Source organism: Vipera ursinii, assembly GCF_947247035.1.
Source record: "Vipera ursinii genome assembly, chromosome: Z".
NCBI classification, from domain to species: domain Eukaryota; kingdom Metazoa; phylum Chordata; class Lepidosauria; order Squamata; family Viperidae; genus Vipera; species Vipera ursinii.
This window is the reverse complement of record NC_139517.1, coordinates 83838600-83982778: the sequence shown is the minus strand read 5'-3', so window position 1 is coordinate 83982778 and position 144179 is coordinate 83838600. Positions and strand designations below refer to the sequence as shown.

The window sequence follows — 144179 nt, the reverse complement described above, 5'->3', positions numbered from 1 at the left end:
ATAATGGTCCACAATTTACTTCCATGGAATTCCAGGTGTTTACGCAGACCAACGGGATTAGACACGTCACAACCGCCCTGTTCCACCCATCGTCTAATGGAATGGCAGAGCGCATGGTGTGCACAACCAAAGATGCTCTGAAATGCATCATCCAAAGGGACTGGAAGCAAAGGTTAGCACAATTCTTACTACACCAACATACCATACCCTGCACATCAACAGGGAAGAGCCCAGTGGAACTACATGGGGCAGAAGACTCATAACAAAACTAGACAGACTCCACTCTGACAGAGTGGCTGCTGACACAGACCAACCCAAACCCAAACCCCCCAGACACCTCGACATTGGAGAATTGGTCTGGGCAAGGAACTACGGCTCTGGGCATGCATGAGTGCCAGGGGAGGTGGTTGAAAAGATGGGGCCACTGTCATTCATTGTAAGGGTGGAGGCGGGCCATCAGTGGAAGAGACATATTTACCAGGTCAGGAGGAGAGCTCCTGAGAACGTACCAGGAAGCACACATCGGGCAGGCCCAGCGGTGCACTCCAGCCACCCTGACCAACTACACACAGAAGAGTCCAGTGGGGATGCTGACCTGTGGACAATAAGACCAACACAGTCATGGCATCAACAGGGCCAGGGGGACCGGGCACCAGAAACAACCGTTGTTCTGGGGTTTCCCCACACTTCGAGGCAAACCAGAAATGCAGATAACACCACACAGGACTCAGGGGGAACACTAAGGCGGTCAGGCCAGGAGCACAGGCCCCCGGCCTACCTCACGGACTATGTGCGGTTGTGAAGGAAGCAGGGGGTCAACAAACAAGTGTAAATAGTTACAAGTGTAATTAGTTATGTTGGGGGGGTAAGTAAAGTGGATTGACATTGTCTGTTCTTATGGGGGAAGGAGTGTAATGTATGGGTCTAGTTACAATACAAAAACTACAGGAGGCGCTGTTGCTGGACAGCTCCGGTAAGGAGCAGCACTGGCGGGAAAACCACGAAAGACTATTGGCTGACCGCCAGGTGGGAAACCAAGGTTTGAACCTATTGGTCAGTGCCCACCTGGACAGGTATAAGAGGACCCAGGTAACCCCAGTTCCCCAGTCTTTGTTACTACAACCTGCCATCCAATAAAGGTTCTGTTTGCAGCCATCGCCTACGCGTCTCATTCCTTCGCAATTTAACAGTGGATGTTTTCAAAACCTCTTAGGAATGACTTAGTGGATTCTTGCACTAAAATGATAATTCAGCTAGATAGCTTGTAAGGTTTCTTCCACCTTGTTCATTCTATTTAAAATGTATTTTTTTAAAAAAAATCCAGACCCATGAAACTACTATAAATAGACTATTTTTTTGTCAATTCAAAATGCACATTTTAATACATTTACAATGAACCCCCACTTACATTTGGATTCTAAGATGTAAAGTGAACAAATTTTATCTTTTTAAAACAAATGTCAGAAATGTTATATAGCTATATAGTATATATAGCACTATTTTTTAAAAACATTGATAGGATTGAAAGATTAGATTAAAAAGGTTAATACTTCAATAAGGAAATATCTATTTACGTGATAAGAAATCTATCGAGAGGGAATGAAAAGGGAGAAGGAAGTAATTTTAAACAACTTAATATAGCAAGCATGTATTAAATAAAATGCATGAGTGACTGCGTATGTAGTCGGAGATACATATTTTCCAAAAACTCTTAATGGTATTATAATTACTTAATTAAAGTGTGATAATTATAGATATTTTTAGAATTAAAATTTTATTTCTTTTCTCTAGATTTTATGTATAAACATTACACTTCTTTTGATATCCCACTGAGAAGGGGAATCATCACCATAGTGCGTTAAACTTTTGTTTTAATCTTTTTTTGCTAGAAATATTTCTTCCAAGTTTAACATAATACGAAACATAATGAAAATTAAAAAAAATAGTCTGCCAAAGTTAAGGATACATTTTAATTTATTTAACATGGAGGAGGAGGAAAATATTTTCTCAAATACTCTCCACTAATTGTATTTTCCAAAACTCAGATGCTAATGAGTTGGATACTGAAGAAAAAAATAACAGCTGCAGCTTATCCCGCTGTGTTGTTCAGTAATGACAATGCTATACCACATTAGCAATTGTGACATTAATAAAAAAAAGCCCATAGGATTAGCAAGTAACAGCTGACTTTAGTGAAATGTAGGTCATGCTTTGTTTTCTCAGAGCTGAGTAATAAATTTCCAGGTAAGTGCTCTCCTGTGCCCACATATACATTAGGAGCATCATTTCAGCCACACTCAACAATCTGTATTCTTATACTACTGTAAGCCTTTTCTGAATTGGCTTTGGGAATTTAATCCTACTACATTATTTCACAAGCTTTTAAAGAGCATTAACTTGTCTTACAATGGTATGTAGGTTTCCTCTTTTTCTCTTATCACCACCGTTGCTATTTCTTTGCAACTTGATCTAGTTTCCTTTTATCTGACAAAAGCAGTGATTCTGAAAGATGAGTACTATGAGATATTTAGTAAGCCTTCAAATTAAATATTTTGCCACTTCAAATAAACAAAAAGAAAAAAAATCCTTTCAATCAAACCCAAGGTTCAGTATAGTATCTTCTGTCACAATAAACAGGCTTTTGTGATGAATAAAAAAGAAATAGAAGTAAGCCTTTCAATTATTCCTCAGGATAATCCTTTTTTCAATCCCTAAATTATTTTCTTCCATTTAATGTTGGAGAGAAGACCTTGCTCTTAAAATTCTTGGGCATGTGAATGTGTATCTGTGCCATTACATTGGTTTCCCAAAAATTATCTAAAAATGAAGGGAAGAAGAAATAATAATGAAAAGTTTTACTGGATCAGAGTAAAACTGTTTTCCACAATTCAATGGCAATTATTGTTTTATATTGTTGTCTACCTGTAGTTACCACATTCTCACCATAATTATATTCAACTCAAGTGATAAAATTACATTTTATGACAGCATATCACAAAACAAATTGAAGTAATTACAAAATAAAAGTTATTATTAAAGCAAAAATGTAAACATTCAAATCTTCACATCATTAAGATGAAGCATCTATACATTACAATTAAATATTAAAATATACCAGTGGTGGGATTCAAGTATGTGAACAACCGGTTCTCTGTGTGGATGCCACTTCCGGAAGTCCATTCTGTGCGTGGGCAACAAAAAATTAACAACCGGTTCTGCTGAAGTGGTGCAAACTGACTGAATCCCACTACTGAAATATACTATCCAATAATGCAGGAACATATTCCAAATACTGCTATAATATTATTTCTCTATATGTTTTAATCATTTTTTAAAATTTGGATTTTCTGGGCATCTTTAAAAACAGCAGCAGTATTTTTTATAAATTTAATATTTCTATACTGTAATGAAACAGATGGCGTAGCGTGGGGGGTGCAGGGGGGGCCGGCCGCACCGGCTGCAACATCTGGGGGAGCACATTAGATGCATTTTACTTTAATTACATCAGTATTTTCATAACAAACAATACATGTGCTTAGGGAGTAAGGGTTTCTTTAACTAATCTAGTGGAAGAGACTCGAGTGCTAAAATCCACGGGTTAGGGGGCGCAAATTACTTGCCTTGCCCCGGGTGCTGACAACCCACGCTACGCCACTGAACAGATAGCTTTAAAACTCAATAAGATAATAGCCACAAGACTGGTGCCTGCTCTTCTAAGTCAGTTCTAGAATATATCATCATTGGCAGTGTCAAATCAGTTTGCCAAGAGTTGTAGTCATCAATATAAGCAGCCAACGTGTTCTTTACCTCCTTCTATCATCCAACAAAGATGTGTAATCTCTCTTCCATCAAGGGAAGGATTTGCTCAGAAATAATTCATCACAGACTGCTGAACAAGTGGGCATAGCTATAGTTGAATGTGTGAGAGAATACACACAATTTTAATTTGTCCTTTCTTTTTTCACCCGCTCCTCTAATTTTCTACATTTTAGTTTTTACATGTTTTGTTGTTGTTCTTGTTGTTGTTTTCCAAACAGGAAACAACAGAATGAAGATATATGTCTTTCTCCAGAGCAATGAACTGATAAAAGAAAACTTTTAAAGAGTGAGGAATGTACAAATGCATGTCATTAAAATGGCATGCTGCCTTAGGAATGCCGGTCCCCTACTCCTACAGTGTAACAATGAATTTTATTTTTTTAATCTGTGTGAATAATTAACTCATCTGTGAAACTGGCAATAGATTGGGGATTGTCAAAAGGAAGTAAACTCTAATAGAAAAAGAGTTTCAGTTCTATCTATGTTGGTAAACATGCAGGAAATGCAGCAGAACTAACAGGCTCTTTGAATACATGGTATAAAAGCCACGTGCTGTTGAAACCACAGAATGCTGTCTGTCCTTATTTTATGATGTTACAGTGAACCCAAGCATAATCAGAAAAATTTGTTTGAAAATGTTCATTTCAATACACTGTAAAAACCATTAGGGGGGAAATGTGGGAATGAGATTTAGAATTATTGTGCTGGACCAGTATACATTCAGCTGCTCCATTTTATATCTAGTTTAGGAATTAAGAACTGTGTTAGTGTATTCAGCATTTATAGGGTTAATACAGCCTTTTTAGCAGCATTGTATGTAAGAACATGTAGCATTTACAGGGTTAAATGTTATTTCTTCAAGAGATGCCATATGAGAATTGTAGTCAAGCTGTATAGTGAATACCATGCTTCTAGTTAAGTGGGTGGAGCTTTCATAGTTTATGGCAGGACTTCCTCCCTTTGTCTTTGTACTATCTCTCTGGATGAACCCTGGCGTGGCTGGGAATATCAAGCTCCATCTTCAACGTGTAACTTTGCACAGGATGGAAAGTTCATCATTTTTTCACCTAATGAAATGGATTCAAATTACAATCTTGCAGTCCGGATGGACCAGTGCTGTAACCGTGAGCTATTGACATTGGACGCATGAAATAAAGTAGTTAGTTTAATCCCATTTCATTTGAATTTATTCTGGCTGTTTCAAGAGGGATGAGCATTCACATCTCTATGTGAAACAGAATAATTATTTTTCCATATATGCCCAACAGGCACAATTACTGATTACACAGAATATTTACAGCTGAACCATGATCCCAGCGCCTTAACTTTGTAAATAGTGTTTATCCACATAAAGGATAGGGGATAAACTCTGTCAAGCAGACAATAGTTCACTGCCTAAAGATGAGTTCAAAGACTTCAGATTATTGTTTTGACAACTATCATTGAATGTTGCTAACATGAGGGCACCAAAAGGCATTACTTTAACTACTCCAAGGGGCAAGAACTAAGACATACAATTGAGGAAGTGAATCAGTATACTAAATCACAGCTATGTTGTCACAAAACAAAATGCTTTGAAGTTGCTATTTGTTTTTGTTGTTGTTAGTTACAAAATCATGTCTGACCCATTCCAACCCCATGGACATTCCTGTATTCTAACATCTTCTGGAGTCCATTTAAGCTCATGTCTACTGCTTCAGTGACTTCATCCAGCCACCTCATTCTCTGTTGTCCCCTTCTTCTATTGCCCTCAATCTTTCCCAGCATTAGGCTCTTCTCCAGTGAGTCCTTCCTTCTCATTAGGTAGCCAAAGTATTTGAGTTTAAACTTCAGGATCTGGCCTTCTAAAGAGCAGTCAGGGTTGATCTCCTCTAGGACTGACCGGTTCGAACGCCTTGCAGTCCAAGGCACTCGCAGGAGTCTTCTCCAGCACCAGAGTTCAAAGGCCTCAATTCCTTTGAGGTCCACCTTTCACAGCCATACATTGCAACTGGGAAAACCATGGCCTTGACTATACGCACTTTTTTTTGGCAGGGTGATGTGTCTGCTTTTTATTGTGCTGTCTAGATTTGCCATGGCTTTCCTCCCCAGGAGCAAGCGTCTTTTAATTTCTTGGCTACAGTCCCCATCTGCAGTGATCTTGGAGCCCAGGAAAATAAAATCTGTCACTACCTCCATTTCTTCCCCATCTATTTGCCAGGAAATGCTCACAACAATGAAAACCTCAGACAGGAGGAAGAGCACCACCAGGCGGGCAGGCAGGTGTCTTGCTTGGCTGTGGCTTGGGAGGCACTTTTTTCAGTGCCATTGTAACTTCAAACAGTCCCTAAGCGAACTGTTGTAAGCAGAAATAAAACCATCAGATAAAAATAGCAAAAAAGCAGAAACCTCTAGAGGACTGGAAAATAATGGTTTCTTTTTTGCTGCAGTATTAAAAAAAATGCCGAGATGCACTGCAGATTCCACAATTCTTTATTAAAGATCCTGCAATGAGAGGCTGCAATGAAGGGCTTTACATTACCTCCAGGGCCCTGTAAAATGTTTTAATTTTTCAGTTTTTATTTTCCTGGTTGCTTTATTCCATTCCACTGGATCTTTCCTGGTGGATTCCTTCTCCTCCTAGTTCAAACAGTGCTGCAGAGAATATAGTAGTTTATAATTGCGTATCCCTTCCCAGAGTGACTTCTAAAAATCCAGGTTTGAGATATAGTTGCTCTCCACAACAGTGGCGTAGCGTGGGGGGTGCAGGGGGGGCCGGCCGCACCGGGCGCAACATCTGGGGGGGGCGCGCTCGCACTGAGCTGCTCAGGGAGCCCCAAGGGCTGCACAGAGTTGGCTTGGCTCTGCTCTCGAGCTGCTCTTTCTTGCAAAGCGAAATGAGTCCGGCAGGTGAGATGGGCGGCCACATAAACTGAATAAAATAAATAGAAGCGGCCAACTCTCCGCCCAGGCTCAGGCCAACCGCAAGCGCCCCGCAGGCGCCCTGGCAGGTTTGGCCGAGCGAAGACGGACCCGCTGGCCGGCCGGCCTAGCTTTGTGCGCATGCGTGGCTTTATTTAGCGGGGCTCACATGCGAGCTTGAATGCAGCGGCTCTTGCAGGTCGGAGCCCCGCCCAGACGCCCTCGAGAGGGACCCGGAAGCATCCCGCATGCGCGCGACTCTTCTTGGAAAGTCTACGCCGCTGCGGGGCGCGTCTTTTCAGCAGTGCCGTGACGTCACCGCCCGCCCGCCCCTCTATTTCCGCTTCCGGTTGCCTTGCCCCGCCCCGGGTGCTGACAACCCACGCTACGCCACTGCTCCACAAATCTCAACAGTCTTGAACACTGGTCCTATCTAACAAAATGAAATTCAGTCCATAGAAAGGTAAGGTCTTACACTTAGGCAAAAAAATAAAGTACAGATACAGATTGGGTGAAACCTTTCTCAATAACAGTAACTGTGAGAGGGATCTTAGAGTCTTAGTGGACAATCACTTAAATATGAGCCAGTAATGTGCAGCAATCCTAGGTTGCATTAACAGAGGGATAGAATCAAGATTATGTGAAGTACTAATACCACTTTATAAAATCTTAGTAAGACCACACTTAGAATGCTGTATCCAGTTTTGGTCAACCCATTATAAAATAGATGTTGAAACTTTGGAGAGTGCAGAGAAGAGCAACAAAGATGATTGGGAATCTGGAGGCTAAAACATAACAAAGAGTGGTTGAACTAAATAGGTCCAGCCTAGAGAAAAGAAGGACTAGGGGCATCACGATAGCATTGTTCTAATATCTAAGGGACTGTCATAAAGAAGAGGGAGTCAACCTATTTTCCGAAGCACCTGAAGATAAGACAAGAAACAATAGATGAAAACTAATCAAGGAGAGATCCAGCCTAGAACTAAGGAGAAATTTCCTGACAGTGAGAACAATCAACCAGCTTGTATTCAGAAGTTTTGGGTGCTCCATCACTAGAGGTTTTTAAGAAGAGCTTGACAAATGCTTGTCTGGAATGGTATAGGGCAGGGGTCAGCAACCTGAAACATTGAAAGAGCCACTTGGAACTGGTTCCCTCAAAAAAGGAAAAACTGGGAGCCGCAAAAAATGTGTGCACATGTGCATACATGGGTGCATGCGCAGAACAGGGTTTGACTGAAGAGTGGAGCCAAGGCGAGATATGCACCTACCCTGCATATTTGAATTGATTGGTTGAACTTTTTTAGTCCCACTTTTTTTTTGGACTGCACATGGCAGAGGACTGGGAGCCGCAGGAGATGGCTGAAAGAGCCGCATGCGGCTCCGGAGCTGCGGGTTGCAGACCTGTGGTATAGGGTCTCCTGCGTGAGCAGGAGGTTGGACTAGAAGACCTCCAAGGTCCCTTCCAACTCTGTTATTCTGTTCCATTCTGCTCCTTAATCCATAAGAAATGCTGAAACCACGCAATTTCTATACTAGAAGCTTTTCTATTGACTTATTACTTGCAACTGTGCCATATGAATAGCCAACAAGTCTTGGGATATCCAGCATTGCACACTTTTGTTTCTATTATCCAGTCCCTGCCTTTACCAACAAATTAACAAAAAACTGGTAGACTTGGACTTTGTTTAACAGCATAATTCAGTTCCAGAGGAATGTAAACAGGCTGGTCATAAATCACAGAGACACTTACTGATGTAACTGCTTGTCAAGTCATAAATGATTTGTACTGCTAAGCTTGTGTAAGCCGCCCTGAGTCTTCGGAGAAGGGCGGGATATAAATGGAATTAAAATAAATAAAATAAATAAATAAAAATAAATAAATCTCATTCCAGTCTTCCATCTTCATTGCTAAGGGCCAGGGAATTGCAAGGTGCTGAGTCAAGCCAAGAGTCAGTGTGCAATTTAAGCAAAATGGTCAGATTCAAGTAGTAAGATGGTAGCTGATTTACAAAACAATGAATGTCAAGTACAAGTAAACAAGTTTAGGGCTCTGACAGAAATTGTTTTTAATATTCAATGTTCCTTTAATAGCCAGCCAGGTATATTTGAAACTGTACAGACCTGATTTACTAGAATCAGACACTGTAACGCCTCCTATTTATAACACATAAAACTAGAAACTAACCTAGAAATAGTAACAAAGTATCCATAGCATCAGGATAAACTTGTATGTTACTTTTGTTGGAGATAGAACCCAAGAAGAACTTACCCATATGTAATAAATGGATTTTGATCGTTCAGAAGCCCTGGTATAAATCCTGTAATGACTTGCAAAGAGTAATTCCTTTGCCTTGCAGACTTCTGATGCTGCCTATATATAGCATTTGAAGGGCAAAGGGACCTGATTTCACTTTCAGGTACAAATCATCTATATCAGTGGCAAAGATAGTATTGAATCCACTCTCCACTTTCTCAACTAATATTGGACTTTGGTTCCTTGGCTTCTGAGGCTCTTTTAATTCTTCTATATGATGATATACACAGTATTGTCTATACAAATAGACAGTATTTTCCAATCTTTAATGAAACATATCTGAAGACTGGTCTTAAACTACTCAGGGCCTGGTACTTGGTAAAAAAAACTAATCAGATTCATTCAGTGATAGTACTATAAACAATGTTATGTGCACTGGACAACAAACTTATTACTGTACTTTTGCAAATAAAAGCAGCTCCAATCAAGAACAAAGACAATATCACATAGCAAAGATTCAAGTAACTAAAAAACAAGGTATTGATGGAGGAGCAATTCTTCTTAAACTGTATTTTTCCAGTTATAACCATACTGATTATTGCTCTGGGAAACATTTTTGCTTTAAGATTTCATCAAATGTAGTGACTAATACATATATGGTTATATGAACTACTAAGCTGCTAAGATGAACAATCTTCCACTCTGTTTGAAGTTTCAATAAATGGGAATTAAGTTTCATTTTTAAGGCTTTCTAATATGTTACCATAGACTGAATTTGAATTTTCTTTAATTTTATGCACTATCTATCTACATTTTGACATTGGCCAACAACTCTTTTTACAGTAACTTGATCCAGGTAACACTAAGTTTTTAAATTAGAATTGAAGTTAAAATATCATAGTTGTCTTTCTTGCTGAAATGAATAACTTCAGACAGACTATACTCCTATATTTCAGACAGACTCTTATCACATACTAGATGAATCACTTCTATTCATATTTGGATATCGCTGCTTTATTACAAATACATTTTGCATTTTAATTCACTCACCCAGAGCATTGCTGCAAAAGCACTGAAAGCTGATTGACCGATGGATTTAAAAATAGGAACCAAGTTACAAAAAAAGGATTGCTTTTGATGAAGCCTTATCTAAAAGCACAGCTCAGTGTATCCCAATCAGAGCTGTTCTTTCATATAGCAAGCAGAATGGGCCATTCCTCTCTCTAACCAATTTAGCTCAGACAGCAGGAAGCATCACTCCATAAGAAACAGGAGTTCAGCCTTCGATTTCAAAAGCATAGTACTATTAACCTCTCCTAATGATTTTAATTATTTTTTTTGTTTCTTGTGCAAATTTCAACTTTTAAATCTGAGATCTAAAGTAACTAAAATCAGTATATTCCAGTACATATATCCCACTAAGATATAAGTCTCAGTTTTTTCCAGTAAATTATTCAGCTTGTACAATTTCCCATGTGTTGTATTTTTTTAAAAAAAAATAGAAAACTAATGTTAAAAGGCAAGCTTGGCTGCAGAAAGTGCTAATGAACCAGCATCTGGTTGAAAGAAGCAGAGCAGCAGGAACAGAGGCCAGACGAGACAACGAAACCCTTAACAAGGGAGGCATCAAGTTGTAACGCACATCAATGACCTCTTTGTTAGGCTCAGCCAGTCTCTGCGGCAAGCAAAAATGTTATTGAAGAGGCTACTATCAGGTTGTTACAAACTTTAATCATACAACTAATAAACAGCACTGGGAAAATAAAGAAGGAAAATAGAAGCTCCCTCTGGTGTTGCAGATATATGTGTAATACTGAAAAAACAAAAGTATTGGAGAGTGTCGCTGCTTCGTTCATAAATGTTGGGATTTTCATCTTTTCTGAATTATGGATTGGCATTTCTATGTTCTCAGTCACCATTATTGTTCACAAACTAACGACTTCAGATAAAATGCACCTATATACTTTAAAAGACAAAATTTAAAAAAATGGTTTGTCTATATCTATTATTTCTCTATCATTATGTCTATTATCACTTACATTTAAATACATTTAACTAATAAAAAACTTGCCTTTTTAAAAAAAAATGATAGCTTGAATAAAATTTGGAAGGACTACTAAGCCCCTATCTAGCCCATATGTAAATATGTTTTAATGGTTATTATTTTTTCGAAGAAGGAATATTGTTAACTTTGTTCTGAATTGAGTTTTAGCTGAGCTAGACATCAGACAAAACACATTTTTCTAGTGTTTGCTATTAAAAAAGACACTGAAATCAGATAACACCTGTGTTATCCTATGGCTTTCAGAGTAATGCATGGTTTAATCTATGATTCATCCTGAATTTTCGTGCATGTTCAACCATATATTGTTTTCATTATCTTTAACAAATAAACTTCCTGATATATTCAAAGTAACTTTTAACAGAATAACAGTGTTGGAACTGACTTTGGAAGTCTTCTAGTCCAAACCTCTGCTCTAGCAGGAGACCCTATATCCGTGGTGGCGAACCTATGGCACATGTGCCACAGGTGGCACACAGAGCCCTCTCTGTGGGCGTGCGTGCCATCGCCCCAGTCCTAGGCCTTCAGTCCCATCCATAAGCAATCTGCATCAAAATCTCCCCAGGCAAGTGGCTTTTTAAGCTGGGTTTTATAAAACCTTTTCGTGGTAGGCCTCCGCCATGTTCAAAGAAAAAAAAAAGTTCAATCAATCAATCAATTTCAACTTCTTGCAGAGAAAAAAAAAGATCTCGCAAAGTTGGAATTGATTGATTGAGCGTTATTTTTAGTCCCACACAGCGGTGGAGGAAGTGATTTGTCGGAGCTGGGAAGGTGCTGCATGGGGGTGGAGGGAAGCGGCGGTAGCAGGGTGCTCTGTGTGGGTGGCAGCAGTAGCAGGGTGCTCCATGCAGGGGGGGCGGTAGCAGGGCGCTCTGTGGGGGGGTGGAGTGGAGCAGTGGGAGCAGGGCATTCTGTGGGAGGGGTGGGGCGGGACCTGTGCATGGGGTGGAGAAGCCACACGGCAGTGCTAGCATGGTGGTAGACCAGTTGTTTCCCTTCCCCTGCCAAACACCTGCCGAAGCGGCTCAGGGTAAGGTTGCCACGCCCGTCTCCGTCCAGATGCCCGAGCTTCCCCCAAGCATTTTTACTAACCTGCATTTCAGCTGCATTCTGTTTCTCCATTCGCTTCTCAGCCTTTGCCGCATGTTTGTGGGACTATTGGTTAAAAAAAAAAAAGTTCCATCGGACTTTCTAACTTCTCACGAGATCTCAAGAAGTTAGAAAGTCGGATGGAACTTCTTTTTTTTTTACTGATAGTCCCACAAACATGCGGCGAAGGCTGAGATCGTGAAGTTGGAATTGATTGACCTTCCCCCCCCCAAAAAAAACTTTGTTTCCTTGCACGCGGTGGTGGTGGATCGCAAAGGAGAAATGGCATGGGGCTGGGAGTCAGGTAAGAAAAGAAAGGCAATTTCTGGGGGGAGCAAGAATTTCTTTCCTTACCTGCCCCACTTGTTCTGAGGCCACTTTCCACTCAGCTGCGTTGCTCTTGCCAATGGCCCCACCGCACACTTCAGCACCCTCCCTCCCTGAGCCTCCATGCTCCACCTGCTGCTTTGGTGGCTCTGTAGGCAGAGCTGCGAAGCTCTCATCTCTTCTCTGCCTACAGAGCCACCAAAGCTGTAGCTGAAAGGGCAGGTGAGGGGGGGGACTTGTTCCATGCCCACTTTCGGCCAAGCCACATTGTAGCGGCATTGGGTGCAATACGCAAGGCGGTAAACAGCCGCATCATGCCGAAACTGGCTGTTTGCTGCCTCCTGCCCCATGCTACTGCCATGAGGCTGCAGAACAAGCCAGGTGGCAGTAAGAAACCGGTATACCATTTCCTTACCTCCACCCGGCTTGTTCCATAGCCTTATGGCAGCAGCATTGAGTGCAACGTGCAAGGAGGCAAATGGCTGCGGCTGGCAGCAAACAAGACAAGTCACGCAGGTCCACCTGGACACTGCACAAAGGTGCAGTCCTGTCCAGAATGAAGGAGGCGAAGTGGTTGGCTAGGAAGCCCCATGTAGAGGTGGTAGAGCATGCCTAGGGCCAGCAGGCAAAAGGCCATGTGAAGTGGGGAAAGCCGGATCCTCATTGGTGTCACGGCCACTCAGGCTCAGCAGAGATGGGGGGAGGCATGCAATTCTAGCTGGGACTGGAGGGCCATTGCACCAATGGGGATTCAGCTTTCCCTACTTGGGGTGGTCTTTGGCTTGCTGGGTGGGTGCGTGCCCTACCACCTCTACTGGAGCTTGCTAGCCAGCCGTTTTACCTCCTTTGTGCTGGGTGGGCTAGGCACTCCGGGTGGCAGAGGCAGCCTAATGGACCTGCACAAGCTGCTGGCAGTGGCCTGAAATGGGGCTAAGGTGTGTTGGGTGTGAGAGGGGAACAGGCTCCATGTGCAGGCCAAGGGCAAGATCTGTGAGGGGTCCAAGGAGATGACCAGCAGCAGAGTAGGTCTGCATCATGTGCCTACCCCTTCCTCTACTCCACCTGCTGCTGGAGGGCTGGCCCGGTATTTGCATTGGGCGATGGAGCCCCCAAAGTATGCCGGTCAAGGGGCCAGCAGGCTGTGGCTGCTGATGGATACCATCGGTCCCTATGCGCTCGCTGACCTGTGTGTGGGGCCAATAGTGTTAGGCAATATCTGCCCTGGCCCCTGCCTCACCCTGCTTTGCCCCTCACCCTGCAGGACCAACCTCCTGCCCACCACCCCAGATGCCAGAAACCCCCTGGATCTCCCCCAACCCTGCCCAGCCCCAAGTGTTCTTCCCCATGAGCAACATTGAGGTGGCCATGCCCACCCTGGCTATGCCACCCAGTCTGCCATGATCACCACAGCTATGCCCACCCAATGGGCCACACTCACCCAGTGGTGCATGCCCACCCAGCACCTGATGATACATAAGTGGGGTTTGGGTTGCAGTTTGGGCACTCAGTCTCTAAAAGGTTTGCCATCACTGCCCTATACCATTTCAGACAAATGGTTGTCCAGTCTCTTCTTAAAAACTTCCAGTGTTGGAGCATTCACAGCTTCTGGAGGCAGGTTGTTCCACTGGTTAATTGTTCTGTCAGGAAGTTTCTCCTTAGTTCTAGGTTGCTTCTCTTCTTGATTCTTCTTTGGGACACCTGAGATATTGGAACATTGCTATCATGCCACCCCTAGTCCTTCTCTTCGTTAAGCTAGACATACCCTATTCCAGCAACTGTTCCTTTATATGTTTTAACCTCCAGTCCCCTGATCATCTTTGTTGCTCTTTTCTGTACTCTTTCTAGAGTCTCAACATCTTTCTTACATCATTTCTTACTGGATGCAGTATTCCAAATGTGGCCTTACCAAGGTGTTATAAAGTAGTATTAACACTTCACGTGATCTTGATTCTATCCCTCTGTTAATGCAGCCTAGCACTGTGTTGACTTTTTTGGCAGTTCCAGCACATTGTTGGTTCATATCTAAGTGATTGTCCATTAGGACACAGATCTCTCTCACAGCTGCTACTACTACTGAGCAGATACCATCTGTACTGTACCTGGGCATTTGGTTTTTCTTGCCTAAACGTAGAACCTTACTTTTTTCACCACTGAATTTCATTTTGTTAGATAGCGCCCAATGTTCAAGTCTGCCAAGATCCTTCTGCATCTTAAGCCTATCCTCTATAGTGTTGGCTATTTCTGTCAGCTTGGTGTTCTCTGCAAATTTGATGAGTTCCCCATCTATCCCCTCATCGAAATGATTGATGAAGATGTTGAAGAGCACTGTGCCTAGAACAGAGCCCTGAGGCACCCTCCATGTAGATGCAGTTCCATTGAGGACCAACCCTAAGTACAGCTGGTCAGCCAACTACGAATCCATCTGGTGGTGATGCTGTCTAACCCATATTTTTATATCATTGTGGAATATAAAGCCTGTGTCCATTATTGATATATTGGTGATAGTTGGATGATGTTTTAAGATACTATAACTCACAATGAAGAAATAGAAATAACAGCTTGTATTTTCCCTATTCTGCAACCCAATAAAGGAATGAATAGACAAAACATTCAAAAGAAAGAACAAACTAATTAATAGCATTGTCCCTTACAATTATCACTTGAGCAGTATTTCCTACCATGCTGCTCTGAAGTAAGGTATAGCTAGCCAAAGGAGGCAATGCTGTACCATATCCACATTTCTCTCTGAGATGGTTTCCTGGATCTGATTCCTCCACTCACAAGGTGGCCACAGGCAAATTAGAAAATGAAATCTTCACAGAATTACTTGTTCCAGTTTTGATTTGTGGATTATCAAATAGAAGAGCATACAAGACTGTTTTGTCATCAGTATTTAAGTGTAGCATTGAGCAGCATTCCTCGCAACTTTTTCAAACTTGGCAATTTTAGGCAGTTAAGATAATCAGTCTAAATTATTAGGCCAAACATTAACACAATTTATTCATATTTGTACAAGTAATTAATATAACATACTAACCAGATAAAAGTTATTGATCACCTGTCTACAATCATATGTCATGTCACAGACACATTATTTCTTACAACTTAGACATTTATTTCTTAAATGTGGACATGTTTACCTCACTTTGCCATCAGTCTGGTCCTTGTGTTTACAACATGTTCTGAAGTTAAAAGAATATGTTAAATATTGAAAATTATTATGCATAATGCATAAGCACACATTAAAATATATAGTACAATATATGAAAATAATATGTTTTTCAGTCTTCCTTTTGCTCTCTAAACTCATCACTCCATTCTTTATAATATATTCAGAGTTTGAAAAGCCTAGCCATATTGTGTGATAGAGTAAAAGGAGATATCAAAGATTTGAAATTGTAAGTGCTTTGTTTGTGAAATAATAGAGATAACACAGTTTTAATGTTCTGTCTTGGAGGAATGTTAATGCAACAAGGACAAAATTTCATACTATAATATGCTCTCATGTGATAAATATGTGTTAATTGACCCTTTTCACAGTTTTGGGCATAACTGATTTAGCATATTGCATAGTTTTTCATATTATCTTGGCTCACCATAAGCATGGAAATAAAATATTTATGCATGTACTGAAATCCCCATAACTATGCCTAGAAAATGCAATTATTTTGAAAATTTTAATTAGATTTTGCTTTACACAAAATTTGGGGGCAGTATGGACATTGTTTTGTAGATGGCTGTTATTGAGAGATGTTTCCTATTCACTAGATCAGGGGTCCCCAATCCCCGGCCCGGAGCCCACTAATAGGCTATGAGCTGTTAGAAACCATACTACAGAAGCAACGGGCAGCAGGAAAGTCTGCACATGCATCTCCACTTGCATGCATGGGTAAGTGCATGTGAGCATGGTCCTTTAGCATGTGCCCAATGGAGTTGTGTGTGCCATTTGTGTGGAACCATCCTCTCTCTTCCCCTTCATTGATCCACAAAGCCAGACTGTGGGTGCCTGGGGGGAGAGATCTGGGGAGGCTTCTTTCAGGAGCTGAAAATCCTTGCTGAAATCCAAATAGGATTTCAGCCTCCATGTAGAAGACACTTAGAAGACACTTCTAGGTTGCCAGTGTGTGGCCTTTCCCACTACTGAGGCACTCTGTGCTTTTCCATACTGCATTGCTTCCCATTTTAGGAGCCAAAATCTAAGCAGGAGTTTTCAGCCCTGAGCAAAGAGGCACTTTTGTACAGTCTGCACCAGGGCTCCCAGAGCTTCTCCCACCTACCTGAGGCACCCCACACTCCTTACCTTATTACATTACCTCTCTGGTCCTTGGTAAGATTTCAGCTCTCTTTCATCTCTGGAGGCTGGTTGAAAAAGCTGCCCACCAAAGTTCTGATCTCCTCAGAGCACAGGAAGAAACTCATTTACATAGCGCAGGAACAGAGCTCAAAGCCTCAGGATTTGAGCTCTATTTCTTCACCCTGCCAAAAGAGTTTAGCTCACCTCAGTGGACAGTTTTTTCAGCTGCCACACACACACACCCCCGCCCCCAAAGATAAGAAAGAGTCCTCCTGGCAGTCAACATGGCTTGCAACCTTTCCTTCAAGCGTCCCCAGTGATTTTATGGAGAAGCTGGCAGACTGCAAATAGTAATCATATGATTATTATTTTTCTCTGTAATTATTATTTTATTAGTATCAAACAGGAAATCAGATGTTCAATATTCTCCTGAGGTTATACATAAAATGCAAAATTGAAGTAAGAATCTTAAAAGTCAAAATTGTATAACAAAACAATACTCCATTGAAAAAGTGTGTAAAATTACAAGAATGCTATTTTTTTAAACACTGGCACCATTATTTCATAACTACAGAATTCTCAGTCAATCCCCAGATTATTCTGCCGAGTTCATAACTGCCAGCATTTTTATTGAAAACGCAAAAAATTTAACTTTGGTTTTCAAAGCAATCTATACTTTATCAAATCAGAGGTTGTTGAAATACCATGTTATATTTCACAGCTAAATGGAAAAAATGTACTTCCCACTACTGCTATTTTAACTTACAAAATGGGCAGACATCAAAAATGTTATAAAAGATAACAGAAAAAGATACATCTCATTTTAATTTGAGACAATACAAAATTTTGAAAATGGGCTAAAACTAGTAGTGGATTGAAAACATGAATTTATACAAATCAATCAATGGTATCACTTATAAAAAACATTAGCAAGGTAAAGTATTTTGTTGTGGGATGTTTACTACCAGGAGTATCCATGGCATAAAGCCCACAATCACTTGACATGGTATCCTAAAAGGATTACAGTAATTTAGCATTTAACTTTACCTGCTTAGACTACTCTCCTCTGTATTAAAGTATTTGCAAATTCAACTTACTACTAGCCGATGAAATCATACATGTAAATTCTTTGCACGTCAAAGTGAGAATATACTTAGTGGCCTCAGAAGCACCCTAAATTATTTTTCTCCTAGAAGTACTTCATGCCACAGAAATTGTATTTGAATTCTCATCCTTCTATAACTGGCAAATTTATACAACTCAGTAGAATATTGTACATAGCAAAAGCTGAGCAAATACAAATTGGTTAAGAACATTTTTTATTGTGACCAGTTACATGGGGGAAAACATGTTTTGCATATTCCGGTAAATATTTATTTCCTACCCTATTGATGTGGTTCCCATCTTCAAGAAAGAGAAAAAAATGGACCCAGGAAACTACAGACCAATCAGTTTAACATCAATACCTGGGAAGATCCTAGGAAAAAATAATCAAAAAACAGATCTGCGAACAACTAGAAGCAAACAAAGTTATAATTAGTAGCCAGCACGGGTTTGTTAAAAACAGATCATGCCAAACCAATCTTATTTCATTCTTTGATAAAGTGATTTATCTATCTTATTTCATTCTTTGATAAACTAGTAGACCAGTGAAATGCTGTAGAGGTATTATACTTAGACTTCAATAAGGCATTTGATAAAGTAAACCACAACCTACTCCTTGTAAGCTAGAAAAAGGCGGAATGGGCAACATGACAACCAGATGTATCTGTTAGCTGGCTGGCAAACAGTACTCAATGAGTATTCCTCAATGGCACTACATCCACATGGAGAGAAGTAAGCAGTGGGGCACCAAAAGTTTCTGTCTTAGGCCCAGTACTCTTCAATATCTTCATAAATAACTTAGATGAGGGAATTGAAGGGGAACTCATCAAATTTTCAGATAACACCAAACTGGTAGGAGCAGCCAACACCCCAGAAGACAAACTCAGGATCCAAAAAGATCTTGACAAACTTCAACGATGGGCCATATCCAACAAAATGAATTTCAGTGTGGAGAAAAGCAAAGTCTTACATTTAGGCAGGAAAAATCAAAGATACAAGTACAGATTAGGTGAGACCTTGCTTAAAAACAGTAACTGTCAGAGGGACCTTGGAGTCCTAGTGGACAATCACTTGACTATGAGCTAGCAGTCTGCAGCAGCTGCCAAAAAAGCTAATACAATCCTGGGTTGTATATACAGAGGCACAAAATCAAGAACATACAAAATATTAGTACTGCTTTATAGAAACCTAGTAAGAACACACCAGGAATACTGCTACCAATTTTGGTCACCATATCACAAAAAAGATATTGAGAGTATGGAAAAAATTCAGAGAAGAACAACTAAGATGATCAAAGGCCAGGAAATTAAAACATGCAAAGAATGGCTACAGGACTTAGATTTGGCTAGTCTAAAGAAAAGAAGAAATAGGGGAGACATGACAGAAGTATTCCAGTATTTGAGGGGCTGCCACAAAGAAGAGGGGGTCACCAAAGCACCAGAGGGCAGGACAAGAAACAATGGTTGGAAACTGATCAAAGAGAGAAGCAACCTGAAATTAAGGAGAAACTTCCTGACAATGAGGACAATTAATCAGTGGAACAGCTTGCCTCCAGAAATCATGGGCACTCCATCACTGGAGATTTTTAAGAAAAGGCTAGACAGTCACTTGGCTGAGATGGTATAGATCTCCTGGTTGAGCAAGGGCTGGACTAGAAGACCTCCACGGTTCGGTTCTATTCTATTCTATTCTATTCTATTCTATTCTATTCTATTCTATTCTATTCTATTCTATTCTATTCTATTCTATTCTATTCTATTCTATTCTACTCTACTCTACTCTACTCTACTCTACTCTACTCTACTCTACTCTACTCTACTCTATCTTTGCCTAAGATTCAGATCATGATTACATGACTGCAGGAGTGGATGCAATATTTTGCAAAGCTAGAAGTGCCTTACTGCCATAAAGCACCCTTTTTGAGGCCATCATAATTCTGGAACTTCATTAAATGAATGGTCATAGATTGAGGACTACCAGTATCTATTTCCATGGATCTTATGTCTCTTTTAAAGGAATTCTAACAAATTCTGAGAAGCAGTCTATGAATCCTTGCATCACAAGGATTTGGTGCTTTTAAGTGATTTCTATCCATATTTGCCATTTCTGGCTGTGGAGCAATAGAGAACAATTTCTCTACATACCTCTAATTTATAAAAAATAGAAAAGCACCTTTTTTTGCTAAGTAATAAGCATCTTAATTTCTATTCAAAAATAACACTAGTCAAAGAACTAATAGTTTTAAATAATTTATGCCAATAAAAAACCCTTGTGTTTGATTTTAATTTATTCTGTATTTTGAAACAAATGTAATAAAAGCCATTAGTGATACAAAAAACCAAAATGACAAGCTGACTTAACATTTTTATAGTTATTTCTGTTAGTTTCCTTTTCAAGTATTTTCAATTGCTCCTTGTTCTCTTTGATATAGTTTTATCCAAGCATTTCAGCAAATTTATGAGGATAACATAACACTGTAAGATTAAGTAACACTTATTCATGTGTTGTGTAAGCAAGCTGTATCATAAAAAATAAAGTAACACTGGTTACTCAAGTAGTGAGATGAATTCTTTGTGTACCTTTGATAAAATTTTGAATTGGAAAAGAAACAATTGCTTGATGTTGTTAAGTAAAGCACTGCAACTGTTAAGTTAGTAACATAGTTGTTAAGTGAATCTGGCTCCTCCATTGACTTTGCTTTCGCAAAAGGTGATCACATAACCCTGGGACATATCGGAAATATGAGCCAATTGCCAAATTTCTGAATTTGGATCACATGACTATGGAGATGCTGCAGCATAGGTGTGAAAAATGGCCATGTCACTTTTTCCAGAGCCATTGTAACTTTGAACGGTTACTAAACGATGATACTCATACTGGTAACTGTTAGTAAAAAGAAAAATGATTTTCCAACATAGAGTAACTTATCTGAAACCAGAGAAAAGTTAGCTTAACTTTCAAAATACCTTTCAAAAAAGGATCTTTTTATCTTTGGCAGAATTTCTAGCTTTTGATTCAAATAATTTTATTTAAGGCAATCATTTATAAAGCTCAAGCAGCCTGGTTGGCTAGTCTCCTGCTTAAGAGCCTTGGTGGAGCAGTGGGCTAATGCCTCCTTAAGTAACACCAACTGCCTGCAATTAGTGCAGGTTCGCATCCCACCAGGCTCAAGGTTGACTCAGCCTTCCATCCTTCCGAGGGAGGTAAAATGAGGACCCAGATTGTTGGGGGCAATAAGCTGACTTTGTAATAATGCCACTTGGGGGTGCCCCGAAAGCCCTAATAAGCAGGCGTATCCATAGAATGAAGGCTATTGCTAAGCACATTGATTTGTGCTTTAATTGTAAGCCGCCCTGAGTCTTCGGAGAAGGGCAGGATATAAATGGGATTTAAAAAAAAAGTAAAGGAGGAAACAGAAAACTCTTTGTCAGTTTCACACCTGCCTCTGTCATTGTAGTCTGGGTCACATATGAAAGAGATTACAAAGATCTACAGACAAACAAAACATTGTGGATTAATTTGAACTATATTTAAAGTTTGATTTCTTACAGTTCACCTGCATTATTCCAATATGATGCTCACTTCTGGACCAGAGCAATGTAGCCAGGGAACAGAGCAGCTTGCTCACCTTCCCCAACATGAACCCAGAGCTTTCAAGTGAGTGATTGATGATGAGGGAAGTTATATGGGCCCATTGGGCTGAGATCTAGGCCAAAGGCCTTGAAGGACCCTGGAAGGCAGGATGGGAGGGGGAGATGAGAAGAGCACTGCACTGCCCCCATGGTCGGCTGTAAAGAAGACTGCATGGGCACTGGAGCAGTTGTAACTTCAAAACCAGATCATAAGTAAGTAGCTTTTGGGAGGTCTGTCGTAACTTTGAATGGTCGCTAAATGATCGGTCATATGTTAAGCATTACTTTTTTTTTAAATCCCATTTAATCCCATTACTTGTATGTCAGCTGTCAGAAACTGGTTTGCCTGCTATCTACTTTTTACCTTCTCCTACAGTACATTTAGCCATATAAAATGTTATAGATAGCAATAGCATTTAGATTTAAATACCATTTCATAGAGCTTAGCAGCCCTCTCTAAGTGGTTTACAGAGTTAGCATATTGCCCCCAACAATCTGGCTCCTCATTTTACCAACCTCGGAAGGATGGAAGGCTGAGTCAGCCTTGAATGATGATGCTGGTGTTAAATTAAGGTATAATGAAATGGTGGAACTTGGGCAAAGATTCCATTGGTTAGTGGTGCACTGTCACTGTATAAGATGTCTCTGCTCAGTTTTCAGAGATTTCCATCCTTTTCTTCCTTATCCTTTCCAGACTATTTCACTGGCATGGGCCCCACCTTTAAGTAATATTTTGGGACAGTTGGAAAGGTTGCCATAGGAAAGAAGAAATGAATCTAAATATATATTATATTTGCCTCATTCCTATTGAATACCAGCCTATTTCCAAGTGCCACTTTCTGAATCCAATTCTATGTCATCACTAGGGATAATAGCTAATACAGTTAATACACTTTAATCTTCAGCCTGGTTTTTTATTCCACCCAACAGCAATGAAATCAACTACAATATTACAATTGCACTAAAAGAATAAAAGATGAGCACTTATGTTTGCCATGGTTGATGCTGACAGTGTTAGCAAATTGTTCCCTTGAAAACAAGGAATAATCACAAGCCACTAACCTTTGTTTTACCATTCTTTTGTACCAAATTAGATAATAGAATTTAATGTTAACAAAATATTAATGTTTACACACATTTCCCATTTGTCTGTGGTACTAAAAATATATTGGAAGTGTGCTGATTTGACTACTCTTCTGAACACCCATTGACAATTCTCTTTAAAGTTGCTTGCATTGAAAGAAACAGAACATAGGAGGAGGTACTCCTGCTGAGTTTTCAACTCCACTTAACATTTTTAATCTTCAACTAATTACTTTTTAATAAGAAGTAGTGTCCAAATTTGGAAAAGGAATGCCATAGCAAATTCTGAAAGTATACATCTGATGAAAATTTAACTGACTTTATATTTTTCACAATACAGAATAAGTAAATTCTCAAAATTCAATTTTGATTCTGGTAATTCTTTAAAATGAACTTTTAAACATTAGATTATTACTTTAGCATGAGGTTCCCTAAGCAAATAGACCCATAGTTTTCTAGAGTCCATAGACATACATTTAGAAAACCTATTGTACTTATATGTATATTTTTCTTTATCATTATAAGCAGCTTTTAAACTGAATGTGTCAACTTGCAGCTTCTACTCTTTATCCTAATTATAGCTTAGCTTAATTACAGCTATAATTACATTTGCAGGCACAATGCATGATACTTTCATGTCTTGCTGGTGGCAGATATTGGTAGGAAAAAAACGGTCTCCTGTCTGCTGAAAATCCTGAAATTGGTTGATAGTTCCTTGCTTATTACTTTGAGCAGTATGTGGGTTGCTGTGGGCTGACTAAAATTAGGATAAGGTAAGAAAGTGGGACCTGAATAAAATAATAAATACCGATAGTCAGGCTACCCCATAATTTGAACACAGAGGAGAAACAGATTAGTGTAGTGGGTAAGTTGCTGGTCTAGAACAGTGCTTTTCAATCTTTTCACAGACTGTACCACTTTTAAGATATGGCAATATCAAAAGTGCGTATAGTCAAGGCTATGGTCTTCCCAGTTGTAATGTATGGCTGTGAAAGTTGGACCATAAGAAAGGGTGAGCGCCAAAGAATTGAGGCCTTTGAGCTATGGTGCTGGAGAAGACTCCTGCGAGTCCCTTGGACTGCAAGGCGATCAAACCGGTCAGTCCTAGAGGAGATCAATCCTGACTGCTCTTTAGAAGGCCAGATCCTGAAGCTAAAACTCAAATACTTTGGCCACCTAATGAGAAGGAAGGACTCACTGGAGAAGAGCCTAATGCTGGGAAAGATTGAGGGCAAGAGAAGAAAGAGACGACAGAGAATGAGGTGGCTGGATGGAGTCACTGAAGCAGTAGGCGTGAGCCTAAATGGACTCCAGAAGATGGTAGAGGACAGGAAGGCCTGGAGGAACATTGTCCATAGGGTCGCGATGGGTCGGACATGACTTCGCAGCTAACAACAACAACAATATTTGAGTACCACCAGTCGCCTAGCAAGATGTCAAAAACTTGATGAGTAAAAAAAAAGGGGGTGGTGGAAATGATAAAGTACAGGTTGCTTAGTGACTGTTTGAAGTTACAACGGCACTGGGAAAAAGTGATTTATGACCATTTTTCACACTTATGACCATTGCAGCATCCCCAGGGTCACATGATTTACATTTGGATGCTTGGCAACTGATTCATATTTATGATGGTTTCAGTGTTTCAATGTCATGTGATCCCCTTTTGCATCCTTCTGACAAGCAAAGTCAATGGAGAAACCAGATTCACTTAACAAGCTTGTTACTAATTTAACAACTGCAGCGATTCATTTAACAAGAAAAGTCATAAAATGAGACAAAACTCATTTAACAAATTTCTCACTTACCAACATAAATTTTGGGCTCAGCTGTGGTCATAGGTTGAGGACTATTGTACACCCACTTACCACACTTTTAATGGGAAACTTGTGCCTGTTTCTCTGACATTAATCTTTGCATTGTTCTATCCCCTTCTCTCCCTTTGCTTTTCTCAAAGAAGCCTCTCCTTTTCTCTTCTCTTTCTCTGTCACCTTTTTCTCTCTCTCCCTTTCCCACCAAAACCTCCTTTTATATCTTCTCCTCTCTTCCCTCCACCTTTTCCTTTTCTCTTTGATGCAGCTCCAGCTGACTCCTCTTCCCCAGGCTGCACTCTGCTCCATCTTTCTTTCTCCATCCCCTTCTCTTTCCCTGTTGTCTTTTTTTCTCTCCCTTTCCCATCAAACCCTCCTCCTTTTATATCCTCTCCTCTCTCCTCTCTCCATTTCTCTTCTGGGGGTGCTGGAAGTACCAATCAGCATGTAGCCGCGTGCGCCAATCCTGCGGCTTCTGCAGAGCCCCGACAGCCATTGCACTGCAGCTGACTCTCGTTCAGGCTCGTGCAGTACTGCCACCGCTTCAGCTCATTCCCCTCCCCTACTACACTTGTATAGGATGGTCACATACCATCTTCCAGGTGCCAAAGTACCACCAGTGGTACTCGTACCATTGGTTGAAAAGACCTGGTCTAGAAACCAGGAGACGTGAGTTCAAGTCCTGCCTTAGGCATGAAAGCCAACTGGGTGATCTTGGGCCAGTGACTCTTTGTCAGCCCAAAGTACTTCACAGGGTTGTTGTGGGCAAAATAGGAGGAGGAAAGACTATTAAGTAGGTTTATCACTTTTGAGGTATTTGTAAGAATAAAGACGGGATTAAAAAAAACCCAGTAAACAAACATAATTAAATCCCACCGTTGTAACCCATTCTTACATCTAATTTTCCTATTCCTTAAAGCTGTTCTTTATGTAAAATATTTCTTAGTGTGCAAAGATCTCAGATACTGGTAGGAGTATCTGGGGAAGGAATTGGAAAAAAAGTATTTTAAAACTAGGGATGACATGATACCAGTGTTCCAATATTTGAGCAGCTGCCATAAAGAACATCCAAAACATCCAAAGGCAGGACAAGAAACAAGGGATGAAAACTAATTTTGCCTTCAGAAGTTGTTGGTGCTCTATCACTGGAGGTTTTAAAGCAAAGACTGGGTAGCCACTTGTCTGAAATGGTATAGTGTGAGCAGGAGAGTTGGAATAGAAGATGTCCAAGATCACTTCCATCTCTATTTTGAGTACAGGGGTGTAATACACTTTTTGAATTTAAAATTAAATATTTTAAGCTTGAAACAGGTGTTTTGCATTCAAAATAGTTTTATTTATTTTGGAATTGTTTCAAGTTTAAAACAGGGTGATTCATAGCTGTTGAAAGCTTGAATGATTTCTGCAGTGATTTAAACAGCATGCGTCTCTGTGTGTCAGAGAGAGATGGGGGAATGCCTCTGTAGCCTTTCACCTGCAGCATTGGGGCTCTCTTTGCTGTTGCATGCGTGTATTTTTGAAGGTGCACATGCCACTGATTTCTATGCTGCAGTTCATAACAAAGTCATCTTGTTCCATTTTTACCCACAATTGCTGTTTCCAGATTGTTTTTTTAAAAAAATCTGAATAAGGTATATTTATTTTTCTATATAGGTAAAGGTAAAGGTTCCCCCGCACATGCGTGCTAGTTGTTTCCGACTCTAGGGGCCGGTGCTCATCTCCGTTTCAAAGCCAAAGAGCCAGTGCTTGTCTGAGGACGTCTCCGTGGTCATGTGGCCAGCATGACTAGACACCAAAGGCGCACAGAACGCTGTTACCTTCCCACCGGAGTGGTCCCTATTTTTCTACTTGCATTTTTATGTGCTTTCGAACTGCTAGGTGGGCAGAAGCTGGGACAAGTAACAGGCGCTCACTCTGCTACGCGGCACTTGAGATTCGACCCACCAAACTGCCGACCTTCTGATCGACAAGCTCAGCGTCTTAACCCACTGAGCCACCGCGTCCCCTATTTTTCTATATACACTAGCTTAATTTTGTGAATTAGACAAAATAATAGGGCATGTCTAATAGTCATATTAGCTCAATGGTTAAGCTAACTTCCATATTCAGTTCTAGCATATCTAAATATTAGCCTGGCGCTATCTTTTGCTGAGAGGTTTTACAGAAATATCTTGCAAAATTGCATTGGAGATAGGAAACTGAGTTAGACAAGATATTAGAATGATCCACAAGAATTCCTGCCCATATGCTATTAATGAAGGGTATCAAACAGAATCAGAAAATTCATGCAGGCTGAGGCAAGGCTAACTATGCAATTAAACTAAGGCAGAGAAAGCTACTTGATTAATCTAGGCAATGAACTTTTTAAATGTCTTGTTCACATTAGATACTTTGAGCAACTATTGTGTTTGGCTTTGCAGAAGAGTGTGTGTGAACAACCAGGATTCTGGCTGGGAAGTAAGAGCTAAAGAAAAACAGTCCTATGTAGGGGGAAATAGATTGCTTTAAAACAGAGGTCCCCAACCTTTTGGGCACCAGGGACCGGTTTCATGGAGAGAGATTTTTCTGTGGACCAGAGGGTGCATGATTTTGTGTGCTGCCTGTATCCCATGGATGGGGCTTTGCTTGTTTGTGCAGACCAGTTGCTGGCATGCCACTGCCTGGTACTGGTCCACAGACCGGGGGTTGGGGACCCCTGCTTTAAAACATCAGTAAGTATTAAATCCATCTTGAAAAATTAAAAAAGGTAGTTTTTATAGTTGTCTCTCCCCTGCTATTCCTGTTTATGAACACAGAAAACACTGCCTCTGAGATTACACTAGAATCATTACTGTATAAATAAAATAGTTTTGCTGGTATCTGATAGATCTTTTGGCTTGGAATAATGAAAATATTTTCCAACACAGCTGTAGGTGATCAATTTTGAGAGCACACTTATGGGATGATAGAGGTAATTCCCAAGTTACGAGCATTCACTTAACGCTCGTTCGAAGTTACATGATCAGTGCCCTCTAGTGTTTACGAGGTCCCAAAATTATGAATATTGCAGCACCACGGCAGTCATTTGCTATTATGAACAACTGCAAAGGCTCTGCAACATTTACCATATTCCCCCCCACACACAATCCCCACAACTGCTTCCTCCTTTCTTCCTGCCACGCCGGACTCACTTATCTTGCAAACTCCGTCTCCTTTCTGTCGCAGTTTCTTTCCCTTTGAGGAAGAGGAGAGTCAGCTTGGAAATGCTTTTTGCATTGACAATGGAAGCTCCTGAGTGTTGTAATATCATGCGAGTTCAAACACAAATTCTCTGCAAAAGAGATCATGGCCCCCGAAAGCTTCCACTCTGGGGGAGAAGTGTTTGCTTTGTTTGCATGCCTATGGGGCAAAGCGTGGAAATGGAGTCAGCAGGGCACAGGAACCACTGGTTGACTGGCTGGGGAAGGCAGATCGTGGTGGCTCAGGTGGCTGTTGTCACCGCTGTCAGCAGTTTGGACACAGGTGCAAGGGGACTCACCCTATGATGCCTCCCCAATCAGTTGAAGACTTCGTTCCTCCCCTCAAACTAAGGCTGGTGCATGCAAGAGAGCAGTGCACATAGGCCATGGATGGCATTGGTTCCCGCGCCCGGCTGATTCAGTAGCAGTAACTGTGAGAGGGATCTTGAGAGTCCTAGTGGACAATCACCTAAATATGAGCCAGCAGTGTGTGGCAGCAGCCAAAAAAGCCAACACAATCCCAGGTTGCATTAACAGAGGGATAGAATCAAGATCACCTGATGTATTAGTACTTCTTTATAAAGCTTTAGTAAGACCACACTTAGAATGCTGTATCCAGTTTTGGTTACCCCATTATAAAAAAAGATGTAGAGTTTGGAAAGTGTGCAGAAAAGAGCAACAAAGACGATTACGGGAGTGTAGGCTGAAAAATATGAAGAATGGTTGCAGAAACTGCGTTTGTCTAGTCCACAGGTCTGCAACCCGCGGCTCCGGAGCCGCATGCGGCTCTTTCAGCTGTCTCCTGCGGCTCCCAGTGTTCTGCCATGTGCAGTCCCAAAAAAAAAGTGGGACTAAAAAAGTTCAACCAATCAATTCAAATATGCAGGGTAGGTGCATATCTCGCCTTGGCTCCACTCTTCAGTCAAACCCTGTTCTGCGCATGCACGCATGTATGTGCATGCGCACGCATTTTTTGCGGCTCCCAGTTTTTCCTTTTGTGAGAGAACTGGTTCCGAGTGGCTCTTTCACTGTTTCAGGTTGCTGACCCCTGGTCTAGTCTAATGAAAAGAAGGACTAGGGGTGACATTATAGCAGTATTCCAATATTTGAGCAACTGCCACAAATAGGTCAACCTATTTTCCAAAGTACCAGAAGGCAAGACATGAACTAATGGATGAAAATTAATCAAGGAGAGAAGCAACTTAGAACTAAGGAAAAAAATTCCTTACAATTCCTGATCATTTCATCAGCCACACCATTGGGGACACCATAGTCCAGAGCAAAACACATTATATGGAGAAATGGAAAAGACTGAACAACTAAATAAGACTTTCTCAGCTGTGAGTTGGAGAAAGCATATCATGGAGATAATATCATATAAAAATAGTTCTGGAAAACACGCTTATGCTGTGGATCTGGGAATGAGATCAAAGTACAATATGCAAGTTTTTTTAACTTTGGAAGACTCCTCCCTATTTCTCCATTTCTTTTATTGTGCTGAACTCTAGATTTCTGGCTTCACTTAAATTCGCAGATGAGAGTTCTGATGGATCAGCCTCATAAGATCCAATTCTATGTCCCCAGAGGGCATGGACAAGCATTTCTTCCCGTTTTTGCGTGGGCTAAGTGATCTTCTCCCCTATCATACTATCAAGAATTGGCCGTACTATTTCTCTGACTCCTAAACTTGGACTCTTCTTCGCTGTTAACCCAAAGCAGCGTTCAGAGTTTACGGAAATAAGTCTTTCCTTCAAAAACCACACAGGCTTCACCCTGCTCTTGCCATCTGCCTCCCCTTCCTTTTGACCTCAGTTTCATCCAAAGAAGACAACCCGCCTCCCCTACCTTGCGCTACGCACTTCGCCCTAAGAGACAAACCTCCTCTCTCCTGCCTTATCTCAACCTCACTTTCCCTTTAAATCGTGCTTTTGTCTCCGCCCTCCCGCCGCCTCGTCTTCCTCGCGGCCGCGCGTACTCGCTCCCAATTCCTGAGCTACTTTTCCTCGCGCGGTCATTCTGCCCAGCCCTCGTGCTCAGGCGCGCCCCCGCCTGGTCCTTCCCCCCGGCTCCACAGCCCAACTCTGGGCTTAATTGGGCCATTCGGGAACGCGCTTCGCGCAACGCGTTTAGTTTTCTCCAGGCGGCGGTGGCGAAAGAGTAGCTAAGGAAGTCATCGTCGAGGGTGCACGGGAAGAGTGGTGGGCGCGTTATGTTTCCGTGACCGGCCGTTAAGATTCATTCCCCACCCCCTACTGGGCGCCCCTTCCCTTGGATAAGGATTAACACGCAGAGCACCGAAGGTGGAGAGCGAGAGACTTGCGCCTGCCCCTTCTCCCACAGGTAAAAGCCTCGTTTTCCCCCTTTTCCACTCCTGAAAATGTCCCCTTCCTCAAATACAATCGCTCTCCTCACTATTAAAACTGCCCCTGCCTACCGCGGCAAGCAATGCTAATCCCTTCTTCTCCATAATGTTGATTATCCACGAGGCAGGAACCTCCCCCCCCCACCTCCTCCCCAACTTGGCGATGTTTCCTTCAATCTAAAACGTCCTTCAATTCCCGGTTAATCTTTTCTACATCCCTCTCTTGTAATCGGGGCTCCAATACTAGTCGAAGGCAAAGAGTTTCGGTGCCATTACGGTACCTCCCGCCTCCATTTCTTCTGCCCAACCTACACCAGCTGTTTACCTCCTCCTCCCCCCCATCATTCTTTTCTCCCTCATTCTTTCTTACTCCTTCGTCTCTCCCACAAGCATCATCATCTGCTCTATACCCTAGTGGCATCCCTTTAATTGCCGGTGGTCTGCCAACACTACCCAAGACCATGCTACAAATGCCCTTTCATCATCCTTCTATACTCACAAGAGAGGAAGGTGGATTTGGTTTTCTCATTCGTTTTATGCACATTGCAGTGGAAATTCTGATCCTTATTATATATGCTATTGGGCATCACAGAACATTAAGGTATGTAGAACATCTGTAAAGCAAAAAGTAAAAAATAGATTTGGATAGATTTGTGCACATCAAGTATGCAATCCTTTTCACTATCTTTCTACTCCAATCAATCAAACAATGCTGCTGTGGCCTGCTAACTGCTAAAATACTGACAATGTTACCTAGGTGGGTAAGAAAACGTTTAACAAGCAAACATCCAAGCTCAAGGAACAACAAAGTCTTCACTCCTAAAACAGTTTTTGCTCTCAAGCATTAGCTTATCACTTTTTATTTAATTAAAAACATTTTTAAAGTATATATTCATTTATTATCTCTTAATTCTGTCATCTAAAAAAATAGATCTTAGTAAAAAAACATCCTCTAAAAATGCAGCCTTTTGCAGAGCAACTCTGTCATTGATCCAGCTATTCTAACTGGTATTTCTAATAGAGAATTCCTTCCTAACTTAAAATCAATTCATTGCCTTATAACATTATCTTCCAAATATCATCATTAATAAAATGAAAAGTAATCCTTTGGTTCAATTACTGTATTACTTTCAAGTGAACCTACTGTTGTTTACTTTTTAAACCATCACAAAGAAATGCTCCTATACCAAATCACTTTATTTTCTGATTTAGTCACATAAAATTTCTTGTGAACTATTATTTTAGGATAGCTATCTAGCTATCTAGTAGTAGTATAACAGTGCAACCCAAACATGTTTAAAAAGTAAACAACAGTAGGTTCACTTGAAAGTAATAGAGTAATTGAACCAAAGGATTACTTTTCATTTTATTAATTTTCCATGTGGACTATTTCTTTACAAAAACTACCTGTATATTGCCCTTTGTAACAGTGTTTATCCACATGAGAACTTTATGTTATGTTATGAAATGATAGACACTCAGGTATTTTTCTCAGCTGACATTGTGTGCACCTTTTTACACAGAAGTGAAGTGGTATTGATACCGAAAATTCATTCTGTATAACTAAGGATTCAATTAACACTTCCTGAGACAATCCTTCAGTCTGTATAATCTATTGTCAATCTGACATCACTGAATTATTCCTGCATTCTTATAATTCTCAGTGGATCATATTTCATTAATACCACCAGCTTTTTCATTGTATCTTTTTAAGTAACTTAGCCTAACAATTTTCCATCTTAAGGGAGATTTTTCATTTGAGTTTTTCATTCTTATTTTCTCATTTTAATGCTGCCTGTTAATGTGAAAACATTTCGTGATTCCTCTATAGCAATGATGGCGAACCTTTTAGAGAGCGAGTGCCCAAACTGCAACCCAAAACCCACTTACGTATCGTCAGGTGCTAGGTGGGCGTGGCTGCAGACTGTGGGACTAAAAAGTTCAATCTATTTCAACTTTGGGAGATTTTTTTTTCCTCGCGAGAACTTGAAATTGATTGATTGATTCTTTTTTCCCCCACAGAGCAGTGGAGGCCTAAACCAAAAAGGTTCTATAAAACCCATCTGAAGGCCTAGGACTGGGCCGACTGGGTGTGTGCCCATAGGTTCATCACCACGGCTCTATAGTCTATTACCTTAGCATGTACGGAGGGATATTACTTGATTTATATATGAAAATTATTTTTCCCATGGTAACATAGAATTGCTATCATCCTGTTTAGTGTTTAACCTTTATTATCTTACTACTTGTTAAATATCAAGTAGTACCTTTTATCACCATATGTACAAAATAAATCTTTTCTTTCTAGTTAAATGAAATAAGTATTTTAGTAAGAAATAGTGTGTGAAACAGGCTCTCTAGGATAGATATTTCAGTTCTCAAACAGAAGAAAAGGTTAAGCAACTTTCCCTTCCCCCTTTTAAAACAGATCAGGGAAGTGTGACAGCAAACACTTTTCTATAATAGCATTGTGTGATGGGAATTTTCTAAGATTGCCTTCTACCACCACTTTACCTATGTCATTTCTTGAATGTCCATATACCGGTATGTATTTCAGGCAGACTACAGCCTCTTAAATCTCATTACCTGCCATCCTCCATTTCTACCTATTTCTTTATCCGTTATTAGTTTTATGTAGTTTTAGTACAATTTTCTTTTTACCCCATTGTTTTTGGTGCCTTTCTAAAAGAAGTCTTGAAAATGGAAAACATCACATTTAAAGTTTGCATTTTAATCCCATTGCCATTGCCAGTACTACATAATTATGTCTATGACATGTGGTTCTTCATCCCCTTTAAAAGGTAAAGGTAAAGGTTCCCCCGCACATGTGTGCTAGTCGTTTCCGACTCTAGGGGCCGGTGCTCATCTCCGTTTCAAAGCCAAAGAGCCAGCGCTTGTCCGAGGACGTCTCCATGGTCATGTGGCCGGCATGACTAGACGCCAAAGGCGCACAGAACGCTGTTACCTTCCCACCGTAGTGGTCCCTATTTTTCTACTTGCATTTTTACGTGCTTTCGAACTGCTAGGTTGGCAGAAGCTGGGACGAGTAACAGGCGCTCACTCTGTTACGCGGCACTTGGGATTCGACCCGCCAAACTGCCGACCTTCTGATCGACAAGCTCAGCGTCCTAACCCACTGAGCCACCGCGCCCCTTTTTCATCCCCTTTAGGAAGACAGAAAAATAGGCTGCTTGTACAAATATATTCCCAGTGTCTGCTTATCAGTATAAGTTCTCTGGTTTACTCTTTTCTCTTCCACTTTCAAAATCTCAAACTTTAGCTTATTTTAGCATAAACTAAGGTCCCCTGTTCTCCTTCTGTTTCCCCATCCTAAATGCCAGTGTTTCTACATTCTTATCCTTTAGGCTGGCTCCTTATAAAGGAGTGGATTGGGCTGGCTGCTACTCTATGGAATATTTTTTTCTTTCTAGCTTTTTTCTGCAAGTGCAGAGTCTGTGTAGGTTGAGAGAGAGTAATTGGTCCATAGTCATCCAGCCAGCTTTCATGCCTAAGGCAAGATCAGAACTCATCTTGATTTCTAACCTAGTCTTAACCACTAGACCAGATTTGGATTTGCAGTAAATGTTCAATTCATTTTTGCTTCCTTGTAATTAAAGATGCTTTAGTAAGACATCACTATCTTCCATTGTTATTACATCACAATTTCACGTTCCTCAAATTCTGTTCATTCTTTTCTGGATGGTGTTTAAAGGACAGGCTGGGTGGGGCGGGGTCTCCAATTATTTATTAAATTTTACACAAACCCCAGATTCTGTAATACCCAGGTTTGATTCATTTTCTTGTCTTAACTTTCTAATCATGTTACATCCCTGCCTAAATCCTTTCCTTGCATGTAGAGCAATTTAATAAAAGGAATTTAAACTTTGCCTTTGCATTGTGACTTAATCTTGAAGCTTCCTGTTTGCAGTAATGCTATAGCAGCAATAAAATGTTTTCCGAATGCATCATTCTCCTTGGTTGACTGTTTTTCTTTTCTTTTCAACACATGTAAAAGATTGAACTTCACATGTTTTTATATTGACAACATTTGTTCCAACATTTATATTTAATTACAAATGTCTTAAAATGTAGCTTGATGTTCATTTCAGATGGCTACATGAAGTTTGTGAAACTGTGTTTTGATTGAAGGGATGAAGTGGACCGAAAAAATAAGAAAATAGATAATGACAGATTTAAACATTTATTTTTGATTGTAAAAGTTTACCTTTTCTTATTGAAATAAATAATCATTTATCTGATGAACTGTAACACTTGAAAAAGAAAATGTGGCCAATACTTTTTATGGCACACAATTGTTAAGACAAGCATATATACCTGGAGAACACTGCTATTTTTTTCTGGCAAACCACATGAAAGTACGTATGCACAGGTTTTGTTGTCCTTTTTTAAAAGTTGTGCTACTTGAAAAGATCAGTTTTAAAAGGAAGTATAGATAAAAGTAGATTTTTTTGGATTTTTAATTTAATATAAAATGTGGCTGAATTAAATATGCATATGACAACAGTTCAACAGTTGCACAGTAAAAATAGAGTAAATATTTCAGATTTCTTTCTTTCTGCCATAGTGAACTTCTTAACCCAACACTTCATAGAATTATTGTGTGGAAAATTGGAGGAGGAAGGACTGCTGGTACGTTTGATACTTTGAGTTGTATATGAAAAAAATGAGAGAAAAATCTATAAGTGATTTTTAGATTTTAAAAACACATTTTTATAAACAATAGTTGCCATTTGCAATATTTATAATTATTTTTATCCATATTAAGCCTGTTTGGTCTAGTGGGTAAGCACCAGGCTATTAACCAGCAGACTGAGTTCTAGCCCACTTAAGGCATGAAACCAGTCCGGTGATTTTGAGCCAGTCATTCTTAGCCAACTCATCTCACATGGTTGTTTTTTTGGCAGAAAATAGGAGGAAAGAGTATTGGATATGTTCACTGCCTTGAGTTCTTTATAAAAATAATGGTATGGTAGAAATAAATAAATTATTACTATTTAAAATTTACTGGCTTCCCAACTCCAGTGGGCAGTGTACAAAATATAGAAAAAAAATAGCTTGATATGTTAAATCATATAGGACAGACTAAAATGATCTAATAAAAAACAAAATTAATAAAATAAAACAGAAGTCTTAGACAAATAATAAACATTGCCCTCAGACCTGGTACCAAAGCCAAATTTTGGGGAAAAAATATTACAAGCGTGATTAAATAGTGGCATTTTTGAAGTAAATTAATTTTTAATGATTTAAATACTGTTTTACTATTTTTGTAATTTTCTTTGGAAAATGAATTGATTTTGAATGTGGAAACTCATTTACCAAAATATGATTTAATTCTAATTCAATAGGTTTTTTACCTGAAAAAGTCTAATACTTTTTATATTGCTTTTTATTAAACAGCTAAAATTTGTTACTTGAGTTATCTCCACCTTTTCATCAGTTTTATTCTATTATCCTAAATCTAAACCAGTTTTAATTATAATAGGGGTAACCAGAAGAAAAATAAGAAAGGGATCTCTTTACTCGCTTTAAAAAAAAAGTGGGGGGAAGCCTATGGGTGCTACTCTTAGATTATTTTCACTTTACTGGTCACATCTTAGAGTAATTACTGAGACAGCTCAGTAGTAATTACCTCCAGACTTCTGTTTGTCTTGCGTCATGTTTGCCTTGAGAACAGAATACAATAGGACTGATAAGTACTTGCTACAGCAATAGAATCTATGAGATCTTTTTGAAGCAACGTGCTTTGTAAGAAGCAAGGTTTCATTCCTTATGTCATAAGAATTTTAATAGACTTGTTTCTGGCATTACTGTGAATGATGTTATATAACATTGCTCATTTTATATTATTGCTATCTAATTTATTTAGAATTCCTATATCGACCTACAGCTGAAACTTATAAGAACTTACATTGTGCAGGACCTTGAAGACTTTGTTGCCCAAGCTTTTGGCCAGGATGGTTGAAACCTTCAAGTAATATGTGTGTGTTTTAATACATTTATTTATTTATAGTCTTAAGCTTCTACAAATATTGATCAGTGTTAGGTATTGGCCTACTTGGTGAAAGTTGCTTGGTTTTGTTTCAGATTTTTTCCATCCTCTAGTCAGTTTTATCAAAAATTCTTAAATTTCCCTTAATTAAAGCAAAACATCATAAAATAAGTATCAGCAGGGCTTTTTTTTCTCATAGAACGCTCAGAACGGAGTTCCGGCACCTTTTTTGGATGGAACCTTGTAGGGTAGGCAAGGCGGGTTGTATGACGTGTGAGTTCCGGCACCTTTTTCTTTTACAAAAAAAGCACTGAGTATCAGTGATCAAAAATAATGACTTTCAAGGGTCACATTGCTTTCTTAATTCTAGTGTTTTTAAGGTAATATTTTGATCAGGAGTAAATCATTTGGATTGCTTGCGAATTTTGGGAATTGGAGCCACTGTACTGAAGTCATTGTGATCCAAACCCCAATCAGTATGGGAAATTTGGTTCCCTCCATATATTTTCAACTACAGTTCCTACAGTCCTTTGCTATAGAGTAGACTGTGATGATTCAGTCTCATTTAGAGACAAACATGGGCTTATTTAGAATAGATGTTGATTCATATTTTGATGTTGATTCATATTTTAAAATACATTAGGGAAACACAACATTTCGTTTAATGTGTTTTGTATTGATTAACATTAAAAAAAATTTCAAATGTATTGTTTTACAAAATAGTATATTTTCTGACATAGTAGTCCTGAATGGTTGAAATATGTGTAATTGCAGAAAAATATATGCCATATTTTTGCAGCTCTTTTTAGCTCTTTTTCTTGGTAGTGCTAAATTGTATTTGTAGATACGGTTGTGTATTATTGAGTATAAAAACTACTCAGTTCCACACACTATATTGATATGTTTGTGGAAGGAGGGTGGTACTGTTAGCACTGTTCAACCAAGAGGTGTTTCCAAAAACTTTCTAGTTCATGTTTTTGACTGAATTTCAGCTGTTAAAGGAAATATTCTTGCTTGAGCACAATTTGTTTGACTTTTGTATGTACAACTGTAATGCTTTCTATACTTCACCTTAGCCAAAAGGTGGAGAAGTAATTGTAAAATCCTCTATTTTAAATTCCAAAAGGGAAGAAAAATCAACAAGCATTATAACATGTACAGTTTTGCTGGCTTGTCTTTTATTTAACTTTTACTGCTAAGTTTTGTACTGATTATTAGATTTATATGTCATCTTTATTTTATAGAATTTAAAGTGGTATATACAGTGTTTTCCACACTCTTGTGTTTTCTGCTGCAACAATCCTGTGAGGTGGTTTGGAAAGAGTTTGGCTGCCCCAAAGTTAGCCAGTTAGCTTTCATGCCATGGCTTTCAACAAGGAATAAAATTCACCAGGTTCTAGTGCAATCCTTTAGCCACTATACCAGACTGGCTCTCACTTATAACAGAGACATAGATACATGGCACACAATTATAAAGAATGAAGGCTAAGAGGCTAAATAATTCAAAATGCCAATTTCCTATTTTTCATTCACTTTTTCATCATACTTGCTTCACTATAATTTTCTATAACTATACCAACATAAAAATGAGACAGTGACGGAGAAAATAAGTACATTTACAAGATGGAAGAGAATCTCTACATGGTAGAGAGTTCATAGAATCTTCCTTGCACTTTTTAAATTTTTCTCATAGGAAGATCCCCGCTTTAGTAAACTTTGCATAGCATTTCTATTGTTTTGGCTCTCACTGTTCTTTGTCACAGTTTTGAGACAGTTGATTTCATATATAGTCTCTTGTTACAATAACTTTGTCTTGTTATGAAAATGCTATACTTGTTTGTTTTTTTCTTACAGTCTTCTAAAGCGTTCTTGTTGATATTTGTTTTATCAGATTTTCTTATATTAATTTCAGATAGGTTTCTTACTGCCATTCCAGTCTATCATTTTCCAGGTGTATAACATTTCTATCCAGCTGTTATAGTCTACTGACTTAGTCTTGCTCTTATTATTCACATCCATTGTTAAGCATGTTTTTTAAAGATTCTCTAGTTTTGTTTATGCATTTTAAAATCTCCACTCGTTCCCTATTCAATGCTTTATGCTACAGCTAAATCAAATGTGTGTCAAAAATCAATTTACACAATATAGAACAGAGGAATTTATCAGATGAATCTAGAAACTGATACGTTTTTTAATGAAAAGGAATCTTGGGTGTCCTTATGGAGGCAGTTATTAAGCAAAAAGACAGCCTGTTGATTTTTAATACTATTGCTATTACTTTTGGGAAATATTGGATTGAATCCTGTAGTTAGAAATAAAAAGAATGGAGTTTCAGATGTTGAAGGCATAATTACAAACATTCCAATGAGCAAGAAAAGTAGAAATCTCTCAACCTATAGAGCAGACATGTCAAACACAAGGCCCGGGGGCCGGATCCGGCCCGCAAAGTGGTTTCATGCGGCCCCCGAAGCCATCCTGGAAACAGTGAGGGAACGGCCCCCACTGCCTTGGCCCTGGCCCAGAGACCCTCCTTCTGCCAGAGACCCTCAGATATGCCCCACTCCTGCCCAGGCCCCCATAGGCACCCTTGATGCCAACGATGTAGAGCTGGCCATGCCCACCCAGTAGGCCATACGCACTCTAGCCACGCCCACCCAGTAGGCCACACCCACCCGGCCCCCTGAGGGCAACCGCAATGCTGATGCGGCCCTCAATGAAATTGAGTTTGACACCCCTGCTATAGAGGAATTTAGAGAAAGACTATGAAGCATAAAAAAAATCAGTTCAATATGATATTCTACTTTTGTTGATAATTGAAGAAAGAATGCATGAAGTAAAAAGTTTATGAGCATTATTGAAAAATGTTTATTGGAATCAGACACAGGCAATATTTCTACAATTCACTTATGATTAGTTCTTCTGTATTTGTCATCTTATATTTTTCTTCTGAAAAAAATAATATAAGATTCTTATTATTTTCTCATGAGATTGTGGTGTGAATTAATTTTCTCTTTTTTATAGTTCACAAAGAGGAATAGAATTTTATATTTGAATTTAACTCTATTTTGGAACTGAGTCTCATTGAGTGAGAAAGTATGAGAAAGATTGCATTCTAGTAGTCAGATTCTGTGAATCGAATAATGTAAACCCTCAAATATATTTAGAAATAATATGTGAAAATATTCAAATATATATGATTTAATTGAGTATATTTTATTTAGTATCTTCAGAGCCAGACAGCAATATTCATTCATCTATTTTTAATTTTTATCACTTTTCATTTAGAATATAAGATGTCGACTGAAGGGCAGAGAGTTGATGGTAGTCCAAGTACCAGTGGAGGCAGCTCTGATGGTGATCAGCGAGAAAGTATTCAACAGGATCAAGAAAGAGAACACATTCAACCCAAGAAAAAAGACGGCAAAATCTCTAGCAAAACAGCAGCTAAGCTTTCAACCAGTGCTAAAAGGTATGTGCTCTTTGGGTTAATTTTCAGTCTTTTTTCTTTTAATAACTATAATTGATAGTCTTACCATATTTATATGCTAATGAATTGATTGACAGTTCTGCAGAATGTACAATAACAGTTGCTTGTTTAATAGCTATACTCATCTCACTGTTATTAAAGCTGAGCCATTTTATAAGTCATGTATGTATGTGCACATGAGTAAGAAAACTAATATTCATATTTGTCCCTTAGTCTATGATTTAAAAAATCATTTTTTCTATATCCAGTTTTTTTTTTCTAATCAAAACTGAAAATCATGTGCATTTTTCTCCTTTCAAGCAAGAGTCTATAAGGGATTTGAAGTCGACCTAAAATGTAAATATTTTTTCCCTCAGACTAATGTAGTTAATTTAGCCATCTCTGCAAATTCCATCATCTGTGCCCGCTGTTCTTCCATTGTGGGTAATGTTGAACCAGTGTGACTTAATTTTATAATGCTGAATGATAGAATATCTTAGTATTTTGGCTTTCTTTCTTATCTAAGAGGTAAGCGAAACCTAGAGAACACTCAAAGGTTTCCAAAGTCATGATTATTGTATTTAGATTTGGTATAGAGCTTGGATTAATAGGTTTTCCCAAAGCACATGGCTTTAAAAGTCTAAACATTTCTTGCCTTTCCAGTATTATTGAATTGTACACATGCTGACAACACCATTTTGACATACCGCAATTCCATTCTTCTCTGTTCAGTTTAAGTAATCCACTGACTGCAAATCTATCATTTGCACATGATTACTGAACATAATCTCAGGAAGAAAACCTCAGATGACTAGCAGCTGCCTCATGAAAGGCCAGGCCAGATTAAATTGATTGGCATTGTCTTTTAATTTGTAATTAAAACCCTAGTTTTATTCCTGGTGATTAAACACCTTCAATAAAATTGGAAGGAAACTGATTTTTAAAATACTTCTATTATTTTAATTTGTGTTTCTTTTCTTTTGAGGATTCAGAAGGAGCTTGCAGAAATTACATTAGACCCTCCTCCAAACTGTAGGTGAGTTTTGAAGTTTATTTATCTATAATACCATTTATGCTACCATCTAGCATAAATGTTTCTTCAGTTTCATTAGACTTATGGTGAAAAGGTCTGGAATATATAGTGTCACATGTTTTCCAGGGAACTTACTTCAAAATATGCTTGTATGAATCTGCCTCTTGCTGATACAACTCTGGTTGAGAAATTATTTGGACATGTAGGATCATTTGAATCCCTCTAATATCTCTTCGCATCCTATTCTGCATTTTAAAATGCTTTGGTTAAAAAAGGTATACTGTAAATCAGAGACAATTAAAAGGGGTATTTAACTTTTTTCAAAGTTAAACTATTTTGGGGAGACACAGATATGATTAGGAAGTGACTAGTTCATCATCACTTGTTTCTATGTGTAGTGTATATTAGTGTATATTGTATATAATGAAGAAATAATATTCTACTTTCATGATAATCCATGTGTTGAATTTTAAATTTGTACAGTCTGGCGTGTTTATTTTGCACTAAATAAAAACAAATATATGTTTCTCTTATATTGACATTATAGGTGCAATTTTAAAAAACATTAAAAAAATATTTCAGTAAAAATGAACATTTAAACCAGGGTTTCAAACACAATTTCATTGAGGGCCACATTAGCATTGTGGTTGCCCTCAGGGGGGCAGTGGGTGTGGCCTACTGGGCAGCGTTGCCAGCTCAACATTACTCGCATCAGGGGTGCCTGGGGCAGATCCGAGGGTCTCCAGCGGAGGAAGGACCGGGGCGAGCGCCAGGGCATGGTCCACTGCAGGAGTCTCATCGTCCCCCTCTGTGCAAGGGGCCCCTGGACAGTGGCATGGGCTGCCCAGAGCCCTGGTCAGCAGAGGTCAAGTGTCCAGCCCTCAGGTTCAGGGACCCTGCAGCTCAGCCTAGCCTAGCCCCACTTCCCCAAGGCAGCACCCATCTGCACTTACCTTCTTGAGGCTGCTGCTGCTATGCTCGCTCTCCTTGGCCAAGTTGCTCATGATGTGTGTGGGAGGGCAAAATGTTTGAGTCAGAGAGAGGCCCACTCCCTCTCCCTGCGAGAAGACTCAGCTTTGTATCTGAAGCATCCTCAGCGATAGGATGGGAGGCCACCAGGAAGGTCAGGAGGAGGGCACAAGGGGATGGCAAAAGGGCAGTAGGGCTGCTTGTGGCCAAGTGCTAAGGCAGGCCGTCCTTCAGACCCTTCCTCTCTCTCATTATAATCTACCTTCCTTCCTTCCCCCCTTTCATCTTTTTCCTTCCCTCTTCAGTCTCCTTTCCTTCTTCCTTCCCCTCTTTCCTTCTTTTTGTTTGTCTTTCCCTTTCTCCTTTCCTGTCCCTTCTTAGATGCTCAGATGCAAAAGGGGAAACATTCCTCGATGCCTACTTGCCTTGTGATCAAATGCCACTTTTGCTAGTAGTCTGTGGCCACTTAAGAGACCGAGAACAAACCAGGCTCAGTTTATCCCATGCTTGCCTTTAGTGAGGGCATCCAAAGACAACAATACAGCAGAATTGTCAAAATGGTGGCTGTGATAGTTGATCAGAGCTTTTTATATGCAACAACTTTGGCATTTAGGAACAGAGGTAAGCTAGTTGCTTTTCTATTAATACATAATCCTTAAAAGGGCTCTCCTGCAGGGATCCTGCCATGGTCTAATTCAGACTAGAAATATAGCAAAGGAAAATATTTTTCCCCACTCTGCTTTGTCCTGTTTTCCCCACTGGAAATGGCTGTTTGCAGCAGAGAGGAGAGGATACTTTCCTAAGAATTCACAATTCAAGAATACCAATGTTAACTTGAATTGCCAATAAAGTCCTGTCTGTGACAAAAGAGAACACAAAATTGCTTTCTCCTTTGAGCCCTAACTCTCAATGGATCCAGGATTGAAGCAGAACTGTGTGAACCGGGGCATCTCCAACCAAGTTCCTTCCTTCCTTCCCTCCCTCTGTTCCTCCCTCCCTTTCTTCTTCCCTCCCTCTGTTCGTTTCTTCGCCTTCTCATCTCTTTCCTTCCTACACGCTCAGGAAGTGGTGATGGGAGGGGGAGAGGTTGCTGTTCTGTACCAGCCTGCTACCGGCCCTGCAGAAAAGGCAACCCCTTTACAAACGGCAAGAGGCTGGAATTACGTCTGCCAAATTTATTACTACAAAAACAAACAAGACACGAACCAAGATACAGGAGCTTTGAAACACTATCTGAGCGATTGCTTTCAGCAAACCAGCCCTCCCCACACATTCCCTTTATAAAGAGTTCAGGGTGTGGCTTCTCTCTGCCTCCTTCCGAGAAGCCCCATAGCCTTCCTCTGTTTACTCCTACTTGACTGCCTCCTGCGTCGGGCGACCTTGAACAGGGCCAGCTGTGGGTCATCTTCATCCACACTGTCAGGCTCACACAGCTGGGTCTCCATGGTGACCAAGTGGGAGGGGCCTGCCTGAGGGCTATCATCAGCAAGATCTTCAACCCCCTCAGCAAGGTCTTCAACACCCCCCTCCTCCTCTGAGTCGTCCGACCCAACTGCCGAACCCACAGGCTGACCCTGAATCACAACACTTGCTAGTGCTGCCATGCTGCTGCTGGCTGTCACTATCCCATGTGGGTGGATGGGGCTAGTCCCAGTGAAAGGGAAGCCTCGTGACTGCGAGGCTAGGTCAGTGACGGGGCAATGGAGGTGCTGGGGGGGGTGGCCCTGATCTACAACCTGGTTGCATCCATCAAAGCCAGAATGCACTCAGCCTTAGATCTACAGGGCATCCCTGGAACCAGCAAGGAGCTGCCCCACCACCTCTGTCCCACCTCTCCGGCTTCCCCATGGATCTAAGGCTGAGCGCGTTCTGGCTTTGATGCAACCAGGCTGTAGATCAGTGCCACACACCCCCACCAGCACCTCCATAGCCCCCTCGCTGACCTAGCCTTGAAGGCATGAGGCTTCCCTTTCACCAGGACTGCCCCACCTGCTCACGTGGGATAGCGACGGCCACTGGCAGCATGGCAGCGTTGGCAATCTCTCTCCCTCCCATCACCCCTTCCTGAGTGTGGAGGAAGGAAAGAGATGAGAAGGAAGGAATGAAGGTTCTACGGGGCAGCCCTGGAATCAACAAGGACCTGCCCCGCTGTCTCTGCCCCGCCCCCGGATGTGTGCAAAGGAGACAACCAGCGCCAGCATCCTGGGTGAAGTCAGCCTGCAGGGCAAGACAACTAGCAGCCATGCCGGACTCTGCTTGTTCGCACGTTCAGTAGGCAGGGCGGCGGGCACCTGTCACTGGTTCCAGAGCTGTCCTGTGAATCTAAGGCTGAGCGCATTCTGGCTTTGATGGTTGGCACCAGGTTGTAGATCAGTGCCCGGTCAGCCTGGGTTGGGCTGAGGTGCGGTGGGCCGGTCCTTTGCTGTTTTCAGAGCAGGTCCCCGGGCCAGATGGAACCACATAGCAGGCCGGATCCACCGCACAGGCCTTGTGTTTGACGTGTCTGATTTAAACATGTTATGTTATTATTGATTATATTTCATCAAGGAACTGTAAACTCCTAGCAACCACACAGATTTTTAAAAACAGTCGAAATATTACAGAAAGATCTTTAATTTTCCCTCCAATCCTATGTAGTTTAAGAACTATTAGATTCTTTAAAAGAGAAAGTAACGTAGATGTATTTTTGGAAACTATTACCCAACATTAGTCATATCATTTACATAATATAATTGTAGCAGCACTGGATGGTGGATATATGGGAAATTATATGGGGACATTAAAATAAAAGAGGAAAGAAGAGAAAAGCTTGTATTGTTCTTCTCCACATTATTTCTATTCCAAGTTCAACATACTCTCAAGCTGAAGGAAAAAGCAAAAAAAAAAAGATTACTGTGTTACTGAGATTATTGTTCAGCCCAGCTATGCTGTGAACAACGTTAATATAACAAGAAAAACTAGATGTGTACAATCCGTGAAATCAAGGAGTCATAGTTTTTCACTGTCACTTTATGCAGTATTATCTTAATCTTTTATCTGCATAAGAAACATTTTGGCTTTTTTTGTTTCCATATATTATGCACTAATTCATCATGCTCATAACCTGAGGAAAAAAAGAGGGAGGGAGTATTTCAGATTCTCACCTTATTTCCCTACCACTGTTGCCACATAAATAATTTCAAAGAACGTGAATGTGTATAATAATTATTAGAGTGTATATACTTCATGTAAAAGATGCTGATGTAGACAGTAAATTTCAAAAGAACGACAGTTTTTGGAATGTTTCCAGATTGTAATTTATACAATGAAATATTATTTTACATAATTACTTTTTTGCATAAACAAAGTTTATTTTACAGAAACTTTGCAGAACAATTTGTAAGACTAATCTATAAACTGGGTGCATTAAATATGGACTTGTTCCTTGCATGTTAACTGCTCTCATGATTATTTTTTATAAACTTAAACTTAAAATTCTAAAAATGCTCTTACATGCATTAACTAAGAAGAGAAAATAGTTACATGGTAAACAGTAGAAATATACATAGGAAGGCTGTGTCATTATTTACTATACCTTTAACCAAAGAACTGCAATTTTCTAAATCATGCAGAAGATTATGTGCTTGTGTCATACAGGGCTATACCGAAAGCAACAGTATTATTTAATCACTAAAGGTTAATGATGACTTCAGGCACAAATCAGTGTTTATTCATGAATGGCTGTAATAAATTATTATTGAAAGAAACTTAGTTTTGAAGACTTTTATTTTTGCCTTAAAGGTAAAGGTAAAGGTTCCCCCGCACATCCGTGCTAGTCGTTTCCGACTCTAGGGGCCGGTGCTCATCTCCGTTTCAAAGCCGAAGAGCCAGCGCTTGTCCGAGGACGTTTCTGTGGTCATGTGGCCGGCATGACTAGACGCCAAAGGCGCACGGAACGCTGTTACCTTCCCACCGTAGTGGTCCCTATTTTTCTACTTGCATTTTTACATGCTTTCGAACTGCTAGGTTGGCAGAAGCTGGGACGAGTAACGGGCTCACTCTGCTACGCGGCACTCGGGATTCGACCCGCCAAACTGCCGACCTTCCGATCGACAAGTTCAGCGTCCTAACCCACTGAGCCACCGCGTCCCTTAGGGAATTAAAATCTTTTGCTTTTTAAAACTGAATCTCATCCACATTCAATAAACATCATGTAAAAAGAAAGTTAACAATCAATTCAATTTCCATGAGATATCATGGTAACATTTACCATGTTAACTAAGTAAATCTCCTTTGCGTCTTATCAATACCCTTCAAGTATTGAACCATAGCTTTAATGCTGTAGCAAAAGAAGCAATATATGATATGTTTGGGCAAAATAAAATGATAGTAAAAATTGCTAATTTGTCCTTAATTGAATGTAGACAATAGAAGTCAAGCAACTGGGGAACTTTTTCTGCCCAGGTGGATAGAAGGAATAGTAAAACACACATTAAAAGAAAGTGAAGCAAGTAATTAGAAGACTTAGTACAATGGGAATTTATAGTATCTGCCATTAGTCTTTTAAGTTAGCAAACCTGAGGAGTAGGAAAGCATGTTGTATTGATTGTTCTCTTGATTCAAGAGAATAATACTATTAAAGGAAATTTAAAAACTACTATGGCTCACTGGCCAATTATAAAATGTTAGAAATATAAAACAAAATGCCAATCTCTTCTTGGCACGCCAGATAATTCAGTGTAGACAAATCCAGCAATGAGAAGAAAAGCTGTTAGAGATGACTGGGAAGACAAGTTTAAAGAGAGGAACATCTAAAATTCAGCCTTACTGATGACCTCTGATGGAATGGACTTGTTTTGTTATTGTTGCTATTATTTTAATCTAGTTTGGGCAGACTGGTAGGGCCTTTTTCAGTATTTTAAGAATGGAAATTGCAGCAGACAGCATGCAAATTCAATGTCCTGTAGAGACCCATATCGGCTGCTGAGTTCTTGCAAAACTGAGCTATGTATTGAATCCATAGCTCAGTTCTTGGCTGCACAGGCCTTCCGGAAAGCCCTGTGACTAAGAAATGTAGGCCTGGCTGCAGAAGAGTATATACGGTATATCATAATAGTATACAATCTTTGGGTAGTTGAAATCCACAAATAGGTTCAAGGAGAATACTTTCAGGCCACAGAATTCCCACTTATGTGAAATGACCACTGTTTATCAATTATCATGTTTTCTAATACATAATCTGTCATCATGGATCTACCGTCCCTCAATGAAATCATTTATAGTAAGGCTTTGTGACTTTGAGAGCAGCCCAAAGCTTGTGTTCCAGGAAGGATGGCTGGAATTCCTGATAAAACTACCAGTATACTTCTTCAAAACTAATTTTGAATAATTTCAAAATTTGCATGAAATTATTATACTACCAAACGCCAAAGCACAATGGAAGCACTGCCTCTAGCGGCCCACCCTTTTATTCCCATTAAATAATGAGGATACTAAACTTGAACAGTAGGATAATCAACATATAGACAGATATATTTAGGTTTTTTTAGTTTTATTCGATTTTTATACCGCCCTTCTCCCGAAGGACTCAGGGTGGTGTACAGGGCAATAAATATAAAAGCGCCGGAAGGAGCGAAGGTCGGGGGCCATCCGGATCTCGACCGGCAGGCGGTTCCACAGGTCTCTTCCTCTAAGTAAGTTGATAAAGGAACAAGCCTGGATACTTCCTTTTGTTCATAATAAATACTTGTAACAATATGCAGTTCTGCTTTGTGGAAACACATTGTGAGAACATGAGACCTACAATGAAAGACCAAGATGCCAGCTCAGATCTACAAAGCCAAATTTTGATTGCAACCAAAGAACCAACAATCCAGAAAACAACAGAAATTGAACAACTGAATACCAAGACAGAGGACCTAATTGTTCAACAAATACAGCTTACTGAACATCCAGACGAGGCAACAACTTTAAAAATGGAAATCTCCATACAAATCAGAAGAAATTTAAGAAAGAAGAAGACCAGATTGAATTGAAGACAACTATACCAGAGCAAATATGGGGAGCTGGGACACTAGGGCAACAATCTAATGATTACAAATGGACCAGACCTTCCAGAAAAGGGGCCATCAAATAGTCTCCTTTAACTCAAACAACATATACAAGAATGGAGGGAGATCTGTTTGATGATTTGAAAAACATTGTGAACTGTGTGTAAGATTTCCCCTCTATATATATTTTATATATGAAAAGTGGATCATAGATAATGCATGTTTATTTATTGTGAAAACTCTGCATTTTACAGAACTTTACATTTTCAGATCTTTTTTCTTCATCTGTTAGAGCTTAAGGGTTTTTCCCTATGGTATTACATTTTCATGAGTGTGTATTTCTATGATTTCCTTCTCACTGGTTTTCGTTGTAATTCATCTTGAATGTGTCATCAAAGCTGAGATATGTTGATTGTTAAAGATAAAATGTATGATAAAACTTTTCAATAAAAAAAGAATAAATTATTTTTATTTCTGCTTTCTCATGATAAACCTCTTCTATATAAGGTGACATCATTTCTGATTTTTTTATAATTCATTCATATTAAAGAAACAAAGAATTACCCAAGCAAACATAAACTGTGCTAATATACCTACAATGAATAAATAGTAGTGATATTTATTTGAATTGAAAATCTTTTAGATTTTCTAAATACTAAATTCAGTTTAGTATTTTAGAAAATACTATCCAATAATATATTACAAATATTGCAAATAGTGGGTAGGGTATTAAGTTCTTTGAATTAGTCCGCATGTTTCTTAGAACATTAATGTTGAGATCATGTTCTATGTTGAAAGCCTCCACTATGACAGTTTCAAACTTCGCTCTCCATAATTCCAGATGCATTGTATCCACAGTATTCTATCTTGACATTTGGGGCAGGTGAATGAAATATTCAGGTTATATACAAATATAATATGTGCCATTCTCCCAAGGATTTATCTAACGCATACCTACAGAGGTTTAAGAAAACAAGCTTTCTTTAAAGATTTTCGGTGGTACTGCTAAATATTGAAGATATGTGTTCTTAACTTTACACACATAAACTAGATTATATGCTAATTGCTAATTAATAATTATTAATTTATGAATACCCATAAGGTTTTTAAATTCATTGAAAATTGAATCAAGCTCTTCATTACTTTGACCTTTATATATTCAGTACAGTGTCTTTGTTTTAATTAACTATTGTGGGTTTGCAAGTTTATTTAGCCATCTAATTACTACAAGTTTGAAATATATCAAAATATATGCCAAATGTTTATTAATTATAATTATCTCCATGAAATTATATTTGTCTCCCAACTTTTCAGTTTTCACATTATTTTTTATAGTTTTATTTCCTACACAGATTTTCTAGAGTCTTATTTTTCTTACAGAGAATTGGATTAGGCAGGTTTTAAAAATATTTCCAAACTACTTGGCAGGAAGCCAATTACTGTCATTTTAACTAAAACCATGCATCATACAACATAATAGCTAGTTATGTACCATTAAAATACAGTAATGAAAACATTCACTTGATTTAAGATTAATAAAAATGTTTGGATGAAATATGTTGCAAGTTCATTTGCACACAATGAAAAGCTATTAGTATGCAATTTAAAATGAGTTCTGCATAAAATTACCATTTAAATGATCTCATGTATATAAAGGTAACTATTGTAGTAACAGGGATCACCAAAATCTGATGAGTACGTAGTACTCACCTTATGATCACTTATACTGCCATTTAGTTCTTGAAGTACTCTAGCTTCTCCTCTAAACAAAAAATAGCAGTGTGTTTATCTTTGTGTATTTAAAAAGTTCTACGAAAATTAAAATACTGATTTGAAGTGTGCAAAGTATACTTTTGTTGCCAGGGAAATAAATATTCTGTCACTGTATACACAAAGGAAAAAGGAAAAACAACTGCTTGGTTTGTGTTTTATAAGAGAAAAATATAAGAGAGCAAAGAAATTTTGAATTGTAATTGCTATCTGAAAGATGCTGAATCTCTGAAATCTGAATTTTAAGAAAAAATAGGAAACACAATCTTAAATATTAAGAGACATATCTGTGTTAACTACTTATTATATTACTGACTTGATAATGTATAAGATAATTTATATCTCCTTGAGTATATATGTTAAGTTTGCCTCACTTAAATGTATCATAATATTTTCATACTTCTATGATACCAAGTAGTGCAAGCACAAGATTATACAATATCCTGGTAAAATCAAAGATGAAAAGTCTAAAAAAAATGAAACCAGAAACATGATGGGGGAGTGGAGGAACAGTCTTCTTCCTCAGATTACGTGTTTGTCTGCTTCACTTTGAATCTCTGAACTACAGTAAACTAAGCTAAACTGTATTGCATATCAAAACTGCCTAGAGTGAATTCTCATTAAAATGATTTGAAATATTTGATGTAACTCTTAAATTGATAATTATCTTCATTAGAAATTCCTCCTCAAGATGGCTGCTATGTTCCTGCCTACAATTTGCCAATTTTGCTGCCACTTATTCCTGTCCATGCATTTTGCCAATCCTGTCATTTTAAGGTTTCAGTTATTGCTTTCCAACACTGAATGAAAATGGAAACTTAAATAATATAAATACATTAAAATTTAAGATTGTTTTCACTGTCCTTAGTGGCAATGAATGTAAGCAATTATATGCAGGTTTGTAGTAATTGTATATATTTAATAGAATCCTGTTATTAATATTACAAGTGAAGTTATGAAACTCTAGAATTTCATCCAGTACCTTTCATCTTTAAAAATAAGAAATAAGGAGTGGTAATTAGTTATTTTAATATATTTTAATGCATTTAAATATTGTTATCTGTATAATATTCCTAGAATTTCTCTGAAAAATGTGCATATGCGCATTGTATGTGTGTGAGAGAGTGCTCTGATAAGCTTTTTATATGAATATTAAGAAATTCGCCTTTTTATACTTAAAGCAAAATGTCATACTACAAGTGGGTGCCTTTGATAGAGCTACCTAAGTGGGGTCATTAAAAGTTCTTGTAAGGCTTCTTAATTTTTCAAATGTTGTTGTTGTTAGCTGTGAAGTTGTGTCCGACCCATCGCGACCCCATGGACAATTCCTCCAGGCCAGACATGTCAAACACAAGGCCCGGGGGCCAGATCCGGCCCGCAAAGTGGTTTCATGCGGCCCGCGAAGCCATCCTGGAAACAGTGAGGGAATGGCCCCCACTGCCTTGGCCCTGGCCCAGAGACTCTCAGATCTGTCCCACTCCTGCCCAGGCCCCTATAGGCACCCTTGATGCGAATGATGTAGAGCTGGCCACTCCCACCCAGTAAGTTATACACACTCTAGCCACGCCCACCCAGGCCATACCCACCCGGCCCCCTGAGAGCGACCGCAATGCTGATGCGGCCCTCAATGAAATTGAGTTTGACACCCCTGCTCCAGGCCTTCCTGTCCTCTACCATCTTCTGCAGTCCATTTAAGCTCACACCTACTGCTTTAGGGACTCGATCCAGCCACCTCATTCTCTGTCGTCCCCTTCTTCTTTCCCTCAACCTTTCCCAGCATTAGGCTCTTCTCCTGTGAGTCCTTCCTTTTCATTAGGTGGCCAAAGTATTTGAGTTTCAACTTCAGGATCTGGCCTTCTAAAGAGCAGTCAGGGTTGATCTCCTCTAGGACTGACCGGTTTGATCGCCTTGCAGACCAAGGGACTCGTAGGAGTCTTCTCCAGCACCATAGTTCAAAGGCCTCAATTCTTTGCCACTCAGCCTTTCTTATGGTCCAACTTTCACAGCCATACATTGCAGCTGCAATTTTTCAAATACCTGGCCATAAACCAGATATTTTCAGGATCTAGTTTACTGAATGTGAAATAATGTAATAATTCCTTAAGAAGTTAACAGATTCTGCTGTTTTTCAGCTTGTACCAGCTCTGGTAGGTATTTGGTACCTATGCTGTGTGCAGTCTAGATTTTTCTTGTAGCATGGCACTTTTAATAATCATTAAATATCTGTTTTGTTAGGATTTTTCCGGCTTGCTTCAAATTTTGTTTATACAGTTCATGTTTGTTGGTCTTATTAGATGTAGTTATTGTGGGGAAATTGTGATGTTGGTATAGTTTATAGGAAATTGATCAATCTTACTGGGTTGATATGGCTATTCTGCCACAGCCCTTTCTTGATGTATGTTTTGTCATTATAGCTGTCTATGCTTTCCTAAATTAGTTTATTAATTGAATAGCAAGTTGCATAACCTAAACAGCATTCTCTGTTAGAAGAAAACATAGGATTTTTGCTACATCAGGATTCCCAAGAGCACACTTGTTTTGATCATTGCTATACAGCATATTTTCTTTCTAGTAAGATTAGATAACATATGCCATTCCATAATAAAAGCTCTTTTAGTTGGCTGATTTCAAGAAATACTAAGCCTGAGCTCTGCATTTTTTGAACAACTATCACCAAATCTAACAGAGTGATGCCTACTTTCCTTCACTGCTTCATGGAGACTGGACAGCCATTTGCCTGAAATGGTATAGGTTTCCTCCCTGAGCAGGGGGTTGGACTAGATGACCTCCAAGGTCCCTTCCAACTTATTATTATTATTATTATCTAGTATTTTGTTTTTCCTCCTTTTAATTTCCATCCAAACTTTAAGCCGATTAGATTTTTGCTGTTATCATTTAGTTTGTTTAGTAAGATTTTTATTCTTTAAAGTTTTTAAAATGTACTTTCATACATACTTTACTATAGAGAAGAATAAAATGACTCAAACGAACTCTGGATCTTCAAACCCCAACAAAACATTGAAACAATTAGGGATCAATGAACTACTAGTGCCTAGACCTGACTCATTGCCATAGGAACAAAAGTTTCATTTGTTGTATCCAGTCAATCTGAGCCTTTAGCAGCCTCCAAAGTAGAGCCATAATTAGAGGCAAAACTATAAACAACCATGTCTGCTGTTTCTCCTAAAAGGAAATTGCCTTTATAAATTAACAGACAGACAATTCAGGAAATAACTCATTTAAAGGTCTTTCTCAGACAGACTTGCTGGCTTGTCTCTTAATAGTTAACTTGTGTCTAAGATACTTGCATATAAATACCATCAATGAGAAATTAGAAGTTCTCTCCCTTTAAAAAGACAGTAAAATAAATATCAACCGATATGTATGAACTGGATTGGCCACAAGTCGCATCTATTATTATTAAGCCATATTTTCAGCTAGCTCAAACTCTACTCACTGTTTAGAATAATGTGTATAATTATAATTATAGTTATAATTATAAATCTAGCTTATAGATATAATACAAAACAAACTTGTATAATTGTATAGAAATAATACTTGTAGAATTTCTACAAAAAACTGTACTTAAGTATTCCAGCTTCTAAGGTGGATTTAATGGCTATGAAGTAGAACCCAATTTCAGAGGATATTTAAAGGATTTGACTAAAATTTAATTATCCTGCAATTTCATTAGCGTTAATTACTGCAAAATTATCTGGCATCCTTTCAGATTTATCCAATCAGGTCTTTACAGATCTTCTCATCAAACCTTTACTGCCCCATTTTGTTTCATAGCTTATGGATGCAGTGGAATGTTTGAATAACCTTGAAGAAAGGAAAGTAGAGATGCTGCCCAGGGAACAATAAGAGAAAACAATTAGGGAGAAGCCTGCAGTTGCTTTCCTAAGAAAGAATCTTAGGAAAGACACACCATAATGGATCAAGTAGTTAAAAGTAGAAGCAGGAGGTTTTTGCTTTCAGACCTGCAAAATTCTGTTAATGTAGTCTTACAATAAAGTAGAATTAGTTCATTTTGTCATGTATCTTGACTGGCTGAACTTCCTCGTCTTCTCCTGCCTTGATTAAAGAAATTGAAGTGAGGAAGTTGTACTAACCAGAAATGAAGAAAATCTTGTCTTCAAAGTCTTCGGGAGCTAAGATGAAACCTCTCAAGCCTGATCTTTAATAGTCCTATAGTTCTAGCTACGTACCCCAGTTTATCCAAGAATTTGCATAAACAGAGAATTTCTCTAATCTATATTGTTGCTGTAATAGTTCCTCACTTGAGCAATTTAAATGTTGCTCAAGCTTTCCCAAGGTTGCCTTCCATTGTCATCCCTGCTGAAGTGATGATTTCATCTCATCTTCCTCTGAACATTTGCCTCAAAAACCTTCACTTTCTGACTCACCACTGATGCTCCTTGTAAGAAATACTGATTTCTTTCAACAAGATGTTTATTTCTATCAAGAATCCTGTTCTAAATTGTCTTATAAGTCATTAAGATCAAATCATTTAAGCTTCAGCCTTGTGTCTGCAATTACCCCATAGAAACCCAATGCTAGTGGCTTTCTACCTCTCATTTCCAAATGTTCCATCCAAATGATTACCATTAGTTTCTAATACAGTGGAGGGGAAATTTATTTGATCCTCTGCTGATTTTTTATGTTTGCCCACTGACAAAGAAATTATCGGTCTATAATTTTAATAGGTTTATTTTAACAATGAGAGGCAGAATAACAAAAATCCAGAAAAAGACAGTTCAAAAAAGTTATAAATTAATTTGCGTTTTAATGAGTGTATAAGGAATCAATCAGATTCCAAACTCCCTACCATGAACAAGAACAAAGAGCTGTCCAAGGATGTCAGGGACAAGATTGTAGACCTACACAAGGCTGGAATTGGCTACAAAACTATCTCCAAGCAGCTTGGTGAGAAGGTGACAACAGTTGGTGTGATTATTTGCAAATGGAAGAAACACAAAACAATTGTCAATCTCCCTCAGTCTGGGGGTCCATGGAAGATCTCACCTTGTGGAGTTTCAGTGATCATGAGAATGGCGAGGAATTAGCTCAGAACTACACGAGAGGATCTTGTCAATGATCTCAAGGCAGCTGGGACCATAGTCACCAAGAAAACAATTGGTAACACACTACGCCATGAAGGATTGAAATCCTGCAATACCCACAAGGTCCCCCTGCTCAAGAAAGCATATGCACAGGCCTCTCTGAAGTTTGCCAGTGAACATCTGAATGATTCAGAGAACTGGGTGAAAGTGTTGTGGTCAGATGAGACCAAAATCAAGCTCTTTGGCATCAACTCAACTCACCATGTTAGGAGGAGGAATGCTGCCTGTCACCCCAAGAATACCATCTCCACTGTCAAAACATGGAGGTGGAACATGCTTTTGGGATGCTTTTTTTGCTAATGGGACAGGACAACTTCACCGCTTCAAAGGACAATGGATGGGGCCATGTACCATCAAATCTTGGATGAGAACCTCCTTCCCTCAGCCAAGGCATTGAAAATGTGTCATGGATGGGTATTCTAGCATGGCAATGACCCAAAACACACAGCCAAAATAACGAGTGGTTCAAGAAGAAGCACATTAAGATCCTGGAGTGGCCTAGCCAGTCTCCAGACCTTAATCACATAAAAAAATTGTGGAGGGAGTCAATTGATAGGGGATCAAATACTTATTTCACTCATTAAAATGCAAATCAATTGATATATTTTAATGCATTTTTCTGGATTTTTGTTATTCTGTATCACACTGTTAAAATAAACCTACCATTAAAATTATAGACTGATCATTTCTTTGTCAGTAGACAATCGTACAAAATCAGCAGGGGATCAAATACTGTTTCCCCTCACTGTGTGGGCTTTTTGTAGTGATAAAAGCAGGACACCCCCTCCTCACCCCAAAGAAAAAAATACCCTGGCTTAAAAGCTTATTAATACCTGCCAGCAAACTCCACAGGGGATCCCCCTCCTCACCAAGTCTGAATATGTTGCATTGGCTGTCTCTCTAGTGGGAGTGCCAGGGCTTGCAGCACGAAATTCAAGGAACATAAACAGCCTGGCATGTACCCTAGCTAAAAGCCTAAATACCACCTCCCATGCCCTAGATGCCTTAAACAAGGAATTAAGGCAAGTCAGAGAAGCAACCTTGAGAGTAAAGCAGCTATGGACTACTTATTGTTAAGGCAGAATCATGGCTATGAAGAATTCCATGGGCTTTGCTGTTTCAACCTATCCGACTAATCTGGACTAATTGAAGAAGATATCAAACATTTAAAAGAACTAGCACAGAACATTGGAACTAGCAAAGAACCAATCATCCTGAGACCTTTCCTGAGTCTTCTCATGGTTACCAGACTTCCATTGGTTGAAAATTCTCACTTCTAGCATAATCACAGTCATAGTAGGTGGAGTCCTCCTTTGTTGCCTATGTCAATTAATTCCTTTAGGGTTGAGATGCCTAAAGATCTGCACAACTCCCAACAGAGGCAAAGAACAGAGCAAGAAAACCTCTCTCATGATGTGCCAGATTGACCACCACTACCGAGTACATGAACCAGTTAGGCTGATCACTGAAATACCAGTGATAGCCCAAAATGGGGGAATTCATAAAAGCAGGACACCCCCTCCTCACCCCAAAGAAAAAAATACCCTGGCAAATACAGGAAGAACCCAATACAAACAAGTCTGACTCGGGCAGCCTGAGGCTAAATAAACAAACACTTAACACACACTGGCTACAAGGAATGCAGAACTGGCTAACAGCAATTAGGATTGATAGAATTAGAATAGAAACACCAAAAGGTACACAACAATAAAATAATTCACACCAGATCCCTCCTGGAGCAAAAGTTAACACCTTTTAGACAGAATTGAGAAAGAAATTAACCCAACAATAGACACCAACAACAAATCAGAAAAGACAAATTTAAACTCACCAATCAGAAATGACAATTTTGGAAATCATGAAAAGGTATTAGAACTCATGCTTGAGGACCATTCTGTCTAGCTAGCTGGGGATTCATGCTGATTTGTCACTCAACTTTAATCTCCGTGATTAAACCTCTCTTTCCAGTAGCTGGCTTCACGTTCTATTTGTTCTTCTCTGCGCTGCTTGTGAGAATCCCGACTGGAAGAGCCTGAATGGGAGAATTCCTCCCAACAATTATCTGGCGACCACAGAAGGGACTTCCAGCTCACCCAGCCACAGGCCCAGAAGAGCCATCACCCAGCCGGCAGTGGACGCCTTGTTCCGCAGGGAAGTCTCCATGGACCCTGCCCGGTTGGCAACAGATATTAAAAGGAGTTTTTGAGTCTTGCGCTCAAACAGCTACCTGGAAAAAGGGTAAGTGCCGCCAAATATAAATTACTAGATTCAAAGGGTCCGAAGAACAAAAGGAAGAGTATGTGGATCTATGTGTGGGGCACCCTCCTCTGAAAATCAGCTGAATCTCACCCCCTGTGTATGTCCTCCATCCACACCCCTGCAGCCAGGACCGGCAGGGCCCGGGAAAGCAAGTGGGGGACATGATGCATGAGACCTTCTGAGAAAGGGGAGAGCAGTTTATGAAGAAGGATTTTGGTGGGTCCCAGATGGGAGGCCCATAGCTCCCAGACGTCTGATACACAGCTACACTCCAAAGGGCACTGTGGCAATAGTAGATGCCATACGGAGAGTGTGGCATGCCCCAGGGGTCTACAGTGAAGCCACTTGGATAGCCAAGACATGCCAAATATGCCAAGAAAACAATGATTCCTCAAGAAAAGCAACGCACACAGGGGGGAGACCTTGGCCCCAATGCCCCTTTGAAAAACTCCAACTGGATTACATTCAACTCCCCAGAGCCAGTGGTTATCAATACGTGCTAGTCTGTAGAGACCAGCTCACCCACTGGGTGGAAGCATACCCATGCCGCCATGCCACTGCTCTAGAGACAGCAAGACACCTATTAAAAGAACTTGTGCCCAGGTTTGGAATCCCAAGCGTTTTAGACATGGACAGAGGCACACACTTTGTGTCACAGGTAATCACACATGTCCTCCAAGCATTAGGCATTAAACAAGACCTACACACACTGGAACACCCCAGTTCTTTGGGGGTGGGGTTGAGAGAATAGGGAATTAAAGACCCTCCTAGGTAAACTGTCAGGAGACCCACCTGCCTTGGCCCCAAGTACTACCCATAGCCTTGTTCCACCTTAGAACCCGGCCAAGTTGAGACATAGGCATATCTCCCTTTGAATTATTGTTTGGTCGTCCACCTGACACACTTAAAGGCCTAGACCCCCATGCCCTTTGTTTAGAAAAAGGGGAGGTAGTCTTACCATCCTAGTCTTACAGCTCTACACTAATGGCTCAAAGAACTTTGGAAGCAAAGTGCCCTGGCGTAAACTTTTCCATTAGAAGAAAACCTACATCCTTTTGAACCAGGGGACTGGATTTGGATAAAGTCGTACAGCCGCAAGTCACCACTACAACCAAAGTGGAATGGGCCCTTTCAAGTTCTGCTAACCACCCAGACAGCAATCAAGGTAGCTGAAAGGAATGCCTGGATCCATTGGACCCACATCAAACCAGCAGTCGTAGACCACAGCATTATACCTGAAGCAACACCAAAGTTTCCACCCCTAAGGCTTGGAAAAAAACCCAGAAACCGAAGAGTGGGCACTAAAGACCCTTTTTGAAACTGAAACAAATGGGGGAGGGAATTTTTGTTAAATTCCTGTATATTATTTGTATTGTATTTTTGTATTTGAAATGCACCTCTGGATTTATATAACCAAAATTATTCCCAGAAAAGGGGAATGTATGAATATTTAGCAAGGGAGGTGCTGAACACCACAGATTTTTTAATTCCTGGAAGTAGATCAGTAAAAGACATCTTGACGACATCTTGACCACATGCCTGATGGGAGTAGCAATAGCACCACGAGCCATCACTAATGTCACCAAGTTGAGAGAATTTTCACTCACAGCCTCATGTATTTTTGACGGGCACCAGTGCAGACATAAAAGACAACACTATGTATATATTGCAGGTGGCAGCTGTAACCCAAGCAGCTACCTGCTTCACACTAACTGGATGCCACATGCCTACAGGTGAAACTTGTAAAATTAGAATATTGTGCAAAAGTTCATTTATTTCAGTAATGCAACTTAAAAGGGGAAACTAATATATGAGATAGACTCATTACATGCAAAGCAAGATAGTTCAAGCTGTGATTTGTCATAATTGTGATGATTATGGCTTACAGCTCCTGAAAACCCCAAATCCACAATCTCAGTACATTAGAATATTGGTTTTTATCTCTGGACAGTGGATTAATGATCTGGGTAGGGGGGATTTAACCATCCAACACCAGAGCTGTTGGAGGTCCAGCAGATCCGAATCTGACCGAACACAGCTAAGAACTTATCTTAAGTCTTACCTAGTGGCGATGGAAGCGGCAAAGCGTGTTTACTTTTCCGCTCTCATTGCATCCGCAGATAACCACCCAGCCGCCCTGTTTAGCGTGACCCGCTCACTGCTTAATCAGCGACCGAGGGATGACCCCTTGCAGGGTAGGGCTGAGGAATTTGTACAGTATCTGCAGGACAAAATCGCTCAGATCCGGACTGGTTTGGACTCCGACTGGGTGGAATCCAGCGGAGTGGAGAGGACAGATCTTGGTTATACCATTTGGGGTGAGTTTGACCCTGTGTCTTTGGATGATGTGGACAGGATTATATGTAGACTGAACGCTACAACTTGTCTATTGGACCCATGTCCCTTCTGGCTCGTATCGGCCGCTGGGGAGGTGACAGGGCTGTCTCCAGGCAGTTGTTAATGCTTCATTGTTGGAGGGTGTCTTCCCCTCTGCATTAAAAGATGCGGTGGTGAGGCCCCTTCTCAAGAAGCCTATCCTGGACCCGGCCTCCTTGAATAACTATCATCCTGTCTCCAACCTTCGCTTTGTGGTGAAGGTTGTTGGGAGTGTTGTGGCGCGTCAGCTCCCGCAATTCCTGGATGAAGCGGACTATCTGGACCCGCACCAGTCTGGTTTCAGGCCCGGTTACAGCATGGAAACTGCATTGGTCACACTGGTAGGTGATCTCTGGTAGGCCCAGGACAGGGGTTGTTCCTCTGTCCTGGTCCTACTTGACCTCTCAGTGGCTTTTGATACCATCGACCATGGTATCCTGCTGCGACGGCTCGAGGGGTTAGGAGTGGGAGGCACTGTTCTACGATGGTTCTCCTCCTATCCCTCGGGCCTCTCGCAGTTGTATTGGCAGGGGGGCAGAGATCTACCCCAAGGCCCCTCACGTGGGGTGCCTCAGGGGTCGGTTCTCTCCCCCCTCCTGTTTAACATCTATATGAAGCCGCTGGGTGAGATCATCCGTGGCTTTGGGGTGAGGTATCACCAATGTGCAGATGATACCCAGTTGTTCATCTCCACCCCGAGCCAACCCAGTAATGCCCTTGACGTGATGTCCCGGTGCCTGGAGGCAGTGTGGGTCTGGATGGGAAGAAACAGGCTCAGGCTGAACCTCTCCAAGACCAAGTGGCTGTGGATACCGGCATCTCGTATTGTCCAACATGTTCCATCTCTTTTGATGGGGGGGAGTTATTGCCCCCCTCACTTAGGGTCCGCAACTTGGGTGTCCTCCTGGATTCACGGCTTAACTTGGAGGACCATCTAACTGCTGTGACCAGGGGGCCTTCTCACAGGTTCGCCAGTTGCGCCCCTTTTTGGACCGAGATGCCCTATGCACGGTCACCCACGCCCTTGTCACTTCTTGCTTGGATTACTTCAATGCTCTTTACATGGGGCTGCCCTTGAAGTGCACTCGGAGGCTTCAGCTGGTGCAAAATGCGGCCATGCAGCTGCTTATGGGAGTTTCTTGGTACTCCCATGTTACACCACTCCTGCACGAGCTGCATTGGCTTCCGGTTGCCCTCTGGGTGCGATTCAAGGTGCTGGTAATTACCTTTAAAGCCCTACATGGCTTAGGCCCGGGGTACTTGCGAGACCACCTGCTGCCATTGTCAACCTCCCATCGCCCGGTTCGCTCCCTCAGAGTCGGCCTCCTCAGGGTTCCGTCGGCTAAGCAGTGCTGGCTGGCGACCCCCAGGGGGAGAGCCTTCTCTGTGGGTGCGCCGACCCTCTGGAATGAGTTGCTTCCAGAGCTGTGGATGGCCCCTGACCTTCGGTCCTTCCGCTGTGACCTGAAGACATGGATGTTCCAACAATCGGGCCTGGACTGACTATAGTTTTAAATTTGGTTTTATTGGGTTAATTGTTATGCATTTATTATATTTAGTTTAATTCTTTTTTAAATTTTGTATTTTATGTTTTTTAATGTTTTATTGTTGTGAGCTGCCCTGAGTCCTTAGGGAGAAGGGCGGCATATAAATTTAATAAATTCAATTCAATTCAATGCAGAAGAGCTGAAGGCCGCTATTGAAGCATCCTGGTCTTCCATAACAACTGAAATAAATGAACTTTTGCATGATATTCTAATTTTTCAAGTTTCACCTGTAAGGTCTCAAATTGTTACAGCCTCACTAACACTAAACTGGCCTGCAACAACACCAGGGCCATTACCTTTTCATACAGCCATATGATACTTCCTGCAGGATGTTTTTTGCTGTGTGGCTTAAAAGCTTATTCCTACCTGCCAGCAAACTCCACAGGGGGTCCCCCTCCTCACCAAATCTGAATATGTTGCATTGGCTGTCTCTCTAGTGGGAGTGCCAGGGCTTGCAGCACGAAATTCAAGGAACATAAACAGCCTGGCATGTACCATAGCTAAAAGCCTAAATACCACCTCCCATGCCCTAGATGCCTTAAACAAGGAATTAAGGCAAGTCCCTTGAGAGTAAAGCAGCTATGGACTACTTATTGTTAAGGCACAATCATGGCTGTGAAGAATTCCGTGGGCTTTGCTGTTTCAACCTATCCGACTAATCTGGACTAATTGAAGAAGATATCAAGCATTTAAAAGAACTAGCACAGAACATTGGAACTAGCAAAGAACCAATCATCCTGAGACCTTTCCTGAGTCTTCTCATGGTTACCAGACTTCCATTGGTTGAAAATTCTCACTTCTACCATAATCACAGTCATAGTAGGTGGAGTCCTCCTTTGTTGCCTATGTCAATTAATTCCTTTAGGGTTGAGATGCCTAAAGATCTGCACAACTCCCAACAGAGGCAAAGAACAGAGCAAGAAAACCTCTCTCATGATGTGCCAGATTGACCACCACTACCGAGTACATGAACCAGTTAGGCTGATCACTGAAATACCAGTGATAGCCCAAAATGGGGGAATTCATAAAAGCAGGACACCCCCTCCTCACCCCAAAGAAAAAAATACCCTGGCAAATACAGGAAGAACCCATTAAAAACAAGTCTGACTCGGGCAGCCTGAGGCTAAATAAACAAACACTTAACACACACTGGCTACAAGGAATGCAGAACTGGCTAACAGCAATTAAGATTGAATGAATTAGAATAGAAACACCAAAAGGTACACAACAATAAAATAATTCACACCGTATCCCTCCTGGAGCAAAAGTTAACACCTTTTAGACAGAATTGAGAAAGAAATTAACCCAACAATAGACACCAACAACAAATCAGAAAAGACAAATTTAAACTCACCAATCAGAAATGACAATTTTGGAAATCATGAAAAGGTATTAGAACTCATGCTTGAGGACCATTCTGTCTAGCTAGCTGGGGATTCATGCTGATTTGTCACTCAACTTTAATCTCCGTGATTAAACCTCTCTTTCCAGTAGCTGGCTTCACGTTCTATTTGTTCTTCTCTGCGCTGCTTGTGAGAATCCCGACTGGAAGAGCCTGAATGGGAGAATTCCACCCAACAATTATCTGGTGACCACAGAAGGGACTTCCAGCTCACCCAGCCACAGGCCCAGAAGAGCCATCACCCAGCCGGCAGTGGACGCCTTGTTCCGCAGGGAAGTCTCCATGGACCCTGCCCGGTTGGCAACGGATATTAAAAGGAGTTTTTGAGTCTTGCGCTCAAACAGCTACCTGGAAAAAGGGTAAGTGCCGCCAAATATAAATTACTAGATTCAAAGGGTCCGAAGAACAAAAGGAAGAATATGTGGATCTATGTGTGGGGCACCCTCCTCTGAAAATCAGCTGAATCTCACCCCCTGTGTATGTCCTCCATCCACACCCCTGCAGCCAGGACCGGCAGGGCCCGGGAAAGCAAGTGGGGGACATGATGCATGAGACCTTCTGAGAAAGGGGAGAGCAGTTTATGAAGAAGGATTTTGGTGGGTCCCAGATGGGAGGCCCATAGCTCCCAGACGTCTGCTACACAGCTACACTCCAAAGGGCACTGTGGCAATAGTAGATGCCATACGGAGAGTGTGGCATGCCCCAGGGGTCTACAGTGAAGCCACTTGGATAGCCAAGACATGCCAAATATGCCAAGAAAACAATGATTCCTCAAGAAAAGCAACGCACACATGGGGGAGACCTTGGCCCCAATGCCCCATTGAAAAACTCCAACTGGATTGCATTCAACTCCTCAGAGCCAGTGGTTATCAATACGTGCTAGTCTGTAGAGACCAGCTCACCCATCGGGTGGAAGCATACCCATGCCGCCATGCCACTGCTCTAGAGACAGCAAGACACCTATTAAAAGAACTTGTGCCCAGGTTTGGAATCCCAAGCGTTTTAGACATGGACAGAGTACATGAACCAGTTGGGCGGATCACTGAAATACCAGTGATAGCCCAAAATGGGTGAATTCATAAAAGCAGGACACCCCCTCCTCACCCCAAAGAAAAAAATACCCTGGCAAATACAGGAAGAACCCAATAAAAACAAGTCTGACTCGGGCAGCCTGAGGCTAAGTAAACAAACACTTAATACACACTGGCTACAAGGAATGCAGAACTGGCTAACAGCAATTAAGATTGATAGAATTAGAATAGAAACACCAAAAGGTACACAACAATAAAATAATTCACACCGGATCCCTCCTGGAGCAAAAGTTAACACCTTTTAGACAGAATTGAGAAAGAAATTAACCCAACAATAGACACCAACAACAAATCAGAAAAGACAAATTTAAACTCACCAATCAGAAATGACAATTTTGGAAATCATGAAAAGGTATTAGAACTCATGCTTGAGGACCATTCTGTCTAGCTAGCTGGGGATTCATGCTGATTTGTCACTCAACTTTAATCTCCGTGATTAAACCTCTCTTTCCAGTAGCTGGCTTCACGTTCTATTTGTTCTTCTCTGCGCTGCTTGTGAGAATCCCGACTGGAAGAGCCTGAATGGGAGAATTCCTCCCAACAATTATCTGGCGACCACAGAAGGGACTTCCAGCTCACCCAGCCACAGGCCCAGAAGAGCCATCACCCAGCCGGCAGTGGACGCCTTGTTCCGCAGGGAAGTCTCCATGGACCCTGCCCGGTTGGCAACGGATATTAAAAGGAGTTTTTGAGTCTTGCGCTCAAACAGCTACCTGGAAAAAGGGTAAGTGCCGCCAAATATAAATTACTAGATTCAAAGGGTCCGAAGAACAAAAGGAAGAGTATGTGGATCTATGTGTGGGGCACCCTCCTCTGAAAATCAGCTGAATCTCACCCCCTGTGTATGTCCTCCATCCACACCCCTGCAGCCAGGACCGGCAGGGCCCGGGAAAGCAAGTGGGGGACATGATGCATGAGACCTTCTGAGAAAGGGGAGAGCAGTTTATGAAGAAGGATTTTGGTGGGTCCCAGATGGGAGGCCCATAGCTCCCAGACGTCTGATACACAGCTACACTCCAAAGGGCACTGTGGCAATAGTAGATGCCATACGGAGAGTGTGGCATGCCCCAGGGGTCTACAGTGAAGCCACTTGGATAGCCAAGACATGCCAAATATGCCAAGAAAACAATGATTCCTCAAGAAAAGCAACGCACACAGGGGGGAGACCTTGGCCCCAATGCCCCTTTGAAAAACTCCAACTGGATTACATTCAACTCCCCAGAGCCAGTGGTTATCAATACGTGCTAGTCTGTAGAGACCAGCTCACCCACTGGGTGGAAGCATACCCATGCCGCCATGCCACTGCTCTAGAGACAGCAAGACACCTATTAAAAGAACTTGTGCCCAGGTTTGGAATCCCAAGCGTTTTAGACATGGACACACACACTTTGTGTCACAGGTAATCACACATGTCCTCCAAGCATTAGGCATTAAACAAGACCTACACACACTGGAACACCCCAGTTCTTTGGGGGTGGGGTTGAGAGAATAGGGAATTAAAGACCCTCCTAGGTAAACTGTCAGGAGACCCACCTGCCTTGGCCCATAGCCTTGTTCCACCGTAGAACCCGGCCAAGGTGAGACATAGGCATATCTCCCTTTGAATTATTGTTTGGTCGTCCACCTGACACAAAGGCCTAGACCTCCATGCCCTTTGTTTAGAAAAAGGGGAGGTAGTCTTACCATCCTAGTCTTACAGCTCTACACTAATGGCTCAAAGAACTTTGGAAGCAAAGTGCCCTGGCGTAAACTTTACCATTAGAAGAAAACCTACATCCTTTTGAACCAGGGGACTGGATTTGGATAAAGTCGTACAGCCGCAAGTCACCACTACAGCCAAAGTGGAATGGGCCCTTTCAAGTTCTGCTAACCACCCAGACAGCAATCAAGGTAGCTGAAAGGAATGCCTGGATCCATTGGACCCACATCAAACCAGCGCTGCTGCTTGGAAAAGGCCTCTGCCCCATGGATCTAGGACTGCACAGTGATTTTACTCCCCCCCCCATGGCCGATCTGGCCGGCAGAGGCCTTTTCGAAGCCTCTGGAGTTTGCATCCATAGCCAAGGTGGTTAAGGCGGGCGGCGCTTCAGCAGCTCCACATCACATGACGCAGGAAATTCCCAGTTTTGGGAGTGGCGTAGCACGAATCTTTGCCTCCAGCCATTTAAAACTGGCCATTTCCCGCCATGCGCGTCACAGCAAATTGCCGGTTTTGGGAGAACGGCCAGGAGCCAGCCAGCAAGAGCAAGGTTGGGTGGGGGGATCAGGATCTGGCCCCTTTTACCTCATGCAGGGGCCGGGGAGAAGTTGCCTGCCAAGCCTTGTGTGTAGCAGTGGTGCTGGAGGAGGCGGCCCCCTGGGCAGGCTCTATTAAGCCAGGCAGGGCCAAGGAGCCAGCCAGCCAGCAAGAGCAGGGGATCTGGCCTCTTTTACCTCATCCGGGGAGTTGCCTGCCAAGCATTTCTCCCTTTGAAACAAACAATCCCCCCCAAACCTCCCATTCCTGCCTTCTGAATTAAAATCCAAGTTTTTTCTTTTGTGGTCTTTACATATTTAAACTGCAGCTAGAAGGAAATGGGGAAGAAAACCATTGCGAGACACTCTTTTGTTTTAACTTTTTTTTCCTTGTTGCTTTTTGGAGTTTTTATCCTGCTTTTGTGAGAAGGCTGTGTTTGGGAGGGGGTGTAAGCTGCCCTCTTCCTCTCCAAGCCATCAGCTGAGCAAGACGCCCACCTTCCCACGCTCTTCTCCCTGTCCCTGTCCGAGGCTTTTGTTGTTGTGAGCATTTCTGTTGAGGATTGGGGGGAGTGCTGTTTGGTCTTTATTCCCCTCCCACCTGCTGGGTGGTTGCAGCAGGTTTTGGTCTCTTCTGTCGTGCTTTGAGGTTACCTATGAAGCACATTTGCTTTGGGTGAGGAATCCCCACTCCAGTTGCTAAGCTTGCTTAAAGCCTCTTCCTTCTCCTCACCGGAGCCATGCTTTGTCTGCAACCAGCCCCAGCCACTGCCTCGCCTTGCCTTGCCCCATGGCAATGGCACCCTTGCCCTGCCCCCTCGCTCGCCTCACCTCACCCTGCAGGACGAGCCTCCTACCCATTGTCCCACTCGCCAGAGAAGCCCTGGATCTCCTCCAATCCTGCCCGGCTCCCACAGGCATCCTTCCTCAGGAGCGACATCGAGGTGGCCATGCCCACCACGCCCACGCCCAACCATGCTGCCATGACAACCATAGCCACGCCCACTTGGTGGTCACACCCACTCAGTGGTCACACCCCCGGCACCCAGTGATGCATAAGTGGGTTTCGGGTTGCAGTTTGGGCACTCGGTCTCAAAAAGGTTCGACACCACCGCTCTATTCACTTAGCTCGTTATTGTGTCATTTCCATACAATACAACCACTGAAAACAATACTGATGAAAATCCATACAAAATTGATTTGTGAAGTTCAAAGTTGCTGTGTACACTTAAGATAATGTTGGGTCTCTCCTAGTTTTTCTTTGATCATCTTAGCAGTGATGGAAGAGAAAATTATGTGAAAGAAATCCCTACCTAATTTAAGAATTTTCAGATTATTATTCAGAGGTAAAAGCAGTGTGTGTGTGTGTGTGTGTGTGTGTGTGTGTGTGTATACACACACACTACTGTATTCAAGCTGCTACTGCAAGCAGAATATTTTTTGTGAATTAAGGATTAATTGATGATTAGGAATGAGGTATACAAATACCATTTGAAGCATTTAATTACAGTAGCCAAACGCAGCTCTTCCTGTGCATTGTGCATTACTTTTCTCTACAGCAGTGAATAAGCCTGATGTACAAGCTATTAGATACTCCTTGCTGTTTTTCATGATTCTAACATAATCATGAAGCATAGCAAAAATATTTTCACTTCATAAGACCAGAAGCCACCAATCTATGCAACACTGTCTTTGCAAATGCACCTTATCATTTTCTTCAGTGACAGTGATGTCATTTACATAATACTGAATGCCTTGGCAATCAGGCTGACTGCCAAAGTTCTGACATCCAAAAATATGTCAGTTATTACAACACAATTCTTCGTGTGTAAATGCTTTTAGAATTCCTCTCTATTTTCATCTGTAAATAACTATCCACTAAATCTATTCTGTTGAAATGTCCCTAGCGAGGTTAGCAAAATTGTTCTCAAGTTCAAGTAAGAAATGTTGCACAAATATGTTGACTCCTTTTTTAATTAGTGACTTGACTGTATCTTTAATAAACCATTTTTGTTTCTCTTAAGCAACAGCTCTGAGTATGCCACATCTTGTTGCATTTTCTTTTTAAGTCAATTGAGCAAGTGTGCGCAAGCCTCTGCCACAACATTAGCAGAATTCATTTCAACCTGTGATGCTGTGTGCTGTTACAAGTGTGCAGTATTCTATTTGTTTTTACTCCTGACTGTAGTTCTATAATGTCTTTAAAGCAGTTTCCATGGAAACAGCCTTTTCAAATGTTCTCTTAAACGCTAAACCTGCCTCTTAAAACATGTTTAGTGTTTTCTTTGAAAAGTCCACTGAACAGCTGAACTTTCAGCCTAGTGTTTAGCCCTTTGCAATGTTCACATAGCATTGTAAAGTGGTATTAATACTTCATGTGATCTTGATTCTATCCCTCTGTTAATGCAACCTAACACTGTGTTGGCTTTTTTGGCAGCTGCAGCACACTGCTGTCTTATATCTAAGTGATTGTCCACTAGGATTCCAAGATCCCTCTCACAGTTGCTACTATTGAGCAAGGTACTACTCAGTAGTATACTATACCTGTACATCTGGTTTTTCTTGCCTAAATGTAGAACTTACTTTTTCACCACTGAATTTCATTTTGTTACATAGTGCCCAGTGTTCAGGTCTGTCCAGATCCTCCTGTATCTTAAGCCTATCCTCTATTCTACATAGTTGCTTCACATACTTTCTTCCTATTCCTGAGCTGAAAAGACATTACTTAGGTTAAAATTATGTTACCCTCACAGCATGTGTCTTAACACATCCAGAATGTGCTATAGTGTGCTATTCTCCAATTGTGTATGAGAGTTCGTCTTAAAACAACCTACTGATCATCTGGATTCTTCCAACATGGATGTAGCTATACATAACCATTCTTGGAAATGAAGTTTAAAAAAAAGATAATAGTATGAGGGAGATATTTTCAGCTGTGGGATATTTTTTGGTACATCCAGCATAATTTCCCCAAATAATTATTGTCCTGTTTTCCATTTTTTTCTAATGACATAGAAACCCAGTAGTTTCAAGGTGATAGCAGAAATTTAGATTTTTGATCTCTTGGATGTCATTCATTGTCCAACTGGACGTGCAGCTAAATGCAGCCACTGTTTTGAAAAGCTGGAATCACTTTACTGATTCTTGTCTCAAATCGCAGGATATATACAGCTCTGATTATCCAAAAGAGAAGTGAGGAAAAATATGTGTAAGAAGAGAGGAAGTGAGAAGTTAAACATTCCCTAAGAGTAGTTGCCAAGAAAAAACTGAACTGTGCAGGCTGCAGAAACATTAGGGCCAAGTCCTTTCAGTAACATGTCTTAAGCTAATAATTTACAGGGCCTGCACTGATTAAGTGGAAAGGTCAACCAGTCTATTTAAACAACGACAATAACAACAAATATAATTGTGGAAACACGAGTTTCAGTCTTTCCCACAGAAGACATCTCAGGCCAGTTATGGGCAAGCAGATTCCTTCCCTGCCACCATCCTGCAACTATAATCTGAAACCACCTGATCCATTGGTTTTTCTCAAGGAAAATGTTATTTTAAAACTGAAACTTACTGGACTAGCTTTAGTTGTCCAGTATCTGACTTACCACAAGACAACCTATCAAAGCATGTCCTCAGCAAACAGGCCACGTATAAACGAGTCCTGTGGAGTTCAAGCCAAAGGCTGCAGTGCAAGTGTGGGAAGGCAGGGGATTTTTGCTGAGGCCCAGCACAAGAATAGCTGAGCAGAGAAGTGCTGTGGAGTACAGGTGGGTGGCATATGGGTGCTGTGAAGTGCAGGAAGGTTGCAAAAAGAGATTGTGTGACTTTGGAGACACTGCAATGGTGAGAACTTCACAGACTGTTTATGAGTTCTCACTTGCTCAGCACTATCGTTACTATGAAGTCATTGAAGAAGCAATCATAACTCAAGGATTACCTGCATTCTTACTAAGGATAGTATTACAAACTATTATGAACCACAAGAGAATTAACAAAAATCTTAGATGAGGGATCAGATTTAGTTCTTTTCCAATCCTAACCTCAAGCAATATCTTTAATTTTATTCATGAGGATTGCACAGATTAATTTTAAGGGAACCATGGTACAGTATAGTTTAAGTACCCTGATACATTATTTATATTATTTAAGCATGTTACAGTTTTGGCATGCTTTAATTATTTTATATATAAATAATTGAATCTGCTTGCTTTTATTCTATGATCCAGCTAATGTTCACCACCTTTAAGTCTCATTATTTTCAATAGGAAGAAGCAGCACATTCTTAAATTTTAATTGCTTTATTTAGAAACACTCAAATTTATTTAAAACTTGTCAACTCTACAACAAATCTGGCTGCAGCTATTTTGCTGGTTCTAGGTTGCCACAAGAATGGGAGGGGATATGGAGGATTTTTACTAGTCTAAACAGTTTTCTATCCCGTGGGAACCAAGTCATTTCTTTCGGTTAGGTGGGGATGTGAGCATTTGGCTAGAAAGCCCGGGGAATGTAGCTGATTGCATGATATTGGGGTGGGAAGTTCAACTTCGTAATATTGTTTCATTTTAGAGGGGATGTCAGACTTGGTTTCACTTTTGACTGTGCCAATACTATGTAACCAATAAACATATCCTTTGAGGAAGTCTTAAGCTGTAGAGTTCTGATTTGTTTGGTCTTTTGTCTATCAGAACCATGAAATTAAACCAAGTCTCAATCAAAATGCCATCTTTTCTGGGGTGCTGAGCCCCAGCTGCCTACCCACCTTTGGGAGGACAGCAAAGACTCAGTGAAGATCTCACTAGAGAAAAAAGAGGAATCCGCCGCTGGTTGCAGTACAGATTCAGCTGTCAGAGCTATTTGGGTGCTGCTCTGGCCACCGAAGAGGGCCTGATGACAGGGGCCTGGCCAAAGAACCAGATAATCCAGCCACAGAAGTTGATGCCTCAAGAAGGAACCACCATCCTGGTGGACCTCTATCAAATCAGAACCGATCCCTCAGCGCAGAAGTACCCCTAAGCCTGCCGAAGAGGAGATATTGATAATTCCGCTCCAGGGTCCATCTTCTGCAGCACAGAAGAAAGGGGTCGACTGGATGGAACAGCTCCGCTGACTGGAAATACCAGACTGCAGTTCACAGTCCCTCAGTCGAGCAGCTAAAGGAGAAATTTGACTGACTGTAAGTCAGAGAAGGGATTCCTACAGCCCAGAGTGAGTGCTCAAATGGAAGTAAGGAAAAGACTTATTCATAGATACCACCCACTTGCCGAACTCCAGGGGCTCGTGCCACTTCACCCACTCCTCCATCTGCCCTAGTCTCAAGTTCCCGATGCTACCCAAGCCCTCTGCAGCAGCCTCGCCCTGCAAGTCTGGGTGCCCAGTAGAGAGGATTCTGGAGAGTGGTGAGTCCTCAGCCCCAAGATCAGCAAGCTGCTCAGCAACCAGTGTACCTGGTAGCACAACACCTAGAGCCACAACCTATCAAGCCCACTTTCGATGGAGACCTGAAGAAATTGCCGTTCTTCCTAAGCCAAGTATGGGCTCACCTGGATCATTATGTCCATGCCTATCCTAATGATGCCACAATGGTGAATGCAGTGACAGCCAACTTGGAAGGGGAAGCAGCGGAGTGGGTGACCAACTTTCATGATGAAGGGGCTCTGGAATTGCTGGATGCGAATTTATTCATGAAACAGTTGAAGGCAAAATTTGAGGATGGATCCCTAGCCCTGCAAGCAGAAAAAGAGATCCATCATTTGAGGCAGAGAGGTTGCCCAGGGAAATAATATATCTGGTCACCTGGGACAGTGGCCAGAAGAGTCTCTGATCCACTGTTTCAAACAGGCTGGACTACAACCTACTCCAAGCTTGCATCCACCGAGAAATCCCAAATGGTTATAACGTGACAGTAAACTTGGACATCGAATTGGATCATGTCAAGAGCCCAACTGCCAATGAACTGAAGCTAAGATGAGCTCCAGAGAAATGCCTGTTTGGTTGGCAACCCCAAGCCACATCAGCCACCAGTGCTTCTCAAGCAGCCGCCGGGGCTCCCATCAAATGCTTCCAATGTTCTTTAGAAATTTAAATAAAATTTTATCTAAATTTATTTGTCAAGGGAGAAAATCGAGAATTAAATTTAAACTCTTACAGGACTCTAAGGAAAGAGGTGGATTCGGCCTTCCAGATTGGGAAAAATACTATCAAGCAGCTGTGCTCCCCTGGGCGAAAGAGTGGATACATTTGAGAAATAGGAGATTAGCCCTAGAAGGCCATGATATGCAGATAGGGTGGCACACAATTTTGTGGGAAGAAAAGCACAAGGCTCATCAATATTTCCAGAAACATTACATCAGGTGGGCACTATTAGATGTATGGGTTAGAATTTTAAAAATGCAATTATATGGAAATCCCCAATTGGTTATCCACATTGGAGATGTTTATACACCCAAATTTCATGAAATTAGGGAAAGTGACCACATACAAAGACATCTTAGACGAAGGAGGAGAACTAAAATCAAGGAAAAAGTTACTAGAAGAAGGAATAGAACTTGAAAGGTGGGCGTACCTCCAAATACAATCACGATATATGAAGGATAAAAAAGAATGAGGAATAAAACTAGAACACAGAGAATTAGATAAAATTTTATTAGGAACGGAAGAAAAAGATAAGGATATATCAATATTTATTGGAACAGGATATATTGGAAGAGCAAGTAAAAGATACAATGTTAATTTGGAGTAAAAAATTTGGTTATGGTATTGATTTAGACAACTGGCAAGAATTATGGGAAAGGAATAGGAAGCTCACATTAGCTACTGTGTATGAAGAAAACCTATATATGATGTTCTATAGGTGGCACCTCCCCCCTGTGAGATTAGCTAAAATGGATAAAAAGACTTCAGCAAAATGTTGGAAATGCAAAGAATCGCTAGGGACCTACTATCATAGGTGGTGGGAATGCTCAAAAGCACAAAAAAATTGGCATTTGATAAAACAGTGGCTAGAAGAGATACTAATGCAGAATATCGAGTCAAAGCCAGAACTCTTTCTGCTGGGTATTACCAAGGACAAATACAATAAAAGATCCCTATACCTAATATTACGCATGCTAACAGCAGATTAGTCTTTGCACAGAGATGGAAAGGTAAGGAGACACCCGCAGAAGAAGAGGTAATAAATAAGATTTTATCCTGTGCTGAAATGGATAGGTTGACGTTAGAACTCAAAGATAAGAGTGAAACAGATTATTATGAAATCTGGAATAAATTGTATAATTGATTGGATAAAATATATATGGAAAAACATTCGGATCCAGCAAGACATTGATCAAGAAAGATATGGGTCAAAAGAAAAGTATTAAAGTGAAAACTAAGAATACAGATGATGGGACTACCAGAGAGAATATTGAAAATAAAAACATTTGTTTGAATATGTGGGTTATGAATTATGGAAGCTAATTGTTAATGATTTCTCTTTATAAATGCAAACCTAGCAAACACACTGTTAACCAACTATTATGTGATTTATGTTTTTTAAAAAAATCAATAAAGCATAATAAAAAGGGGAAAAAGTGCTTCCAATGTGGGCAGCAGGGTCACCGGGCTGCTGAGTGCTTAGCTCCTGCCCCTCAGGCAAAAGACGCATCAGCTTCAGCCGCAAAACCAAGAAAACCATCGCCATGAGCAGGTTGAGAGAAATCTAACTGGGCCAAATAGGAGCAAGCTGTTCAAATCTCTTCGCCCCTGGGAGAAGCAAAAGCCCCACTGAACACCTATCCTTCCCAGCACCTTAGATAGTGACAAGGATGGTAAATTGACCCATCCCACCTTTTGCTATTCCCATCAAGAGCATAGTGCCAAAGACAGGAGCCCAAGCAGAGTTAGACATTTTAATAGACTGAACTGCACCAGATGCCTAATCAATTTCCCCAAGTTGGGGATTCGTGCCAAATTGTTTCCCCTAGCCATGAAATTTGAACAGGCAGACAGGTCACTTATCAGAGGTTTCCCAGTAACACATCTAACAGAGCCATTACATGTAGAAATGGGAAATCAATCACTTTGTGGTGATCCCAAAGATGAAAGAGATTGTGATTCTAGGCTTAACTTAGCTTGACAAGTGTGTTCCAATATTTGCTGGGAGAATGGTGTGTGGACTCAGGCTGGCCATGGGACCTCTCCCACCAACTAATCTCCATGAGATAAAGTGGACTACTGCCATCAGAACACAGGAGAAGTCTGTCAAGACATTAAAGGCTGCCATGGAACAATTGCCAGGGATTCAACTTATCCCCAGTGATTTGGCAAGAGCCTTTAGTGAAAAGGAGTGTGACACCCTTCCCCCTCATTGAGCAATCAACTGCGCAATTGAAATACTGCCAGGAGCCAAGCTCCCAAGGCCTCAAATGTACTCCATGATGCCTAGGGAGATGGAAGAACTATGGAACTGTATTGACAAAAACCTGAGCAGAGGTTTCATCCAGCCAGTAAAGTCACACATGGCTGCCCCAGTGTTATTTAAGGAGAAGGAGGATGGGACTTTGAGGCTCTGCATGGATTTTAAATGGTTAAATGCTGTCAACATAGAAAATATGTATCCCCTCCCTCTAACAAAGAACATGTTAGCCCACCTGGCCAAAGGCAAAATTTTCATGAAACTTGAGGGAAGCCTATTATTGGGTGCAAATTAGGGAGGGGGATGAGTGGAAGACAGCCTTCAATTGCCCCTTAGGGAGTTTCCAGTTTAAAGTAATGCCTTTCGGATTCCAAGGAACTCCTGCTGTGTTTATGCAGCTGCTAAACCAAGTGTTGCATGATCACCTGGTTTACCTTGACGATATCCTCATCTATACTGAAACCATGGAGGAACACATCAAGCTAGTTCAAGAGGTCCTCAACTGTTGAAGTCTATCCTCTATGCTAAACTCTGTAAATGCGAGTTTCATCAGATGTGCCTTGACTGCTCGGGCTACCAAATTTCTAGTGAGGGACTGGAAATGGATGCGGCCAAAGTCAAAGCGGTGCTGGAATGGCAACCTCCATGGAAATCATGAAAATCACCATGCCCATTACTGAATTACTAAAAACCTTGTCAACCTTTACCATGGACTATAGAATGCCAGGCAGCGTTTGAGCAGTTAAAGAGATTGTTTGCAGCAGTACCAGTTCTTAAAACACCCAAACCCCAAGGAACTATTCATCATCCAAACTGATGCCAGTGATGCAGCATTGGGTGCTGTCCTACAAAAAAACGCAAAGGGGGATCTACAACTCTGTGCCTACACTTCTAGAAAACTTTCAGAAACAGAGATGATGAGCTGTTTGGGAGTAGGCTTTTGCGGTGAAGTGGGCTTTGTTAACTTGGCTCCATTTCCTAGAGGGTAGCAAAGTACCTTTCAAGGTTTGGGCTGATCATAAAAATTTAGAGGCACTGAAAACCCTTGAAAGCTATCTGCTAAGCAAGTTAGGTGTGCCCAGTACTTCAACCATTTTAATTTCACTGTCAAATACTTTCAAGGGGGCAAGAACTTTCTGCCATTGCTTTGTCTAGAATGCCCCCAATGCAAGAGCCGCTGAGAGGAAATTATTAATTCCATCATTCCTTTATCCCAGTCAGCCTCTCAAGTAACCACAAGAGGTCAGATGCAGAGGAGATCCGACGAGCCTGATAGTCAGTTAACACAAACACTCAAAGAGGAACTAAAAACAGACTTGGTTCAACGACAATAGATCACTATTGACCTATCAAGATGGTCTAGCTTGGACAGCCTCTCTCAGAATTCAAGCCCTCCAAATGAAGTCATGATGCAAAACAAGCCGGTCACTTAGGATTTTTAAAAAACTTTGCATTTGGTGCAGTGGCAGTTTTGGTGGCTGGCCAGGCATGAAAAAGTACATTGAAAGTTATGTTCAAAGCTGTGCTACCTGTGCCGCTATGAAAAAGCGCCCCAAGTGGCAAGGCTCCTGGTCTGTTGCAACAAGTGGCAGACCCTTCCCAGCCTTAGGAGGAAATAGCCATGGACTTTATTGTTGAATTGCCAGAAAGCAGGGGGAGCACAGTGATCTGGACTGTCATTGATCTTTTCTCAAAGTAAGCTCACTTCATTGCTTGTTCGGGACTCCCATCTACCCAAAAGCTAACCAGGTTATTTTTAAAACGTATCTATGGTTTCTGGTTAAATCAAAGAATTTTTCAGTGGCAGGTAACAGTTATGTTTGATACACTACCAATATATGTTTTGCGAAATTATAATTCTATTTTACATTTTCCTTTTTATAACCTAAAGTCATTGTAAGTAGAAATATAGTATATATACTATATATAAATAGCAGATATGCTATTTTAGCTAATATTTAGTTAATTTAATAGCAGTAAAATCTCAGAGAAATATGATATAATTTCAATTTTTAGGAATATCAGTATAGGACAGATTTCTGGTTTTCCTATCTTTAAAAATATTGAAAATATTTTACCCATTTTAGATACAAGCCTTTGCTCATATAAAAGATCAGTCTTTTTTAATACTGTCTGATCCCCAATATACAGGAAGGTAAATAGCTTTTATGGCTAATATTATATTTACGTATTTTACTGCAGTTTGAAATAATTGACGTGGCAAATAGCACATAGATGTAGTAGAGACTATCAAATTTGAATTGTAATTATTATATTTTAATTAATTGATTTAAACATTAATTCTATATTAAATGTTAATTTAACAATTGTGTTTGGAAGCCATGCTTCATCTTTGTCGCCATTAGGAAGAATTCAATAGATTTTAGGAAAGAGTATCAATATTAAAAAAAAGCACCAATATTAAGATAAATGAATCCTCCAATCTAGGAGGATTGGACAGCAACACTTAGAAGCAACAACAACTGAACTCCAGCCCTAATTCCATCTCTGCCACTCAGAGACCACTTCAGGCTGTAACCCAAGGCATGAATGTCACATAGTCCAATGCTTCCCAGGATCTGCTGCACATCACTTATTTTCAGCAGGTGTTCTCTTTCTGTTGATAGGCCACTGTAGCCGACCAGAGTCTGCTTTGGGCCATCTATGAATGCTCTTTCGCAGCAGCCTTCAAAAACTACACAAAAGTATGTCCTGTTCTAATGTGATTTTCAGAGGTTCTAAGAGCCATATGAGGGGATGGCCGTCTCATGTGATTTCTGGAGGGTCCAAAGCCAGCCTGAGAACACACCCATTTTTCCATAGATTTTGCAAATTGTGAAAGAGCATCCTGTACTCATACAATTTTTGAAAGTACAGCTCTTTGGTGTGGCTTCCAGAGAGTCTGGAGGTGTACAAGAGCACACCCCATTCATGCATGATTTCTCCAGCCTCCAAAATCATGTAAGAAGACGACATACTTTTGAGAATAGATGTTGGTGAATCCTGGTGTGTCACCCAAAACATGGCATGTCACTTTTGACTCACGTGACAGATTTGTCATCATTGGTTTAGGCAATATTTCTACAACGTAATAGAATAATTTACCAGCACACAACTGTTACTGTCAGGTGAAAAAAGTAACTATGTTAACCTATTCTTATTAACTATATTTTTTCATAAAGACCATTTAGAATTAATGTAATATACAGAATGGACAGAAAACTTTCCCTCAGTCAAATTTGTTTTTATCTATTCATCTATGTCTCAGTGTCATTGTTTCTATTATATAACTTTGATTTCTGAGGTCAAATGAAAATGTCACTGAAGTAGATAAGGACATAAAAAGTCATGAAATAAAATATAGCGTACAGAAATCACTATCTTGTTTTAATACTTATCTATCTCTTAGATACATCTAAGAGTATCTAAGGCTTTGATAAGATTTTTAGAATATGACAAGTAATGTACTTAATATGAATTTTGCTTAAATAACTCCTCCAAAGTTCTATTAATAAAACAGAAGTGCAGAATCTTTTTGAATAGTTTATGATGCAATTGTGATAAAGCCATTGCTGTATGTCGAAATAAACATTCAGTCAAGCTGTTATTATTATGGTAGAAGAAGCATAATTCTGTTAACAGTCTTAATATTTATTTTAAAGTTTTAACATTCTTCCTAATTCCTTATTTCCTTATTTTTCCTGGACCGATGATTATTTTCCCAATGACCTTGTGGGAAGATCAGTTAAAGTTGGAAGTGTCTGATAGAACATGACATATATTATAAATGATAAACTTTTTAAACAGAAATTTTCTAAATATTTTTGTGATCTGAAGAGAAGCTAGTATAAAGCTACCTATTAAGCAGTAGTCATAACTTGCCAATAATTGATCTCCTTATTTATTCTTTTATTGCTTTTTAAAACAACGACAAAACGACAAAAACCAGGAAAAAACACAAAGCAAAATCTAATGTATTGTGAAAGAAAAAAGACACATGGAATTTATATTCGACTGAATTAGGTACTGTAGTTTTTCTTATGTTGTCTAATAGCACAAGCTGAGAGGTCCATACAGATACTAAAAAAGGTGAAAGTAGACACCCTTGGCTTCCTCTAAATAGTGGAAAAATAGGAGAAAACATACCATTAACCTTCGCTTTAGATTTAGATACAATACCTTAATCCATTTTATGAATTCCAAAGAAAATCCAAATCTATTTAGTACAGCAAACATGTGCTGTTTGTGTATAATAATCAAGTCAAGATGTGGAAAGTGCTCAGAAAAATGTGAATCCCTGAGCCAACTCATTGTTTTCATGAAAACCTCATATACAGGTCAAAAATCCATAGTACAAAAATAGTATATAGACTGGCTCCAGGATGGCAGAGGAGTGTAGCAAGACTGCATTCTCTCCCTTTATTCATTCAGCCTTTATGCTGAATGTATATTGAGGAAAAACTGATAGCCAAAAGTACAAAGGATCTGCAAGCCCTCATATAAAAAGTCAAAGAACACAGTAGAAAACATGAGACTAAAATTAAATATAAAGAAGACCAAATAAGGTGAGCAAGCAGTCTTAGAACTGACAAAGAAGATACTGCAGTGATGGATCACTTCTCTCTTTTAGAATCAACCATCAATAGTAAAAAAAAAACCAAGCAGTCAAATAATGTACTGCAAATTAGCACTTAGTAGAGCAGCAATGAAGACCTTGTAAAAGGTAATCAAATGTTATGATGTGTTGATACCTTCAAAATCATGATCATGCAAGCCATGATACTCCCTGTATGGGAAAGTTTCACTCCCTGTGGAAGTGAACATTGAGCTTTAAAGTAGAAGGATAGAAAGAGTATTGACAAATTTGAACTTAGTGTTGGAGAAGACTCCTGAGAATAGCATGGAGAGCTGGGAGCGAGGGAACAATGCATCATTTAGTACATTCTGGAGTTCTCAAGACAGAAATGACCAAGCTCAACTTATCCTACTTCAGAAATATTATGTAAAGAGCCAGTTCTCTGGAAAAGGCTTTAATACTTGAAAAGGTGGAAGGAAAGAGAAAAAGAATAACCAATTCCAAGGTGGATGGACTTGGTTACATTGGAAATGAGTGCAGCTTTGGGACATAATTAAATATGTAGAGCTGAGAAGCTACTGTAGAATATTTTAGTGTAGAATATTTACTAACATTGTTTGCATAATGGCAAGCATATTTTTTTCATTAAATGATAAAAATTATTCATACAGTTCTCTTGCATCACATAGCAAGATCATTGCAGGGCTAGGTCATGGTCTCATTGATTACAGTGCAAAGGAGGAGGAGGAGGAACTGGGACCACCCGATGGGGATGGAATGTTTAGAGAGGCCAGTGGCTGAGGATGATGCTATCCCAGGCCACTCAGGCATTGGGGAAGGTGGTTGACCAGTCAGAGAGCCTCTTGCCCTCCTAGACACGGGAAAATCGGCTGCAGATGGGCAGTGGTGCTGAGAGGCAGCAGATCTCCTCTGATGAGGAACAGCTGCCTCCCCCACTGATCTAAGGGCACAGCTCAAAGGAGGGCTGTGAGGCTGCTTGCAAGAAGGTCACCCTGTCCCTCCTCACAAGGAACACCTGGCATGGGTTGACTTAAGAAGAAGCCAGGGGAGTCTGTCTTTGTCAGGAACAATTGTTTGCTTTGGCTTATTCTCCCCCAACTTTGTAAAAACTCAGCCTTGACTCTTGTTTCTGCCTATGCTTTGCCTTTGCCTTGTGGAATTGCCTGACCTTATGAAATTGCCTTGCCCTTTGGACCTTGACTCTGGACCTTGCCCTGTGACCTTACACCTTCTGTTTAGACTTTCTCTCTGCCTTTGCAAATTGGTTTTGGTTGTTTACTGGCTTTTGTTTGTGGGACTGAGGGTGGCTACCTTCAGGGAAGTCTGGGGTGGAACCTTACCGGCTGTTGTAGGGCTGTTTGTTGTGGCAGTTAACAGAATAATAAAGGACTCTATCGATGCCCTCCTCTGACTAAGCAACCTGGGTCATAACTGCTATTTCAGAATGTTAATAATAATTTACCAAACATATATGCTACACGACTCTCAATATGCTACCTGACTTTCTGCATGACTGCAACAATCAAACAAAGAAATTACAATTTTTTTTTCTAAAAAAATGGCAAGTGCAATGAAGTGAGGGATTTCACTGTTCCTTGCTAAAGGACTATGTAAAGAAACCTCACAGTTCTTCAGTCATACCATACTCGGAAAAAATTGTCACAGAACCTTCCTCTTTATATTTTTGTTGTTTATGCTGAGAGGAGGAGGTGGTGGTTGTTTTTAACTAAATACTATAGCAGTTGTTTTATAATTTGGTCTGTAGCTCTCCAGTATTGTGATAACAGGGAAATCCTGCAATACTAATGAAAGAGAAGTGTCACACTTTAATTTTGCTCAATGATAAGCATAATACAAAACAAAAAAAGACAGGCAAAAACAAAAGGCAGTAACAGAATAGGGCAAGCATTTTTAAAAAATAAAATACAAATAAGAATAAAATAAAAGAATACCAGATCCATGTGATCTCTTAAATAATCTTTGGATATAAATATAGTATGAAAAAATGATTTATTATTAAGCATAAGATAAAAGAATTAATAATAATAATAATAATAATAATAATAATAATAATAATAATAATAATAATAATAATAAAAGAACTAAAACTAATAGTAGTAGTAATAATATTGAATAAAGGGTAGGAAAATTTTCAGTATGTTTTTCCATGCTCCAGCAGATTGACTGTAATTTTAATTGCTGCTCAAGAGTTTAGCCATGTTGTATATGATGAATGATTTCCTGACAGACAAAAAAAATCCACAACCAGTCTTCATGACCTAAATGGCATGGTAGCTTGGGGAAAATGAGAGTTTGACAACTTCTTGATAACAGGGGCAGTATAGCAGGACATCTGCAGTAAGGACAAATTCTTTGACACTTAAGGATTTTAGCAAATCTCCAATTAAGTGTAGAAGGTGGGAGCATGTCATGCCTACTCTGAAAAAGGCTCTTCATTGGGCAAGAGAAATTAGAATCATTAACTACCTGCCCGATTCTCATTTTTAGTACTTTATAAAATTTATGACGTGTGCTGAAATGCAGCCAAGCTAATTCGTTATTCAGCATTTATAACCATTTTACTAATGGTTCTTTTAGCTTGTATATAATCCAAGATTGCATTAAACTACAGCTAGGAAGCTTAAATAAAGACTGATTAAAGTAAAACCCAAGATAACAGCCCTGGTTAACTCTATTTATCTTAATATCAATCTAAAGTTGATATGAGGTTGATAAAAACAACATATGATGCTTATCTGTTATTATAGCTGTATTGTTCAATAAAATGATGTAACTCAAGCTATCCAAGAAAATATAAACTACCCAGAGAAGTGCATGTAAGATTCATAAAGAAAACAACATGAGATGAAATATTGAGAAAAGTTTGAGAGGAACCATTACAACATAAGAGTAAAGAAATTGTGGTCTTAAAGCAGATACCTAAAAGAGTAAGAGATACTCGAAGACAATATTATTTTTTAACCACAAAGCTGATTGTAAAAGGCATAAATTTTAGATGGTTAATGCCAGATGGGAATTTAATCAATTGGAATAATACAAGGTACCGATTCGATTCAATCTGGAAAGCAGAGGACTTCGATGAAAGAAACAGCATTTCTAGATGAAGGAGCGCAATATCAACAAGAGGAGAGAAAAGAACAGAAACAAATGGAAGAGCAACTTAAGCATCTACACAACCAGAACAGAAAGAGAAATCTGAGCAAGAGAGTGAAGGAATGGCCAGAAAACAGTAGATCACGAGATCCACTAGACCTAAATATAAATAACTAAAATGGAGAAAGAAAATTTTTCAATGAATATAAATGGATTAAATTCCCCATCAAAAAGAAGCATTTTTTAGGAAACTACAGAAATTAAATATGGGCATAATTTGCTTGCAAGAGACACATATAAAAAAACAATATTATAAGCTGTTGGAGTACCCCAAAATTGGGAAACTTTATCATGCATCAGTGCAACAAAAGAAAAGAGGCATTGCTGTATATATTAGAGACAATAGATTCTAAAATGATTTATTCAGATGGAGAAAGAATTGTGATGGTAGAAATATATTTACATTAAAAACAAATATTGTTAGTAAAATATATGCGCCAAATAACAACCAGGAAGAATTCTATCAAAATCTTCACAGAAAAATAACAGAACTGGAGTACCAAAACATTTGTTTAGTACGAGACTTTTAATGTGATTGTAGATTTGACAATAGACTATAAAAACAGTAAAATAGAAAAAACTGGAAGAAGACTACCTAAGACACTGGAAAAATGAAGGACTACCATCAGATGAAGAAATAATTTTAAAAAATACTATATATAAAATATATTATTGCAAGTAAGCATTTTATTTAAAAGGAATAAGAAATAGTATGTGAAAGGTATAAAATTGTTTAGAAAGAGACAATCCAAATAAAATATAGCATAGGGGAAAAAATCAATATGAGAAATGGAGTTTTCAGAAAGAATTTCAGAGCTAAATTTTACCAAACGTGACTTTGTTAAGAAAGACAGTAGGAAGCAATCACTCAGAAGTACAACTCAGCAAATAGGATTTTTTTTAAAAAAAAATGTACACTTAAATCATCTATTCTCAGGCATCACTCAAAGCTAGTCATATTTTCTTAAGTGCTGATCCATTAGGACACTTAGACTCCTCTCAAAATTACTATTGTTTAGCCAGATACCATTTTTTCTATATCTGCCCAGGGGAAGGAAAGGAGAAAAGAGTAAGAAATAGAATGTCAAAGGTATAAAAGGCATAATATAAAGGAAAAGAAAATGTAGCTAAAAGTGATTTAAGCCAACACTTACATTCAAACTATCTTTGCTTCCATCAAATCCATAATTTTATTTCATTTTATTATTTCAACTTTCCACTTTTTTCAGGATGTTATCAACTTCGTGCTTGGTTACCTTCTCAACCCATTTATTCTCTGCTTTGTGATGCAGTCCTCATTATGTTTTCTCTGTATATTTTCTACTTTCATGCTGCTCACTTGCATTTATATTTAGTCTATGGCAGGTTCAGGGTTGGTTAGTATTTGGGCTGGAGACTTTCAAGGAATATCAAGGTTGTATGCTAAACTGGGAAGTTGAAAGCTGTATACTATAGGAAAAAAACTGCACAATGTGTCCATGAAGTCATCAAAAATTACCATCTACTCAATGGAGACTATACTATAAAAGTTTTACATCCTTTAAAAATATATAAATGGCTACAGTAATTGTACTCCTTGTCCATTATTGAAGTGTGATAAATACAACATTTCTTAGTTTAATAAAATAATAATTTTGTGCTTAATTTAGTGCCTGTTGAGCTTTCTCAGACAAGTTGTAATTTATAATCATTTCATTTATTTACTATTATAAAATTTTGTTTTATGCTACTTTTTAGTTGTATTCCTCAGAGTAACATTTTTAATTGTAGATACTTTGATATTTTTGAATCAATGGAGGAGGGGGAAGCACAATGGAGATCAATCTGTTCCAATCACATTAAAAAAACCACAGGAATCTAAGGAACATATTGGTAAGAGGAACTGATTGGTTCTATCTCCTGTAAATTACCTCTTCCTATTTCATCTAGTTTCAAAGTCCAGTGATGTAGAAGAGTTCACTCAACAGGAAGAAGAAATGTTTGATCATAATAGGCAAGCTGATGAAGCCAGTGCTACTTCAGCCCAAGGTATGGAAAGGAAAGTTAATGAAGGTTCTTTATGGCAGGCCATCAGTAATAGTTTAAATAAACTATTACTTTGACTAGAACTGTCAAAGACTGAACTACTTGTTATGCAGAACAGACAAGATTATCTCATCTGTTATCATGCATCCTAAATAATCTTGAACAGCATGTATGTACTTTGTCAATTACTGTAGGACTTGTATAGCTTGATGGAGTGTTTCCTGCAAGATATGCTGCAATATCATCCCTATAGATACCAGGACAACAAACCAGTTTATGATGACATGCCCACTCCTAGCTTCTTGAAAAAGATGGACTATTCTTTCAGTGGAAATCAAAGAGAAGAAGAAAAAGGAGTAGGATGGAAAATACAAACATTGAGAGTGCCTTATTTCCCAGAACCATGAAAACCAGAAGGCGGAGTTTCCAACCTCTAGGAAGGGGATAACAACCACAACTAGGAGTTTCACAACAAAGCATGGATATTTTCTGTAATACAAACAATAATATAAACCATAAGATTTGGTATAACCAGCCTTTTGACAGAAAATAATAGACAGAAAGTTGCATTTACCACTAAGGATATTTTATTCCATCCATTACCTATTAGCCTTAGTTTCAGATGACATATGTGAACAGGCTACCAGGAATATAAGCATCCAAGAGGTATTTTTTTTTGGGGGGGGGAAGTCTTGTATCAAAAACTGTTTCACGTTCTCATGAGAGTTCTGCCTATAATAAAGATCTTTAATCTCAGGTCAACTTTTTTAAAAAAACAAGATGACTTCAAATCTCAGGATGAAACTCAGATTAACCTTATCAGGAACACTAGAAAACCTATCTTTTCAAGTACCTTCCCAATTACCAAGACAAAAAGAACATTTGTGCAGAAGTGCTGAAAGTTCTATAAATGACATAATTGATCAGCTACAAGATCAGATACCTAACCTCCTTTGGTCAGAGAATGAGCAGACATCTACCATGAAAGCTGGACTATGTGTTCTTAATCTTCCCAAGTTTTATACCAAAATTATGAGCCCTTTACATCCACAAACAGAGATGAAACAATTTAGGAACAAGGCTGAAGAGGTTTCCAAAATTAAAATCACAACTCCACAGATAGTAAAGATTCTGGAAGGTACCGATACAAATAAACTTTTATTAAGTATAATGATCCTCTCACAAATCAGATTTTAAAAACACTTCCCAGATGCATAGCTGCAGGAGAAATGAAGCCTTACATGTTCCACAGCTATCCAAGAAACCCAGCTCCGATGGAAACAGGAAGAAAACAAGCTGAAATCCAGTATATGTCAAAGACCTATAATTCACCAGACAACCATAGTTCAGCAGTATCTCTCTTGCTTGACCCTGTTAAGGAGAATGATGCAAATTCAAATCACCATAAGACAGATGAACCTTCTACTTCAACAGAAAGATCAGAATGTTTGGTATATAATTATTCAAAGAAATGCTATAAATATTTTATTTCACTATTGAAGTCACATCAATCACAGGAGTTAAGTGACTTTCAATTCAACACATTTAAGAGGAAAAGAGTCAAATATCCAGAGTCCCATACTGCTAATTGTTTAGAAAGGGACAATCCAAGAAAATACAGGGAAGGAAAAAGAATAGTAGAGGATCAGGGTTTCCAAAAAAAACAAAATTAGCACTAAATTTTTACCAAACATGATCTTGTTAAGAAAGGCAATAGGAAACAACCACCCAGAAGTACAATTCAGCAAATAGAAATACTTTTTTTAAAAAAATACTTTTAAATCATCTATTCTCAAACACTCAAAAGCTGCCATAAGAAACCAACAGAAAAAGCTGATATTAGGACTTCCATTTTTTGCGCCGTGGCACATGGCTGCAGAATTGTGAAACTCCGCATCCTGCGGCTGTTTTCGTCCTGCCAGGAGACCCTAAACGGGTCTGAAGTCTCCCTGGAGAGGCAGCAAAGGAAGAGGAGCACCCCACTGATCATGGAACAGTGGCAGTCATTCCATTTTGATCCAGGGGAAGCCCTCTGACTCCACAGAAGAAAGGCTAGTCACATGCCAACGTCTAGCCCAAGCTATCTGCAGCTGAAATCCAAGAGCACTAGCCAGAACAACGGTGAACAGCGTGCTTGGAATTGGTGAGAGTATTTGATCTTCTCCTTTATTTTGCAACTAAGACCCTGGGAAAGATCCCCAAAGAAAGAAAACCTCCTAAAGTGAGGAGAGGGGAGTACATTCCCATTCCCCCATAGATGGAAGCGACGAATTAACCTTTAAAGAGGAAAGAAACATATTGCAATTACATTCAAAATACTACGGTCTGATCAACTTTAGAAACTAAAACAAATTGCTAAGATTATATTCCAAAGGATTTTGATGAAATTATATATAAAAAAGAAAAATAAGAATAATTTCTTGTCTGAAAGAACTAGAAAACAGATATTTGCTGACATCTAGGGGACAATTAGAACATAGCACATTAAAGACAATGCCCAGAAACAAAGAAAAATCTGTTCCCATGAAACCTTTAAGAAGATAGTTGCCAGGGAACAAAGAAGAGATTGTACACCGGGCCAGCTATAAGATTGGAAAGTATCTGAAGGAAAAGAAATACCTTGATTGTGGTCTAAATTTATGAACTGTTTACAGAAAAAGAAAAACTTTGATCTATGACTAATCTTTGAGAGGGAAGTTACAGGAAGGATTTAAGGTGGCTAAACATACTGAATTGCAATTCTGACTGGTTGACAATTGACTCCTGAAAGGAAGAATTGTTATAAAACATTGATTTTACTGAAACCTTGACAATTGAAAATACAGTGGATTATAAAAATTATATATAAAGACAAGAACTATACAAAATTGGACTGTTTGGATTTTGAGTTTTGGCCGGCTTGACAAGGCTAACTACTGAGACTATAGCACTATGACAGATTACTCGAAAGTAGGAGACAACATAGATATGACATATTTATCAAAAAAATATAGAAAACCATACTTAATATCTATTCCTGAAGAACTCAGCCTGAAAGATCAAAGACCTCTAGAGGCAATATTCTAAGATAAGACAAAAAAGGGATGCGGTGGCTCAGTGGGTTAGGGCGCTGAGCTTGTCGATCAGAAGATCGGCAGTTTGGCGGGTCGAATCCCGAGTGCCGCGTAGCAGAGTGAGCACCTGTTACTCGTCCCAGCTTCTGCCAACCTAGCAGTTCGAAAGCACGTAAAAATGCAAGTAGAAAAATAGGGATCACTCCGGTGGGAAGGTAACAGCGTTCCATGCGCCTTTGGCGTCTAGTCATGCCAGCCACATGACCACAGAGACGTCCTTGGACAAGCGCTGGCTCTTCAGCTTTGAAATGGAGATGAGCACCGGCCCCTAGAGTCGGAAACCACTAGCACACATGTGCGGGGGAACCTTTACCTTTTAAGATAAGACAAATTTCCAAGAGGAAATTTATGCAGTGCTACGACAGATACAAATAACAATAGCTTTAAACGATGTGACAACTTTGATAACATAAATGAATATACTTCCAACTTAAATTTACGATAAAAAAACACCCAAAGAATGATGGTAAAGAATGAACAAACAAATCAGATAATAGAATGTAAACTAGAAAAAAAATGACTTAATTGGCAAAGCCCCAAATGAAGGGAATTATAACTTAACACAAACAAGAAAAAACTTACAAGATTTGGATACAACAATAAATATGGAAAAGACCTTATGCATTAGAACGTCAAAATAAACCTGAGAATAAAGAAGATTTAACAAAATGGACGGTGCTAGGAGAATCACTGTTTGGGAGACAAAAAGCATACATCTTACTATGTGTCCTCTACTTCTAACAACAACTTCAAAAATACAAGACCTGTTTGACAAGTTAAAAATATTAATTTGGAAAACTATTTGGCAAAGGAAGAAAGCTAGAGACGGACTTAACAGACTTGATCTGCCCTACCAGATGGAATATTATACGAGCAAACACTTGTTTGAATATGGCTAAATAAACAAATAATTTTGGCTATAAAGGGGCTTTAAGATAAGTGGGATAAGAAATATAAGTAATATAGTATTTTTGATAAGATAGAAAATGTAAAAATACTGGGATAATGTGAATGAAGGAAAAGTTTGAATTTTAAAGATAAATTAAGTTTGAAAAGACTTAGGATTAAGGAATGATTGAAATATTGAGGGGGAAAGGATTAGGGTTAGGGTTAGATATTAATTACCAAGAAAATTATGATTGATAAGAACTGTTTGAATATTAAGGAGAAATTGAGCTTAAACAAGATTTATGAAAATAAGATACATAGTAAATCAATAAGATGACTTTTACAAAAATAATATAAGTTGATAAGAAAAAAATATTATATATGGACGCTATTGTTGGTATAAATATAGAACAAGATGTTTATTTTAATCATTTGTTGTTGTTAGCTGTGAAGTCGTGTCCGACCCATCGCGACCCTATGGACAACATTCCTCCAGGCCTTCCTGTCCTCTACCATCATCTGGAGTCCATTTAAGCTCACGCCTACTGCTTCAGTGACTCCATCCAGCCACCTCATTCTCTGTCGTCCCCTTCTTCTATTGCCCTCGATCTTTCCCAGCATTAGGCTCTTCTCCAGTGAGTCCTTCCTTCTCATTAGGTGGCCAAAGTATTTGAGTTTTAGCTTCAGGATCTGGCCTTCTAAAGAGCAGTCAGGATTGATCTCCTCTAGGACTGACCTGTTTGATCGCCTTGCAGTCCAAGGGACTCACAGGAGTCTTCTCCAGCACCAGAGTTCAAAGGCCTCAATTCTTTGGCGCTCAGCCTTTCTTATGGTCCAACTTTCACTGCCATACATTGCAACTGGGAAGACCATAGCCTTGACTATACGCACTTTTGTTGACAGGGTGATGTCTCTGCTTTTTAGTGTGCTGTCTAGATTTGCCATGGCTTTCCTCCCCAGGAGCAAGCGTCTTTTAATTTCTTGGCTACAGTTCCCATCTGCAGTGATCTTGGAGCCCAGGAAAATAAAGTCTGTCACTACCTCCATTTCTTCCCCATCTATTTGCCAGGAATTGAGGGGGCCAGATGCCATGATCTTGGTTTTCTTAATGTTAAGTTTCAACCCAACTTCTGCACTCTCCTTCTTCACCCGCAACAAGAGGCTCTTTAGTTCTTCTTCACTTTCTGCCATTAGAGTGGTATCATCTGCGTATCTTAGGTTGTTGATATTTCTTCTGGCAATCTTAATTCCAACTTTTGATTCATCTAGCCCTGCCTTTCTCATGATGTGCTCTGCATATAAGTTAAATAGGCAGGGCGACAGTATACAGCCTTGCCGGACTCCTTTCCCAATTTTGAACCAATCGGTGGTTCCGTGTCCAGTTCTCACTGTTGCTTCTTGACCCGCATATAGGTTTCTTAAGAGACAAATAAAATGGTCTGGTACTCCCATCTCTTTAAGAACTTGCCACAGTTTGTTATGATCCACACAATCAAAGGCTTTAGCAATGAAGCAGAAGTAGATGTTTTTCTGGAACTCCCTAGCTTTCTCCATGATCCAGCGTATGTTGGCAATTTGATCTCTAGTTCCTCTGCCTCTTCGAAATCCTGCCTGTACTTCTGGTAGTTCTCGATCCACATACTGCTGAAGTCTAACTTGTAGGATTTTAAGCATGACTTTACTAGCATGTGAAATGAGTGCAATGGTGCGATAGTTTGAACATTCTTTGGCACTGCCTTTCTTTGGAATTGGAATGTAAACTGATCTTTTCCAATCCTGTGGCCACTGTTGAGTTTTCCAAATTTGCTGGCAAATTGAGTGTAGCACTTTTACTGCATTGTCTTTTAAGATTTTGAATAGCTCAGCTGGAATACTGTCACCTCCACTAGCTTTGTTGTTGCTCAGCTTTTCTAAGGCCCACTTCACTTCACATTCTAGGATGTCTGGCTCGAGGTCAGTGACCACCTCATTGTGATTATCTGGGACATTAAGCTCATTCTTGTATAGTTCTTCTGTGTAATTTTTCCACCTCATCTTAATCTCTTCTGCCTCTGTTAGGTCCCTGCCATTTTGGTCCTTTATCATGCCCATTTTTGCATTAAACGTTCCCTTCATCTCTCCAATTTTCTTGAAAAGATCTCTGGTCCTTCCTATTCTATTGTTTTCTTCTATTTCTTTGCACTGTTCATTTAAGAAGGCATTCTTATCTCTTCTAGCTATTCTCTGGAATTCTGCATTCAATTGGGCATATCTATGTTTTTCTCCCTTGCCTTTCGCTTCCCTCCTTTCCTCAGCTATTTGCAAAGCTTCCTCAGACAGCCATTTTGCTTTCTTGCATTTCTTTTTCTTTGGGATGGTTTTGGTTGCTACCTGTTGTACAATGTCGCGAACCTTAATCATTTATATATGGAAAATATCAAATATCAAAAATTATATTTGTTTAATGTTGGAGACTACTACTGGGAGAAGAGAAGATCAAGGAAATATACTATTAATTGATATATTAATTATGGAAATATAAAAATTAATTATTGTTGATTGTTAATTAACTATTATTGATTGTATATTTTTCCTAAAAAAAATTATGAACCAAGACAACACACTGTACACCAGGCACTAAGGTTGTTGTTGTAAAAATCAATAAAACGTTTACAAAAAAAAGAAAAAGCTGATATTAAAAACTGACAGTGTCAAGGAAATGGAAAAAGAACATTTTTGAACACTGCAGCTGGAAGAGAAACACTGCAGAATATTGTAGCTGTTCCAGACAAAAGGCAAAAGGCACTGTAAGGACTACTTCCAAAGTAAAGGCATGAGAAGTGATCAGAAATAATCTTTTTTGCACTGTGAAATAATAGTGCTCAGATCATATATACTTGCTTTCAGGTTGTCTTTAAGAGGGCTGGAAAGGGAGAAAAGTGAGAGTGGCTTTTCAAGTTAATATGTCCAATTGGAAATGGTATAATTCCATGGTTATTTATTTATTTGTTTGTTTTTATAAACCGCCCTTCTCCCGAGGGACTCGGGGCGGTGTACAGAGTAAGGTAGGCAACATAATGAACAGTACTGAAAAACAATAAACAAAACAAAACAAACTGGGACCTGAGCAATTTTATCCAGAAGATATTGACCGAATTCCTCGGCTCAGCCCTGCAAGGGTTCCTCCCTCACCTCTTGGTTCAGTAGGGAGCGAGTCACCCTGAACAAGGCAGCCGGGCAATTATCTGTGGACGCGATGAGGGTGGAAAAGTAGTTGGATTTTGCCACCCTTATCGCAGCGAGATAAGACCTGGTGAGGATTCTTAATCGCAATCGGTCGGATTCGGATCGACTGGATCTCCAACGGCTCTCTAGGCACCGTCTCCGACGCTCCATCTCCCGGAGCTCCGCAGTGAACCATGGGGCTCGCTGGGATCTGCGCCGGGTCAGAGGCCGCATGGGTACAACTCGGTCCAGAGCCTCCGTGGCTGCCTTTTCCCAGGCTTCCACTAAGGCATCCGCCGAGCTGTGAGCAGGGAGTGCATGTGCGTCCCCAAGCGCTGCCTGGAACCTATCAGGGTCCATTAGGCGCCTAGGGCGGTACCATCTGGTTGGCACCGTGCACCCACGGCGGGGAGTGGCAAAGGGGAAGTCTAGCCGTAGAAGGTGATGATCGGTCCATGACAGGGGCGTAACAGTCATGGCACCCCCACCGATATCATCACGCCACCGTCCAGACAAGAACACCAAGTCTGGGTTGTGGCCTCCCTCATGAGTCGGTCCAGAAATTATTTGCGACAGGTCCATGGCCACCATGGAAGCCATGAACTCCCGAGCCAGCTCGGACGATCCTCCCAGGGACGGTAGGTTAAAGTCGCCCAAGACCATGAGTTTTGGGAATTCAACCACCAACCCTGAGAGGACATCGAGTAGCTCGGGCAGGGCTGCCGCTGCACGATTAGGTGGTAGGTACGCCAGCAGCAGGCCCAGCTGCGCCCCCGGGCCATATCTCAGAAGGAGAGACTCACACCCGATCATCTGAGGGACGGTGGTCTCTCGCGGGCTAAGGGACTCCCTGATGATAACTGCCACTCCCCCGCCCCTCCCATGGGTCCGAGGCTGGTGCAGCACCTGGAAACCTGGCGGACAGAGGTCAACCAGGGGGACACCACCCTCTGGGCCCAGCCGGGTTTCCGTGATGCAAGCCAGGTCCGCGTGCTCGCTCTCCACTAGGTCACGAACGAGGTGAGCCTTGTTAGATACGGACCTGGCATTCAGGTAGACCAGCCTTAGCATAGGAGGCTGCACACCTTCGCTCCCGGGTCCTCCAGGGAAGTACAGAGGGTCGGAGCGTCTCACCACTTGCACAGAGCGGAGATGACACTCCCGGTGACGATACGGCCCTCTGTTTGTGCACCTTCTGCCGTTCCCCACCATCCTGGGAATAGGTTGTTCGTCAGTTCGCCACTGGGTTTTGTCGGCGACTGGTCCTCGTTTTTCACCATCTGGAATGGTCGTAGGCCTGGCCTGCGATATGGTAGCTGGAAGGCCTGCCTTTCCCGAGCAACCATAGTCTTTTTCCGCCCCCCTCCCTAACCCGACAAAAAACTTGAGTAGAAACTTAACCAGGGGCCTCTTGTTGGTCTTGTGATGCAGGCCCCTGACCCTGCCTGGCCATCTCTCAGAGGCCCAATGGTCGGGCCCGTCATCGAGGTTCGATGTATTGAAGGCAGGATGAACCCAGGAGAGGGGGGAACTCCTGAGGGCGAGTAGATCTATGCTAGAATATTAAAGAAGCATAGGAAGCATTGGGAAGGCGGTCCCCTGGGTGGAGCATTGGAAGGAGGGTCGAGTCGGGTAGGTGGATATCTGGACCGTCATCCAACCACTGCCACTTGGCTGGGTGAACCCCAGAAGCAGGCCACTCCCCATCCGCTCACGATGGGTTGTGACTCTGCTTCTGGGGGTGGTCCAGGACCCACTCTGGGTGAAGCATATCCCATAGAGCTCTCACCTCTATGGGGCTGCAGGTGTATACATCAGTAAGCTAATATGTCAAGTACTTCATATTGCTATTATGTAAGTGTTCTGCACATTTACATGTTGAGTTAAAATTATATTTTTAAGCAGTAAAAGCCCAATTTTGCAGCGTGATTTTTAATTGTTAATTTTCTTCTTTGAATAATACAACACAGCTATAGCTGCTACAAAGGTAAATGAAAACTGGATAAATTAAGTAAATTTCCAGTTAGTGACTTGATGTCAGCATTGAGAGTTGCAATTGAGCAATAATTCTTTCACTGCTTCATTTATCTAATGCACCAGTTTTTCTACTTCCAAATAAAAAAAGTCATATTTTCTTAAGTTCTCACCCACTGGGACATCTAGACCCATCTCAAAGTTATAACTGCTTGATAGATATCATCTATTCTATGGTGAAAGAATAGCATCTGCTTTAGAAGCTCTCTCTAAGCCTTTCTTAATTCAATTTTTAACAAACTTTTTTGCTTTTTATTTCATCCCATTTTGTTCTATGTTTCTTTCATATTTCACTTTCCTACTGGAGACCTGCAATTTTATTATTTTTACTAAAGACTGGTATTTTTTGTCATAACTGCCATGGTGAAAAGGAAGAAGAGGCAGAGTCCACATTCTGCCTCTCAGGCTTCACTTAAACCTACCAAACAGCTCAACGTTGATGGATTCCTAAAAAACAAACAGCCACTTACATTAAGTAACCAAACCTCTCCCACATTTCTTGTTAGCTTCTCAAATAGATGCAACCCCTGGAATGAGATTTACAAGCGGAAATAAAGAATTCCCAACTCTTAGATTTTTCTATCCCAGAAGAAGCTTCCTCTTCTCAAATTGCAGCCATTTGTCCAAGGCTTATACAACAAGGTGATGAGGACTTTAAAAAAAACAAAAATGTTAATGATTTTATAACTGGACAATATGTATTGATGGCACAAATGGTATTGTCAAGTTTCAAATGCTTGACTACTGTTAACAACAAAATGAACTCTAAAAGAGTCTTTCATTATGACTAAACACAGACATCCAAACCTTGCTACTGAGCTAGCTAAAATAAATTCATGCAGAGGCAACTGTAAGCAATGATGGTGAAAAGGTAGATTCTAATTTGGAACCTAAAGGAACAAGGCTAAGAGATCAAAATAACCTAGAGAGGAGCATGCAAAGCAAGTCTCTCCGTAAGATGTACTGGATCAAAGGCTTGCAAATCGTAATAGTTACTTAACTCAAATCACTCTACAAATGCAAACAATAGAGGAAAATGGGAATCCAGAAATGCAGCCATATTCTCTCTGAGACAGCTTTTACACCGTGAAAGGTAATTGGTTGATTTGAAAAAGATTGAATGATTCCCATCCAGGAGAGACTTTAAACATATCCTTCTTTCTTTCAAACATCCCATTACTGCCAGCAGGCTGTTCAAAATGAATCCTTTCTCTCACAAGCTTCCCATTACTCTGTGTTTCATACAGAGGGAGTCAGTTCATTAATGACTCAACTTGGGGGAAAAGGTGCTTCTACCTTAAATTTAATAATGTAGATAATAATAAACAATAAAATTAAAAAGTAACTTTAAGGATGCTCTACCTCTACTGTCTTGGGAAGTGTCAGCCTGAATAAAACCTCCCACAAGTCAATCTCTGAAGAAGTGTTGGAGATAAACTTAATTAACTCATTCAGTACCCTGCCAGATGGGTATTATAAAAAGGCAAGCAACTTGAGGGATCCAGATGTCCCTCAAGATACTGGCAGAAGAACCATTCAATGGACCTTGATAAGACTTCCCAAAATATTCCTAACAAGATAGATACGTATGCCCCAATCCAGCTCCTGGGTCCACTAACTTTCTAAAGTTATTTCAAAAGATGGGTTTTCTCCACCTTTCATTGACCTCCAAGGCAAGGGAATTTTTAAACGTAGTCCTAGTTATTATTAATCCCTAAATTGGATTATATCCCTAAAATGGTTGGCTAAGAATAAAACTATTTTTCAACCTAAAAAATATCTGGCACTGAATACAATATGAAATTTTGATAACAAAGATGCCCTGGGTATACTATTATGGAATAATAGTAAAGCCTTTATCTGTACTGTTCATGTGCTTCTTTTGCAATGTTATATTGTAGGAAACATAAAAATACTCTGGAAAAATACTGTGTTGTATTTTTAAAATCCAATATCATTCTGGGAACTTATATCTTGAAAGTTACTTTGAGCTAAGAAACAACAAATGAATTCAGACACATGGTAAATTAGAAATAAATTTAAGAAAGTCTTTTTTTCTGTTCTAATGAAAATCTTTTTCTAAGGAATTATTTGTTCTGCTTTGTATTATAGTGCTGGACCCAGGGGAGACAATATTTATGAATGGAGATCAACTATACTTGGACCTCCAGGTTCTGTGTATGAAGGAGGAGTTTTTTTCCTTGATATCACCTTCTCTCCAGACTATCCATTTAAACCACCAAAGGTAAGAGGGGAAAATAAAATTTACATGGTTGTCTAATCTGGTCACATCTAATTCCATAGAAATTATTGGATTTAAGTTAATTATAAATTACTTGCTTCATAAATTTCAACTAAACTAAAGCATTAGTAATTTAGCGTGGTCTCATACTTTTAATCAATACTTGTGACTGAAGTTACAAACTATACTAATGTAGTTTAGAGAAAATAACCTCAAGTTCCTTTTTTTAAAGAAACTAGACAATTCTCTCATTACAATTTCTAAAAACAAAAACATTTCTCACAATTTTGAGTCAGCAAGTATTATGATAAACGTGATGTTAATTTAAAAATTAAATAAATAAAATTGCTCCATGCTTCCTTTTTTGGCATTTTATAAACCTTAATGGAAGTTTTATACTTGATTTTTGTCCCAGATAAGGAACCATTTATCACACATATCTTCAAATTTTAGTTACTATTACAATAATTGATGGACTGCAATAGATACTAATTCCTTTCAGATTTTATATAATTATGCTTAAGTTCATCATCTGTCCCTCACATAGATTTGTTAGTTATTTGATAGAAGCATAGTTTGTCTTTATTTAGGTGCATTGACTTGCTGCCCTTCTCTCTCCCTCCCTCTCTCTCCCTGTCTCTTTCTCTCTCCCCCTCTCCCGTGTGTGTGTGTGTGTGTGTGTGTGTGTGCATATGTGCAACTTCAGCAAACCTTTCGGTTCCTTCCTTTTTTTCCACCCACATTGCTTTTTGTTCATTTTGTTCATATATTTTTGTTCATATATTTTCAATAATCAAAATTGGATAAATTTTGATTTTCCAAAGCTATCGCAGCCTACACACTGAAACTATATAAAATATAAAATATAACTCTTTTCCAGGTTACATTTCGGACAAGAATTTATCATTGTAATATTAACAGCCAAGGAGTGATTTGCTTGGACATTTTAAAAGATAACTGGAGCCCAGCATTAACAATATCCAAAGTCCTTCTTTCCATTTGTTCACTTCTTACAGACTGCAATCCTGGTAAGACAATTTTTTTTTATAAAATATGTTGTAATTTAGCTTTCTGCTGGCTGTAGGATTATTTTTGTTTCTATCTTTTAAAAGTGAAAGTAAACGTCTCTATCCTAATTGACCAAGAAATGCCATATTAAAATAACTCATGCTGTTTAGTTATATGAGTTAACAGAATGTTGTACTCCACTATTTAATATCCAAGAATATATTTTCATAAGTTAATAGTAGAAATAGCTAATCAAAAATAAATGCATAAGGTATTTGAAAAGTAGTTACTGTGGCATCAAAGGTGGGAATGAAAGTTCTATTTTGTATATAGATGTACATACAAAATAGGTTTGCATCATGACACTGTTTGCCATCTTGCCTGGTCTGAGTACATATCTGACTACACAAAGGTTAGATTATAACCTGGTTAAGATAACTGTGGCTGAGTTTGGTAGTAGCGGACTACCAACAGCAGTCTGACCTATGGTGGTCGGATCTATGAGAGCCAAGACCAAGATGAATAGGCTGACGTCAGAGAAAGTCAGAACAGATGGTTGGCAATCAGGGACTCTGTGACAGCAATGGCAGAGACAAAGGCCTGGCAGATCAGAAATATGCAGAATTTGGTGACTCCCAGGAGAGACTCTTCTAAAATTCCCCCAGGTAAAGAGAAGACCTGGAACAAGATGATGGCTATGCCAGACAAAGAGTAAGGACCCTGAAGTGGTTGAAAGGGGGTTCTTATGGTGAAAGCCTAGGAATGGCTAGTTTGTCTGTGGTTGATGTTAGGGGCCCTCCATGCAAAATAAGCCAGGTAGACCATTGGGAGAGTTTGCCATCCTTCCAGCTGACCAGTAAGAGGGACTAGCTTAAGAGGAAGGATACTGTGTGGCGTATGTGGAGAGGTGAAGCTTTGTTGGCACCAAGAGCCTGAGCTACAGTGCTGTGGGGCCTCCCTTCCTCATCTATCTCCTGAGGGAGTGTCTGAGAATGTGATTGTGAGTGGCTTAATGGTATGGCAAAGACCATAGCTTGAAAGGAGTGGGGTAAAGATGGGAGTGGGAAGATCATCTTGGGAGCTCTTGGGCAGGATAAATACATAAAGGTGGCAATAGAAATGGGTTGTTAAGGGAGACAGAGGACAGGCCAATGCTTAGACCCAGTGGCATGTTCCAGCCTCTGAACAGCATACCCTTGAAAGTCCTATGGTCCAAGTGTGATGGGTTGATGAGATTGACCAAAGTCAATTTGGTAGGTAATCTATGCCATGTAGGGTCCCTTCTCAGAGATGTTCCTGATTGGTTTAGGTTTGACATCAGCCGAGACCCCAGTGCAGGGGAGGTGGGTGATAGTAGTCAACTGATTATCTCTTTTGGCCTTCGGGACTTTGTTCCCCAAATCCCCAACGGCAAGACCCTTCTGAACTTAAGCTCATGCCATCAGTTGGGAATGTTCCTACTGTAGCAGCCTCCTTGCTGTGTAGCAACCTCCTTACTTGAGTTGTTGGAGGCCATTTCAGGGCTGATAGTGGAGTTCCTTGCTCTTAAAGTCCTGGGAGACTTTAATCTGCCATTCCTTGGTTTGGCGTCAAAGTGACTCAAGAGTTTTGTGCTATCCCACTCATATCCACATGCACACACACGTGTGTGTGCACACGCACACAGACACCACAGGTGTACGGAGTCTTTATTAAGGCTTCCAAGAGCCTGAATTGGTGTTCCTCAGCAATTACCTGTGCCGGCACCAACTCAACTCCAATGAATTCCACAGGCTACTCAAGTGAAGCCAACACTAGTCCTCAAAGCAAAGGCAAGTCCAGTTCACTAGGCCAAAGGAAATTCCCAAGACAAAGGCAAATTCACAGGCAAAGGCAAGGCAAAGGCAACAACTGAAGAGATACAATCTGAAGTTCAAGGCAAGAACACACAGCAAGGAAACGAACACGTTATTCGCATCGTCTCCATCTGTCTGCTGTGCTAAATAGCCAGCTTCTGGTGCAGCCCATCAAGAGGGGCAATGCTGCCTTCTCACAAGTCTTCTGGCTGACCTTCCTTCACTGCTCCTATCTTTTCTCTGCCCTACGTGTTCTTGGATCAGGTGCAGAAGCAGTTTCTCTTCCTCATCGCTGACTGGCTGCGGCTGCATGCTTTTCCCACCTGAAGCCTCAGGGCTGTCCTGCTGCAGCTGTGCTTCAAGTCAAATCACTCTCAGACGGCTACTTGGAGCCATTGACCAACTCCCCTCCTGAGGTGCCTGGAACTGATTCATCCTTCTCCAAGCTAACATCTGGAGAGGTATCTGGGGAAGTATCTGGGGGAGTCATCACAAGTTCATGGCTCCCATAGCAGCCTTGAGCCTATCCCAGATCATCTTGTGTCCAGCGCAGAACAGTGATCACATGCCATTTATGCAATATGACCTGGTGATGGATATCCTGGGGGCTTTGTTGCAGAGTCCTGCCAAAGTTCTGGTAAGATCCTGGAATAAAATGGTAGCTTGGGATAGAATCGTACCTATGCAGCTTCTCTTGACCCATTGCTCTGGTTCTCCCTGTGGTTCACAGAGGAGCTGCAGGTTCTGAAAAGAGATAGACATACCTAAATCAATGCTGGAGGAAAACAGGGATAGCTCCAACCAGACACAATTTAAAACTACTATTGGTGGTGGTGAGAATGGTGATACACCATTATTTGGCCACTTTTATTGTTTCTGCAGAGTGTTACCTGGAGGCTCTCTTCAGCATTACCTGGTTCCTCCCACCCTCCTCAGGTGACCATTTTCAGGGCCGCATAGACTAGGAATTTGTTCAATACTTGATGGACAAAGTCACTTGGATTTGTTCCCAGTTGGTGCAGATCTAGGTGAGATGCCTGGGGAAAGGTCTTTTTTGGTTATATGGGAACAATTCAATCCTGTTGGACCTGATGAAATGGACAAGGTCCTCAATGCAGTCAGTGCAACAATCTGTCAATTAAATACCTCTCCTGACTGGTAAAAGTCTCCAGGATCCTGACTACCAAGTGGGTTCAGGCAGTGATAAACTCTTTACTGCAGGAGGTTGTTCCCAGGCCTTTAAAGGAGGGCCTGGTTTGCTTCTTCCTCAAAAAACACGCTTGACCCTATCTGACAATTTTCATCCAGTTTCCCACCTTCCCTTTTTTTGGGAATCCAGCAGGGAAGTCGTGTTATGAGTTCTGTCATCTAGTCAGCCACGTTTGGCAGGCTGTTGGCAGTGAGCCTTTTCTGCTATGGTGTCAGCACTGTGAAATCTTTCCCCCTAAGGTGAGCTCAGCTTTATCACTGCTCATCTTTCAGAGGGACAGGTGAATAGCAAAGTGGCTCTGCTATTTTTAACGTTTCCCTTTATTATTCTGGTTTTAGTTTGGGGTTTTTTAGTATTTTTAATTTATTTATTAACTGTTTTAGCTCTAATGTATATTGCTCAGGGCCACTGTTTGTGAAATGGTGGAGGTATATAAATTGGTTTAATTAGTTAATTAATCAATCTTAAACTGAATTTGAATCTAGAATCAGAATTAGCAATTCACTTGAAACGTGGAAAGTAGTTGATTATATTATTTTCTTTGCAGCTGATCCCCTGGTTGGAAGTATTGCTACCCAATATATGACAAACAGAGTGGAGCATGACAGAATGGCCAGACAGTGGACCAAGAGATATGCAACATAGGAAACTGCTGAAGAACATGCTGGACCTGTACAAGCACATTCACTAAGTGCATCAGTAATCCTCCTGTTTAATTTCTATTGAATTTTGAAATATTTTGTGATAGGTTTGATTATACTTCCCCTTTCTCTTTTATTACTTTATTTTTCTGCTGCACTTGAAAAGTATATCTTTTTAATATAAATTTGGAATTTGGGTTACAGTGCAAGGAATATTGAATCTGTATTAATCTAGAAACCGGTCCCAATCTTTTTGGCTTGGAGAGGGGATAATTTCACACACATGTGCACTGCTTGCATAAATGCAGCTTTGCATGCTTATGTACTTGCCTGCCGCTTACATGGCCTGGTTCCCAACAGGCTACAGCCCAGCACCAAGCTTAGGGTCAGGGACCCCTGGAGTATAGCTTTGTCACAAAACTTTATATTAATGTACTTTTTCTTTTGTGTGTTTGACAAAAGCAGGCACACTCAGAACTATATTATTTCTACTTAAATGTAGTTTAGAAGATTTTTTTATGGAAGTCTTTAAGGGTCGGTGCATGTTACTGGGAACAAGTTTTTTTATCAAAAGCATAAAATCAAGAATCTCTGTGCTTTATTAAGGCTATGTTTTAACACAAAGCTACTGGGTTGAACCACAGATAAGTATGTTGATTTACATATTTAAAAAGTGGTTGTTAATTTCTTAGTGACCTGCCAAGTTTGATTACAGATTAATTGATACACACTTGTATTATTAAACCATTCAAATAAAAACACTGTGACTAATAATATGCAGTTCTTGTAAGAAAATACTATTACTCCTTGTAGAATAGCATAAATTAGTCTTGGATTTAACTAAAGAATTTTTCATTTGTTCTTTCTTCTAAGCTCATTTTTGAAAAAGAAAACTCCATTTGTAAACTCATAGTAGAAAATTCTATCATAAACAAATTCTTAAATGTATACTTTAGGATTGCTGATCATCTTTTTTTACAGTGTTGCTTAAAAATCTGCAAATCCCTTAGAATTTAATATTTCTGCATGAATAGATTCTTTCCTATAAAAGTCTAGCTGAAAACTAGATAAACTAGCGTTCACCTATCAGTTAAACAAATGAGTCAAAAACATTATACTTGCTCATTTATTGAGGAAAATAATCCAAAACTACATAGTTGTATGTGAACCTCTTGAATTATCAGTTCATTTGAAATGGAAATTAAGAGTCCAGGTATTTGTCAATGGGATGATAATCAGGCATGAATGCGGGACATTCTACTTTATTTAAAGAACAGAAATTTGAGTATTCACTGTCAAAGCCTGATCTTCACTGGGAGATGTAGGAGTATATGTGGCTCAAACAAAGGAGATTTGTGAGGATTAAAAATAATGGTGGGTATTGTCCAGGTGGGAAAAGGTTAAAAAAAATTCCAAAGAATTTCAACTGTGCCAGTCCACCATCAGATGGATCATGTACAAATGGAGGCCATTCAACACCATTATTACCCTGTCCAGGAATGGTCAACCAACCAAGCTTACAACAAGAGCAATACATGTAATGATCAGGGGATCTCAAAGAAACTCAGGAGAAGAAAATAAGAGGCTCTCTTGCACTGTCAAATGTCAATACCATCTGTAGAATACTAAAGTATAATATATTGTGTGATTTCAGGGTTGGAAGGTGAAAAATACTATCCTGCAAAAAAGAACATTGCTGCTTGTCTACAGTTTACAAAAAAACATGTGGATAAGCCAGAAGGCTATTAGAAAAATATTCTGTGGATGATGAAACCAAAATAGAATATGAATGAAAAGTTTGTTTCATGAAAGCCAATCTGTAGGAGAAGAAGAGGCAAAACCTGAGGTTGGGTGAAAAGAGGACTCAGTCTAGAATTGTTACATCTCCACAAAAGCTCTTAAGTTCAGCCCCCCTTGAATTTCGTTCAATCTTATTTAGCACCAATTTGTGCTGGTCATTTGACTAGACTTGACTAGTTTCTTGTGTATACCCTTCTATTCTTTGCACCCAATACAAACAGTTCATTCCTGCATAAGAGCTTTATGTCATATATGAAAAGAAGATGGTGGCTGTATCAAGGTTTGATCCTGCTTTCTTAACTCTGGACCAGGATGGCTTGCCATCATTAATGGTTCCATGAATTCTTAATTGTACATAAATTGTACAAGAAGTTGTCAGAGTTTTCATGCCAAATAAAGGAAAGTAACCGGTAAGATCATTTGATTTTGTCCATATACCTGTGCATACATTGAACAATCCAGGAAAGAGATACACATCTCCAAGAATTTACCTACTCCAAGTAGGTGAAATCGCATCTAAGTCAATGGCTTCCTAAGTGCAGACTGTTATATTATATCCTACAAGTCAAATATATGCTAAATTGTAGGTTAATTCAATAGTCATAAATCAACTATCCCAAATAGTGGGGTATGATTATTATAATATAATAAGTGGTGATTAAATTCTTCAATTACACCCTCCACCCTACTTCCAGGATAGTAACTGTGCTGAATAGCATTCAAATAGAAGAATGATGTAATGTTTAAATATTTTGCTTACATGTAGTAAACTATATTTAGGTTTTCTCTTTACCTTATGTTTTTAAAGCAACACTTTCCTTTATATGACCAGGTTGTGCTATGCAATTGTATAAAATATGACCTAAACCTTACCACTGTGTATTGTATAAATATATATGTGCTCAGAACTACCATCAAGCTACTTTTAGATGTACTGAACTAAAAGAAAATATTTTGCTCTTCCAAGACAGAGTATGTATTAGGATCTGGAAAACATATGTTCCTGTGCTAATATTCAAACTGACATTGTTTTCTGCAAATTGCCTCACCCAGAACTGCAATTGTGTAAATACTTATTTGGTAGCATACTTCATTGAACTCAGGAATTTCAATTTTCCCAAGTCAAAATGTATTACACAAACAGTAGAATTTCATATTAAGTAAGATTTTAGAAATTGTAAGAAGCATATGTGTTTGCTTATTAAAAAACAAATGTGATTGTTTAAATATATATTATATGTTTAAATCTTTTCTCTAAAACCTGATTTCAAAGAAATAAAATATTTTATTTGCAATTTTACATGCACAATGTTAGTTCTAAAATGCAAAGTATATTATTTAGGAGTATCTGTGCATATGAAATTTTGAATGATTTAATTTTTGTTTACTTCCTGATTTAAAATAGATCTGAGATCATTGTCATTTCACTACTGTAAATTATGCACTTTGGAATAGCATTAGGAAAGAATAATACACTTTTAAATAATTCGGCTGGATTAGTTCTCAGTATTTATACTTGCTTTTCAAAAAGCTATTCTTTATTTCTTATGTATTATTATAAACACAAACACATTTACAAATCAGGTTTTCACAATTCATCCCTGCACTTCCATTATTTGATGTGAAGATCAAAACGGATTATGTCAGCATTTAAAATAGCATCAATGCAATATGTTCAAGCTAGCACTAGGAGGCAGAGTTGTAAAAGAAACAATTATGGAAGCAATATGTTGCACCATTGCTATCTATTTCACCTTTGCAATAGCTGATAATAGTTATCCCATTACTAGACTCTGGGAAATATGAGACTCACAGTCGTGAAAACCATTGTAAGTGTAAGATTCGTATACCACTGAAATTCAGCCAGTCATTTCATACCAACAATTTTTATCCGAATCCAGGTAAACTTCTACAATGAACTGAGTGTTTTTATCAATTTTTCTGTCATTCCATCAGACCAATAATTTAGGATTTTAAAGCTTGATCTTCTAATTTCTAAGTAATATTCCAAGAGAGAAACAAGTCCATTTCTTTAAATCATATTGTGGTGATTGTAGTCCCCACATATTATCCCATGAGGCAAGTGGACTTCCTTGTTTTTCCTTGTCCAGTTGCCTCATGAAAAAGCATCTTTGGGATAACTATGACCTGGACGACTCCATAAACATTCCCCACATATTAATTCTAGATATTTGTGAGCTGAAGTTTGAAGCTAAGCAAAAGTTGCATGGATTCACTGTTATTATGACTTAATGTAAGTAATGATTTACTAAAAGTGCAAGTAGTCTTTTTCTGCTGTTCCATTATATGAAACTCTATGGACCCATAGTGCTGAAAGGGGCCAACTTCAGTATACACATTCAGTATGCACTTCAGTATACGCATAGGGATTTTTCAACATGTGTACTTTTTGCTATGCTTTTTCTAGTTAAACATTCACAAAATGGCAGACAGGCTTTTGTACATGGATAAAAAATGTTTTTTAAAGGTCTCATTACCTTTGCTGTCAATAGCATGAAGAGGGAATTGGAATTTCTTCATATAAGAAACACCACCTATACTCTTTGGTTAAATCCACTAACTTTACACAGCGGAACCAATTCTATTAAAATCTGTTGAAACCTATATGAGTCATTCAGCAGGAATGCATTCTAAATAATTACATTTATTAAATAAATGTAAAAAATAACTACTTGAAACATACTCAGTTTAAAGTGATTACATACCATACTGCAATAAGCCAATATTTTTACCTTTCATTAATCTTTTCTATTCTATAGACTATAATTCTATAGTCCAGAACACTCTATTAACAATATTGAATAATATACTAAAGTAGTAACTCTTAAAAGTTACTCATTCAAAGGTATTTATTATTTGTGTGGTTTGTAGACTGCTCCGATTGCTTGCATTGTATTTCAACTCTTGTAAAAGGTCTAGTCTGAGTTGAAGGACATCCTGCACTGACGCCTTCATGGCAAATTCCTTTCCTTTGATGTTGCTGCCAACTATTTGCAAACTTAAGAGGTGACAGGAAGGAGCATAGCCTGTAAACAAACACGGTTCTATGATTTCTTTAACCATTCCCAAATTCATTATTTAAAAGAGAAAGATTAACATTTTCAGAGAGCATTTCTAATTAAGGGGTTTTTTGCGGGGGGGGGGGGGAACAGGGGTTGTCACCTATTTAAATTATTATATTAAGGGAGAGTATGAAATGAGTGTTGGGGCCAATTCTCCCAAATAAATATGTATGTGAGAGAATTGCCTGAAATAACATAATAATGGAATTCAACCCACGTCATTATTTCAACCTGATGCCTTCAGTGGCTCTTTCTCACACAGCATTTAAATTTGAACCTATTGTGTGAATGTTGTTAATATAGAATAGAATAGGGAATTGGCTATTTTTAAATCAAAAGTAGATTTAATCTAAGAACATGAAGCCCACGTGCGCTTGTGAAAATATTTAAAATATAGTAAATTCGAGGGGGTAAATGTGGCAGTTAACTGCTGCATGTTATTTCCACCTGTGAAAAATCTGCAGTAAGTTTTCAGCATTCACTGAACATTAAATTTCCTTTGTAAATATTTTTGTATTCTTTGCTAGTTTAGGAAACCTCTTGTCTATCTCACCATGTTTGCAGAACCAACATAGAACAGTAATATATGCATTAACAAAGTGAGTTTAAATTCAATATTTAATTTAGATACTTAAACTAGTATCTACCTCTATAGAAGCCTTATTTCAGTGTATATAAAAATGTTTTTGCAATTTTGTCAAAAATGTATTGTGGCATATAATCAAGGCTAATTAAATGACAAACATTCCACTAATAATTTTGGGCCTATACAAGTTAAGATCAAACTGTTGTCGGTTTTTTTTTTTCAAAAGTGGGCTTGAACTTGAAATCTTATTTTGAAGAAAAAATTATGGAATTCCAATTAAAAACATTCTTGTCCTATAAACTAAAGTAGCTTTCCAAAAACCTAATTCATTCTCAGATTTAGTTTGTTTTGTTTGTTTACATGGAAGTAATCCACTATTATCCTTGTTGGAAGGCTTATAAGCTCTCAAAATCTTTCCCACTTCCACTCTACATGTATTAAAAACTTTAGAACTGAATATCCCTTTCTGGTGATTGTGTCCCTTTAAGTAGGTCTATCAGCCACTAAAGCCTTCTCTGCTTGCCTTTCACTCTTTTCCAATTCTAGCCTATCATTCCTCTGTCTGTCTCCAAAGTTGCTCTTCTTCCTCTTTTAATTAATCAAAGTCTTTCTTCTTGCTGTTGCTTTACATTTCTGTAATTATATTGGCCCACATTTCTGGACCTAGCACCATTTCTGGCTGGTCTACCTACTACTTTGGTTTTAGGGTGGATATCTGCCTCTGCCAAAATAATAGTCCCCTTACTGAAAATTTGCCCCTTCTGCCTTTTCCATGTCTGTTTTTATGGAGTAGGTTCTGGTAAAAGAAGGGTGTTGTCTAATTCCTATAAAGTTTGAGCTCTGGGGGGGGGGTCAAACCCCCTTTTGCAGCCCCAGTATATCCAAATCAGTGAGCTCTAAAAAACAGTCAGCATAACACAAGTCCCTAGGAAACATACACAGAAACATTCACCTGCTGCTACTATACCTCCTACTACTGGTTCCATGAACTACTATTCCCTGTGAGCTCGACTACTGTAGAAAAGTATCTTTCTAGCTGCTTTAGGCTTCTTTATTGCGACACATGAACAAACCCACACCTCCTTCCCTCCTTCTCCCTTGCACCAACGTCACACTCAGCTGTCTTTCAGGCAGCTTTTATACCCAACGTTTCTAAGATGGCTGGTGAGAAGGCTTAAAGAGGCAGGACAACAGCAGCACAGATGCTGGCCATTTTATAGATAACCCATCATCTTATATGGCTGCTCTTTACTTGACTAAACTGCAGAAATATATCATCCAGGAAATACACTCTAGATTGGAACACTTTGGAATAAATACAGTTTTGTAGGTATGGGAATAATGTAACTTAGTCTGAAGAAATCTGAAAAAGCCAGAGATAACCATTTTATTTTTTATTTTTCAGAAAAGCTTCATGGTTGTAGCTATTTTTGCATGCAGCTTTTTAAAATTAATTTTATGGCATATGGCTTTGACAAAAATAAAATCTAGAAAAAAATCTATCATAAATATGGATAAAGATCACAAGTTGTTTTTATCGTTTTATTTTTTTCTGTTCCACCTTTCAGGTATTAGAAATGGGAAGTTTGTTATTTTTCAAGTTTCTTTATCTTATTTACAGTTGAGCTGCTATAATCTGATAACAACTGGATAAAACAACTTTCAACTTCCAAAACCTTTATGAAAGGTTTTTCATGAATGAAACTGTATTTGTTTTGGTTTTTAAATAAAAGCTTTGAATTGCCACCAGCAAACTGTAGTAAAAAGTACTACATTGTTTTATTATATAATCTTATTAATGTATTTACTATACTTACATTAGTATATTTACATTGATATTCTTCTCTCTCTTTGACTATATGAAAATATTATGTTCCCAACTGTGGTTTTTTCAGACAATTTAATTCTGGTATGGCTTTACATATTGAACAGGAATAAAATATTTCCAAATAGTTTCCTAGTCATAGATTTAGTTCTGAACTAGGCCTGAGTCTGCAGGTCAAAGAGCTGGCTAACTCCAGCTGAGTTACTAATAAGGGACAATTCAAAGAAGGAATTACAGTAAGCCATAAAATTGTTCATCCTGCAGATGAAAGAGATAACTTTTGTAGGTGCATGTTCTTGTCATGGAAATTTCATTGTAAGAAATCGTGTAAACAATTATTTTACTTTTATTTCCAGGAAATATGCTTTTAGACACAGCCTGGTTAAATCAGGTTTTAAAGGGCCAGATAAATTTACTCTGTTGCAAAAAATCTCACTTATTAATGAATGCAATGCACAAAGATATCACAGGCTAAGTTTTCTTTAGATGGCTGCCTTTAAAGATCAGTTCTGAATTATTTCTCTCTTGAAATAGATATATTGTTGAAAATGTAATCCCCCATGGATTATATTAGAAAGCAACATAAATTATAGAAAATAATGTATATGTACTGTTATATATTCAGTTATAATCAAACTATTTTCTCTGGTTACTGAAAACATATTGGAAGATACCACTTTATATAATAGTTATAGTAGTCCAGTGCTGCCAAGTATGTTAGAGCTATTCAATAATTTTCAACCAAGTGACTGAAGAAGGTATCAGTAGGGTAAAGATTACATTACAAAAATCGTGCTTGCCTGCTATGACAGTACAAATTACTATTACCACTTTATAGTAATTTCACCTTATTATTTGTCTGAAATTTCTACAGCAATTCAGAAATTGCTTTTAAAGATATTGACAGGACCCATTGTATATGGTAAACAATAAGCAAGTACTATGGAAATTATATTTATTAAAACAATAATATATCATTTTTACACTTATATAGTCACTATGTTAGGCTAAATAGCATAGCAAATGATACAACAAACCTTATATTTTAGTTTTCAGGAAGACAAAAATTATTCATTTACATATATCTTAATTCTTTCTGTTTTAAATGTAAAGGGATAAAAGCCATTCATTGTAGAATCTAATTAGTTTTAATTTCCCTGCTACTTCTCTTCTTAATCTTATACTACAGGCTAATTTCTGATTTTAGTCTGGTGAAAATTTCAGTTTATCCACTGCAAGTAGGAATCAGTTGGTATAGGATTTATATTGAATTAAATTGAGTAAACCATGGTTAAGTTGGTCATGGTTTGCAAGTTGCCAATCCATTTCACAAAAAGGAAGAGGATTCCCATATGGGAAAAAAAACCCTTAAAAGATCCATTTAATTTTGCTGTGCTGCTTAACAAAGTCAACCCAGTTAGTCTGCCTGCAGCATAGAAGTCTTGAAGAAGTCATTATACTGCACCAAATGATATGACACTAAACATCATAGTGTCAAAATGTAAATTTAATTTCATACTATTTGGAGGATAACATAATTCATATAATATTATAACATAGAACCCAAGGCACCAAACTTAATAATTCCAACCACAGAAAATCTTATCCGTAGCAACAGAGTTACCCTAACCTTCTGTTAGGGTTGTGATTGGGTTAGGGTTGGGGTTGTTTTTTAAAAAAAACATTAAAAAACAATTAGTAGTTAATTACCATAAACAATATGTTAATTGCTCGATGGTCTTCTGGCTAATATATTTTCAAAGTTACATATCACATTCCTTTCTCTCTCACTCGTTTTTCTAGCCATTGATAAAAATTATCTCATGTTCTAAAATGCACTGAGTCTTCTTTCTCTTTTATCTTTAAAGTCAATCTATCCATTTCTGTACACTCTAAAATTTTCTTAATTCTTCAGTTGGTAAATTTTCATTTTTCAGATGTTAGGCAAATACAATTCTTGCTACAGTTAGTACATGTAGAATTATATATATACAGTCTTTCTCATAATTTGCTCCTATTATTCCTAACAAAAATAATTCTGGTTTAAAATCTATTTGTTTTTTAGTCATTTTCCCCAACCATAAATGTATTTTAACCAAAATCTTTTTGCTTTAGGGCATGTCCACCAGATATGGTAATAAGTACCTGGTCTTTGTTAACATTTCCAACACTTGTTTGAAATATTTTTAAACATTTTGGGGTGGAGGATGTTGTTCTCCAGGGCAAGCACAGCCAAAGCTTGACTCCTGGATCCAAAGAAGTTGATATTATTGGATGGAAGTGGCCAGAAAGAAGCTTTCTGCTAAATCTGGTGAGTCGTACAGAACAATAAGAGAAGGGCAATCTTTCACATACACTGGTTCTAAGCCCTTTAGGGCTTTATAGGTAATAACCAGCAGTTCAATTGCATTTATAAGCCTATTTGAAGCCCCTACAGTTCTCAAAGCACCAGTGATATATGAGCATAACAAGAAATACACAAATCTGTGCATATTGCTGTATACTGGATTCTCTACAGCTTAAATGTTCTTCAAAGGCAGTCCCATATAAAGCTAATTATAGTATCCAAATGGGAGATAACTAAAGCAAGAATCACCATGAGCAAGGCAGATATGTTGAGATATTTTGAATTCCACCTGTCTATTCTAATAAATGGCAAATCTATCACAAGAATGAAACTTAATTTCATTGAGGGCCTCATCAGCATTGCGGTTGCCCTCAGGGGGGCGGGTGGGTATGGCCAGGGTGGGTGTGGCCTACTGGGTGGGCGTGGCTAGAGTGCATATGGCCTACTGGGTGAGCATGGCCAGCTCTACATTGTTCAAATCAAGGGTGCCTATGGGGGCCTGGGTAGGAGTGGGACAGATCTGAGGGTCTCTGGCAGAAGGAGGGTCTCTGGGCCGGGGCCAAGGCAGTGGGGGCCGTTCCCTCACTGTTTCCAAGATGGCTTCGCGGGCCACATGAAACCACTTCACAGGCCGGATCCGGTCCCCGGGCCTTGTGTTTGACATGTCTGCATTAACATTTCAAAACAACAACTCTAATGACATTTATTATTGTCTACACATTCAGGGGAAGCAGTCCAAGGCCAGCTTTAAGTCTCTGTCCCAGAAATATTTCCTTGATATCCTGACTCCAGATTCTGCATTTAGACAAAAAGACACATTAATTGAAGAGGACTGAAATGACATGTTCTATGGGATTGTTGCTACCATTGTGTCTTTGACCTAATTTTTTATACTTCAAAACTCTTAGCTGTGAAAAGTAAAAGTACTCTTTTTTTCTTATTTATGTGAGTTTGTGTATGAGTTAACTCTTCTGGTTGGTTTAAACAGATAACACTTGAAGCTTTACATTTTTAATTAACAGTTTTCAAGAAAATTTTGGAAAAGGAGAACAATTGTTTTAAGTCTGCTCTTGTCCTCAGTTCCAAAGTGGTGGAAAAGAGAGGCTTATCTATCCATAGAAAATGTACAGATAGTAGCAACATCTTTCACTACACAAAGTACTCCTGTTCAGAAAAGCAGAATAGTTTTTAATGAAATATAGATCCCTTTTTAGCTAAATTAAAACGTTCAGCAGTTTTCCCTAAACAGCAGCTAAGGATATGATGTGAAAAATGGGAAGAATCGGGCCCTCTTTAGCCTGCTAGGAATTTGAGCACTAAACAGTAATACAATAGCAATGGTCACTATCATGGGTGGTGAGGTAAGATCCACTGAAAAGAGCTCTTCTGTAAGTATACTGAGTGTGTCAAGACTACACCGTCTCAGCTATTTGCCTTTGTGAGCATAATGTTCTATTCTAGTAACCCTGATGGTATTTTTCTGACTTCCTGCATACTGTAAGTATTTTTAGATCATCTAAATAGCCTCTTATAATATACTTTAGCCCTAAATAATTCTGTGAAGCAAAGATTGAAGAAGCCAGCTTAATTTTTCTATGTAAATTCAATCTGATTCTCAATATTTAGTAACATCCTGGAAAGATATAGACAGCACTTTTTATGTATTGGTCATAAGTGATTTACCAATAGAAAATGATGAGGTCCTTGAGTTAGTTCAATGTTCATGCCTATTTCTCGCAAGTGAAATGTTGAAGCAACTATTGCAGAAAAGACAAATATATAGCCAGGAAGCCAAAAGCAGCATGTAACATAAGTGGGATTCTAAAACTTAAGATTTGTAACCTAACTGCAAGGTCTAGAATGTTTCATAGGAATCTTACTGTTATTGGACCTTCCTATCAGAAAGGATTTGATCATGTTACAGAAATGTTCTGGAAATTCAAAAATGTTCACCTTCATTCTGAACCAAATATGAAATATTAATCACAGTCAAACCTGACTTCAGACAAAATCTTCTGGCAATAAATTGAAAGTATGCCAGATACAAACATGGTTCTATAGTGCATGGCCTTGTGTTTAATCATTAAATCTTAAGATTTTAAAATATAATCAAGGTAATGGATTTTTTTTTAAAAAAAGAAAAATCTTAGACAAAAAGCCCATGGTACCAAAGTCACAGTAAACATTTCTTATGTTTTAAGATTCTCCCTGAATAACGATTGTAGGATGGATAAGGCAGGACAAAAGTTTGATTAATACATACCTCAGAATACACAAAAGTGTGAACTGTCTGTACACAAAAGAAAGGCACCCATAGTTAAATATAACAATTTAGAATGGAAAAAAAATAAGCTCACATCAATGTTATTCACAGCCTTCTGCAAATTCAGACATACTGTATTCTAGCCTTAAAGGGGCGAATTACGTGTCAGGTTTATGTGGAATTTTAAAAAATGCATTATGACATACATTGGTAAACCCTTATATAATTAAGAATAAACTCAAAGCAAGACCATTAATCCACACTCAGTGGCTCCAAAAGAACTGATTTTTTTTAAAAGAGCAATTCACTACAGTGCTATGGGCAGTTGTTCCTTGCCAAGACCTATCTAAAAATTGGATTAACTTCTGTATTAGACAGGAAACAGCCTAACAGTTGCAGTGAGGCAATTTTTTTTCATACAGATCTAATTTTAAACAGAATCAAAGTTGTTTTAACAAAGCACTAGGCGTGTATTTTCACTACTATTGCTGAAGCTATGTCTCATCAAGCAGTAACTGCTTTGGATACCTAACCAGCTTTGATATATCTTGCTATAAAAAATGTTTTGCTTGTGTGACTGTCTAAATTCAGTTTACAGCTCTGGATTTCTACACGAGGAAAGCTGAGGACAGATTCCTTAAGCAAGAGCTAAGATAACCAGTTGCAAATACAATCCAAATGTTGGCAAACCTCCCTGAACACACCTGGCTCCTATACTGATCTTGGAATTATGGCAATGTATTGCAATGTATTCTCTTAAAAAGAACCCCCAGTGAAGAAGTGAAATATGTTACTGAATTCATTACTTCAGCACCCAAAACTAGTTTAAGGCTGACAGGTATGGAAGCTAGAACATTCTGGCATGGTCGTAGAAATAAGATTAATTCACGCAGACTCCTTGGTTGCCATTTCCCCATGACGGTTTTCAAAAGCCAAGAGGAAACATCGTTCCATTGTGTTTTGAGTTGACCGATGCAGGAGCTCACATAAGCTTCTGCCATTCTTCTGCTTCTCCTGCCCAGCTTTCCTAACTCAAGGCACAGCACGGCTCTTCCAAGAAAAGACACACAGCAAAAGCCACAGCGACGGGCCTACAACGGGTTAGGTGTCCAGAGAGAGAATTCCGTTTCCACTCACTGCAACATTATATCCTTAAGATTCTCCTAAAGGATGGTGTCCTTCACCGCGTGGAAAACGAAGCGGATGTTCTCGGTGTCGATGGCGGTTGTGAAGTGATGGAAAAGGGGCTTACTGCGGTTCCGCCTCTTCCAGTCAAAGCATTGTACCAGATAGCGCTGGACTTCTTCCAGACGGTGAGGATCACCTCTGAAGTCTGAGAAATATTTCTTGATGCTGACCGTCTTGACTTTCTCCACCAGGAGGTCCATTTTGTTCAGAAACAGGATGATGGAGACGTTGAAGAAGAGCTTGTTGTTGACAATGGTCTCAAAGATGTTCATGGACTCCACTAGTCTGTTTGTGCATCGGTCTTCCATCAGGACCTGGTCGTATTCACTGGAGGAGACCATAAAGAGTATAGAGGTTATGCCATCAAAACACTGGAACCACTTTTGGCGCTGAGACCTCTGTCCACCCACGTCCACCATTTTGAAAGGGATCTTTTTAATAATGAAGTCGTGCTCCACGATTCCTTTGGTTGCTTTTCTAGCCAGTAAGATGTCTTGTTTACTGGGGAAATAATTCAACTGGCCAATCCGATCCAGATTATCCAGGAAATATTTTACTGATTCACCCAGCTGATATTCACTTCGACGGCTGAAAGCTTCCTTGATCCCAGAATCCTTCCACAGGCCGGTCAGAGCTGGTACGTACAATTGAAACATGGGGGGGTTCAATGAACATGCCCGCTTTACTTTCAAAGGCCATGAGGAACATGGCATGTTTCTCATTTTCCGCATACTGCCAAGGAATGCCGAGTTTGTCCCATGCATCGACTAGGACTCTGCAGCCCTTGAGGACGTTCTTGTAGATGGTGGCGCGAAACTCGAGCAGCGCCTTCTGGTCGAACTCGCGCCCGTGGATGATGCACATCTGCTTCTGGAAGGTCGACTTGCCGCTCTTGCCGGCGCCCAGCAGCAGGATCCACACCAGGCGGCACACGGCGCGGCGCTCGTGGACCAGCAGAGCGTCAATCTCGCGGCTCCGGCGCCATGCCTCGCACTCCAGCTCCCGCCAGCGGAGCAAGGAAGGAGGAGGAGGGACGGCAGGTGGGGGAAGGCTGCCCTCCTTGCCCGGTTCCAGCGGCCCGGCCGCCGCCTCGGCCCCGGGGTCGCCGCCCGCCACCGGCCAGAGGCAGTGGCCCAGGGAGCGCACCACCCCGGCCATGGCGGCGGCGACGGTGGCCCCTCAGACAGGCCCCGGCAGGAAAGGCGCCGCCTCAGCTGCCTCAGCCGCCACGCAACCTTTCCTCCGTCCTCGCCCTCACGCCCACCCCACAAAAAGCCCATGTATTGCTTTTCATTTTGCTTCTGATCTTACCTCACTTCAAACACAAGATTACTAAACATGATAGAATGATTGTTATTTCTCCATGGTAACTAAAACTTCCGGCATACTCAAATAAACAATTGCTGCAATTCAATGCACAAGGTGATTTTTTTAATAAAAAAATAATAATGGGAATTCAGCAATCAAAAAGCATTTAAGATTACAAAATGTATGGATGGTGTAGCCTCTTGTCATTTTCTGTAAATGTCATTTCTATTTTCAGAATTTTTATTGCAATGTTTTGACCTTAAAGCATTATACAATAAAGCAGTACTGTGTTTTACAATTTAAAACACCACAGGACTGGAATAATAGAATAAAATTAATGAGGAATTTGTTTTGCATAAAAATAGAACAATCATTTTGGCAACGTTAATCCTTGTCAACATCATAGTTATGATTTATATCAGATTTTTTATACAGTTATCTCAATTATTTTACACTTCAGTGTAAGAAGAAAGCATTTAAAAATTCATATTTGTTCTTTATTTCTTTGCACAAATCTGAATATCATTTCAGGAAGTTAACCTTTCATGAACTATCTTCCCAGAGAGACATGTGCATGCGCACGCGCACACACACACACATTCTCCTCATTCTTAGACTTTGTTGGGGGAAGAAGGTCTAAGTGCCACAAAAAGCAAGATATCTGAAGACATTGGATCAACATATGTAAGTGTCTAGCAAAAGCCACAGTTATACCACATTTATCATGACATGCAAATCACATTATACATATCGTATGTCCATATCATCATTTTTGAAATAATGCAAATAGCATAATTCATGCCATTTCTGCATTGAAAACAATGTATGCACCACCATGGGCAACCAGATAAACTTGCATTGTTGCATTCTGTTCAATATTTTCACTCTAAATTGCATTGTGAATTTCTGTCTTAAAATTACTGGGTAACAAAGTAATTCTGAGATGATTAAAAATAAAGCATACATCACAGGGATTGCATCACAAACATGCAATCTCTGACAATTGGAAAACCCACTAATCTCAAATTTATTTATTTATTTATTTATTTATTGATGGGATTTATATCCCGCCCTATCTCCCGAAGGACTCAGGGCGGCTAACAACAAAACATATAATAAGTACAGAAATTAAGATAAAAATAAAATTAAAATCATCTGTGCAATAAATTAAAATTAAAAACTAAAAATAAATTAACAATTGTAAATATAATTAATTAAAATGCCTGTCAGTCCAGGTCAGCCTGGTGGAAAAGGAGTGTTTTGAGGCTGCGGCGAAAGGATTGGAGATTTGGGGCCATCCGAAGTTCAGGGGGGAGCTGATTCCATAGGACTGGTGGTTGCAAAACTGCAAAAGACTTCTTGCCAGTCAGTCCTGACAATAGGCTAAACACTAGTGGCATCACGTCTGCACCCAGTTTTGAATTTAGTCTATCATGTGCACACAGTTTAAACTATTCATTTAATTAAAATTAAAATTTAATTAATTAAAATGGATAGCACTGATCTGTCAAATACTTGGCTAGTTTTGACCGAGAGTCATAAGTCAGGTTTGCAGAACTATTAAAAAAACAAACAGGGGAAGGTGTTATAAATAAACTGTTTAAAATGGTACATGTGTTCATCCCCAAGACTATATTCCTGACAGTAGAGATACAGTTATTGGTACCTCAACAGACTGGTTGGTGTTAGTTTACCTCTGTTGTTAAAAAAAATGCTATTTCAGCATACTTGCAAGGGTAAATGAAAAATAAAATAAGAATGGATAGGATTCAGATTTTGTTATATCTAAAATAGACTCATCGAATTAAGTTGGAGTTAAATTATTTGCATCTCTGCCTCCCACTGAAGTGCAAGGAACTAAGATAAGTATTTGGGGAAATAATTTGTTCCAAAAATAATTGGAAAAAAAGTTTGGGTTTGTTCTCCATGATTAATATTCTGCTATGTGAAAACTGAATAAAATGATTTATGTGATTAAGGTTCATCTCTTTTTCCTTTTAATTGGTTGTGGCTATACAAAAATAAGACTAGATGGCAGCAAAGAGAGTACTTTTTCTGCTCAAAATCTTGTCCTCAAGAAAAAAAAATACTTTTTTAAAGTGGGTTTTTGAATGGGAGACAGCAATCTACAGACAAATGCTGCTCCCTTCTTTTCTTTTTTTTTTTTTTATTGAAAAGTTTTATAAAATACAATTTTCCTTTAAAAAAACCCACCTTCCCCCTCCCTCCTCCCCTCCCTACCTCCCCCCTATCTCCCCCCCTCCCCCTCCCCCCCTCCACTTCCCCTCCTCCCCCCTCCCCCCCCCCCCCGACTTCCCAGAGCAAAATACAAGGTATATATCTAAAAGGCAATCATAAACAATCATATACTAACAATTATAAACTCTAAAATCCATCACTCTCTAGCTTGTATATAGTAAACCAATCCTTAATAATACTAAATATATATAAAAAACTAAAATAAAAGAAAACTAGCATCATTCCCATCTATATTCTTCCACAATTCACTATTACCTTAACATATTCTCATTTGCACATTAATAAATAGTTCTTACACAAATTAACCCACATTAACCCACAAAACTTTCTTCCTCTTCCTCTGTAGTAAGTTGTCCATTAATTCCAAATTAAAAAAAAAAATCTATTACCATACATAGCATCCCAAAACTTTTTTTTTTTTTTTTTTAAAAAAAAACACAACTACCACTTAACTATAAATATTTTGTGGAAGTTCCATAGATTTCTACTGATCTTATTTTTTTTCCTTTTTTGAGCGTTTTAAGGCAGCACGCGTCACCCTCTGTTCTCTAAGATCATCCAAAAGAGTTGCAGCTTGAACTCCTCCTGTACCCTTCTCGTCTATCTGTGCATCTTCATCCTCTTGATGTTCTCCTTCTCCAGATCCCTCTGCAGCTTCCAGAAGTGTTGATGGGGTTACTTTCAAGACATTATTATAAAAATCATGCGCTTGCTTCACATTACTCAAACAGTACCTTTTGCCATCATACATGAAGCTCAACCCAGCTGGGATCTCCCATCTGAACCTTATATCTCTTTGCTTGAGCTCTTGCACAAGAAATATAAAATCCTTCCTTCTCTTTAAAATCTTTGGAGGAATTTCTTTTAGAACCAAAACTTGTTGACCAGCAATCACAACTTTGGTATCGTAGGCAGCTTGTATAACTTCATCTCTAATTTCCCTTTTTACAAAATAAACCACCACATCTCTAGGCAACTTTCTCTGTTTAGCAATCCACGAATTCACACGAAACACTTTGTCCATACCTTGTTTTAATTCAGATGCTGGATGGTTCAATACTCCCTCAAAAGCCTCAGAAACCAGCTGCTTTAAATCTTCCTTAATATTCTCTTTTAGGCCTCTAATTCTCACAGCAAACTGCATCTGGTAAAATTGAGCCAAGCTCTGTTCACTGTCGATTTTGTCTTTTAAATCTTCAATTTCCAATACTTTTGCTTCTAATAAAGCATTCTTTTGAATCAAATCTTGCACTTGATCATCCAGCACCTCCACACATTTAGCAACTTTTTGCACTGAGGACAAAATGTCTACCTTCATTTCTCTAAGTTTCTGTTCCATCCTTTCTTCCATTCTCTGCTCCAATTTCTCCAATTTCTCCTCCATCTGTAGAAATTTAACACCCATTGACTCCAAAATTAACTGGGTATGTTTTTCAAGATCCTTCGATGTCAATACATCAGGAGAATGCAACGCCTGCAGCAATGATTGTTGTTGCACCGGAGAATTTCCAGCACTCCGAAAAGTTCTAGGGGGAGGTTTAGCCGCCATCTTTTACTTACAATTGTGACGCACTTTCACTTTAAGTTTTAAGCAAAGTCCATCAAGCTTGAGAGTAAAATAAAATCTTCTTCATCTCTTCATCTTTCCCTCTTGTACTGCTCTGCCTGCTCTTTCCCTTTCATAGTCTCTCCTTCAAGCAGGGATGGTCGCAGACGCCTGGCTCTGCTCCATGAAGTCCGGAGCAGAGACGCTAGCCAGCTGGGAGCAGCCCAGGCTACGGGGGAGTTCAATCCTTCAGCCGCCCAAGCTCCAAGCTCAGGCGGCCCCGGAGAACTCAACCCCCACCTGGGGGCTCACCTCCTCCTCTTCTCCTGAGGAGGGGGCTTCAGATTCGCCCGAACAGCTGATCGGTGCTGTTTCGGGCGAAAAAACACCAGCTGAGCCGCGGGCAGCCCGGGAAGGCTCCCTCCGTCGCCGCGGAGCCACCGGAAGTCCGCTGCTCCCTTCTTTTCAATTACCCAGTTATTTGGCCGAGTGGGTTGTGGGTTAGTATGATGAGTCCCAGAGATCCAAAGTAAGAAAGACAAGAGATGTGGTACTCTGAGATTGGGAGAAAGCAGGCAATAACATCATGGTGATGGACATGATATGATGAGAAGCTTGGGGGGGGGACTCTCTGGGTAAAAGTCACAAAAGTGCCAGTGCTACTTTCCAGCTTCTGTGCTTGCCCTCTCTGCTTGGTATCCAGCTGTTACTTCTTAATAGTAGGAAGTTGGTCTGTAATAAAGCTTGAACGATCCACAATTTAATCTTGTATTAGAGACCCAAGCTGGTATGTACTAGAAAAATCTGATTGGCTGGGGGAAATCCCCTCTGTGGTGTGCCTAGTTAGGTTTCTTGTATGGCACCAGCTGTGATTCCAGGATAAGGGTACTTGAGCACTGTCTTCAAGAGATTCTGGGTGGCTGCCAGGGGTACTGTTCTGCAGATAACTAGATGTAGAATTTTGTAGTTGGGTTTGAAAGAACAGAAGGGTTTGCAGATCTACCAGCCTTCTTGCTGCCTAAGCAACTTGGCACTGGAGTTAGGTTAATGGTAAAGTTCCCTAGACTTTTGTAGTACTAAAAGACATGTATCTGCCTTCTATACCAGGGGCAGAAGTGGCCACTATGGCAACCATTGATCTATCTTAAGGTATTGATGTCCAAACATATTGCACAAGTCAAACATTAAATCTGGTTTTTATTTTGGGGCTATGGGAATTTGATCTGAAATTTGGGGAAATTACTGTCAATGCCTTGTCAAAACTTATCATCCTGATAGCCTTGGTGAAGGAAGGAAGGAAGGAAGCAAGCAAGGAAACCCTAACACTACTAAGCTGTAGTCAAAGAAGTAAGATCAAATATGATAAAATATGTCAGAACGATCACAATGTTTAGTAAAGAACGGGGTTAATCATTCCTGGTAAGCATTTATGTGGGGAAACAAAGTAACATGTTTCATCTTTTCAGTTATTCCTCCATCACATGTATATAGTCTGTTCAAAGGGGATCTTTCACTATTTCCTTCAGTAACAGCTTTTGCGATGGCATTGAATTTGGATAAGCAAATTATTATGAGTCTAAGATCTCTGGTTGGTTGGAGAAGGGCTGCAGAGTGGCTTAGGAAGATGATTCTAGTTACAACTGATAAATCTGATAAATCTGTTTATATTTCTAAATCAATGGCCTGCTGTTTGAAATCAGCTAACTCATAAAAAGCCATCAAATTTAGTTTGGCTGTGTATTGCCAGCACAGGAAGCCTGAGACAGGCCAGCAGGAAGCGGGGCAAGAGTCAATAGGAGAAAATTAAAATCCAGGCAGAAGTTTCTATTTTAAGTAGATTGGCTTCATGGCATATCACCTTGTTCAGAATCCAGAAAAGTACTTGAAAAATTGATTCCAAGACTTGGATTAAACTCTTTCAAGAGTAAGAAATGTACCATATGGGCCCAACTGAACTCCAAAAAGAGTTGGGCTCAGATCTGAGGCAAAAGACAAATTTCTGCAGGCATATGCTGAAACTGACATTGTTTTTGTGCATATGGAATAACAATTCTCAGATATTTGGAGGTCTTTATTTGCTGTAGTGGATGATTGTTTAGCCACCAGGCATGTGCCTTAAGGTGCTTAGCAAATACCAAGACCTTGGTGTCAGAGAATAATTTGGGGTTCCAACTCGAGCCAGCCTTGTGCAAGAATAAATAAAATAAAAATGGGATCCAGACAGCTATGAGGAAAGAAAAAAATATTTATTCCTAAAAGCAAAGAGTTTGCCTTTAGGGGAAGCTGCAGAGAAATGTGGTACAGCAACACACTTTTATAGGGGACCTTGTCCAGATGTGAAGGATGACACTTGAGGGATGTGTGTGTGTGTGTGTGTGTGTGTGTGTGTGTGTGTAGGTATATCTATGATGTTTATTCTTGTGAACATGCAGTTCTGCTGAGAGACCTAATTTAATTATATCTATTTGTGTTTTCCCCTTCATGGATTACTGCCTTGTCGTGGCGAAGACGGAAAGGTCATAGCAGAGAGTTCTGACAAAACATGATCCACTGGAGAAGGAAATTGCAACCCACTTCAGTATCTTTGCCATGAAAACCCTATGGACAGTACCAAAAGGCAAAACGATATAACGCTGGAAGATGAGCCCCTCAGGTCGGAAGGCGTCCAATATGCTACTGGGGAAGATCAGAGGGCTAGTACTAGTAGCGCCAGAAAGAATGAAGTGACTGGGCCAAAGCCGAAAGGACGCCCAGCTGTGGATATGTCTGGTGGTGAAAGGAAAGTCCGATGCTGTAAAGAACCTGGAATGTAAGATCCATGAATCAAGGAAAGCTGGACGTAGTCAAACAAGAGATGACAAGACTGAACATCGACATCTTAGGTATCAGCGAACTAAAATGGACAGGAATGGGTGAATTTAATTCAGATGATCATCAGGTATACTACTACAGGCAAGAATCCCTCAGAAGAAATGGAGTAGCCTTCATAGTCAATAAAAGAGTAGGAAAAGCAATACTGGGATACAATCCTCAAAATGACAGAATGATCTCAGTTCGAATCTAAGGCAAACCATTCAATATCACAGTAGTCTATAAGTCTATGGCCCAACCACCAGTGCTGAAGAGGATGAAATTGACCGGTTCTATGAAGCCCTACTGCACCTTATAGAACTAACACCAAAAAAATGATGTTCTTATCATCATGGGGGATTGGAATGCTAAAGTAGGAAGCCAAAAGATAACCGGAATAACAGGCAAGTTTGGCCTTGGAGTACAAAATGAAGCAGGGCACAAGCTGATAGAATTTTGTCAAGAGAATATGATGGTCATAGCAAACACTCTTTTCCAAGAACCCAAGAGATGGCTCTACACATGGACATCAGCAGACGGTCAACACAGAAATCAGATTGACTATATGCTCTGCAGCCAAAGATGGAGAAGCTCTATACAGTCAGTAAAAACAAGACCAGGAGCTGACTGTGGCTCGGACCATGAGCTTCTCATTGCAAAGTTTAGGCTTAAACTGAAGAAAGTAGGGAAAAGCACTAGGCCACTCAAGTATGAATTAAGTCATATCCCTGTTGAATATACAGTAGAGGTGACAAACAGATTTAAGGAATTAGATCTGATAGACATAGTGCCTGAAGAACTATGGACAGAGGTTCACAACATTGTACAACAGGTAGCAACTAAAACTATCCCAAAGAAAAAGAAATGCAAGAAAGCAAAATGGCTGTCTGAGGAAGCTTTGCAAATAGCTGAGGAAAGGAGGGAAGTGAAAGGCAAGGGAGAAAAAGAAAGATACACCCAATTGAATGCAGAATTCCAGAGAATAGCTAGAAGAGATAAGAATGCCTTCTTAAATGAATAGTGCAAAGAAATAGAAGAAAACAATAGAATAGGGAGGACCAGAGATCTTTTCAAAAAAATTGGAGAGATGAAGTGAACGTTTCACGCAAAAATGGGCATGATAAAGGACCAAAATGGCAGGGACCTAACAGAGGCAGAAGAGATTAAGAAGAGGTGGCAAAATTACACAGAAGAACTAGACAAGAATGAGCTTCACATCCCTGATAATCACAATGAGGTGGTCACTGACCTCGAGCCAGACATCCTAGAATGTGTTCTGTACCAGCCTGCTACCGGCCCTGCAGAAAAGGCAACCCCTTTATAAACGGCAAGAGGCTGGAATGACGTCTGCCAAATTTATTACTACAAAAAACAAACAAGACACGTACCAAGATACAGGAGCTTTGAAACACTATCTGAGCGGTTGCTTTCAGCAAACCAGCCCTCCCCAAACATTCCCTTTATAAAGAGTTCAGGGCGTGGCCTCTCTCTGCCTCCTTCCGAGAAGCCCCACAGCCTTCCTCTGTTTACTCCTACTTGACTGTCTCCTGCGTCGGGCGTCCTTGAACAGGGCCAGCTGTGGTGTCATCTTCATCCACACTGTCAAGCTCACACAGCTAGGTCTCCATGATGACCAAGTGGGAGGGGCCTGCCTGAGGGCTATCGTCAGCAAGATCTTCAACCCCCTCAGCAAGGTCTTCAACACCCCCCTCCTCCTCTGATTCGTCCGACCCAACTGCCGAACCCACAGGCTGACCCTGAATCACAACAGAATGTGAAGTGAAGTGGGCCTTAGAAAAGCTGAGCGACAACAGAGCTAGTGGAGGTGACAATATTCCAGCTGAGCTATTCAAAATTTTAAAAGATGATGCAGTAAAAGTGCTACACTCAATTTGCCAGCAAATTTGGAAAACTCAACAGTGGCCACAGGATTGGAAAAGTTCAGTTTACATTCCAATTCCAAAGAAAGGCAACGCCAAAGAATGTTCAAACTATCGCACCATTGCACTCATTTCTCATGCTAGTAAAGTTATGCTTAAAATCCTACAAGCTGGACTCCAGCAGTATGTGTATCGAGAACTACCAGAAGTACAGGCAGGATTTTGAAGAGGCAGAGGAACTAGAGATCAAATTGCCAACATGCGCTGGATCATGGAGAAAGCTAGAGAGTTCCAGAAAAACATCTACTTCTGCTTCATTGACTATGCTAAAGCCTTTATGTGGATCATAACAAACTGTGGCAAGTTCTTAAAGAGATGGGCATACCAAACCATCTTATTTGTCTCTTGAAAAACCTATATGTGGGCCAAGAACCAACAGTGAGAACTGGACACGGAACCACTGATTGGTTCAAAATTGGGAAAGGAGTTCGGCAAGGCTGTATACTTTCGCTCTGCCTATTTAAATTATATGCAGAGCACATCATGAGAAAGGCAGGGCTAGATGAATCAAAAGCTGGAATTACGATTGTGTCAAGGCCTGCCGGCTTGCCAACCGTCCGGGTCTCGCCATTCCCGTCTTCTCTCCCAACGCCGCTTCCGCTTCTCTCCACACCAACACGGGGGAGAGATTCCACCCCCCTCCAGCCACCAGCCGTCGCCAGTGCCCGCCAACTCACCAGGGCCGCAGCAGCCTGCTACTGGCCAGCTGACGCCCATGCTGGCTGCGCCGGGGCTCGTCGACTATGCGGCGCCGAAGCAGGCGGTGTTGGGGCCGCCAGCCGCACCCACCCCCAACCGGAAGGAGCAGCGCCGAGCTCCCGCCGAGCAGCTGATGGGCACGGCCCCGCCGACTAAACGGGAGTGGCGCCGAGTCCCCGCCGAGCAGCTGACGGGCGTGCCCACAACCAGGCGGCTGGCGGGAGCGCCCACAGCCTACCAGCAAGAGCGGCTCCAGGCGCCCGCCAGCCAGCTGGTGAGCGCGCCGGCACTAACTGAACCCCCAGTGCCCAGGCTTAAATGGACTCCAGAAGATGGTAGAGGACAGGAAGGCCTAGAGGAACGTTGTCCATAGGGTCGTGATGGGTCAGACATGACTTCGCAGCTAACAACAACAAATTTGTGTTTTGCATATCTTATCCATTGATATGTGGATTAGGTCTGGGTAACTGGGTAAGTGCAAAGAGGGGCACATAACTAAGGCAGAATATCAGCAAATAGCCCATGCCTGCAAAGATGAAGTGAGGAAAAGTAAGGCTCAAGATGAACTAAGGCTTGCGACAAAAGTAAAAAATAACCCCAAAAAGGCTTCTTTCAACATGTAAAAAACAAGAAAAAAAGTCAAGGAAACAATTGGTCCATTAGTGGGAGAAAGAGGCAAGAAGGTGACAAGCTAAAGGAAGAAAGCAGAACTACTTAACTTGTTTTTTGCATCCATCTTTACACAAAGGGAAAAAACAGTCCAACCTATCACTTGGTAAGATAGAAAAATGTGGATTAGACAGCATCACCACCAGATGGATTCGAAGCTAGAATATACACTTGTCTTATTCCCCTCAACAGGGATTTGTTTGGTGCAGTGTTCTTATGCATTAAATCTGCACCTTCATATGGAAGTTTTTGTATAGCTTATATATAAGAACAAGTAATCTTTTATCACTTTAGAAAGAGTTCAATTTCTCCCATTGTCTGGAGCTAGAGATGAGATCAAAAGCATAGAAGTATATAAGATCAATAAACCTTTTTTTTCACTCCAATACTTTGTAGTACAGACATGTAACAAATCTTTAAAAAATATCTCTACCTGATTTAAAATAATGGTGTTCCCTGGAAGGTTCAAATTGGCTATCTCTAGCTGTCTGGGACTGCATGTTCATGCATGTACAATACTTCCATTGGAGTCACTAACAAAAAGAAACAGCTGTCATGCACAGAAACTAAAGACAGCTGTCAAAGTATTCATACAAACGTTCTCAAGAATTTGGTAGCTTGAATATTTCAAGAGGAAAAACACCACTTTCAAAAGTTCTTTAAAAAAAACTTGGTGCAGCCCTAATTTGTATTCTGTAACTCAGGTCTGCACAATATATAATCTGCAGGATACATGTGGCACACCAAGCAGCCTGTGCTGCCTACCATCATTAAACAAAAAACAAAAAAACACACCGATCAGTTGCTACCAAGAAGAATCCACAACCATTGCCGCCTAGGTTTTCATAGTTACTTCCTCTCTGACAGACACACTATCAAGGGCCTCCAAGGTCCCCAGACTTCTGTCACTGCCACCATGTTGATAACTAATTAGCAGGCCAGCTAGTCCTTTGTGGTCCACAGTTATTTTTAAGGTATTTTTTTAACCCTTTCCCTCCAAAAGTTGTGCAGGTTGCTCTCACATCTCCTCGTTCGCTTAAATCTCAAAGGCAGGAATGCACCATAAGGGAATACTACCAAATGTCTTATTCTGATTAGACAAAAATTAAACCAAGAGGTTGTAAAGTGATGGTGAGATAGGTATCAAAAATCCAGAAATAGCACCATTCATCATTACACAAGAAAGCCCAGTCAATAATGTCTCCCAGATAACTTTTTTTTCCAATCTCAAAGTTAGGTTGAAAACAAACAACAAAAAGTGAAACAATTGAGAACCTGGAAGATTAGTTGCATCATAATAGAACAAAAATATTTCTTTTCAGCTAGTAGCAGTAAATATATAAACACAAATCTAAGCTACACAGAGAGAGAATCCTGCAGTTCAGCACAGGAATTTGAATCCAAGTCTTTGCAATCTGAGCTTGGTCTTTAATTATAAAATATAACGGGCCAAGATGATCTTATATGGCAATTGGTAATGGACTGACTAATTTATGTCATCATCTGTACTGATCTCTCTCTCTCTCTCTCTCTCTCTCTCTCTCTCTCTCTCTCTGTGTGTGTGTGTGTGTTTGCATGTGCACGCGCTCCATACTTCAGTATACACGTCCTCATTCTGCAGCTGCTTTTAATTAATACACTTTTCTTGCAGACACGGTATTTTCAGAGCATGTTTCACAAACTTGTTATGACCTCTTGTGGCCACTTATTTATACACACAGCATTATCTCATCCGATAAATTCAAATTAAATCATACTGATCAATTCTGGGGAGTCAATTAAAAATAAATCAAAACATTTTATTAGTCATAGGCCATAGGCCTTAGACCATTTATGTATCACATTAACCAAGTCTTTTAAAATTGTGTTTACATTTAATTGAGTTTAACTGGCTATGCCAAAATGAGCTGCTTCTACCTAGTTTTCAGTAGTAATTGGACAACCACAAACAGTAGCCTTTCTACACTCTCAGCTTCGTATATTTTCTTTTAACATGAATGTTCAATTTACTTATCTTGGCAAAAAAAATCTATGAAAGATATCATCCATGTGCTTATCCAACCTTTTCCAACCAAGTGCTATTCATCCATACTGGACTACAACTTCCATTATCCTCAATATGAATAGCTATATGGTTTGTTTTTCAACATATATGAAAAGCATCAGCTGGGAAGTTAAAACTTAATTCATTTTAAAAGACAATTTAAGGACAGCCTTCCCCAGTTTAGATACCCTCCTGGAGGTTGTGAGATTTGAGATCCAGCCATTCCCACACAGAGGAAGGCCTCTCTAAAATAATCACAATCCGCCTCACATTTTCCAGCAATGAATTTCAACAAGTTGGAATTAAATGAAGCAGCATTTCCATTTGCCTCCTACCCAATTCTCTTCTATGGAATCTTATTTTTCTTGTAGTTCTTGAGAACAAATACTTTTATATGTAATTTTCTGATTCACTACAGCTGTTTCCCTTAACTTGGCACTCTCCAAATGTGTTGAGGCTACAGTAATTCATAACCATCTTTACCAAAGGCTGGGGATTATGAGTACTGGAGTCCAGCAAATTGCAAAGGCACCAGGCTGGGGAAGAATGGAATTGGCATGTGAACATCTTTGTATGCTTTTCAACGTCTAGGGGATTTTTATATTATACAGTGGTACAAAATGTAATCTGCTGGAGAAAGATGTGTCATAATCCCAGAGAGACTTTAATGTTCAAAACAAAACATAACAATGGAGTTAATTAGAATGGCATGATTCACAAAATCCCCTAGGGAGGATCCTTCACAACTCTAAATCAATAAGAACTGTAGGAATGGTCCCACTGTGCAGATCACTTTCACAAATTTCAAACAGATATTAACATTTTTTTTTATCTCCTCCCCACTTGGATTTGAGAAAACCACAGGCTGAGCCAGAGCAATCAAATACCACCTACACAGGAATGCTCCTAAAAATAATTTTTCAACTTGACTTCAAGATCAATTAATTCAGCATACATATCTTTTGCAGGTGAATTAAAGCTAATCTAGTATCCCTTATCAGTAATACAGATCCAATAATTTACTTGAGTTTTAGGCCCTAAACAATAGTCATATAACATACACAATAAATTGTCATATAACATACACATTGTGAGTGGCCATGGAGATACATAATATTTTTATTTACCTCAAAGATAACTCCAATCTTTATTTTAAAAAATAAAATCTTTTGACATTAAAAGAAATATGGGGAAAGAAAATTTCATATACTTGGCAATATTCCTGCTTTCTTGAAAACATTACACTTGGACTTGTGTAATGCATTGTCCAATGCATTGACCATCACATCTTAAAGCATCTAAAATAAAACTCCCCTTTTTTAACCCTGTAATCCCTTAATTCGGGGTCTAGAATGAAAAAGTATTAATAATTATATTCCACTTTTATTCCAAGGAACTGAAGGCATGGTTTGCCCTTATTTAATCCTCCATATGGGTATACTGTGCTGGCAGAGTTATTTGACTGCAAGTCAGCTAATAGAACCTGATTTCTTTAATCATAAGGTAATATTAAAAATATTATATCACATTGGTTTTCATGCTGTGTAATATGCAACCATGTTAATCTATTGTTGTAAAAACAACACCTCTCCTTTTAAAGGCTAACACATACAGATGGTCCTCAGCATATTGACATTTGTTCAGAAACCATTTGAAGTTACAATGGTACTGAATGAATTGTTATGACCAGTCCTCAGAGATTTGGCCATCTCAACCTTCCTGAAATCACATGATTGTGATCTGGATGAGTGGCAACCTGTACACATTTATGGCCAGAGTTATCAATCACTCCATGATCACATGATTGGCATTTCCAAACTTTCCCAGAAAGTCAAAGGGGAAGCCATTAGCGAATATTGCACATTGTAAGGTAAGTCTCCCCTACCCATGAATCTTCTCCCAGCCCATTGCATTGCACTTGCACATGCACACACACCCCTCCTCAACTTGCACATGCTTCTTGTGCACTTCAGGAAGTTCATGATTTTCAGAGGCTACAGAGGCTACGTGAGACCAATTCCAAGGGGGTCAGAGGCTACATGAGAGCACACCACATTCTTGTGTGGCCCCCTTAGTTCAAAAAGCTGAGATTTATTATATCTAGGAACAGATACATTATCTCTGAATGATACTAAATACAGTCATATTGCCTTCAGATGCTGATAAGGAATAATTGAATGATTGTTTGTGAAAACATAATACTTGATTATTTTCTAACCATAAATTATTTTATTAGTCTGTATTCCCACTACGGTGGGAAGGTAACAGCGTTCCGTGTGCCTTTGGCATCTAGTCATGCCGGCCACATGACCACGGAGATGTCCTTGGACAAGCACTGGCTCTTCGGCTTTAAAACGGAGATGAACACCAGCCCCTAGAGTCGGAAACGACTAGCACGCATGTGCGGGGGAACCTTTACCTTTACCTTTATTTAGTGTATTATTTGGATACTAACTGTAACAATGTATTCCTATACTGTTATTAGTATTTTTGGTGCCTCTTAACATAAACATTAGTTTTAACATATTAGAAAAACAATTTCCTTTGAGGTTTTGTTAATCTTTGCCTCACCTAATTATTTAGGGATTAAAAAGGTGGGCTATATTTCTCTATTTACTCAATTGCTGTGTGTAAGCATCTTATATATTCAGACTGATTTCAATCATCTGTCTTGCACATTTGACACAGGCTATTCTGGGCAGGAATTCTGGGACTTTAGTTCCAACAGATTGGGAGGTTACCTTGTTGACAGAGGCATCATCAACTGAAAGAAGTTGCTCCCTCTTCTATCACATTAAAAATCACGATTTGGTGGAAAGTTTGGAGAGGATATACTCCTCACCTAAGACAAGCAAGTTGACTTCTAATTTTGAGAGCGTTGTTAATTTAATTTATTTTCAGAAGGTAATGCTTTGATATTAATATTTTCTTGCATTTTTATGACTACCATGTAATCACTTAATATTATGGCTATGAGCAATACATTTTCAAACCCTGAAATGAATTAAAACATGCAAATGACCAGTTCTTCTTCCTGACCCTTCCCTGCTTAAAGAGAAATGGTCATATAATTTCAGACACACAATGGAAATGGCCATTTACATGATCAGTAGCTGATCTCTGATCATTCAATTAGCTCCTGGCAAGGAAACATATTTTGTTTTTGCTTTCAAGTAACCTTTCACTTGAGTTATCATCTGTTTTAATATACTGTCAGGTGCTGGTGACCTTGGCTGGCTACACCTCTGGGAGATTTGTAATCTAGGAATTTCATCACTAAATCACTGGGAATCCTGGCATGGTCCCAAGGCTGTCTGTTGGGAGCTGCTTTTGTTTCAGCGGAGCTGAATGCAAAGGGCTTTTCTTGATGGAGAAATGGATTTCCAGAACTGAGGCAGGAAAAATAAGCAGGTTGCTAGATAGGATTTTCATTTCTTTGGCAGGACAATAATTTAGTGGTTCTGCAGCTGCTGCTGATACATGACTGGATTGTTTCCAATTTACTGTATGCACTCATTGTTCATCGTGTGTTTGCCTTAATAGATGACTCAATCAGCCCCACCTTGCAATTAATAAATATGTGTCAACATCTCTATACAAGCATAATCATTATCATTACCTCCAAATTAAAGGGTTGCTCCATGCACAGAAACTGAGCTGGCAAAAAATCTGATCCAGCACTGGGAATTTCAGGATCCATTCAGTGCCTCTTGTAATGTGAGACATCAGAAAGACACACATTGTAAATGAATTACTTCTGCCAAGGGGAAACTCGAGAACTGGGGGAGGTACTGAAAACAAAGATAGATAGATAGATAGATAGATAGATAGATAGATAGATAGATAGATAGATAGATAGATAGATATAGATAGATAGATAGATAGATAGATAGATAGATAGATAGATAGATAGATAGATAGATAGATAGATAGACAGACAGACAGACAGACAGACAGACAGACAGACAGACAGACAGACAGATAGATATCTCCGAGCTGGGAATAAACAAAATAGAGACTGCTTTAGAAAGAAGGTTGTAGTTTACTGAAGAGCAGAGCCAGACAGAAATGTGGCTCTGGGAAAGATGACCACATGTAGCAGGGAGTGGTGGGTTTTTACACCTTCTTGGGCTTTTGTGTTTGAGGTGGTTTCCTCTTCCTGTGACATGAACTTTGACCTGAGCTTTTGAGTGTGTCCTTTTGGTATTCTGATGGTGGTGGGTTAATCCTATTATGTCCTAGAGGTCATGTTTTTAGAGTTGGGGTGAGGGATGTAGATTTTAGGGGTCTTTTTCTAATCTCATCTCCAAGCTTCCTGGCTCTAGCCTGAATGTATAACCAAATCTGCATTTCTACAGAGCTGGTCTCTGCCTGGGGCTATTAAGAAAACTGCCTGCTTTTCAGCCTTTAAGATCCTTTGGGAAAATATAATATTCTGCCTTTTAATATTCCTAAAATATTTCTTTCTCTGGGTGGGGTGCTGTTCTCCCACAGATGGCTGCTGTCATTTATAATTCAAGGTGTTGGTAATGACTTACAAAGCCCTACATGGCATGGGTCCGAATTACCTACGGCAACACCTGCGGCCGGCGTCAACTTCCCTCCATCCAGTGCGCTTCCACAGAGAGGGCCTCCTCAGGGTGCCTCTGATAAAAAAATGTCGATTGGTGGCCCCTAGGGGGAGGGTGTTCTCTGTGGGCGCACCAGACCTGTGGAACCGCTTGCCGGTCGAGCTCCAGACGGCCCCCGACCTTCGTTCCTTCCAGCAGGATCTAAAAACTTATTTATTTGAGCAATCCGGCCTGGTTTGATGGGTTTGGGGGTTGGGGTTTAACATGGTTTTTAATTACTGTATATATCGGGCATAATATTTAATTGTTCTTTAACTTTTGTACTTTGTTTTTAATATTTATTGCCCTGTACACCGCCCTGAGTCCTTCAGGAGAAGGGTGGTATAAAAATTTAATAAATATAAATATAAATATATAATTCAAACTTTTTTCTTCTTCCCAAGATAATAAAGGGAAAGGCCCTCATTCTCTCAAAGAATATCTTGTTGTCTTGAGCTTGGATTAGGTAATTTTTAGATTGCCTAGGCACATTTTACTTTTCCCATAAAATCAGAAACTATTAGTTTCTTCTTTGTTTTTCATCAGAACGTACTACAATCCAAAAAAGCCAGCAATTTCCTCAATGTTAGTGATGCTAACAAGTTTGAATATCTGAGTTCAGGATCCAAAACCCTAGAACTTCAACCCACCTGCTCAATTCATTTATTTCCCCCCTCCCCCAGATGCTAGCTAGTTGATTGGTTCTTTCCCCCCCCCCCTGTTTTATTCTTCTTAGGAAAAAGAGGCGAGCCAAGTGAGGAATACTTAGAATGGGACTCTCCGACAATAGCTTAGAGTATAGAATGCAGAATAATAGGGTTGGAAGGAATCTAGTCCAAACCCCTGCTCAATCAAAATATCCTATATCATTCTGGACAAGCGTCTGTCCATTCTCTTTTTGCAAACCTCCAGTGGTGGAGCACTCACAACTTCTGAAGATAAGCTGTTCCACTGATTAATTGTTTTCATTATCAGAAATTGTTCTATATTGGATCTCTCTTTGATAAGCTTTTATCTGTTATTTATTGTCCTGCCCTTAGGTACTCTGGAAAATAGATTGCCCCCTTTTTCTCTGTCACAGCCCCTCAGATATTGGAAGACTGCTATAATATCACCCCTAGTTCTTATCTTTTTAGACTAGACATATCCAGTCCCTTCAATTGTTCATCATATGGTTTAGCCTCCAAACCCTCTTTTCATCTTTGTTCTCTTTTCTGTATTCTTTCTGGAGTCTCAATGGTTACCAGAATTTAACAAACTATTTGATACAGTGTTGTATAAAGCAGTATTATCACTTCACATAATCTTGACACTATCCTTCTGTTGATGAAATTTAGGATTGCATTAGGTTTTTTGGCCGCTGCAACACAGTGCTGGCTCATACTTTCAAGTTGCTAAGTGCCACCTGTTCTATGTGCATTTGTTTTCCCCTGCCTATGTGTAGGACATTGCTTTTCTCACACTGAATTGCATTTTCTTGGTAAGGCCGAGTGTTCAAGTGTGTCAAGATCCTTCTGCATTTGCCCAGATTTTTGAAAACAAAGCATGCCACTGATTATTTGCATTAAAAAAATATTCTCTGGCTCCCTTATTTCCAACCTAGTATCTTCCAGCAGAATTGGTAATAATTTGGATCTTTTGTTAGTTGGGAGTCTATCACAGAATTAGTCATATGTTTGAGTCTTGTGGACATCTGGAGGGCCCCTCACTGAGAAATATTGGCTTTAAGAAATACATAAAACTGAGGGGGTAAATATACACAGTAAGCTATTGTCAACTAGTGTTAACTGGCCAGATAAGATAATGTATCAGAATTACAAAGGTTAAACTCTAGGGCATGAACCATACTCACAAGTCATTCAAAGAAAACTAACAGGTTTCCAGTTCCACACTATTTTCTTCATTCCCCATCAATTGGTAACCTTGGGCACAAAGCCTATAAGTACAATTAAACTGCATCAAGACCCAGATTGTTTTTCTTTTTAACTCTGCCTCAACAGAGATATGAAGAAGCACCAGTTGTGATTATCACATTACTGTTTGGGACTGTAGTTACTCCATGAAATAATTATAACTTTATCTACCACATCAGTTGACTTTTCCTGTTTTCTTTAATTCAAGGCTTGTTTCCCATCTGTCTAATGTACAGTAATCTATCTGTGGTTAGAACCGAAAATATCTATGCCAAAAGATAGCTTTTGCTTTTAAACAAAACATTTATAACACAAACATTTTTAGAAGCATAACTAGCGTTTTTAAAGGCATTAATTAAGGCATGTCCCAGATTTTATAAATTTAACATCAAGCTTTCACTGAATATGGATAATAAATATTTCAGTGATATTTTTATATTTTTTTCTTTAAGCTTCTTTAAATCATTAACTGTGTAAGTCAAACTACTGTAGAAAAAAAATACGGTTTTACATTAGTTTGAAATTGGCAATCTTAATTTTAATTTTCCTTTGAAGCTGCCATAGCTATAAGTGAAGGAGGCACAAAAGGAAGATGGACAAAAATCAGGAATCTTGTCTAAAAAACATCCCTTGGTGGAGGTAATTAAGAAGGAACCAAGTTATTAAGGAAAGAAAGGAAAAATTGTCATCTGAACTAGACAAAGGAAGGTGGGCCTGAATGAAACTCCTCTCCCCCTCCAAATCCCATCCACAGCTACCAAACTTGTAATCAGAATAACAGAGTTGGAAGGGACCTTGGAGGTCTTCTAGTCCAACCCCCTGCTCAAATAGGAAACCCTATACCATTTCAGACAAAATTTGTCTAATTACTTCTTAAAAACCTCCTCTATTGGAGCACCCACAACTTCTGGAGGCAAGTTGTTCCACTGATTAATTGTTCTGTCAGCAAATTTCTCCTTAGTTCTAAGTTTCTTCCATCCATTGCTTCTTGTCCTGCCTTCAGGTGATTTGGAGAATAGTTTGACTCCCTCTTCTTTCTGGCCGGATGCATCATAACGAAACCACGCCCACCCCATTGCCAGCAATGGGAGAAAAGTCACAATACATCGCAACACGTCACGTGATGTTGCAAGTTTGACACCCCTGTCTTAGATACTGAAATGCTGCCATCATGTCACCCAAGTCCTTCTTTTCATTAAAGTAGACATATTCAATTCCTGCAACAGTTCTTCATATGTTTTAGCCTGCAGTCTCCTAATCATCTTTGTTGGTCTTCTCTGCAGTCTTTCTAGCATCTCAACATATTTTTTATATTATAACAACCAAAATTGGATGCAACATTCCAAGTCTGGTCTTACCAAGACATTATAAAGTGGCGCTAACACTTCAGGTGACCTTGATTCTATCCCTCTATTAATGCAACCTAAGACTGGGTTGGGTTTTTTTGACAGCTGCAACACACTGCTAGCTCACATTTAAGTAATTGTCCACTAGGACTCCAAGATCCCTCTCATAGCTACTACTATTGAGCCAGGTGCCACCTATTTTGTACCTATGTGTTTATTTTTCTTGTCTAAATGTAAAACCTTACTTTTCTCTACATTGAATTTCATTTTCTTAAATAAGGACCAGTGTTCAAGTCTGTCAAGATCCTTCTGTATCTTGAGTCTATCTTTCTAGAGCAGACATGTCAAACTCACGATGTCACATGACGTTGCACAACATATCGGAACTTTTTCCCCAGTGCTGGCAATGAGGTGGGCGCAGTTTCCTCATGACGCATCCAGCCCATGGGCTGGCAGTTTGATACCCCTGTTCTAGAGTATTGACTTATTCCTGCCAGCTTGGTGTCATCTGCAAATTTTATGAGTTCCCCTTCTATCCCCTTGTCTAAATCATTGATGAAGATATTTGAAGAATACTAGGCCTAAGATAGAACCTTGGGCTACCTCTCTGCATACTTCTCTTCAGGTAGATGCACTTCCATTAAGAACTATACATTGAGTGCAACACGGCAAAATCAGCTGACAGTCTTGTAAATCAAAAGCAAAGAGTTTTGGGGAATCAAAAGGGGTTCTGAAGCTCACCTATTCTTTGAGTCATCTTTGGATTTAGACTTGGTGGCTTTTTTTCCTTTAGCTAATACCTTGCAACCTAGTTGAGATGGATGAGACATGGGTGAGAATGAGCAGGTGTGTGCATGTGAAAAAGAGCAAATGTCAACAAGATAGCGGTGCATGTAGTATGTGTTGTTGCTTGCTTTTCTCATGCCCTGTCAGGTAAAAAACACCTATGCCTGGCAAGCTGTTTTGCAGATCGGACTACAGAGTGAGCAGATTATTGCCTAATAGGTCTTGTTACTGTTGCACCATATATCAACAATGCTAACAGATGAATGCTATCAATAGAACTGGATTAACCTATAGAACAGACATGTCAAACACAAGGCCCGGGGGCCAGATCCGGCCCGCAAAGTGGTTTCATGCGGCCCGTGAAGCCATCCTGGAAACAGTGAGGGAATGGCCCCCACTGCCTTGGCCCTGGCCCAGACCCTCCTTCTGCCAGAGACCCTCAGATCTGTCCCACTGCTGCCCAGGCCCCCATAGGCACCCTTGATGAGAACGATGTAGAGCTGGCCATGCCCAGCCAGTAGGCCATATGGACTCTAGCCATGCCCACCCAGTAGGCCACGCCCACCCAGACCATATCCACCCGGCCCCCTGAGGGCAACCGCAATGCTGATGCGGCCCTCAATGAAATTGAGTTTGACACCCCTGCTATAGAACATCTAGCATTCTACCATTAGAGAATTTATTCCATGTAAAGATTATATCTTTTAAGTAAGTAATCCCTTTTCTACATTAGCCCTCATCATCCTTAGTTCGGTTAGTGATGTAATGTATTTGCTTTGATCACTATGTTTTTCATTTCCTCACCTTTAAGACTAGTTTCTGTTCTTTAACGCATCTGAGATTTGAAAATGAAGCAATCTATATTATATAAGGTGTTGCTTTTTCGGTGGTTAAGTGATTCATTTATTCGCTCACACTTGGATGTACCAAATTGTTAAGGTGTTTGTCATTGAGCTGCAGCCTAACGTTTGATGCACATGGAGCCAAAAAACCCTGATGATAAACAATATAGACCCCTGTCATAAATCTACTGAGAACATCAAATGTTTAACCTTTTCTAAAAATCTGAAACAGAGAGTGACAAACTACTTTAAAATGATTGAAATACATCAAGGTAAAAACAAAATCTTTTTAAAATATGTTTATTTGAAGCTTTTAGTATCATAAATTAAAATACAAATTAACATAAAAGGAAAAGGGAATAATAAAGCACATAAAAAGGCCAAGAAGGGGGAAAATACATCAAATAAATATAACAAAGGTGACCTCCAAATTTCTTTCTTTTAGTACATATTAACTATACAACTACCTCTAAGTTTAAAGTAAGAAGTAAAATATTTTAAAATACTAATAGCTTATTTATTTTTTTATTTTTATTTTAATTCCATTTATATCCCGCCCTTCTCCGAAGACTCAGGGCGGCTTACAAACTTTAGCAGTAGCCTTCATTCTATGTATATGCCTGCTTATTAGGGCTTTCACACACCCCCAAGCGGCATTATTACAAAGTCAGCTTAATTGCCCCCAACAATCTGGGTCCTCATTTTACCTACCTCGGAAGGATGGAAGGCTGAGTCAACCTTGAACCTTATAACAGCCAATATTCATAAAATCTTTTAATTTCATCTATAATAAGTTGTTATATATGAAGAACCTTATATTTAAAAAGCTACAATCTCTAAGCAAAGCAATCAATTTCACCATCACAACTAGCTCTATTAATTAGCTCTATTAAAGTCTATTATTGCGTTGTGGGTATATATTCTTCTTTCCAACTCTAAGCATATAACAAGTTAACAACAATAGTTATAAAACAAAGTCCTATGCTTTTTCCATCACCTATTTATCCACCAACCTAAAAGAAAAGCTTCAGCTTTTAATACTACATCTATTTTTAGAATTTTTTAACAAAAATATCTGGTTCCAAAATTTCTTAGCTTTCTTACACATCTGCTGAAGATGATAAAAAGTACTTTCAGACTGACTACACTTCCAACCCACTTGGAATTCTTTTGTACATCTTTAACAATATATCTGGAGTAAAATGCTATGAATACATCATTTTTAAAAAAAATCTTTCAAATTATAACTCAATGTAAATTTCAAACTATAAGTAAATTTCAAATGGTAAGTTCCAAGGCTTCAAGCGAATAAGGATGTGCTTTGATTCATAGGTTGCAAGTTGCCTATCTCTTATGAGTATTTGATATTCTCCCCAAGCAAAGAGTATCTTTTCCACTATTGACAAAAAGCAACTTTGGAAAACCTATTTAGGAATATAAAAAGCTGATTTATCTTCACATTGATTATGCTGATTGGCTGTAGCTTGTTCATATTTCCAACAAATATTTTTCCTAGTCTTACCTGGAAATTCCCAAAACTGGACTAGAAAACTTTTGTATTCAACACATCTGCATTATTGTGTTTTTGTCCCAGGAACTGTCTGTTCTTCTTGATATGCAAGGTGCAAGACAAACACTTGACTTTCCTGGAAAGCTTTGCATATAATCCTTTTCTCTCCAAACTGTTATATTTCTTTCCTACCTTTCTGTCAGCATGTTCATACATGTAAACAAAACTGGCATTGCACAAAAAGTAGATATAATCTTGTTGGGGGGAAAAATCAGGTTCCAAGAAAGAACACAGAATACAGGTAGTTGAACCAGAGATTAAGTTTATTCTATTATGATCAGATGGTTGGAGCCTTCACTGACAACCCCCTTATATAGGAAAAACCCAACCTTTGTTCTTCAAAAGCACTTTCTCTCTAGGAATTCTGACAATAAGCCAGGTTTCCAAAAGAGAATGCTCTATGTCAGGCACCCCTGTTGAGTTTGCAGTTTCTGCGTGTTTAACATTGCAAATGGAGATGGCAATCTCTTGGAGGAAAGGACCTTTTGTTATTTAATTAGCAGGATCCTGGCATCCTGGAAGGAATGTTGCCCAGAATAGGTTAGTGCCTCCTGCTACATCTAGTTCTTTGTGTGGAGCCCATTCCAATTTCTTACTTTTGTCTTGATTGTAATGTTTAACCATTTGCCCTAATAAATGGCAGGAAGGGTATATGAGTAGAGGAAGATGGAGTGGTTGGAGGGCTTGATGTCTCTTGCTCAATCTTCCCTTTGTGCAAAAATAGAATATTTTATACACAGAGAAAACAAATATATGGCTGTAAATCATTAGGTAAACTAAATTTGCATTATTGATAAAGATATTTGGGGGGAGGAAGAGAGACTGAGCTTCATTTGGGAATAGAACTTTCTCTAAAGCACATAAATAAGAGGATGCATAAAGTTGGAGTTGCATAGGTCAGAGAAATTCATAATTGTCACAATATATATGAATACAAGAGAGCCCAAAATATAGACAAGAGTCTCTAAACAGCACCTCCTACAGAAATCCAGTGTCCAGTTCCCCTAAAGTTGTATTTTCACATAGTTCTGGCAACCAATCCAATTATAAATCTGAGATCCATTTATAAATTTCTAGCCACTCTTCTTGGTATTGAGGGAAGTCAGCTCCCCAGAAAAGGAAATATTAAAAGGGCAAGAAAATATATTTCCTAAAAAGATATTGTAGAACCAGGAAAGCATGCCCAGTTTTCTTAATAGTCTGTCTCCTTCCCCCAAGCAGAAAACCAGTTCTATAGACATGCAAATGTAAGCGATCAAGAAGGTTGGAGCTAGAAGCTTAGGAAGACAAAGCCCTAACATCTACATACTCCAGCCCCAGGAAAGCAGCTTATGGCATTTGGACATAATAGGATTGACCCACAACCATCAAGAATACCAGAAATGAACACCCAGACTCAGGTCAGAATACATGACACAGGAACTACAAAGCCTGAAACAGGAAATAACCAAACAATAGAGTCCAGGGGGTATAAAAACCCACTCCCCATATGTGCTCAGTCCTTTTTTGCTGGATCCCTCTTTCTGTCTGGCTATCCTCTGCAATAAACTGTAACCTTCTTCCTAAAGCAGTCATCATGTTGTTTATCCCCGGCTTGGATGGAACCATGATGACTTTTCTTCCAACAATTTTGGTGACCCAGATGGGACTCCAAGCTAACATCTCCAATGGACTGAGACTGGTAGGAGATCTTGCCAGGAGCAGACCTTTTGTGTCTGTGGATGGGTTTTCCAGGCCCTGCCCATGTGGAGCCAGGATAGTAAAGGGAGTTTGGGGTTTGAGCTCAAGGGCTGCTTTGGAAAGAAGGTGAAGGTGAGTACCTCTAAATTTTAACTTTAAAGCCCAGGGGAGTGAAAGAAATGTGTGTATGTCTCTGTGTGTGTGAGTGAGAAGACCTTTTTCCCAATCACAGTTGGATTTTGCTCCCTCTGGTCTTTCCTAGCCTCAGAAAGGATCTGTTCACATCTTCTGTTAGGGAAAAGGGAAAGGCTGTGTGAAAATGGAATGGAATCAGTCAATGAGAGAATTGGATTTGGGGCAACCAGCTGGTAAGGCCCTGTAAGCAAAGCTCATCTATAGGAAGGGCCCGTACTAGTGCACAAAGCACACTAGACTTCCCAGACTTCTCCTAAGTCTGAAAACTGACAGGCGGTAGTAAGAGAAGGAGGCCAGGTACCTGTTGCGGCAGTCCCTCCCCAGACATTTTTTAGGTCTGAAAAGTGACAGCAGGGAGTTTTCTAGGTAGGAAGTTCCCGTACTTCATTTAGGGAACTGAAGTCTTCATGGGCAATTTTTTTAGTGCCCAAAAACTGACAGGCAGGGCGGTAGGGATAGTGTTGCTGAGAGCAGCTGGGAAGTGCTGCTAGGAACTTGACTGAGCTGATTGTATCCCACAGCGGAAAGGGAACATGGGTAGAGGCAGTTCAAGGGTAGGAATTAGGACACCCATTGAAGATTTGCTCAAGGCATTGGACAAGAGGTAAGTGCCCGACCTGGATGGCATGAAGAAAAAACAAGCAAAAGAAATTTGTAAGGAGTGGGCTTTGCTGAAAGATGGAACTGGGAAACCAATTTGCCCAAAAGATGGTACCTTTGATTTTGAAATTTTGAAAGCACTTAGACCAATGATAAGACCCAGCCAAATCCCCTACTGGTATTACTGGGCAAAATTAGCCAGGCTTAATAATACTGGCTAATAATAAGAGGAAAAAGCCTCTCCAGTCCCACCCACCCCCACCCACCAGGACAAGCCTGGGCAGATGATAATGGCCCCTCTCCTGAATAAACCAGTCCCAGGAAGGGCAAGAGGGCAGTTGGAATACGTGTTAACACACACACACCTTTTTCTGCATCCAATATAGTGATATGGGTCCGGGGTATTTGAGGGAACACCTGCTGCCAGCATCAAATGCCCTTCGTTCAGTGCGCTCCCACAGGGAGGGTCTGCTCAGGGTCCCGCCGGTAAGAGATTGCCGGCGGGTGACACCCAGGGATAGGGCCTTCTCAGTCGGAGCGCCTGCCCTCTGGAACCAGCTGCCAGTGGAGCTGAGGACTGCCCCCGACCTCCGATCATTCCGCCGGGGCCTGAAGACCTGGCTCTTTGAGCTCTCGGGCCCAGGCTGAGGAGAAATTTATTTTAATTGGGGTTTTTAATAGTACAGGGTTGGTTTAATCTTTTTTAAATTGGTTTTTAACTTTTGTATGGTTGATTTTTAACTCCCTGTAAACCGCCCTGAGTCCTCAGGGAAAGGGCGGTATATAAATGCAATAAAATAAATAAAATAAATAAATATGGAAAAGGGATACTCCCTCTTTTAGGTCTAACCTGCATGTTGTGATTCAGATGTTAAGATCTATAATTGACAGCCATAATCCTTCATGGGGGGATATGACCCAGTTGCTGCATGTCTTCCTAATGAAGGATGAACTGCTAAAACTGCATGAAAGCATTGCAGAGATAGCCAGGCGACCAGTAATAGCTAAACCCGGGCAAACAGCCACAGCCCGAGTTGCCTGGCCCACCAACCATCCCGATTGGGATTACAATGATGATAACCAATGGGATGAATATAACCGGGCTAATGGTAATCTGATGGAAACCCTGCAAGAAATAGGAAAAAAAACCTTGGTGAATTGGCAGGAGTTCCAAAGAACAACTCAAAGAGAAACAGAAAATCCAGACACCTTCTGGGTTTGCCTCTCAGAAGCAGCTGTAGCCCTCACTCATTTAGATCTTAATTCTCTAAAAGACCAGAGAATCCTTACCTCAGCCTTTGTAGATCAATCCACCAGTGACATTAAAACACATTTCCATCAAATTGTGTCAAATTGGTCCAGTCTGGAACTCTCAGAATTGCGGAGAATTGCACTTTGTCTATGATCAGAGAGAGAGGCTGAGAGAGGAGGAAAAGGAGTGAAAAGAGATTCATAGGGAGAGAAAGAGAGGAAAAGGAGAACAGAAAGAAGGGAAAACCTGCAAGCCTTTGCAGCCATACATAACAACTCCAGGTGATTAAACTACCAGCCCTTCTAGAGGCGATACCAGTGGCCATGGTGCAAGGACGAGGGAATGCCCAATTATAAGTGCCAGCACTGCCATAAGTGCAGCGAAACGGGCCACTTTAAATCCAACTGCAGAAAACCCTCCCCGCGAAATCGCTACTCTCCACCCAGAGCTCCTTTTCCTAGGGAGAAAACATTTCAGAACAGGGAAAGGAGATATCAGGAAGAGCCCCCTTGGGACACAAAGTCCCAGATAAATGACTAGAGCCAGGAAAGGAGGAGTTGCTGGCCACCTTTGCCGTTCCTTAAGGAATGGCCAGGATGGGGAACCCCTTGTCACGATCACAATAGGGGGAAAAGAGTATGAGTGGTGGATACTGGAGCCAGCTCATCTCTTATCACCAACCCTCCCTTTAAGGGCTCTGTAATACCTGGAGCCCGGGATAATATTATAGGAGTAGGGGGTAAAATTATCCTGGTAAAATTCACTGAAGAACTACAGGTAGAAATCGGCCCCTTCTCTGTGGAACATGCCTTCACTATTTTCCCACAGTTTCCCTTGTCCCTTATGGGCCGAGACTTGCTGTGCAAAATGAAGGCCATGATAAATAATAATAAGTTGGAAGGGACCTTGGAGGTCATCTAGTCCAACCCCCTGCTAAGGCAGGAAACCCTATACCATAAAGTGCAACAAGACTGGAGTAATATTAGATATCCCTGCAGAGCACAAGCATGTTTTGGCCCTAAACAAAGAACAGCTTCATGAGGATTTTAGAAACACCCCAGCCTCCCTCTGGGGCTGGGACTCCACTGAGGTGGGATTACTAAAAGGAGCCACCCCAGTTAGGATCCAGGTGAAAAAGGGACCACCCCCCTGCGTTCCCCAATACCGGATCCCAACCGAAGCAACAGAGCCCATTAGGAAACTAACTGAGGCATACTTGAAACAGGGAGTTTTCCAAAAATGCACCTTCCCCTGTAACACACCTATTTTTTCAGTTTGTAAGCCAAAATTAGATCAAAATGGAGATCCAGTCTATAGGTTCATTCATGATCTAAGACTAGTGAACAGCCACGTGATACCCCGCGCCCCAATAGTCCCCAACCCAGCTACCATCATCACCAAAGTTCCAGCCTCGGCTATGTGTTTCACTGTCATAGATCTCTGTTCTGCTTTTTTTAGCATCCCTGTAGATCAGGATTCCCAGTATTTTATTTTGCTTTCACCTGGTAGAATCAACAATACACATGGACGCTCCTACCCCAAGGTTATACAGAGTCCCCCACCCTCTTTTCACAAATCCTCAAAGCAGACCTAGCCACCATTGTCCTGTCAGGGGGATCCACACTGATTCAATATGTGGATGATCTCCTGTTAGCCTGAGGCAATAAACAGATCTGTAAGGCTGACACCTATCACTTGCTTTTATCATTAGCAGAGAGAGGACATAAAGCATTACCATCTAAATTACAATACCTGAAACAGAAGGTCACCTACCTGGGTTATACTATTGCCCCTGGAATCCACAAGCTAGTCCCTGGGAGGGTTGAAACCATCCTTAAGATGAAGCCCCCTCATAAGAAAAGACAGATGCGAGCCCTACTGGGTGTTCTGGGATTCTCTCGCCCATGGATTCCATCATTTGGGGAATTAGCTAAACCATTCATTCAATTAACTGTTAAAGATATGCCAGACCAAATTGCCTGGACCAAACTATTAGACCTCGCTTTTTCTAAAATAAAACAAACCCTGGCACCAGTGCCAGCACTGGGTCTCCCTGATTACAAGAAGCCTTTCCTGCTGTTTCTCCACGGAAACCTGGGAGTAGGATCAGGTGTCTTGGCTCAAAAATTCAGTTCCTCACTACAACCTGTAGCATATTATTCAGTGCAGCTCGATCCGGTGGCAAAGGGAATGGTCCCATGCCTGAGGGCAGTAGCAGCCACACTAGAAATTGTAAAAAGATCAAAAGACCTAGTTCTGGGCCATGCCCTTGTCCTAAAGGTACCCCATGATGTGTTTGCAATCACAAACCCAAGCCTTTACCCAGCAACATCTGGCTCAATATGAAGCCGAACTCTTCATCTCCAACCACATCTAATTTGAGAGGTGTATGACTTTAAATCTGGCTACACTATTACCAACGGAGCAATCAAAAGAAAACCTGCATGATTGCCTCCACCTTATCCAAGATACAGAGCTGCCCCATCCTGACCTCACCGATGTCCCCTTGGAAAACCCGGATTTAGTATTATTCATGGATGGGTCTTCATTTATGCTTGAAGGGAGTAATGTTACAGGAGCAGCTGTCATCTCTCTCCACGAAATTGTGTGTTATGTATTGGGCTTGCTTGTTAACACCACGTGGTAATGGCTGGTAGGTTGGTAAAGCAGGGAGCTAGCTAACGGCTCCCAGCATGTCAGACAACCCATCTCCAGCATTGCTATTGGTTGCCCTAGGCGGCAATAGGTTGCTTCAAACCTATTGGCTGCCACCTAGGGGCCAAGGTATAAATTGCTGCAGCTGCAGCCCTGTTCTCTAGTTCAGATCCTGCAAGAAATAAACCATGTTCTTTGCTGAACTCACTCACCTCATCTTCATTCCTATGCAAAGAACCCAGTACACAACACTGGTGACAAAGGTGGGATTCTGCTTCTCCGTCAAAGCTGAAGGTCACTAGGGGAGAGGCAGCGCATGCCTGGTGGGAAAACAAATTCCCCCCCTACAGTCAGCTAGCTAAGCCACGCTAGCAACCATGCACTCAGAGGACCAGTCCCTGGGCAATGGAGAGGCAGGAGTCGAAGATGCTGAGATCCAGCCACGAAGACCAGCAGGATGCCCAAGGTCAGAAGGCTGCGAGAATTCGACATCAAGCAACCAGAAGGATGGCCCTCGTACCTGTCCCAGGTCAAAAATTACCTTCGGGTGAACCAGGTCGTAGAGGACAGACTGAAGACCGCCACGCTGCATTGTGTGTGCGGCCCAGCGATGTTCAATCTGGCCAAAAACCTGTTTGCGCCCACACCGTTGGAATCCATCTCCTATGCTGAACTGAAGAAAAAGCTCAGAGAACAC

General features: G+C 39.9%; 1 protein-coding gene and 1 pseudogene across 6 annotated transcripts; one reads left to right on the top strand and one right to left on the bottom strand.

Moving 5' to 3' along the window:
- Positions 1-29693: 29693 nt before the first annotated feature.
- On the top strand, positions 29694-102954 carry UBE2E2 (ubiquitin conjugating enzyme E2 E2). Of its 5 annotated transcripts, XM_083378620.1 has the most exons (9): positions 29694-29931; positions 34539-34603; positions 35844-35955; positions 39252-39435; positions 40418-40468; positions 94803-94935; positions 95813-95960; positions 99533-99676; positions 101281-102954. In XM_083378620.1, exons 4-8 carry the CDS (start codon positions 39260-39262, stop codon positions 99628-99630), a joined length of 606 nt encoding a protein of 201 aa, XP_083234746.1. In that variant the 5' UTR covers positions 29694-29931; positions 34539-34603; positions 35844-35955; positions 39252-39259; the 3' UTR covers positions 99631-99676; positions 101281-102954. The 5 variants fall into 5 exon arrangements, with proteins under 5 accessions (XP_083234746.1, XP_083234748.1, XP_083234747.1 ...); XM_083378622.1 differs by having other exon boundaries at positions 35844-35948; positions 99533-102954; XM_083378621.1 differs by having other exon boundaries at positions 35844-35957; positions 99533-102954.
- Positions 102955-111434: 8480 nt separating this feature from the next.
- LOC310650249 (guanine nucleotide-binding protein subunit alpha-12-like) lies at positions 111435-113876 on the bottom strand (annotated as a pseudogene). The gene has a single exon. The product of its transcript is annotated as a guanine nucleotide-binding protein subunit alpha-12-like (transcript).
- Between the last annotated feature and the right edge of the window lie 30303 nt (positions 113877-144179).

Bases quoted from the DNA above. Each gene is read 5' to 3' on its own strand.
- UBE2E2 (XM_083378622.1), top strand. From the start codon at position 39,260: ATGTCGACTGAAGGGCAGAGAGTTGATGGTAGTCCAAGTACCAGTGGA. The intron at 39,436-40,417 runs GTATGTGCTCTT...TTTTCTTTTGAG, and splicing joins CTTTCAACCAGTGCTAAAAG to GATTCAGAAGGAGCTTGCAG. The intron at 95,961-99,532 runs GTAAGACAATTT...TTTTCTTTGCAG, and splicing joins TCTTACAGACTGCAATCCTG to CTGATCCCCTGGTTGGAAGT.